This window comes from Oncorhynchus masou, chromosome 22, assembly GCF_036934945.1.
Source record: "Oncorhynchus masou masou isolate Uvic2021 chromosome 22, UVic_Omas_1.1, whole genome shotgun sequence".
In the NCBI taxonomy this organism is placed as follows: Eukaryota; Metazoa; Chordata; class Actinopteri; order Salmoniformes; family Salmonidae; genus Oncorhynchus; species Oncorhynchus masou.
This window is the reverse complement of record NC_088233.1, coordinates 35,083,487-35,227,665: the sequence shown is the minus strand read 5'-3', so window position 1 is coordinate 35,227,665 and position 144,179 is coordinate 35,083,487. Positions and strand designations below refer to the sequence as shown.

The 144,179-nt window shown below is 43.2% G+C and overlaps 2 protein-coding genes and 1 non-coding gene across 6 annotated transcripts in view; all 3 read right to left on the bottom strand.

Moving 5' to 3' along the window:
- zgc:152891 (uncharacterized protein LOC767741 homolog) overlaps positions 1–15,503 on the bottom strand; it is a 32,546-nt gene extending 17,043 nt beyond the window's left edge. The window contains exons 1-8 of the mRNA XM_064930014.1: positions 15,443–15,503; positions 14,576–14,735; positions 14,113–14,353; positions 13,824–13,905; positions 2,934–3,023; positions 2,501–2,616; positions 2,207–2,379; positions 1,825–1,968 (exon numbers count right to left, since the gene is read on the bottom strand). Of these exons, the coding sequence (XP_064786086.1) occupies positions 1,825–1,968; positions 2,207–2,379; positions 2,501–2,616; positions 2,934–3,023; positions 13,824–13,905; positions 14,113–14,353; positions 14,576–14,731 (1,002 nt within the window). The 5' untranslated portion in view covers positions 14,732–14,735; positions 15,443–15,503. The remainder of the gene's footprint in view (positions 1–1,824; positions 1,969–2,206; positions 2,380–2,500; positions 2,617–2,933; positions 3,024–13,823; positions 13,906–14,112; positions 14,354–14,575; positions 14,736–15,442) is intronic.
- Positions 15,504–34,014: 18,511 nt separating this feature from the next.
- On the bottom strand, positions 34,015–120,227 carry LOC135509387 (rho family-interacting cell polarization regulator 1-like). Of its 4 annotated transcripts, none has more exons than XM_064930012.1 (22): positions 119,771–120,227; positions 81,463–81,586; positions 77,192–77,341; positions 76,975–77,053; positions 76,845–76,868; positions 76,604–76,657; positions 73,584–73,733; positions 73,329–73,392; positions 73,153–73,196; positions 69,590–69,715; positions 64,883–65,031; positions 64,619–64,748; positions 54,616–55,587; positions 52,337–52,485; positions 46,426–46,591; positions 40,578–40,713; positions 40,259–40,420; positions 38,493–38,651; positions 37,968–38,164; positions 35,913–35,996; positions 35,725–35,815; positions 34,015–35,581 (listed from the first exon to the last, which is right to left on the bottom strand). In XM_064930012.1, exons 2-22 carry the CDS (start codon positions 81,558–81,560, stop codon positions 35,481–35,483), a joined length of 3,285 nt encoding a protein of 1,094 aa, XP_064786084.1. In that variant the 5' UTR covers positions 81,561–81,586; positions 119,771–120,227; the 3' UTR covers positions 34,015–35,480. The 4 variants fall into 4 exon arrangements, with proteins under 4 accessions (XP_064786084.1, XP_064786082.1, XP_064786083.1 ...); XM_064930010.1 differs by lacking the exon at positions 119,771–120,227 and adding an exon at positions 87,545–87,737; XM_064930011.1 differs by lacking the exon at positions 119,771–120,227 and adding an exon at positions 87,545–87,736 and having other exon boundaries at positions 52,337–52,473.
- On the bottom strand, positions 75,070–75,184 carry LOC135509806 (U5 spliceosomal RNA). Its single transcript, XR_010450975.1, has one exon. It is a non-coding gene; the product is annotated as a U5 spliceosomal RNA (small nuclear RNA).
- Positions 120,228–144,179: the final 23,952 nt, after the last annotated feature.

The window sequence follows — 144,179 nt, the reverse complement described above, 5'->3', positions numbered from 1 at the left end:
TAAATCCAGGATTGGCTTCCTAGTTCGCAATAAAGCATCCTTCACTCATGCTGCCGAACAAACCCTTGTAAAACTGACCATCCTACCGATCCTCGACTTCGGCGATGTCATTTACAAAATAGCCTCCAATACCCTACTCAACAAATTGGATGCAGTCTATCACAGTGCCATCCGTTTTGTCACCAAAGCCCCATATACAACCCTCCACTGCGACCTGTACACACTCGTTGGCTGGCCCTCGCTTCATACTCGTCGCCATACCCACTGGCTCCAGGTCATCTACAAGACCTTACTAGGTAAAGTCCCCCCTTATCTCAGCTCGCTGGTCACCATAGCAGCACCCACCTGTAGCACGCGCTCCAGCAGGTATATCTCACTGGTCACCCCCAAAACCAATTCTTCCTCTCCTTACAGTTCTCTGCTGCCAATGACTGGAACGAACTACAAAAAAACTGAAACTGGAAACACTTATCTCCCTCACTAGCTTTAAGGACCAGCTGTCAGAGCAGCTCACAGATTACTGCACCTGTACATAGCCCAAACAACTACCTCTCCCCCTACTGTATTTATTTATTTAGCTCATTTGCACCCCATTATTTCTCTCCACTTTGCACATTCTTCCACTGCAAATCTACCATTCCAGTGTTTTACTTGCTATATTGTATTTACTTCGACACCATGGCCTTTTTTGCCTTTACCTCCCTTATCTCACCTCATTTGCTCACATTGTATATAGACTTATTTTTCTACTGTATGTTTTACTCCATGTGTAACTGTTGTTGTATGTGTCGAACTGCTTTGCTTTATCTTGGCAAGGTCGCAATTGTAAATGAGAACTTGTTCTCAACTTGCCTACCTGGTTAAATAAAGGTGAAATAAATTAATTTCAGTTGACAGGTGTGCCTTGTTAGACGTTAATTTGTGGAATTTCTTTCCTTCTTAATGCGTTTGAGCCAATCAGTTGTGTTGTGACAAGGTAGGGGTGGTATACAGAAGATAGCCCTATTTGGTAAAAGACCGAGGTCATATTATGGCAAGAACAGCTCAAATAAGCAAACAGAAACGACAGTCCATCCTTACATTAAGACATGAAGGTCAGTCAATCCAGAAAATTTCAAGAACTTTGAAAGTTTCTTCAAGTGCAGTCGCAAAAGCCATCAAGTGCTATGATGAATGGATGATCTCCGTATGTTCCCACCATGAAGCGTGGGGGTGCTTTTCTGGTGGCACTCAGTGATTTATTTAGAATTCAAGGCACACTTAACCAGCATGGCTACCACAGCATTCTGCAGCGATAAGCCATCCCATCTGATTTGCGCTTCGTGAGACCTTAATTTGTTTTTCAACAGGACAATGACCAAACACCTCCAGGCTGTGTAAGGGCTATTTGACCAAGAAGGAGAGAGAGTGATGGAGTGCTGCATCAGATGACCTGGTGTCCACAATCACCCTACCTCAACCCAATTGAGATGGTTTGGGAAGAGTTGGACCACAGAGTGAAGGAAAAGCATCCAACAAGTGCTCAGCATATGTGGGAACTCCTTCAAGGCTGTTGGAAAAGCATTCCAGGTGAAGCTGGTTGAGAGAATTCCAAGAGTGTGCAAGGGTGTCATCAGGCAAAGGGTAGCTACTTTGAAGAATCTAAAATACAAAAATTATTTTGATTTGTTTAACACTTTTTTGATTACTACATGATTCCATATGCGTTATATCATAGTTTTGATGTCTTCACTATTATTCTACAATGTAGAAAATAGTAAAAATAAAGAAAAACTCTGGAATTGCCAGCCAGCCAGCCAGCCAGCCAAAGATGACCGGACTCACTTGGATGGCGATGGGTTTGAGCTCCCCCTCCTGGTTGAGGTGCAGAAGGACTAGCGGGGCGGCGAGAAACTGCTGCTTCCCATTGATCACGTTGGCCGGGACACCTTCCAACATCTCGTAGTCCAGCAGGAAAATAGACCCTCTCTGTCGTGAACGCACAAAGGTGAAGTTTGAAGTTTCACACAGTGCAAATCCAACACACACCTGTGTGGTCCAGTGGTTGCTGCCGCTGACCCCGATACATGTATGCCAGAGTCAGCATATGTTCAAATACAGCCCACTGCCCTTTGACTGTCGAGTTCCATCTTTCCAGAGCTTTGCAATCTCTTCAATAAAAGCTAAAAAAAAACACTCACCGGCAGACAGGCACACACACACACACCTCTAGCTCCTGTTCCAGTGAGGATCCGTCAGGCAGGAAGGGGCAGAGAATGTCAGAGTTGATTGACAGGTTGGGAGGGAGGAGGCGTGTCTGTCGCACCATGAGAGGGTTACAGCCGTTCAAACACTGGTAGCCAAAGAACCAGTCCTCAGCCCAATGGGCCTGCACATACTCTTCAAGGGAGGGAGAGAAAAGAGAAGGATATCAAGGGTTGGGGGGTTAAAGAGAGAGAAAGGACAGGCAGTGAGAATTGGCGTGCGTGCGTGCGTGTGTGTGTGTGTGTGTATGACATACTAGCGACAGTATTCTGGCTCCCATTGTGGCTGAACATGGTCTTCAGCTCAGTAAAGCTACTCCAGGATTCAGCTCTCTCAGTAAAACCCCTTAGATACTGCAGATTGATGCCTGGGCTGAGAGGACAAATACAATGTGAAGGGGAAGACCAAATGTTTAGGTGAGGACAAACAGAATGTGGAGGGCAAACAGAAAACAGAATGTGGAGGGCAAACAGAATGTGGAGGGCAGATACAATGTGGAGGGCAAACAATGTGGAGGGCAAACAGAATGTGGAGGGCAACAGAATGTGGAGGGCAGACAGAATGTGGAGGGCAAATAGAATGTGGAGGGCAAACAATGTGGAGGGCAAACAGAATGTGGAGGGCAAATAGAATGTGGAGGGCAGACAGAATGTGGAGGGCAAACAAAACATTGACTGCAAAGGGCTGACCTTTGGCGTGTGTAGCTGAGGTTGGGTCCCAGTTCCTTCAGACTGGTCATGTCCACACAGTGAGGGACACCCTCAGCAAACGTACGCCACCTACAGGGCAGACCACCACATGACATCAAAATATTGTTACTAAAGGCAAACTCACTTGATTCGTGTAAGAGCAGCTTTGTGTGAATGAGCCTTAATGTTCTACCTTCACACCTCTTCCTCCTCCATAATGCTAACACCGATTTTAGAACTTTATTAACACTAAACCAAGTGAGCACCGACTGACACAGGACTTTCATGGGTTTTGAGAAGTGGGGCAGCAGGTAGCCTAGCGGTTAGAGTGTTGGGCCAGTAACCACTGCGCCACCCAGAAGTCCTCCCCCTGAACATTCTACACAGAATACCCCATAATGACCAAGCGTAAACAGGTTTAGATTTTAGCAAATGTATAAAAAATACAAAACAGAAATACCTTATTTACATAAGTATTCAGACCCTTTGCTATGACACTTGAAATTGAGCTCAGGTGCATCCTGTTTCCATTGATCATACTTGAGATGTTTCTACAATTTGAGTCCATCTTAGCTAAATTCAATTGATTGGACATCATTTGAAAAGGCACACACCTGTTTAGATAAGGTCCCACAGTTGACAGTGCAAAAACCAAGCCATAAGGTCGAAGGAATTGTCCGTAGAGCGCGAGACAGGATTGTGTCAGGGAGGTGACCAAGAACCAGATGGTCAATCTGACAGAGCTCCAGAGGTCCTCTGTGGAGATGGGAGAACCTTCCAGAAGGACACCCATCTCTGCAGCACTCCACCAATCATGCCTTTATGAGTGGCAAGACGGAAGCCACTCCTCAGTAAAAGGCATATGACAGCCCGCTTGTAGTTTGCCAAAAGGCACTCTCAGACCATGAGAAACAAGATTCTCTGGTCTGATGAAACCAAGATTGAACTCTTTGGCCTGCCAAGCTTGTAGCGTCATACGCAAGAAGACTCGAGGCTGTAATATCTGTCAAAGGTGTTTCAACAAAGTACTGAGTAAAGGGTCGGAATACTTTTCATTTTTAACAAATTTGGCAAAGATCAGCATGAACATTAAAATCTGATGCAATCTGAGCCTGATGAGCCATAAATTAAATACATTTTAGGAGCCCTACATTAATGACATTTAAAGAGCCCAAGCCCAAAAAGGCCCAAATGAATGTGCCGTTATCCAATACATATACTGTATGATATAGGCTACTGTACATTACACGAGACAGAAAAAAAATAAAAGTCCATAGATGTAGCTAGCTATATGCTCTATTAGGTAAATACATGAAACTAGCTCCAGTAGACAAATCTAGCTCAGGGCTTTCTGTGGTGGGGGAGCCAGTGGAAAATATATGTGTGTAGGGGTTGGTAATGTTCTCTAGTTGCGTCGTGATTGGCTCACTGTTTTGTCACTCACGAGTCACTACGTCACCGCAAAATCTATGGGGAGAGCTCGAAAATTCAAGCCGCTTGGGTGCTGCCATAGATTTACATTAGAAGTGGACATCCAAGAACGCTCAAGGTCATTGGCCACAGATAAAATGATGGCATATCACATTATATCTACCACAGCTTTGATTGGACTGTTCATGCCAACATCATACTTTTAAAATCTTAGCTAGCAAGCCTGCAGTCATCATCATGAATCAAGTCGACAATCTATTGGCAAATCCTTTTCAATAATGTCATATGAAGAGAAATTATAGATAAAAGGTATTTGTGCTCATCGACCATTTGACAGAAACATTACTGCTATTCAATTGAGTGGGTGTGTGGTCCAAGTCTGGGTTTAAGGGTCTCTTTTCCAAGATTAAAAGGATGAACATTCAGAATTGCCCATGCTGTCAATCCAACATGACTTCTGCCGCTCTCAAAACAACTGGAAGCTCGGAACTGGGAAATCTCAGACTTCAGTGAGTTCAAGACAACTGAGAACTCAGAAAAAAACTAGCCCCGACTGGGAAAACACGTTTTGAACGGTCATCCAACTAGGAATTGCAAGTCAGGATCTCTGGCCTCTTTCTAGAGCTCCGACCTGAAGATCACTGACGTCATCATGATGCAGCATGACCGGCGCCGACAGAGATGGCCGCCTCGCTTCGTGTTCCTAGGAAACTATGCAGTTTTTTGTTTTTTTTACATGTTATTTCTTACATTAGTACCCCAGGTCATCTTAGGTTTCATTACATACAGCCGAGAAGAACTACTGTATATAAGATCAGCGTCAACTCACCATCAGTACGACCAAGAATATGTTTTTCCCGACGCGGATCCTGTGTTCTGCCTTACAAACAAGACAACGGAATGGATCGCATGACCCAAAAAAACGACTCCGAAAAAGAGGGAAATGTGGCGGTCTTCTGGTCAGACTACGGAGACGGGCACATCGTGCCCCACTTCCTAGCATTCTTCTTGCCAATGTCCAGTCTCTTGACAACAAGGTTGATGAAATCCGAGCAAGGGTAGCATTCCAGAGGGACATCAGAGACTGTAACGTTCTGTGCTTCACGGAAACATGGCTTACTGGAGAGACGCTCTCGGATGCGGTGCAGCCAGCGGGTTTCTCCACACATCGCGCCGACAGAAACAAACACCTTTCTGGTAAGAAGAGGGGTGGGGGTGTATGCCTTATGGCTAACGAGGCATGGTGCGATGAAAGAAACATACAGGAACTCAAATCCTTCTGTTCACCTGATTTAGAATTCCTCACAATCAAATGTAGACCGCATTATCTACCAAGAGAATTCTCTTCGATTATAATCACAGCCGTATATATCCCCCCAAGCAGACACATCGATGGCTCTGAACGAACTTTATTTAACTCTTTGCAAACTGGAAACCATTTATCCGGAGGCTGCATTCATCGTTGTTGGGGATTTTAACAAGGCTAATCTGAAAACAAGACTCCCTAAATTTTATCAGCATATCGATTGCGCAACCAGGGGCGGAAAAACCTTGGATCACTGTTACTCTAACTTCTGCGACGCATATAAGGCCCTGCCCCGCCCCCCTTTCGGAAAAGCTGACCACGACTCCATTTTGCTGATACCTGCCTACAGACAAAAGCTAAAAAAAGAAGCTCCCACGCTGAGGTCTGTCCAACGCTGGTCCGACCAAGCTGACTCCACACTCCAAGACTGCTTGGGACATGTTTCGTATTGCGTCAAATAACAACATTGACGAATACGCTGATTCGGTGTGCGAGTTCATTAGAACGTGCGTTGAAGATGTCGTTCCCATAGCAACGATTAAAACATTCCCTAACCAGAAACCTTGGATTGATGGCAGCATTCGCGTGAAACTGAAAGCGCGAACCACTGCTTTCAATCAGGGCAAGGTGTCTGGTAACATGACTGAATACAAACAATGCAGCTATTCCCTCCGTAAGGCTATCAAACAAGCTAAGCGTCAGTACAGAGACAAAGTAGAATCCCAATTCAACGGCTCAGACACAAGAGGCATGTGGCAGGGTCTACAGTCAATCACGGACTACAGGAAGAAATCCAGCCCAGTCACGGACCAGGATGTCTTGCTCCCAGGCAGACTAAATAACTTTTTTGCCCGCTTTGAGGTCAATACAGTGCCACTGACACTGCCTGCAACGGAAAAATGCGGTCTCTCCTTCACTGCAGCCGAGGTGAGTAAAACATTTAAACGTGTTAACCCTCGCAAAGCTGCAGGCCCAGACGGCATCCCCAGCCGCGCCCTCAGAGCATGCGCAGACCAGCTGGCTGGTGTGTTTACGGACATATTCAATTAATCCCTATATCAGTCTGCTGTTCCCACATGCTTCAAGAGGGCCACCATTGTTCCTGTTCCCAAGAAAGCTAAGGTAACTGAGCTAAACGACTACCGCCCTGTAGCACTCACTTCCGTCATCATGAAGTGCTTTGAGAGACTAGTCAAGGACCATATCACCTCCACCCTACCTGTCACCCTAGACCCACTCCAATTTGCTTACCGCTCAAATAGGTCCACAGACGATGCAATCTCAACCACACTGCACACTGCCCTAACCCATCTGGACAAGAGGAATACCTATGTGAGAATGCTGTTCATCGACTACAGCTCGGCATTCAACACCATAGTACCCTCCAAGCTCATCATCAAGCTCGAGACCCTGGGTCTCGACCCCGCCCTGTGCAACTGGGTACTGGACTTCCTGACGGGCCGCCCCCAGGTGTTGAGGGTAGGTAACAACATCTCCTCCCCGCTGATCCTCAACACTGGGGCCCCACAAGGGTGCGTTCTGAGCCCTCTCCTGTACTCCCTGTTCACCCACGACTGCGTGGCCACGCACGCCTCCAACTCAATCATCAAGTTTGCGGACGACACAACAGTGGTAGGCTTGATTACCAACAACGACGAGACGGCCTACAGGGAGGAGGTGAGGGCCCTCGGAGTGTGGTGTCAGGAAAATAACCTCACACTCAACGTCAACAAAACTAAGGAGATGATTGTGGACTTCAGGAAACAGCAGAGGGAACACCCCCCTATCCACATCGATGGAACAGTAGTGGAGAGAGTAGCAAGTTTTAAGTTCCTCGGCATACACATCACAGACAAACTGAATTGGTCCACTCACACAGACAGCATCGTGAAGAAGGCGCAGCAGCGCCTCTTCAACCTCAGGAGGATGAAGAAATTCGGCTTGTCACCAAAAGCACTCACAAACTTCTACAGATGCACAATCCAGAGCATCCTGGCGGGCTGTATCACCGCCTGGTACGGCAACTGCTCCGCCCTCAACCGTAAGGCTCTCCAGAGGGTAGTGAGGTCTGCACAACGCATCACTGGGGGCAAACTACCTTCCCTCCAGGACACCTACACCACCCGATGTTACAGGAAGGCCATAAAGATCATCAAGGACATCAACCACCCGAGCCACTGCCTGTTCACCCCGCTATCATCCAGAAGGCGAGGTCAGTACAGGTGCATCAAAGCTGGGACCGAGAGACTGAAAAACAGCTTCTATCTCAAGGCCATCAGACTGTTAAACAGCCACCACTAACATTGAGTGGCTGCTGCCAACACACTGACACTGACTCAACTCCAGCCACTTTAATAATGGGAATTGATGGGAAATGATATAAATATATCACTAGCCACTTTAAACAATGCTACCTTATATAATGTTACTTACCCTACATTATTCATCTCATATGCATACGTATATACTGTACTCTATATTATCGACTGCATCCTTATGTAATACATGTATCACTAGCCAATTTAACTATGCCACTTTGTTTACATACTCATCTCCTATGTATATACTGTACTCGATACCATCTACTGTATCTTGCCTATGCTGCTCTGTACCATCACTCATTCATATATCCTTATGTACATATTCTTTATCCCCTTACACTGTGTATAAGACAGTAGTTTAGGAATTGTTAGTTAGATTACTTGTTGGTTATTACTGCATTGTCGGAACTAGAAGCACAAGCATTTCGCTACACTCGCATTAACATCTGCTAACCATGTGTATATGACAAATAAATTTGATTTGATTTTTTTTAATTTGATTTCAACCTTGTTTTTTTCAGAGGTCCCAGTTGTCTTGAAATCATCCTAAATGCAGATAATGCCAGACTGTGATGACAAAGTTTGATGACAAAATTTGCCTACAAGAAGGACTGCCGCGCCACCTTCCTGTTACAGTGAGCACAGCACAACAAGGTGAGTCCAAACATTTCTTGTATGCTGCTGCATAAATTATGTAATATGCCAGAGAGATATGCATATTGTCTGTAGCTGGGAAAGTAATACAAAGTGTATGTTGTGTAGCAAGATGTTAGTAGCCTATGTGCCTCACCCTAATAATTTGGTCCCTTTCCCCCTCATAACTTCTGACTTGGTGGTGCACATGAAGCCTATAGCCTGTTTTAGAGAAATGTCAACATTGAATATTGTAAGAGCTTTCATTTTCTGCTTATATGCCCCCTTTAATTATCCTACGGTTCTGGGACTTTGCCCCACCAAGATTTACATGCTAAAATTGCCATTGATTACGGACATCATTCAAACCACGAACCACAAAATGTGATTCTGGTGAAGCGCATGTGGCTAGAAAATATGATTAGAACTTTGAAATATAATAGGGCCTATTGTATAATTAGTAAGCTGACAGTGCATTCGGAAAGTATTCAGACCCCTTGACTCTTTCCACATTTTGCTATGTTACAGCCTTGTTCTAAAATGTATTAAATTGTTTTTCCCTCATCAATCTACACACAATACCTCATAATGACAAAGCAAAAACTGTTTTTTAGGAATTTTTGCAAAAACAGAAATATCAAATTTACATAAGTATTCAGAGCCTTTACTTCAGTATTTTGTTGAAGCACCTTTGGCAGCGATTACAGCCTGGAGTCTTCTTGGGTATGACAGTAAAAGCTTGGCACACCTGCATTTGGGGAGTTTCTCCCCATTCTTCTCTGAAGATCCTCTCAAGCTCTGTCAGGTTGGATGGGGAATGTCGCTGCACAGCTATTTTCAGGTCTCTCCAGAGAAAAAGTTACCATAATGAGATGATAGGTCTACATGCATTGGGAACTGTGCTCCATACCGAGATGGGCTGTCTGTTCCCAACTTGAGTCCCGATTCATCATGCAGAAAGCATAGAGAAGCCAGATCTGGACATAGCATATAATTTAACAGTTCCATTTCACGCCATGCTGTTAATAGAAATAATTCATTACAATTTACAATTTTAACCAAGAATGTTTTAAAAATTGAATGCACAAATATTGTACAATCCGGGTGTGCTGTAATCTCGTCCTTGTCACGTTCTGACCATCGTTCGTGTGTGTTTTCCTTGTTTTAGTGTTGGTCAGGACGTGAGCTGGGTGGGCATTCTATGTTGTGTGTCTGGTTTGTCCATTTCTATGTTAGGCCTGATATGGTTCTCAATCAGAGGCAGGTGTTAGTCATTGTCTCTGATTGGGAGCCATATTTAGGTAGCCTGGGTTTCACTGTGTGTTTGTGGGTGATTGTTCCTGTCTCTGTGTTTTGCACCAGATAGGGCTGTTTTTGGTTTTCCACGTTTGTTGTTTTGTAGTGTTCATGTTTATCTGTTTTAATTAAACATGAATCAATATAACCACGCTGCGTTTTGGTCCTCCTCTACTTCACCACAGGAAAACCCTTACAGAATCACCCACCAACCAAGGACCAAGCGACGTGGTAAACGGAGGCAGCAGGAGAAGCGACAGGTGCAGCAGGAGCAACAGCAGCAGCAGAAGCAGCAGCAGGAGAAGCAACAGAAGCAGCAGCAGGAGATGCAGCAGCAGCAGGAGAAACAGCAGCAGCAGCAGTGGGAGAGGCTGCACTATTTGACTTGGGAGGAGATCCTTGACGTGAAAGGACCCTGGGCAGAGCCAGGGGAATATTGCCGCCCCAAAGCCAAGCTGGAGGCAGCGAAAGCAGAGAGGCGGCATTATGAGGAGCTAGCACGGCCCCCCCCAATTTCTTGGGGGGGGCACAGGGAGAGTGTGGCAGAGGCAGGAGCCAGACCTGAGCCAACTCCCCCTGTTAACCGTAAGGAGCCATGGATGTATTCGGAGCTATCGGTGAAGCTGAGTCTGAGAGGGTCGAGGAGTTATTGGACAGAATGGAGGAGAGTGAACGGATGGGAGATGAGACACTCGAGGAGGTGTTAATAGAATTGGGGGAGTGTGAAGAGAGAGAGGAGTTGCTTTGGCGTAGTATGCAAGGCATTCGCCCTCAGGTGTGTGTCCCCAGCCCGGTACCACCAGTGCTGGCACCCCGCACCAGGCTGTCTCTCCGTTCCATCAACACAGGTGCTCCCGCCTGTCCGGCGCTACCAGAGTTTCCGCCCCTCAGTCCAGAGGCGCCAGAGCTTCTCTGTTCAGCGCCGCCTGAGCTACCCGTCTGCCCAGCGCCACCAGCGCCGTCAGTCTGCCCAGTGCCACCAGTCTGCCCAGCGCCGCCAGTCTGCCCAGCGCCGCCAGCGCCGCCAGTCTGCCCAGCGCCGCCAGTGCCGCCAGTCTGCCCAGCGCCGCCAGTGCCGCCAGTCTGCCCAGCGCCGCCAGTCTGCCCAGGGCCGCCAGTCTGCCCAGGGCCGCCAGTCTGCCCAGGGCCGCCAGTCTGCCCAGCGCCGCCAGTCTGCCCAGCGCCGTCAGTGCCGCCAGTGCCCAGCGCCGCCAGTCTGCCCAGCGCCGCCAGTCTGCCCAGCGCCGCCAGTCTGCCCAGCGCCATCAGTGCCGCCAGTATGCCCAGCGTTGCTAGTCTGCATGGAGCAGCCAGAGCTGTCAGTCTGCAAGAAGCCGCCAGAGCTGTCAATCTGCATGGAGCAGCCAGAGCCGCCAGTCAGCATGGAGCAGCCTTAGCCGCCAGTCAGCATGAAGCAGCCAGAGCTGCAAGTCAGAGTGGAGCAGCCAGAGCTGTCAGTCTGCCAGGATCTGCCATTCAGCCAGACTCTTCCAGATCTGCCAGTCAGCCAGACTCTTCCAGATCTGCCAGTCAGCCAGACTCTTCCAGATCTGCCAGTCAGCCAGACTCTTCCAGATCTGCCAGTCAACCAGACTCTTCCAGATCTGCCATTCAGCCAGGATCCGCCATTCAGCCAGGATCCGCCAGAACTGCCAGTCAGCCAGGATCCGCCATTCAGCCAGGATCTTCCAGATCCGCGAGTCAGCCAGGATCTGCCAGAACTGCCAGTCAGCCAGGATCCGCCATTCAGCCAGGATCCGCCAGAACTGCCAGTCAGCCAGGATCCGCCATTCAGCCAGGATCTTCCAGATCCGCGAGTCAGCCAGGATCTGCCAGAACTGCCAGTCAGCCAGGATCCGCCATTCAGCCAGGATCCGCCAGAACTACCATTCAGCCAGGATCCGCCATTCAGCCAGGATCTGCCAGAACTGCCAGTCTGCCAGGATCTTCCAGATCCGCCATTCAGCCAGGATCCGCCATTCAGCCAGGATCCGCCAGAACTGCCAGTCAGCCAGGATCCGCCATTCAGCCAGGATCCGCCATTCAGCCAGGATCCGCCATTCAGCCAGGATCAGCCAGGATCCGCCAGTCAGCCAGGATCTTCCAGATCCGCCAGTCAGCCAGGATCCGCCAGTCAACCAGGATCCGCCATTCCGCCAGGATCTGCCGGAACCGCCAGTCAGCCAGAATCTGCTGGAACCGCCAGTCAGCCAGAATCTGCTCGATTCATCGACCTGCCTGAGCTTCCTCTCAGTCCTGAGCTTCCTCTCAGTCCTGAGCTTCCTATGTCCCGAGCTGCCCCTCTGTCCCGAGCTGCCCCTCTGTCCCGAGCTGCCCCTCTGTCCCGTGTTATTTAGTAGGGTTGCCGTGGCTAGGAGGTCACAGAAGCGGACAAGGTGGGGGAGGACTACGGTGAAGTGGGGGCCACGTCCAGCACCAGAGCCGCCGCCGCGGACAGATGCCCACCCAGACCCTCCCCCATAGGTTTAGGTTGTGCGTTCGGAGTCCGCACCTTGAGGGGGGGGTACTGTCACGTTCTGACCATCGTTCATGTGTGTTTTCCTTGTTTTAGTGTTGGTCAGGACGTGAGCTGGGTGGGCATTCTATGTTGTGTGTCTGGTTTGTCCATTTCTATGTTAGGCCTGATATGGTTCTCAATCAGAGGCAGGTGTTAGTCATTGTCTCTGATTGGGAACCATATTTAGGTAGCCTGGGTTTCACTGTGTGTTTGTGGGTGATTGTTCCTGTCTCTGTGTTTTGCACCAGATAGGGCTGTTTTTGGTTTTCCACGTTTGTTGTTTTGTAGTGTTCATGTTTATCTGTTTTAATTAAACATGAATCAATATAACCACGCCGCGTTTTGGTCCTCCTCTACTTCACCACAGGAAAACCCTTACAGTCCTCCAAAACGCAGCGTGGTAAGTGTCCATAATATTTAATAAAAACAACAGAACACTGGAACAAAACAAAATAACATGCATCAACGAAACAGTCCCGTGTGGCGACAAACACTGACACGGAACACCCACAACCCAACAGTGAAACTCAGGCTGCCTAAGTATGATTCTCAATCAGGGACAACAATTGACAGCTGCCTCTGATTGTGACCCATACTTGGCCGAACTCAAAAACCAACATCGAAAAACAAACAGACTGTCCTCCCAACTCACTCCCTGACCATACTAAAACAAATAATAAAATAACAGAACTATGGTCAGAACGTGACATGTGCAAAGCTCTTAGAGACTTACCCTGAAAGACTGTAGTCGCTGCCCATGATTCTAACGTGTTGACTCAGGGGTGTGAATACTTATGTAAATGAGACATTTCTGTATTTAATTTTCAATAAATTTCCCAACATTTCTAAAAACATGTTTTCACTTTGTCCTTATGCATTGTGTGTAGATGGATAAGAACAAATATCTATTTAATCAATTTTGAATTCAGGCTGTAACACAACAAAATGTTGAATAAGTCAAGGGGTATGAATACTTTCTAAAGGCACTGTAAGTGACAGATGGGATCGATCTCCATTTTACTGTTTTAATTGGAAATATAACTTTTGAATGTGTCAATGTTTTCTTTATTGACGTAGGTGTAAGATAAATGATGTACGGTTTAAATTTGTCCATAGAAACAACTACCCAAAGAATAATTTTCAATGTGGTGACTTCAACGTCTGTAAAATACGTATTTTCAACATCCGTAAAATAAGTTTTATCAACGTCCATATGATAAGTATTTTCAACGTCTTTTCAAATCCTTTTGCTCCCTGGGAAGTGCCTGGTGGTAGAGTTAGGAGATGTGTTGACAGTGAGCAAAGGAGATGTGTGGGAGAGAAAAGATGATACGAGGAGTGTTGTGTATAGTAAGAGGACATTTGTTGTGGTTTAGTTGCGATACCTGATGTGCTGCTGTTTAGTGTGCAGATCTTTGAGTCTGTGGTCCTTCAGTGTTTGCACAGTCTCTGAGTTCAACAGACACACTGAGAGAGAGAGGATATATGATATGATTAAAATATGAAGTCTACACCACTTCCTCTTTCCATGGTAACGTTATGGTATGTAGTTCTCACAAATTGCCTGGTTCATCAGTGTGACGAAATAACTCTTACTCACACTTCCTGTAATATGGGGTATGACCATGTGATGTTTTTTTTTAAATGTTAAAAATGTTAATAAAACACTCTCACTGTCTCCATTCCGTAGCTCCACGTCACCATCTACAGACCGGAGCCACCTGCTACAAGGGAAGTGCTCTGCCTCTTGGTGCTGTAGCCCCGCCCCTTCCTCCTGTCTGTCACACAGCCTCCGGACCTCCACCCCCCTGCAGTGCCAGTCCAGGTCCGGGAAACCCGTCCGAGCCTCCAACCGTAGCCGGACCAGAACTACTCGACCCAGTGCCACCTCTGACCACACTCTGACCACACAGGCCTGGAACAGGGATAATGGGGGGGGGGGGGAACTTTAGGTAAAGCGCTTTGAAATTGGGTGAAAAGCTATCTAAAATGACATAATGTTTTATTAGACAACACAAACTGCAGGTTAATATACTGACAGGAGAGGGGGGGGGGGAGAAAGAGGAGGAAGAGCAAGAGAGCAAGGTAGAGTAAGAGAAAGATAGAGAGGGGAGCAAGGGAGACAGAGAGAACTCACTGATCCAGGTAGGAGGTGGTGCTGGTTGGCCCCAGCATTCACTGAGATGGGTGGGGTTTCGCCACCCTCTGAGCCAATCAGAGTGAGCCGTAGGATGCTGTATGTTCCAGAGGTGGGGGCTGGTAAGGTATGGACGATCACCTGAAATTCCTCCATGGCACTGGCCATGACACACACACAAAACCACGTATTTGCATGCACTGAGGAGATTGGCATTCTTCTGTGTTCGATATTTGAATTGGAAATCATCCGGCCATTGCTGCATCTTGTTCATGACTTGCCAACCATGCTGACTTGACATATCACTACCGTACAATACACAATGTGCAGTACAAAAAATGGCTAAATGCACATTCAATTCAATGATAGGCTTTGATCACGTTGATACCATAATAACAGTCCTTGTTATGAATAGGCCTATTTTACAGTTTTACAATTCATCATGTGTGGTTATGGTAAATAAATATGTAAAGGTGCACTATGCAGAAATTTCCCAATTGCAGTTTGTGACAAAATAAGAAATGTATAGTGTAGAAAGTCATTGTACCATCTAAATAGCTGTAACATCTTTTCAATGACCTCAAATATTGTATTTTCAACTTTTGAAGCTGAAAGTAAAAGATGCAAAAATGAAACTTAAGAACGGGAACCGATTTAAGGCTTCTTAGACTTGCTTTCAATGAGAATGACATTTATAACTCAGATTGCAATGTGAATTTGTTCTGGTCACCCAAAAAGTTACATATTGCATCTGTAATTTAACCTATGTATACTTATCATGACTCAATCAACAGTGCAAAGTTGTCTAATAACCCAGTGTTAAGTTTTATTCTCTAAGGGAAACTGAATAATAAGAGAGACACTTACCTTCTCTTTTCCTATGAAGAACACAACCACAGCATACTGCAACTGTCAGTGTGTTCCTTTTCGAAAGACACTTGTTGGTCTCAGACTAGACGTAACATAGTAAACGAAAATCCGGGACATTCAAATTAGTATGATACTGAATGTTACGTTTGGTATTGGTATGGTTACACAAGACAGACGGTTAGTGGAGGCAAAAAGAAAAGGACAGTAGTTGGTCGGGGTGGATGAGTGGTCATATAACGCGAATGTCTAACGACACAAAGGTTGCGTGTTCGAATCTCATCGCAGACAACATTTAGCTAATTAGCAACTTTTAAACTACTTACTACTTCATAACTACTTTGCAACTACTTAGCATATTAGCTAACCATTCCCTTAACCCTAAACTTAACCCTTTCAGCTAACCCTTCAACCTAACTCCTAATCTTAACCCTAACCCCTAGCCTAGCTAATGTTATCCAAATTGGAATTTGTAACACATCATACATTTTGCAAATTCGTAACATATTGTACGTTTTGCAAATTTGTAACATGTTATACGTTTGAAACCAAATCATATCAATTGTAATTCTTAACATATCATATGAATTGGATAATGGACATCCACAAATTAATACATACCATACGAAACGTAACATGCTAAATGGAGGGTCTCTGGGTTAAGTACAAAATAATACAAAATGCTCTGAGACCAGGTTGCTTGCATTCATCCAACCCAATGTGTGGGTGGATCTTGTGCTTGCTTCCTTCCTGGTCTGTCACTATTAGCCAAGGCTACTACTCATGATCAGTCCTCAGATATAGGCCTGCTATCTGTTTACACAATCTTATACATTCATTTGCATACCTTCTTTTGCGTAGGGCATGAATTAATGTTTCTTGATAAGCAGACTGGTCTGGTAGCCTATTTGTTTAGTATGAGCTCAGGGTAGGAAGGTAGGCCTAGCATTCAATGTAAGACTTTGTCAATTAATAGCTGACCAATTTCTCATTTACTGTTGTCTTATAAAAGAAGCCATAACATGTCATAGGTCTTCATATTTCTGTTATCTGCCTACATATTTTTGTTGTGACTAATACATTCCTGCACTAGAATATGTACAGAGCATTCGGAATGTATTCAGACCCCTAGACTTTTTCCACATTTTGTTAAGTTACAGCCTTACTCTAAAATCTATTAAATTGTTTTTCCCCCCTTCAATCTACACACAATTCCCCATAATGGACAAAGCAAAAACTGTTTTTTAGAAATGTTTGCAAATTTATATATATATAAAAAAAAAACAGAAATATCACATTTACATAAGTATTCAGACCCTTTACTTTGACAGCGATTACAGCCTCGGGTATGCCGTTACAAGCTTGGCACACCTGTTTGGGGAGTTTCTCCCATTCTTCTCTGCAGATCCTCTCAAGCGCTGTCAGGTTGGATGGGGAGTGTCGCTGCACAGCTATTTTCAGGTCTCTCCAGAGAGGTTAGTTCGTGTTCAAGTCTGGGCTCTGACTGGGCCACTCAAGGACATTCAGAGACTTGTCCCGAAGCCAATGGCAGAAAAAGTATTCAATTGGCAGAGTAAAAGTAAAGATACCTTAATAGAAAAGGACTAAAGTAAAAGTGAAAGTCACCAAGTAAAATACTACTTGCGAAAAAGTATTTGGTTTTAAATGTGCTTAAGTGTCAAAAGTAAAAGAATAAACAATTTCAAATTCCTTATATTAATCAAACTAGACTGCACAATTGTATTGGTGGATAGCCAGGGACACACTCCAACATAATTTACAAATCAATCAAGTCCACTAGAGTACCTTTGGGTGTCAGTGAAAATGTTTGGAGTAAAAAACAAACATTTTCTTTAGGAACGTAGTGAAGTAAAAGTTGGCAAAAATATACATAGTAAAGTGCAGATACCCCAAAAAACTACATTAGTGGTGTTATGGAAATTCTTATATAGGACACTCAGTCAATATGAAATGAGTCACTCTATTGTCAGCAAGCTGGAGAGGTTACAGTCAAACTTAGATGCTTAAGTACCGGTCTGAAGTGAGCTCCTTACATAGCAGTATATTAGGGTCTATCTAAACATGCTTCATTGGATGGGTTCACCCGTGACTGGCTCCGTCTATCTTAAAGAACGTTCTGGGCCTTCTTATATCACTTATATTATATCATGGAGCGGGAGCAGACGGGACACAATCAAAAAGTTATAACCAGTGGTGAATTGGTATATTAAAAAATAATACCACACACACACACACAAACACACACACAGGGTCTGTAGATTCAGGTGAATAACTCTCAATGTTATCATTGTTTCCATACTTCTTTCCACCATCGTGTTGAATTGACCCATGTTTTTCCACCTAGTCAAAATATAAAACCCTGTTGTTTAACAATTTTGCAAAGACCTTCAAAAGGTTGGTGCTTGCTCATCAGCTCAGTGTTCCACATAATGTAAACCAGATCGAGGGTTTAGATGACCTCACCCTCAACTTGAAAACAACCTGTTGTCTTATGTCTCTCTTTATGTAGTGTTGTCGCTTTTGTCGTGATGTGTGTTTTGTCCTAGATTTTTATTTATTTTTAATCCCAGTCCCTGCAGGAGGCCTTTTGGTAGGCCGTCATTGTAAATAAGAATTTGTTCTTAACGGACTTGCCTAGTTAAAGGTTAAATAAAAAAACATTACTCATCGTCTGCATCTACAGGGGGAAGTGGGAGCTCATCCAGAGTTGGCAGCTCATTAGTTTCACCATTCTCTGTAGGAGAAGAAAACATAATAACGTCTGAAATCTTCCAATTTTCTGGAAGCTTGCTTCAGAGCTCGGGTATTTTCTGTATACCAGGGAGCTAATTTCTTATGAGAAATGTTTTTAGTTTTTAGGGGTGCAGCTGCATCTAGGGTATTGCGCAAGGTTAAATTGAGTTTCTCAGTTAGGTGGTTAACTGATTTTTGTCCTCTGACGTCCTTGGGTAGGCAGAGGGAGTCTGGAAGGGCATCAAGGAATCCCCGTGCCGTCTGTGAATTTATAGCACGACTTTTGATGCTCCTTGGTTGGGGTCTGAGCAGATTATTTGTTGCAATTGCAAACGTAATAAAATGGTGGTCCGATAGTCCAGGATTATGAGGAAAAACATTAAGATCCACAACATTTATTCCATGGGACAAAACTAGGTCCAGAGTATGACTGTGACAGTGAGTAGGTCCAGAGACATGTTGGACAAAACCCACTGAGTCGATGATGGCTCCGAAAGCCTTTTGGAGTGGGTCTGTGGACTTTTTCATGTGAATATTAAAGTCACCAAAAATTAGAATATTATCTGCCATGACTACAAGGTCTGATAGGAATTCAGGGAACTCAATGAGGAACGCTGTATATGGCCCAGGAGGCCTGTAAACAGTAGCTGTAAAAAGTGATTGAGTAGGCTGCATAGATTTCATGACTAGAAGCTCAAAAGATGAAAACGTCATTTTTTTTGTAAATTGAAATTTGCTATCGTAAATGTTAGCAACACCTCCACCTTTGCGGGATGCACGGGGGATATGGTCACTCGTGTAACCAGGAGGTGAGGCCTCATTTAACATCGTAAATTCATCAGGCTTAAGCCATGTTTCAGTCAGGCCAATCACATCAAGATTATTATTAGTGATTAGTTCATTGACTATAATTGCCTTTGAAGTAAGGGATCTAACATTAAGTAGCCCTATTTTGAGATGTGAGGTATCATGATCTCTTTCAATAATGACAGGAATGGAGGAGGTTTTTATCCTAGTGAGATTGCTACCGCCGTGTTTAGTTTTGCCCAACCCAGGTCGAGGCACAAACACGGTCTCCATGGGGATAGCTGAGCTGACTACACTGACTATGCTAGTGGCAGACTCCACTATGCTGGCAGGCTGGCTAACAGCCTACTGCCTGGCCTGCATGCTATTTTATTGTGGAGCTAGAGGAGTTAGAGCCCTGTCTGTTGGTAGATAAGATGAGAGCACCCCTCCAGCAAGGATGGAGTCCGTCACTCCTCAGCAGGTCAGACTTGATCCTGTTTGTGGGTGAGTCCCAGAAAGAGGGCCAATTATCTACAAATTCTATCTTTTGGGAGGGGCAGAAAACAGTTTTCAACCAGCGATTGTGTTGTGAGACTCTGCTGTAGAGCTCATCACTCCCCCTAACTGGGAGGGGGCCAGAGACAATTACTCGATGCCGACACGTCTTTCTAGCTGATTTACACGCTGAAGCTATGTTGCACTTGGTCACTATATATTTTACCTCGTGGGGATGTCATTCGAAAACACAATGTTAACTTTCACTGCTATGCGGATGACATAGCTGTACATTTCAATGAAACATGGTGAAGCCCCAAAATTGCCCTCGCTAGAAGCCTGTGTTTCAGACATAAGGAAGTGGATGAATGCAAACTTTCTACTTTTAAACTCGGACAAAACAGAGATGCTTGATCTAGGTCCCAAGAAACAAAGAGATCTTCTGTTGAATCTGACAATTAATCTTAATGGTTGTACAGTCGTCTCAAATAAAACTGAAGGACCTCGGCGTTACTCTGGTCCCTGATCTCTCTTTTGACGAACATATCAAGACTGTTTCAATGACAGCTTTTTTCCATCTACGTAACATTGCAAAAATCAGAAACGTTCTGTCCAAAAATGATGCATAAAAATTAATCCATGCTTTTGACACTTCTAGGTTAGACTACTGCAATGCTCTACTTTCCGGCAACTCGGATAAAGCGCTAAATAAACTTCATTTAGTGTTAAGAATCCTAACTAGAACCAAAGAATTTGATCTTATTACTCCAGTGCTAGCCTCCTTACACTGGTTTCCTGTCAAGGCCAGGGCTGATTTCAAGGTTTTACTGCTAACCTACAAAGCATTACATGGGCTTGCTCCTACTTATCTCTCTGATTTGGTCCTGCCGTACATACCTACACGTACGCTACGGTCACAAGACGCAGGCCTCCTAATTGTCCCTATAATTTCTAAGCAAACAGCTGGAGACAGGGCTTTCTCCTATAGAGCTCCATTTATATGGAATGGTCTGCCTACCCATGTGAGAGACGCAAACTCTGTCTCAACCTCTTGAAGCTAGGGGGCACTATTTGTATGTTTGGAAAAATAACGTTCCCAAAGTAAACAGCCTATTTCTCAGGACCAGATGCTAGAATATGCATATAATTAGATTAGGATAGAAAACACTCTAAATTTTCCAAAACTGTCAAAATATTGTCTGTGAGTATAACAGAACTGATATTGCAGGTGAAACCCTGAGAAAAATCAAACCAGGAAGGGGCTTCTATTTTGAAATCTCCATGTTCCATAGTCTACCATTGCTCCATTTAAAGGGATATCAACCAGATTCCTTTTCCTATCGCTTCCTCAAGGTGTCAACAGTCTTCAGACATAGTTTCAGGCTTTTATTTTGAAAAATGAGCCAGACACGATAACATCGCGTAAAGTGGTCACATGACTTTTGCTCGCGTAACAGAATTTGGACAGCTATTGTTTTTCCCTCTCCTACTGTGAAAGACATTTGTGGTTGATATATTAACGATGATATATTTTATAAAACAACCTGAGGATTGATTATAAAAAATGTTTGACATGTTTCTATGGACATTACGGATATAAAAATAATCTTTATGGAACAAAAGGAACATTTGTTGTGTAACTGGGAGTCTCGTGAGTGAAAACATCCGAAGATCATCAAATGTGATATCCTGTCTGGGTTGGCGCCCCCCCTTGGGTTGTGCCGTGGCGGCGATCTTTGTGGGCTATACTCAGCCTTGTCTCAGGATGGTAAGTTGGTGTTTGAAGATATCCCTCTAGTGGTGTGGGGGCTGTGCTTTGGCAAAGTGCGTGGGGTTATATCCTTCCTGATTGGCCCTGTCAGGTGATATCATCGGATGGGGCCACAGTGTCTCCTGACCCCTCCTGTCTCAGCCCCCAGTATTTATGCTGCAGTAGTTTATGTGTCGGGGGGCTAGGGTCAGTTTGTTATATCTGGAGTACTTCTCCTGTCTTATCCGGTGTCCTGTGTGAATTTAAGTATGCTCTCTCTAATTCTCTCTCTCGGAGGACCTGAGCCCTAGGACCATGCCTCAGGACTACCTGGCATGATGACTCCTTGCTGTCCCCAGTCCACCTGGCTGTGCTGCTTCTCCAGTTTCAACTGTTCTGCCTGCGGCTATGGAATCCTGACCTGTTCACCGGACGTGCTACCTGTCCCAGACCTATTATTTGACCATGCTGGTCATTTATGAACATTTGAACATCTTGGCCATGTTCTGTTATAATCCCTACCCGGCACAGCCAGAAGAGGACTGGCCACCCCTCATAGCCTGGTTTCCTAGCCAACGTGCTTCAACACCTGCATTACTTAGGCTGGGTTTCTGTACAGCACGTTGAGATATCAGCTGATGTACAAAGGGCTATATAAATAAATGTGATTTGATATGATAAACAGCTGCCTCTGATTGAGAACCAATCTAGGGAACCAATGACATATAAACACCTAGACTAGAAAAACCCCTAGACATTACAAAAACTAAACAAGCCACCCTTGTCACACCCTGACCTAACCAAAATAATAAAGAAAACAAAGATAACTAAGGTCAAGGCGTGACAATATCAGATAATTCAGCCATGCTGGCTTCAGTACCAGTCAGTAGAGCACAGCCACCCTCAAGAAGATAGAGGTTTGGCACATACTTACTAAATAATCCCATATTTGTAACATTTCTGAACACTCATATGGACATATTTCTTAGCACCAAAAACAACTCTGCCTCCCCACTAATTTTATGGGAAGCTCTCCTTGCATATCTGAGGGGGCAAATCATATCCTTTAGTTCAGGTGCTCGTAAGATGTATAAGGCTAGAGTAAATTCGTTGGAGAATGAAATCAGAGATCTGGAAAATTAACATAATGTAACATTTGACGACTCAACTCTACAAAAATTAGACTCAAAGCGATTGGAATATAACACCCTAATGACTCATAAAGAGGAAAATGCTCTTAGCAGAACAAAACAGAACTAACTACTACGAACATGGAGATAAAGCAGGAAAGTTGCTTGCTTGGCAGATAAGACGAGAGGATCCTAGTAGAGTTATTAGCTCTATTAAGCTACCCAATAACAAAGTTGTTCACAGTCCTGAGGAAATTAGTCGAGTCTTCAGGGAGTTTTATGAAACATTGGTCAAGTCTGAAGGGGATGACCCACAATGCATGAGTTTTTGAACAAACTCAATGTACAAACTTTAACTGATGAAGATAGAGAGCACTTAGAGAAAGAGATTACATCAGAGGAAATTAGGGAATACATGTTCAACACTGCTGGGGGAAAATCACCAGGGTTAGACGGATTCCCTATTGAATTCTATCGATCCTTTTTACCCAAACTAATTGAGCCTCTTTGCAGTATGTTTAATTATGCCATAGAGACAGAAAAGCTCCCAGACACACTTGAACAGGCGCTGATCACAGTTTTGTTATTAAAACCTGGGAAAGATCATCTGCTTTGTGGGTCGTATAGACCAATATCTCGATTGAACACTTCATATATGATTCTTGCGAAACTCATAGCTCTTAGACTGGATAATGTTCTTCCGGACTTGGTCGATATAGACCCAAATAGGCTTTATAAGAAACCGCTCATCTCCTGATAATGTCAGAAGATTATTTAATATTATGCATTATGTAGAAAATGACCAAGTATCTGTAGTGATGGCTTCATTAGATGCGGAAAAAGCTTTTGACCACATAGAATGGAACTACCTGTTTGAAGTTTTACAGAGGATGAATATTGAACCGAAGTATGTTGGTCTGACTAGATTACTGTACAAATGTCTGGTAGCTCAGATCCTGACTAATGGAAACATTTCCTCACAGTTCTCTTTATCACGTGGCACAAGACAGGGTTGTCCTGCTAGTCCTCTCCTTTTTTTCTTTGGCTATAGAGCCACCATCCAAACCCACCAGAGTGAAACTAACAACTTTATGCAAACCATACTCAGAAGGAGGACTTACTCTACCTGACTTCCAGTTGTTTTACTGGGCATCTCAGTTCAAGGCTGTGTGGGTATGGCAAGATACAACAACAAGTTCAACCTCTTGGAGACAGATAGAGGAGGAGTGTCTGACCCCTGATACATTGGCATCTATATCTTATATTAGTCAACCTAAAACTTTGCTAGGTCTCATAAACAACCCTTTCATTAAACACACTTTAAATATATGGATTGAAGTCTGTAAACAAACAGAAGGGCTTAGATATATATATGAACAAACACCTTTTTATAATAACCCCATCTTACCCAAAGCCCTGAGAGATGGTATTACATTTTCTTGGTTCAATAAAGGAATTAAAACATTTGGTAATCTCTATAGAGAAGGTGAACTACTATCCTTTCAACAACTGGCATCTCATTTTCAGTTACCTCAAACTCATTTATTCAAGTACCTACAGGTTAGGCCTTACATTGCCACTCAGAGGGAGGTAGGATTCACCTCATGAGGAAACCTAAAACTGATAAACTGTGGCTGGAAAGGAAAGGGGTAAAAGGTTGCATTTCCTACATGAACTCTGGTCTTCAAGCTCTGTTGAGGAACGATGAACCTCTGAAAGCTTGCATGAAGTGGCATGATGACCTTGGTCTCATTTTTGAGGATGAGAAATGGGGAAAGCTCTTTTTAGATGCTCAGCGACTTTCATTTAACACAAGGCACAAGTTGATGCAATTCAATATTTTACGTTGGGTCTACTTTACACAAGAGATTGTATAAGATCAATTCTAAATATTCAACATTTTGCCCAAGGTGTAAAACAGAAGTGGGCACACTTATGTTTTTGTCCTGCCCTGAACTAAGCAATACATTATTAAATACATTATTCAGATCTTTTCACAGATCACTAATATGACGGTACCACTAGATTCTTCCCTTATACTTCTTGGAGATGATTCTGTTCTACCAGTTAATATTTGTAGCAAAACCAGATTCATTAAAATTGTCAGTCAATGCAGCCAATAAATGCACAGCTATTATATGGAATTGTGACACTCAGCCAAGCAAGCAGATGTGGCTAAAAGAACTATCTTCCTATATTCCATCTGAAAAAATAACGTACAATTTATGGAATAAACCCTTTGAATTTACTGATGTCCGGGGGGACTTTCAGCAGTTTCTAGAGACGTCACCGTAGCTGCCTCATTGCTACTTTCTTCAATAATATATTATTATTAGTTTTTGTGTTGAATCATTTATTTTCTAGCATGGAATGTGAAGGTCATTCTGTTTCTTATTTTTATAATTAGTGAAGCTAATACCGGTAGAGGGGAGGGAGGGGGTGTTCCTGTGTTGGGGAGGAAGGGTTTTGCACGATGTGCCCCCATGTAGCATGGTGTTTTGTGTAGGTGAAAGGCATAACGGGGAATTATCGGTGTCATATTTTGATGATTGTTAAATTGTAAAAAAAAAGAAGAATGAAATGCCAATAAATACATTGCACAAAAAAACAACACAATTAACCATTTAATTTAAAAAAATATATACATATATATACAGTGGGGCAAAAAAGAATTTAGTCAGCCACCAATTGTGAAAGTTCTCCCACTTAAAAAGATGAGAGAGGCCTGTAATTTTCATCATAGGTACACTTCAACTATGACAGACAAAATGAGAAAATAATAATAATCCAGAAAATCACATTGTAGGATTATTTATGAATTTATTTCCAAATTATGGTGGAAAATAAGTATTTGGTCACCTACAAACAAGTAGGATTTATGGCTCTCACAGACCTGTAACTTCTTCTTTAAGAGGCTCCTCTGTCCTCCACTCGTTACCTGTATTAATGGCATCTGTTTGAACTTGTTATCAGTATAAAAGACACCTGTCCACAACCTCAAACAGTCACACTCCAAACTCCACTATGGCCAAGACCAAAGAGCTGTCAAAGGACACCAGAAACAAAATTGTAGACCTGCACCAGGCTGGGAAGAATGAATCTGCAATAGGTAAGCAGCTTGGTTTGAAGAAATCAACTGTGGAGCAATTATTAGGAAATGGAAGACATACACGACCACTGATTATCTCCCTCGATCTGGGGCTCCAAGCAAGATCTCACCCCGTGGGGTCAAAATGATCACAAGAACGGTGAGCAAAAATCCCATAACCACAAGGGGGGACCTAGTGAATGACCTGCAGAGAGCTGGGACCAAAGTAACAAAGCCTACCATCAGTAACACACTACGCCACCAGGGACTCAAATCCTTAAGCCAGTACATGTCCAGGCCCATCTGAAGTTTGCTAGAGAGTATTTGGATGATCCAGAAGAAGATTGGGAGAATGTTATATGGTCAGATGAAACCAAAATATAACTTTTTGGTAAAAACTCAACTCGTCGTGTTTGGAGGACAAAGAAGGCTGAGTTGCATCCAGAGAACACCATAGCTACTGTGAAGCATGGGGGTGGAAACATCATGCTTTGGGGCTGTTTTTCTGCAAAGGGACCAGGACGACTGATCCGTGTAAAGGAAAGAATGAATGGGGCCATGTATCGTGAGATTGATTGAAGATGAAACGTGGCTTCTTCAGTACATGCAACAGAAATTCATTTGACACATCAAATCGCTTCCTCATAAATTTACTGGGCAGGCCCATGAATATAGGAATCTGTGTTTACATTTTCCCTCTCCCCACATCACTTCTAGGGGAAGTAGTCAAACTTTCTTCAGAGGGAATTCCATACGCTCCAACCGTGCGCATTGTTTTCTTTGATGAGAGAACATATAGGGCAGATGTTTTCAACACTGAGACCGCGGCCCCAATGTCGACCGTCGCTTATGACCGAAAATAGGACTGCGATTACTCACCACGGACTAGCAGAATCCTTCCCCCCCCCCTTTCGTCTCTGACGAACCCGACACAAAGGATATACTGCTCTCTCGGGAACAGACCCAGATCCCCGCGATTTGCGTGGAGAGCAGGCAGAGAAGGGGCCAAAGGGTGGGCTGCCTTCTGAGAATTCGTAGGCGATCGAATAAACCCCCACTTCCCTCCATTCTGCTAGCAAAAGTACAATCTAGAGAATAAAAGCGACGAGCTACGTGTAAGATTGAACTACCAATGGAACATTAAAAACTACCAATGGAACATTAAAAACTAACATCTTATGCTTCACCGAGTTGTGGCTGAACTGACGACACTATCAAATACAGCTAGCTGGTTACTCGCTATACCGGTGGGATAGAACAGTGGCGTCTGGTTAGACAAGGGGCAAATGACTATGTGTTTTTGTAAACAGCTGGTACACTATGTCTAATGAAGTCTTGAGCTATCGCTCGCCTGGAGGTACAGCATCTAATGATAAGCTGTAGACCACACTATCTACCTCGTGTTTCATCTGTATACTTTGTAGCTGTTTACATACCACAGTCAAAGGCTGGCACTAAGATATATTTGAATGAGCTTTATTCCGGCATAAGCAAATGGGAGGCGGCACTCCTAGTAGTCGGGGACTTTAATGCAGTGACACTTAAATCCATTTTATCAAATTTAAATTAGCATGTTAAATCTGCAACCAGAGGGGAAAAACACACACACACATACATAAAAAAAACTGGACCACCTATACTCCACACACAGAGACGCATACAAAGCTCTCCCTCCATTTGGAAAGTCTGATCATAATTCTATCCTCCTGATTCTTGCTTACAAGCAGAAATTGAAGCAGGAAGCACCAGTGATTAGAACAACAACAACAAAAAAGTGGTCAGATGAAGCAAATGCTGAGCTACAGGACTGCTTTGCTAGCACAGACTGGAATACGTTCTGGGATTCCTCCGATGGCTTTGAGAAGTACACCAGCGGCAGCGTAGCCTAGTGGTTAGAGCATTGGAATAGTAACGGAAAGGTTGCAAGTTCAAATCCCCGAGCTGACAAGTTACAAATCTGTCGTTCTGCCCCTGAACAGGCAGTTAACCCACTGTTCCTAGGCCGTCATTGAAAATAAGAATTTGTTCTTAACTGACTTGCCTAGTAAAATAAAGGTAAAAAAATAAATAAAAAAACATCAGTCATTGGCATCATCAATATGTGCCATGTGACTGTACATACATACCCCAACCAAGACCCATGGATTGCAGGCAGAATCCACACTGAGCTAAAGCTGCTACTTTCAAGGAGCGGGACGCTAATGCCCTCCGATGAACCATCAATCAGGCAAAGAGTCAATACAGGACTAAGATCAAATCATACTACACTGGCTCTGATGCTCATCGGATGTGGCAGGGCTTGCAAACCATTACAGACTACAAAGGGAAGCACAGCCTTGAGCTGCCCAGTGACACGAGCCTACCAGATGAGCTAAACTACCTCTATGCTTGCTGCGAGGCAAATAACACTGAAACATGGATGAGAGCACCAGCTGTTCCAGAAGTGAGTACGACCTTTAAAAAGGTCAACATTCACAAGGCCAAACGGATTACCAGGATGTGTACTGTGAGCATGCGCTGACTGACATTTTCAACCTCTTCCTGTCCGAGTCTGTAATACCAACATGTTTTAAGCAGACCACCATAGTGCCTGTGTCCAAGAATATTAAGGTAACCTGCCTAAATGAATACCGACCATAGCACTCACATCTGTAGCCATGAAGTTCTTTGAAAGGCTAAGGTAACAACACATCCGCCACGCTGATCCTCAACACAGAATGCTCAGTCCCCTCCTGTACTCCCTGTTCACACATGACTGCACAGCCAACACCATCATTACATTTTCCGACAACACAACAGTGGTAGGCCTGATCACAGACGAGACAGCCTATAGGGTAGGGAGGAGGTCAGAGACCTGGCCGTGTGGTGCCAGGACAGCAACCTCTCCCTCAGCGTGACCAAGACAAAGGAAATGATTGCGGACTACAGGAAAAAGAGGACCGAGCACGCTCCCATTCTCATCAACGGGGCTGCAGTGGAGCAGGTTGAGAGCGTCAAGTTCCTTGGTGTCCACATCATCAAAAAACTAACATGTTCCAAGCACACCAAGACAGTCGTGAAGTGGGCACGACAAAACCTATTCCCCCTCAGGAGACTGAAAATATTTGGCATGGCTGCTCAGATCCTCAAAAGGTTCTACAGCTGCATCATCGAGAGCATCCTGACTGGTTACATCACTGCCTGGTATGGCAACTGCTCGGCCTCCGACCGCAAGGCACTACAGAGGGTAGTGCGAACGGCCCAGTACATCACTGGGGCCACCTGCCATCCAGGACCTCTATCCGAGGCAGTGTCAGAGGAAGGCCCTAAATATTGTTTAAGACTCCAGCCACCCTAGTCATAGACTATTCTCTCTGCTACCGCACGGCAAGCGGCACCGGAGCGCCAAGTCTAGGTTCAAGAGGCTTCTAAACAGTTTCTACCCCAAGCCATGAGACTCCTGAACATCTAATCAAATGGATACCCAGACTATTTGCATTGCACTCCCCCCTTTACACCGCTTCTAATCTGTCATCATCTATGCATAGTCACTTCAATAACTCCAGCTACATGTACATACTACCTCAACTAACCGGTGCCCCCGCACATTGACTCTGTACAGGTACCCCCCTGTATGTAGTCTCGCTATTGTTCTTTTACCGCTGCTCTTTAATTACTTGTTACTTTTATCTTTTCTTGTCTGTATTTTTTGAAACTGCATTGTTGGTTGGGGGCTCATAAGTAAGCATTTCACTGTAAGGTACCTGTTGTGTTCGGTGCATGTGACTAATAAAATTGTATATGTCAAATCAGGGGGTTTTTGGTTGGCAAGTTGGTCAATTTTAGCATTTGACAAGTTTCTTCTGGTTCTTCATCGTTATATTCCTCATCGTAAGTTCCTTCTGTTTCCACCACATCTTATGTTTGGTACCCCTTTCGACCTCTTCCAAATGGGTTGTCCACCTGTACGCCAAGACGTGGGGAAGGCCAATCGTTTTGTTGTCCTCCTTCAGTACAATCTTCCCACAGTTGTAGTAGCTCCAGTCTCTCTCCATCAGCCCCTGCAGGGGCCCCTCTGCCTCTACTTCTTTCTCTGCCCCAAGGTTTCCACAGTTACCACCATTTTGTTGACGTTCTCTCCCTCTTTCAGAGTAGTACATCAGCTGTGCCTTCAGTGTCTTTCCATTCTTAGTTGAATGAAAATGAAACCGTCTTTCCGCATGGGTGATGTATGGCTTTACGGCAGTGTTTTTATTTCCCATGCTATACAAGTTGTTGTTATAACTGTCTTTAAACCTTGTCTCAGTCCTGTCACCACAGCATGGCACAATAGGCTGCTGTATGAGTCTTGGTCAGGCGTCTGGCCTGAGTGTTGGAGGAAGACGGTCTCTTTCCATGTAGTCACTACATATTTCATCAGTTCCCTGTTTGGTAGAAGTCATTTTCTGCCAGTGTGTGTTTAGGGAAAGCAGCCTTTATAGCTGTAAACGCTGCATCCAGTTGGTCACCACAATCAACCACTAATACATTTCAATTCCACATATGTTTATAGTCCTTCCATTTAGATGTTAAACAGCAGCGGAGGACTTCGATTTCCCTGGTGGTGGGGTTGTAAATGGAGATGATTGCTTTGACCGCTTCTTCAAACTTTACGGCATCTTTTCCTGTCAGTAACATCACCCACTATCGCTTTAATTTCATCAACATCCCATGGTCTCTCCATTTCCAACATGCCACCACCATTTTGGATGGGGTAGCGTATTATTGGATACATTCCCAGGGGAGACTTTTTCTGCTTTCTCGTATCTTCAGTTCTTTTCCTCATTGTTACTGGTTTCATCTCTGTCATCTTGGCTACTTCCTTTACTGACATCATTCCTGCTGCTTAAATTCTCTCTTCTCCTTTTGTCTCTTACATACCTCCAGTTGTCTTTGGAGGTCCTCCAGTGCTTCTTCTTTACTCTCTCTCCCGTTCCGCTCGTTTGCTCTGGTTCTTGTTTTTGCTGGTACTTGTCCATCTTCCGTTCCAGCACCCTCTGCAGCTATTTTGACAGCTCCTAAATCTCCCGCTCCTCCATCTGGCCACCCCAAATGGGTTGTGAAGTGGTGGGAGGCCGCCAACTCCGTCCGCTGATGGAGGAGTTGGCAGTGGTGCATACCAGGCGGGGCCGTGAAAAGGTTCCCCTCAGAGAAGGGCCAGCCAGGCTTCTCCCCCCCCCTCTGTTCATCCTTTCTTCTCTGATAGTTCCACTTGCTTCCCTCTCCCATTTTCTGAAGTCGTCCCACTTTACCTTATTGTTGTCTCTTTTTTCTGAAGTGGCTTCTCACAGACTCCAGTTTAGCAATGCTCAGTGTCCGTCAGCAGTTTAGCAATGCTCAGTGTCCGTCAGCTGGGAAATCTCCATCTGTCCAAGCCTCTGTCTGGTTCAGTACCCCCCTACCAAATTTCTTAGCCATTATTTTACATGGCCCCCTTGGTTCCCAGTTCGGATCATCCCCTCCTGCTTTACTATTTTTATTACCCATATTTAAAGCGTTTGGGAGGGGGGAAAAAGAACACTTCGGAAAGCTTCTAAGAAATAAAAAATACATTCTCAAATTAACACTTTCTCTCACAGCCGCACAGCTTTCATGTTGGAGCTAATCTCCTGTTCAGTAAATTAGTCAAGCATACAAAACTCTCATACCTTGCTTTAACTGTCACAAGCCACAGCTTTCACGCTGGAGCTAATCTCCTGTTTAGTAAGTTAGTCAAGCAGACTTTGCTTCAACAAATTTCTCTCATACGCTAGTGTTCTATTTAGATATCTACACTAGACATGCCAGTGTTCCATTTAAGTGGTATTTAGATATCTACACTGAGACATGCTATCCTGTACTGTAGAACCAATGGCGGTGTTGGAAAGACCCTAGATAACATTACAGATCGAAAAACTCAGCTCACAGAACTGGTTGGGGCATCTATTCACCTCTTTCACACATGAGCTAGTCACCTGACAGCTCTCTATCATACAACATAGCTCAATCCCACAATTCACAGCCACTTAGTACAATTCCCAAATACACTCGGCAATCTCCTCATTACCACATGCATGTTAACGATTCTCTCTGTCATTACTTGCTATGCACATAAATAACACCACATACTCAAAAATACCATGTGTTATTTTTTTTAGTGGCTGCAGACCACAGAGACATTTCTTCTAAATGCCTACAGACAGCTGCCAGCATGGTACCGATACATCATCGCTTTCTCATAAAACTAGTGAACAGTCTTCTCTCTTTTTATTTTTTATCATGCATTTAAAAAACAAAATTAAATAGAGATTCATTTAAAATTGACTTGCTGATATTCAGAAGACTTATTCGCAGAGGTTCACGGATCAGGTATCTTCCCCCGGGCAGCTCTTAGTAAAGGTCTGGTCTGGGCGGATCCATGTCGTCTTTGGACAGACGAGAATTTCAGAGAGCGGCACCGGTGTCTCCCTCACTGGGATGCTCCACAGGTGGAATCACTGATCCTGTTGGTTAACGCCAAATTGTTATGGAAATTCTTAATATTGACTTTGAGTGTTCAATATAAGAATTTCCATGACAGTGGTACTTGAAAGTATTTTTACTTAAGTACTTTACACCACTGCCCGAAGCCACTTTGCTTAGGGTCGTTGTCCTGTTGGAAGGTGAACCTTCTCCCCAGTCTGAGGTCCTGAGCGCTATGGAGCAGGTTTTCATCATGGATCTCTCTGTACTTTTCTCCATTTATCTTTCTCTCGATGCTGACTAGTCTCCCAGTCCCTGCCCACAGCATGATGCTGCCACCACGTTTCACCGTAGGGTTTGTGCCAGGTTTCCACCAGGCGTGACACATGGCATTCAGGTTTGGCATTCAGATTGGTGGAGTGCTGGTGAGATGGCTGTCCTTGTGGAAGGTTCTCCCATCTCCACAGAGGAACTCTGGAGCTCTTACAGAGTGACCATCGAGTTCTTGGTTACCTCCTTGATCAAGGCCCTTCTCCCTCGATTGCTTAGTTTGGCCAGGCGGCCAGCTCTAGGAAGAGTCTTAGTGGTTCCAAACTTCTTCCATTTAAGAATGGAGGCCACTGTGTTCTTGGGGTCCTTCAATACTGCAGATTTTTTGGGGTACCCTCATGGCTTGGTTTTTGCTCTGACATGCACTGTCAACTGTGGGGCCTTATATGGACAGGTGTGTGTTTATCCAAACGATGTCCAATCAATTGAATTACCGCAGGTGGACTCCAATCAAGTTGTAGAAACATCTTAAGGATGGCCAATGGAAACAGAATGTACCTGAGCTCAATTTCGAGTCCCATAGCAAAGGGTCTGAATACTTATGTAAATAAGGAATTTTTATTTTGAATACATTTAATCAATCTTTTCACTTTGTCATTATGGGGTATTGTGTGTAGATTGATGAGGAACTTTTTATTTAATCATTTTAGAATCAGACTGTTACGTAAGAAAATGTGGAAAAAGTTAAAGGGTCCGAATACTTTCCGACTGCACTGTATACTAAATAATATATGTGTGAAATGTGTTTTCATTTAGAATGGACTATTATGATTCACCTGTCTCGAAATAGGGGCAGGGGGAAAAATACATGTAATCTATGCACTTAAATAGCAAATGGAGGACACTTTTCCCTTGGTTAATTTTCATGCCAGCCAGGTAGCTATAAAACGAAGCAATGTTGTAAAGCAAAGCAATGTGCTTAAAATTAGGAGAGTTGAGAAATAATTATCGTAGGATCCCGAGTGGCGCAGTGGTCTAAGGCACTGCATCTCAGTGCTTGAGGCGTCCCTACAGACATCCTGGTTTGATTCCAGGCTGTATAACTACCGGCTGTGATTGGGAGTACCATAGGGTGGTGCGCAATTGGCCCAGCATCGTCTGGGGTTGGCCGGTGTAGGCTGTCATTGTAAATAAGAATTTGTTCTTAACTGACTTGCCTAGTTAAATAAAGATTAAATAAATACAAAATGCAAGTGGAGGCTGCTGAGGGGAGGACGGCTCATAATAATGGCTGGAACTGAGCAAATGGAATGGCATCAAACACATTGAAACTATGTGTTTAATACCATTCCACGAGCCGGTCCTCCCCAATTAAGGTGACACCAACCTCCTGTGGTAGGCCTAGCCTATATAAAGCTGATGGCCTCTATTAAAGAGGATCCCATCACTCTGTTTTCTTAAGCTATTGCATAGCCTATAGAAATGTTGTGCAACATGAGCTCATTGGCTCTCATGAAGTCTTTGATTACATTTGTGTTGATGTCAGAGTGATGAGAGGGACAATAGAGTGCTGAGTACCAGACAGTTAGCAAGTTTGGGAGGCTACTAATGACCATCAGCAGCATCAGAGCTTGGAGAAGCCTTATTACGTGACTAAATGGTCACGTGGATTTTGACTGCCTTTATGACTCGTGACCACAAGTGTGGTGGTAATACGGTCAGTCACCACCAGTGTGGCAGTAATATGCTCATGTATCAGCCCTAGGCACATGCTGTATTATATTTTTATTCAACAGACCTATAATAATAAACATAGGGAAACTCTCACGAAAGGAAACAATTTTTGAAAACAATTGTATTAACTTGTTTACATTTGATGCCAGTCAATATACTTTTATAGAAAAAAATCTAAAGAATATCACTTATTATGCTGCACAATTTGAGTCATAAGGAAAATATACTTTGCTGCATTGTTTGTATTAGCACTGCATCTCTTCATTAAAGTATTTCATCTCATGTCTCATAACTTGAGGCACTTATACACTGAAGAAGCTTTTTAAGTTGTCCATTGTTAATAACTCCAATACAATATAACCAGAGGAGGCTGGTGGGAGGAGCTATAGGGGGACGGGTTCATTGTGATGGCTGTAATAACTGGAACGGTATCACACATATGGAAACCACGTTTGACTCGGTTCCATTTATGCCATTCCAATGAGCCTGTCCTCCGACAACTCCTTACACCAGCCTCCATTGAATAACTGATGACTCTACAAAGTAAATAATATAGAATGAATGCAGGTTCTCATCCTACCCTGATTCCACCCTATACATTCCACACAGTACAAGCAGTTTGGTTGTCTGTTTCAGTGAGAAGTTTTCTGCTCCAAAAAGGCAAAGTCCACCACAGTTAAGTTTTCAATAATAATGATAATAAAAGTACTTAACCACCCATACAGCTGAAATAATCTTCAGTTATATCACCAGTGGCACAAGTCTCAGGAAGTGCACAATGAATTTACCTACAGTAGATTGTTTCAACAATAGCAAGTGAATTACAACACAATTATATAACATGTACACTTCCAGTGGAATATATTTACATAAAGCATAGAATGATACTATGGAATGATGGCACTGTAATAAATGTTTTTCCAGACGACTTCTTCCTGGCCGGCATGGCAACAAGCTCCTCATCAGACTGTGGTCCTAGAGTGTGGAACTGTACCACCATCATCTGAGGAACAACCAAATCCCTTCCACCCCATGATTTACTTCATTACTCCTTCCACACGCTGACATTCTCCATACAGACCAACAACCAGCTTCATTACAAATATAGAAGATCAAAAGTGGATTTCCCCTGAAAAGTCAACATGTTACTTTCCCACTTTGTCCTATCCATGCAATGATCTGACACAATGATTGTTGTGTCCTATCCATTCATCATCCTAGCTGTGCTTTCATGGTTCAGAAGGTAACGCCACCAGGCTAAAATGTACTGTAAGGCAGTAAAATACTTTCCACCCCTCTTCATCGCGTCTACAAATCCACAGTTCATGAGTAGTTGTCACTTATTTACACACAGGTTGGTAATATTTGAGTTTAGTTCACGGACTTTATGTCAAGCTGTAGATGTCATCCCATTGTTAGTGACCGCATGTGACAGTCCGCAACCTTTTTGCATCTGTGTATTGCACCCTCTTTTACAGTGTATATTTTGATGTGTGTGTGGCATGATAACAGCTCTGTAATAGTGTGTTGACATTAGCATGAAGATATCAATATTCCATTGTGGTAGCGTTAGAAGGAGGTGCTGGTCATGCTGCCAGGGGAGAAGAGACGTGGCACTCCTTCCTGCAGAGATGTCTCAACGTGTCTGTGGGCCAACTTCCCATCCTCACCTGGATGGAACACACACACACACACACACATTATTCCCTCATACACTCTTTCCCACCCACAGAAACCCCACTCTCTGTGCCCCTGTATCCTTTGATCTCACTCAGTCCCCTATCAAATGTATACTTCTTATCCTTCTACTAACCAAGCACCAACAAAGCTTGTTTGGCAGCATCCCTCACGTCCTCCTTGTCCGATCGACAGAGATAGACCAGCTGGTCGATGCTCTCTTTGGCCTGCAGAACATAAAAAAAACAGACTGACTCCAGACACTAGGGTACGCACATAAAAAGAAAAACAGATTGCAGATGGAGACTAAGTGGTAAGACTGACCTTCAGACATGCAAGTGCTTTACAGCCACACACTCTCGTCTCCATGCTTTCATTCTCCAGAAGCTCCAGACAGCTTACCAGGGCCTGGGGTAAAATACACTATAGTTTTCACAAACACACACACTATATATACACAAAAGTATGTGGAGAACACTTCAAATTAGTGGATTCTGCAACTTCAGCCACACCCGTTGCTGGCAGGTTTATAAAATCAAGCACACAGCCATGCAATCTCCATAGACAAACATTGGCAGTAGAATGGCCTTACTGAAAAGCTCAATGTCTTTCAACGTGGCACCGTCATAGGACTCCATCTGTCCAACAAGCTAGACCTGCCCCGGTCAACTGCAAGTGCTGTTATCGTGAAGTGGAAATGTCTAGGATCAACAACGGCTCACCCACAAAGTGGGAGGCCACACAAGTTCACAGAACGAGACTGCCGAGTGCTGAAGTGCGTAGAGTGTAAAAACAATCTGTCCTCGGTTGCAACACTCAATACAGAGTTCCAAACTGCCTCTGGAAGCAACGTCAGCACAAGAACGGTTAGTCAGGAGCTTCATGAAATGGGCTCCCATGGCCGAGCAGCCGCACACAAGCCTAATATCACCATGCGCAATGCCAAGCGTTGGCTGGAGTGGTGTAAAGCTCACTACAATTGGACTGGAGCAGTGGAAATACATTCTCCGGAGTGATGAATCACGCTTCACCATCTGGCAGTCCGACGGACAAATCTGGGTTTGGCGGATGTCAGGAGAACACCGCCTGCCCCAATGCATAGTGCAAACTGTAAAGTTTGGTGGAGGAGGAATAATGGTTGTTTATCATGGTTCAGGCCCCTTAGTTCCAGTGAAGGAAAATCTTAACGCTACAGCATACAAATAACATTCTAGACAATTCTTTGCTTCCAACTTTGGGGCAACAGTTTGGGGAAGGCCTTTTCCTGTTTCAGCATGACAATGCCCTCTTGCACAAAGCGAGGTCCATACAGAAATGGTTTGTTGGGATTGGTGTGGAATAGCTTTTCTGGCCTGCACAGAGCCCTGACTGCAACCCATTCGAACACCATTGGGATGAATTGGAACTCCGACTGCGAGCCAGGCCTAATCGCCCAACATCAGCGCCCAACCTCACTAATGGTCGTGGCTGAATGGAAGCAAGTCCCCGCAGAAATGTTCCAACATCTAGTGGAAAGTCATTTCAGAAGAGTGGACGCTGTTATAGCATCACAGGGGGGACCAACTCCATATTAATGCCTATGATTGTGGAATGAGATGTTCGACAAGCAAGTGTCCACATACATTTGATCATGTAGTGTGAATCCACATGGGTGATCCTGTTATCTTCATAGAGTACACTTAAGAGGTGTATTTCAAAAGTTATACAGTGAGTATAAATCAGGGTTTTAAAAATATTCTTGCCCAGGGATACCCTCCCAGGCAGACTGTCGATTCAGGGACCCCAATCATACGTTAGCAATTCTTGTCTTATTAGCTGAATGATAATGGCAAAGAGAAGTAATCAACATTTTAAAATTAATAGATTGTTTTTCATTATTTTGACCTCCCTACATAACAATTGGAAGAGGAAGTGTTCACTCTAACATAGCTAGAAATGTAACTCCAAAAACATTTTCACTAAGAGCAGCTGATTAAACAAAAAGGTTAGCCAAATATTGGCAAAACTTAAAGTCCAAGTCAAGAAAGCTTAACAGCAGCCAGCGACACTTGGTAGCCTATTCGCGGGTGCTTTTTCAAAGCCCATGTCAGATACACCAGTGAGTGGAATTTGCTTAATTATTGACAACACAATATTAGGAGATGAGAAATAAAGTTGACATCATTAGAATATAAATATATATAGCAGATATACTTTTCTCTATTTTAGGTATGTCATTTGAAATTTGTGAAGTCTGTTAGTGCTAGCGATATTCATGAAAACAATTTCCATTCGTTTAAAAAAGAAAAAAAAACGGAAAAAAACCCTTTTCTGCGGACCCCCTGCAGTGCCCCCAGTTGAATACCCCCTGCCTTAAATGAATGTGTCTCTTGGTCTCACCCTCTCTCGATGGCGTGGTTGGTTGGCTAGGCTCCGGAGCAGGGAGCTGGCAGAGGCAGACACCTTCCCCCGGGGGTCCCTGAGCAGCAGGCTGACAGCATGCATCCCCTCCCTCTTCAGGCTGCTCTCTGGAGGCCTCTTCAGGGCCTTCACCAGCACCTCCTGGTCTCCTGACTGCAGGCTCTGAACCAGCCACACTGAGGGGGGGTATACAGAGAAGCAGAGAAAGAGACAGGACAGGGTGTGTGTTGGGGGAGGAAAAGGAAACCGAGAGAGAGAATAAGGATGGGGTTTGGAAAAGAAAATAGGAAAAGACAATAGAATGAGATTATGTTATAGTGGGTGTGGTGAAAGAACAACAATGAGCGGAATCATCCATTTAAATGCTGTACATTCATCATGACTGACCATAGAGCAAAGTGGCTGTCTGTAACCTGGTAAGACACATTAACAAATTCATGAACACCAACTCCAAGCAATTACGGAGGTCTATTCATTACCATAGTCAGTCTCCCAGACACTCACCCTCCTCTGCCAGTTCAGTGATGTGTGTGTCCAGCTCGCTCACTCCCTCTGCCTCCAGGTAGCTCCAGAACTGGAAGAGAGTCAGCATCTCTCTGGCTGCCTGGCCCCCACGCTTGGGCAGCCTCCTCTCCAGAATCCTCTCCACCAGACGCAAGAACACTAGACACAGCACAGAGAGACATGGGTCCGACGTGACAGGATATCACTTTAACAGCTCTTCTCTAATGTGTGGGTCTGTGATAGCATATACACCACTGGAATCAAAGCCAAGAGCATTGCATTGCAGATCACAAACTCCTCCCGAGGGAGAGTGTTTTAAACTGTTTCACTATGTTAAAATACAGTTTATTAGGTACACCAATCTCATACTGGGTCGGACCCAGCTTTGCCTCTAGAACAGCCTGAATTCTTCAGGGCATGGAAACGTCGCCCAATTGGTATCAAGGGACCTAACATGTGCCAGAAAAACATTCCCCACACCATTACACCACCAGCCTGTACCGTTGATACCAGGCAGGATGGGACCATGACCATGTTCATCTGTACAAAGTATAAACACCATGGGATCATGCAGCCATCATACCGCTCAGGAAGGAGATGCGTTCTGTCTCCTAGAGATGAACATACTTTGGTGCGAAAAGTGCAAATCAATCCCAGAACAACAGCAAAGGACCTTGTGAAGACGCTGGAGGAAACAGGTACAAAAGTATCTATATCCACAGTAAAAAGGAGTCCTATATCAACATAACCTGAAAGACCGCCCAGCAAGGAAGAAGCCACTGCTCCAAAACTGCCATAAAAAAGCCAGACTACAGTTTGCAACTGCACATGGGGACAAAGATTGTACTTTGGAGAAATGTCTTCTGGTCTGTTGAAACAAAAATATAACTATTTGGCCATAATGACCATCATTATGTTTGGAGGAAAAAGTGGGAGGCTTGCAAGCCGAAGAACACCCTCCCAACCGTGAAGCACGGGGGTGGCAGCATCATGTTGTGGGGTGCTTTGCTGCAGGAGGGCCTGGTGCACTTCACAAAATAGATGGAATCATGAGGAAAGAAAATGATGTGGATATATTGAAGCAACATCTCAAGACATCAGTCAAGAAGGTAAAGCTTGGTTGCAAATGGGTCTTCCAACTGGACAATGACCCCAAGCATACTTCCAAAGTTGTGGCAAAATGGCTTAAGGACAACAAAGTCAAGGTATTGGAGTGTCCATCACAAAGCCCTGACCTCAATCCCATAAAAAACTTGTTGGCAGAACTTAAGTGTGTGAGAGCAAGGAGGCCTACAAACCTGACCCAGTTACACCAGCTCTGTCAGGAGGAATGGGCCAAAATTCACCCAACTTATTGAGGGAAGCTTGTGGAAGGCTACCCAAAACATTTGATCCAAGTTAAACAATCTAAAGGCAATGCTACCAAATACTAATTGAGTGCATGTAAACGTCTGACCCACTGGGAATGTGAAGAAAGAAATAAAAGCTCAAATAAACCATTCTCTCTACTATTATTCAGACATTTCACATTCTTAAAATAAAGTGGTGATCCTAACTGACCTAAGACAGTGAATTTTTACTTGGATTAAATGTCAGGAATTGCAAAAAACAGAGTTGAAATGTACTTGGCTAAGGTGTATGTAAACTTCTGACTTCAACTGTATATTTTTTAAATATGTTTTATTGTCATATACACCAGATAGGTGCAGAGAAATGTGTTATTATACGCGATATTATCCATGATCGAGACAACAACAGTATCACACCTGTGTCTGCCAGGCTGGCTCCTCTCTCGGGCAGTCTGTTGGTGTAAGCAGCGGCCAGTGTTGTGAGGAAAGCCTCTGTGGAGGTGCTGTACACACTGCCATTGTCTGTACACTGTTTCCATAGCAATGTTGCCCCTTGGCACTGTTCTAACTGGGGAACAACTACTCCAAGAGAGAGACAGAAGGAAAAGAAAACAAGTTAGAGATGATAGTAATTGAATCTACAATTAGAGTAGTTAACCTTATTCATTATATCCTTAGCTGTGTCAGTGAGTAAACTAGTATGCTGTTTTATTGTCCTCAGTAGTCATGAACTCACCCTCATCTGCCTGAGTGGCTCCTCCAGGGGTCTCCTTGGCAACGTGTCTGATAAGCTCGAGGACGCGGGCCTCCCTGAGTAGGCGGTCCAGAGCATACATCTCCCCACAGCGCAGAGGCCCAAAGGTCCCCAGCCTCTGCACAGCACAAACCATTGGGCGTCACATAGCCAAAATTGATACAACAAAATCAGAACATTTGGTAAGACCACAGATGACACTTTTAAAAAGATATATCATTATTACATTAGAACTGGGAGCTGTTACTCTGCTTATCAATCTGGACTCTGATCTCTCTTTTGAAGAACATATCAAGACTGTTTCAAGGACAGCTTTTTTCCATCTATCTATTGCAAAAATCAGAAACTTTGTCCAAAAATGATGCAGAAAAATGAATCCATGCTTTTGTTACTTCTACTTTCCGGCAACCCGGATAAAGCACTAAATAAACTTCAGTTAGGATTCTAGCAGCTGTATTTAACACTGCCTAGAACCAAAAGATTTAGAATCTAGAATTCTGACTGGAACCAAAATATTTGATCATATTACTCCAGTGCTCGCCTCCCTACACTGGCTTCCTGTTAAGGCAAGGGTTGATTTCAAGGTTTTACTGCTAACCTACAAAGCATTACATGGGCTTGCTCCTACCTATCTTTCTGATTTGGTCCTGCCGTACATACCTAAACGTACGCTACAGTCACAAGACGCAGGCCTCCTAATTGTCCCTAGAATTTTTAAGCAAACAGCTGGAGGCAGGGCTTTCTCCTATAGAGCTCCATTTTCATAGAATGGTCTGCCTACCCATGTGAGAGACGCAGACTCGGTCTCAACCTTTAAGTCTTTAATGAAGAATCATTTCTTCAGTGGGTCATATGATTGAGTGTAGTCTGGCCCAGGAGTGTGAAGGTGAACGGAAAGGCTCTGGAGCAACGAACCGCCCTTGCTGTCTCTGCCTGGCCGGTTCCCCTCTTTCCACTGGGATTCTCTGCCTCTAACCCTATTACAGGGGCTAAGTCACTGGCTTACTGGTGCTCTTTCATGCTGTCCCTCGGAGGGTGTGTCACTTGAGTGGGTTGAGTCACTGACGTGATCTTCCTGTCTGGGTTGGCGCCCCCCCTTGGGTTGTGCCGTGGCGGAGATCTTTGTGGACTATACTCAGCCTTGTCTCAGGATGGTAAGTTGGTGGTTGGAGATATCCCTCTAGTGGTGTGGGGGCTGTGCTTTGGCAAAGTGGGTGGGTTTATATCCTTCCTGTTTGACTCTGTCCGGGGGTATCATTGGATGGGGCCACAGTGGATGGGGCCTCCAACTGGAGAATTGATCTATCAACAGCTACCCTTTGGTCTCCCATCCAAGGTTTAATTAAGCCCTGCCTAGTTATTTGTCACTGACTATTACCAATATGCTATCGTGATCATGATTGTTGAGAGATCTCCACTTAAATAGATTTTATCTAAGTAATTCCAAAGGGTATCAAAGTCATTCCAAAAGGGTAAGTTTAACAGAGGAAATGAAATGTGACCATACTTATCAATCATGCCAATTAGGTCTACATAGCATTTGCAATGTCATCAGCAGCAATTGTTTTAATTCAAACCAGAATTGAACTAAAAATAGACAAAATAGGCTTGGGTTTCAAACGCTGGGTAATTTAATTCCAGTTTGTCTAAAAATTAAAAATGGAATGAAATTGGATTCATCTCAACCAAAAATGTAAGTTGAAGACTGACTACATCAAACCAAAATATATTTAAAGTTTTATTTGATTTAGTCTTATTCCATAACTTTGTTCAGATGGTTTAGATGGAGATGTGAATCAAACATATGAATTATATTTTTGTAGACAAACTGGAATTAAAGCCAGACTATGTCAGTGGCTCAGATGTACAGTGCTTTCAGAAAATATTCAGACCCCTTGACTTTTACACTTTGATAAAATGGATTAAAATAGATTCTCTCAATCTACACACAATACCCAATAAATGTCAAAGCAAAACAAGTTAAAACACTTTTGCGAATTTATAACAAATAAAAAAATAAAAAATTAACTTTACATAAGTATTCAGACCTTTTACTCAGTACTTTGTTGAAGCACCTTTGGCAACGACTACAGCCTTGAGTCTTTTTGGGTATGACGCTACAAGCTTGGCACACCTTTATTTGGGGAGTTTCTCCCATTCTTCTCTGCAGATCCTCCCAAGCTCTGTCAGGTTGGTTGGGGAGTATCACTACCCAGCTATTTTCAATTCTCTCCAGAGATGTTTGATCGTGTTCAAGTCCGGGCTCTGGCTGGACCACTCAAGGACATTCAGAGACTTGTCCCGGAAGCCACTCCTGCGTTGTCTTGGCTGTGTGCTTAGGGTCGTTGTTCTGTTGGAAGGTGAACCTTAGCCCCAGTCAGAGGTGCTGAGCGCTCTGGAGCAGGTTTTTGTCAAGGACTCTGTACTTTGCGCCATTCATCTTTTCCTCAATCCTGACTAGTCTCCCAGTCCCCACCACTGAAAAACATTCACACAGCATGATCCTGCCACCGCCACCATGCTTCACCATAGGAATGGTGCCGGGTTTCCTCCAGACGTGATGCTTGGCTTTCAGGCCAAAGAGTTCAATATTGGTTTCATCAGACCAGAGAATCTTGTTTCTCATGGTCTGAGAGTGCCTTTTGGCAAAATCCAATCGTGCTGTCATGTGCCTTTGACTGAAGAGTGGCTTCCGTCTGGCCACTCTACCACAAAGGCATGATTGGTGGAGTGCTGTGGAGATGGTTGTACTTCTGGAAGGTTCTCCCATCCTCAGAGAAACTCTTGGTCACCTCCCTGTCCAAGGCCCTTCTCCCAAGATTGCTTAGTTTGGCCGGGTGGCCAGCTCAAGGAAGACTCCTGTTGGTTCCAAACTTCTTCCATTTAAGAATGATTGGGGGCACTGTGTTTTTGGGGACCTACAATGCTGCAGAAATGTTTTGGTACCCTTCCCCAGATCTGTGCCTTGACACAATCCTGTCTCGGAGCTCGGAAAATTCCTTCGACCGCAGGGCTTGGTTTTTGCTCTGCCATGCACTGTCAATGGTGGAACCTTATGTAGACAGGTGTGTGTGCCTTTCCAAATCATGTCCAATCAATTCAATATACAACAGGTGGACTCCAATCAAGTTGTAGAAAGATCAAGGATGATCAATGGAAACAGGACGCACTTGAGCTCAATTTCGAGTCTCATAGCAAAGGGTCTGAATAAGATATATATTTTTTATTTGTAATACATTTGCAACATTTCTACAAAACAGTTTTTCGCTTTGTCATTATGGGGTATTGTGTGTAGATTGAGGAGTAAAAAATAAATATATTTCAACAATTTTAGAATAAGGCTGTAACGTAACAAAATGTGGAATAATTTTTGAATGCACCATCTTCTGCTTGGATAGTTCCATCTCCTTCAAATGTTGATATTTGGTTGCATTGACACAATTAAATATCACTTTTGAAATACAATAACTAATCTATTAACTTTGACAAGTTAACACATTAAATGTTGGATTCATGTCTCCAACTCAACTAAAAATAAAAATGTAAGAATGGGATTAAGCAAGTGGCTCAGATGGAACTATCTAAGCAGCAGCTACGTTCATCTCCTTTAAATGTTGATATGTGGTTGTGTTGTCACATTTATTTCAATACAACTTATAATATAATATATATAATATAATACAATTCAATAAATAGCCTAAAGTTAAAGCCAGCTTACAAACTAATATAACTTTGATCCAGCCTGTTCTCTCCTATCATAGCCATTCAAATCTGTACCAAATGTACACCGTTTTAAAAAGTGTTGAAATCACTGAGCAGTTCCTTCCTCTCCGCAACGGAGTATACCATTCAATGTGAATTTAATAACTTCACCATGCTCAAAGGGATATTCAATGTGAATTTAATAACTTCACTATGCTCAAAGGGATATTCAATGTCTGCTTTTATTATTTTTTTACCCATGTACCAATAGGTGCGCTTCTTTGTGAGGCATTGGAAAACGTCCCTGTTTTTTGTGGTTGAATCTGTGTTTGAAATTCACTGCTTGACTGAGGGACCTTACAGATAATTGTATGTATAGTATGTCTTCACATTTTCTGTAATAATCAATAGAGCATCTCGAACGGCATTTATCAATCACTTGTACCATGTACTTTTAATTTAATTAAACTGCAATCCAGGGCCCGGTTTCCCAAAAGCATCTTAAGGCAAAGTTCATTGTTGGAACCTTTGTAGGAGCATCGCTGTTTCCCAAAACTATTGTTGAAGTTGCACTTGAAAACGCTTGTTATATACGGATTGCCTCAGACCACTCGTAGGACAGCTAAGTGCGTCTTTATACACAGAAGATCTCCGGTAAACACAGACTCTCTGTGACCGCTAATAACTTATAAATAGACTAAAGTTGCAAATGTTTTTGCAATTGTTACAGAGGATAATGCCTCAAATGAAAACAGAGACGACTACATTAAAAGCTCAATATGGTAGGCCTATAGACTACATGTCTATATATTTCAAATCATATTGACTACGGTCTATAATTTGACTCAATATATTTAAATGATGTTGTAACAAGTTCGCCTCAATATTTGCAGCCATAGTTATAATATCTCTCTAGAAGCTGATCCGTTGTCAGTATTGTGGAATAATTCTAATGTTAAGGTAAGATTTGAATGGAGAAAGCTGATCCAAGAGCAGCGCTGCTTTTCTTTTTGATCCTCCTAGTATCAATACATGCATGTGTCACATAGTGAGCATTCTCTCTGCATGGTGTTTTGGGAATTGTAGGAACAATGCATTGTTAAAACCCTCGAAAGCCGTTAAATTCCAGGGCTATCGGGAAACTGGGCCCAGGTCATTTGGTCGTGCTATTAGATGAAGCAGTGATAACACATTAATCTGCTGTATAAATAAACTTAATATCTGACATTGTATTCCAATTCAAACTTTGCTGTGTTTTTGATTGAAAGCGCAATGATAGACACTAAACCAAAAATCTAAAAAGAAATACCTAGAAATGTTGTGCTTTCAGTTGGTTGAAAGCATAGTGACAATACATTAGTAATTCAACTAACTTTGGCTGTCTTTTTGAGTGGGTGAATATACTGTAGGTTGTAATGTTATTGCTCAACCAAATATTACCCAATTATCCACTATGAAATGCCATGGTGTGTTTGCAGTGGTGGGAAAAGGACCCAATTGTCATACGTGCGTAAAAGTAAAGATGCCTTAATAGAAAATGACTCAAGTCACCCAGTAAAATACTACTTGAGTAAATGTCTAAAATAATGACAGTCGCCTATGATTCACTAAACACTAGTTTGAAAGAGGAAGCAAAGTACCTTAATCATATCTTTTTGTTTCTGTCTCCATTTCCACTAACCAAAGTTTAATTGTATGGATATTTTTTCTATTAATAATGAGCAAGTATAAAAGTTAAAGTATAAATAATAAAAAAATCTTATATTAAGCAAACCAGACGGCAGAATTTTATAATATATATATATATCTTGTTTTAAATTTACGGATAGCCAGGGCCACAATTTACAAACAAAGCATTCGTGATTAGTGAGTCCACCAGATCAGAGGCAGTAGGGATGACATCTTAATAAGTGCGTGAATTGGACCATTTCCCTCACCTGCTAAGCATTCAAAATAGTACTTTTGGGTGTCAGAGAAAATGTATGGAGTAAAAAGTACATTCTTTTCTTGAGGAATGTTGTGAAATAAGACTACAAGTTGTCAAAAATATTAAAGTACAGATAATACAAAAAACTACTTAAGTACTTTACACCACTGGTGTTTGTTACTCATATATCATGATCCTCACCAGAAGTTGGGCGCTGCAATTCTTCAGATGAACCAGTAGGGCGTGGTCTAGAGCCTGGCAGCCAGTGCTCACAGGTCCAGAGGGGGACTCCCAGCATCTCTTCTCACAGTCTTCATCTCCCCCTGCACTCTTCTCTGATGGCCTGCCGGGGGCACTGTGGTGCTCACTAAACACAACATCCACACAGGAGCACAGATAGAGTATGAGCATTTTTTATTTATTTAACCTTTATTTAACTAGGCAAGTCAGTTAAGAACAAATTCTTATTTACAATGACGGCCTACCCCGGCCAAACCCAGACGACACTGGGCCAATTGTGCGCCGCCCTATGGGACTCACAATCACGGCTGGCAGTGACGCCTTTTGTACTGAGATGGAGTGCCTTAGACTACTGCGCCACTCGGGAGCCCAAAGAGGGTGGATAAATGAAGATGGTAAACTGCCTGATTTGAACCATTAAAAAAAAGGTAGTTTACCATTAAAAAAGGAATCTTCTGGTCTACTTAACTGCAAAAGGTTTTTTCTAATGATCAATTAGCCTTTTAAAATGATGAACTTGGATCAGCTAACACAACGTGCCATTGGAACACAGGAGTGATGGTTGCTGATAGTGGCCCTCGGTACACCTATGTAGATATTCCTTAAGAAAACTGCTGTTTCCAGCTACAATAAGCATTTACAACATTAACAATGTCTACACTGTACTTCTGATCAATTTGATGTTATTTTAAATTAAAATAAATGAAACTTCGGTGTGACCCCAAACTTTTGAACGATAGCGTATATAAATCCAGCAAAAAAAGAAATGTCCCTTTTTCAGGACCCACCAGTGGAATGGTCGTTAAGACACTGACAGCTTACAGACGGTAGGCAATTAAGGTCACAGTTATGAAAACTTAGGATACTAGAGGCATTTCTACGGACTCTGAAAAACACAAAAATAAAGAGGCCCAGGGTCCCTGCTCATCTGCGTGAATGTGCCTTAGGCATGCTGCAAGGAGGCGGGACGGACAGCTGAACGTCCTCGCAGTGGCAGACCACGTGTAACAACACCTGCACAGGATCGGTACATCTGAACATCACACCTGCGGGACAGGTACAGGATGGCAACAACTGCAACGCACAATCCCTCCATCAGTGCTCAGACTGTCCGCAATAGGCCGAGAGAGGCTTGACTGAGGGCTTGTAGGCCTGTTGTAAGGCAGGTCCTCACCAGACATCACCGGCAGCAACGTCGCCTACGGGCACAAACCCACCGTCACTGGACCAGAGAGGACTGGCAGAAAGTGCTCTTCACTGACGAGTCGCGGTTCTGTCTCACCAGGGGTGATGGTCGGATTTGCATTTATCGTCAAAGGAATGAGCGTTACACCGAGGCCTGTACTCTGGAGCGAGATCGATTTGGAGGTGAAGGGTCCGTCATGGTCTGGGGCGGTGAGTCACAGCATCAACAGACTGCCTGCAATGACAACAAGCTCAATCGCAACACTGTGCGTTACAGGGAAGACATCCTCCTCCCTCATGTGGTACCCTTCCTGCAGGCTCATCCTGACATGACCCTCCAGCATGACAATGCCACCAGCCATACTGCTTGTTCTGTGCATGCTTTCCTGCAAGACAGGAATGTCAGTGTTCTGCCATGGCCAGCGAAAAGCACGGATCTCAATCCTTTTGAGCACGTCTGGGACCTGTTGGATTAGAGGTTGAGGGCTAGGACCATTCCCCCCAGAAATGTCCGGGAACTTGCAGGTGCCTTGGTGGAAGAGTGGGGTAACATCCCACAGCAAGAACTGGCAAATCTGGTGCAGTCCATGAGGAGGAGATGCACTGCAGTACTTAATGCAGCTGGTGGCCACACCAGATACTGACTGTTACTTTTGATTATGACCCCTCCTTTGTTCAGGGACACATTATTCAATTTATGTTAGTCACATGTCTGTGGAACTTGTTCAGTTTATGTCTCAGTTGTTGAATCTTATGTTCATACAAATATTTACACATGTTAAGTTTGCTGAAAATAAACGCAGTTGACGTTTCTTTTTTGCTGAGCTTCGTATGTATAAGCTGGAAGTAGCTTCCATCAATGTAATTGTCAGATTGGAATAGACTAACGGACAACACTTGTCATCCTCATTGCTACTGTTTTTAATAGGTTAATGCTCATAGGTTTACACTCTTTAAGTCCTGTTAACAAAAATTCTGAGTGATAGATCGCGGCTTGCATTTTGACTCAAAGGGATCTTGACTCAAAATATTCGTGACCACAAATGTGAAGAGTATGAAGGAATTTTAATATGTGTGTGTGTCATCAATATGCATGCGTGTGTTTTGTGTGTGCCCGTGTGTGTGTGTGGTTGGAGTCCAGTGAGAGTACATTGACCATGTGCAAGAGAGTCAATGCAGATAATAGTAGATAAGAATAAAATAATAAATGTAAATTGTCCTTCCTGGTAGCCAACTATTCAGCAGTCTTATGGCTTGGGTAGAAGCTGATAAGGAGTCTTTTGGTCCCAGACTTGGCACTCCGGTACCACTTGCCGAGACTTTAATTGAACCAGAATAAAAACAAGTGGGATCTCTCACTTCCTCTTCCGTCTCTGGTATGAGCACCAGTGTTTCCCTTATATTCATTCAGCCACCGCTGATAAATCATTGCCGCCACTCCAAAAAGTATGATGAATAAATAACATTCCTGCAGTCAGAATGCCAATTGCACACTCCCTTAAAACTTGAGACATCTGTGACATTGTGTTGTGTGACAGAACTGCACATTTTATTGTGGTCTTTTATTGTCCTCAGCACAAGGTGCACCTGTGCAATGATCAAGCGGTTTAATTAGCTTCTTGATATGCCACACCTATCAGGTGATGGATTATCTTGGCAAAGGAGAAATGCTAACGAACAGGGATGTAAATAAATGTGCAGAAATTATTCACACCCCTTGATTTATTCCACATGTTGTTACAGCCTGAACTTTAAATTGATTAAAAAGAGATTGTGTCACTGGCCTACACACTATATCCAATAATGTAAAAGTGGAAACAAGTCCAGGAGTAAAAGTGTGCTTAACAATTCACATAAGTTGTATGGACTCACCCAGTGTGCAAGAATACTGTAACAATTTTTGAATGATTACTTCATACCTGTACCCTACACATACAGATAATTGTAAGGTCCTTCAGTCGAGCTGTGAATTTGTAACAGATTCAACCACAAAAACAAGAAAAGGTTTTCAAATGCCTCATAAAGAAGGACATCCATTGGTAAATGGGTAAAAAAAGACATTGAATATCCTTTTGAGCATGATGAAGTTATTAATTACAATTTGGGTGGTGTATCAATACACCCAGTCACTACAAAGATACAGGCATCCTTCCAAACTCCGTTGCCGGGGAGGTAGGAAACTGCTCAGGAATTTCACCAAGCTTTGCACACGCTTGGCATTCTGGAATGCATTTCAATTAACAGGTGTGCCTTCTTAAAAGTTAATTTGTGGAATTTCTTTCCTTCTTAATGTGTTTGAGCCAATCAATTGTGACACGTAAGGGGGATATACAGAAGAAAGCCATATTCGGTAAAAGACCAAGTCAATATTATGGCAAGAACAGCTCAAATAGGCAAAGAGAAAAACAGTGCATCATTACTTTAAGACATAAAGGTCAGTCAATACAGAACATTTGAAGAACTTTAAGTTTCTTCAAGTGCAGTCGCAAATACCATCCAGCGCTATGATGAAACTAGCTCTCATGAGGACCGCCACAGGACTGGAAGACCCAGAGTTACCTCTGCAGCAGAGGATACGTTCATTGGAGTTACCAGCCTCAGAAGCTGCAGCCCAAATAAAGGCTTCAGAGTTCAAGCAACAGACATCTCAACATCAACTGTTCAGAGGAAAGAAACCACTACTAAAGGACACCAATAATAAGAAGAGACTTGCTTGGGCCAAGAAACATGAGCAATGGTTTGGGCTTAGTGGGACTATCATTTGTTTTTCAACAGGACATTGACCCAACACACCTCCAGGCTGTGTAAGGGCTATTTGACCAAGAAGGAGAGTGATGGAGTGCTGCATCAGATGACCTGGCCTCCACAATCACCCGACCTCAACCCAATTGAGATGATGTGGGATGAGTCAGACTGCAGAGTGAAGGAAAAGCAGCCAACAAGTGCTCAGCATACGTGGGAACTCCTTCAAGACTGTTGGAAAAGCATTCCAGTTGAAGATGGTTGAATGCCAAAAGCTGTCAAGGCAAATGGTGCCTATTTGAAGAACCTCAAATATAAAATCTATTTTGATTGGTTTAACACTTTTCTGGTTACTACATGATTCCATGCATGTTATTTATTTCATAGTTTTGATGTATTCACTGCTATTCTACAATGTAGAAAATATTAAAATTAAATAAAAACCCTTGAATGACTAGGTATTCTAAATGTTTGGACCGGTAGTGTACATTTATTTATTGTTGAAAATCATTTTGGGGATGGTAAAACATTTCAGTGTTACTTTATCTGGTTTTAGCCATTTAAATTATGTATGTAGAAAAGACAATAGAGCTATAGATTTATAAATAAGATCATCTTTGAGAACTAACACCAAAATAAAAACTAGACAGTCAGGGAGAATCTAAAATTCCCAAAATGTCATGGCATGGGCCCCCATTTATTTTGTTATGTTTGAGTCACTCAGATAGCATAAGAACATGGCATAATCCATGGCAAAATGTGTAGAATTACAGGAATCTGTATTTAAAACTGCAACAACAAACAGCAAAACCCAGAGGACTAACTGTTCAGATTCCCCCCCTCTCTGTTCCCTGAGTTGTCTTTGCCAAGGGATATTTCATAGGAACCTGGTTTCAGTTCTTACCGCTTCCACTGAATGTCACCAGTCTTTGGAATTTGGTTGAGGTTATTCCTTTGTGCAATGAAGAAGTAGGCCAACTCGGAACTGGGGACACTTTTGTGAGTTGCGCAAGACGTGAAAAGCAGCGCTGGTTTGTTTTCTTTCCTGTATTGAACAGATTGCCCCGTCTACAATTTGATCGATTATTAACGTTTAAAAATACCTAAAGTTGTATTACAAAAGTAGTTTGAAATATTTTGGCAAAGTTTATAGACAACTTTTGAAATATTTTGTAGTGATGTTGCGTTTTTTGTAAGCTGTTTTTTTCTGGATCAAACGCGCTTTATAAATGGACATTTTGGATATATATGGACGGAATTAATCGAACAAAAGGACCAATTGTGATGTTTATGGGACATATTGGAGTGCCAACAAAAGAAGCTCGTCAAAGGTAATGAATGTTTTATATTTTATTTCAGTGTTTTGTGTAGCGCCTGCAGGGCTGAAATATGCTAACTCCTTTGTTTACTGCTGGTGCAGATGGTGCAGGCTATCAGATAATAGCTTCTTATGCTTTCGCCGAAAAGCATTTTTAAAATCTGACATGTTGGCTGGATTCACAATGAGTGTAGCTTTAATTGAGTATCTTACATGTGTGATTTAATGAAAGTTTGAAGTTTATAGTATTTTAGTATTTTATTGCCATTTTCCCTGGCAATTAGCCAGTTGAGACATTTGCGTCCCGCCTATCCCCAATTAAGCAGCAAAATGGTCTCTGAGGGCAAGAGGAGGGCCTTTAAAATTGCTGGTTGTGACATTGCCTTTAGCCACAAGAGTAGCCACAAGAGTAGCCACAAGAGTAGCCCCCCCCCCCTACATGTCATGTCACATTTAGACGAGGTGAAGGCATTATTTCAGAATACCAATGAACTTCTCACATCCAGCATATTTAAAGTTGTGTTGTGGGGTCACTAGATGGCAGTAAGTGAACACAGGGAAATAGAACTTGTAATCTGTCTAACTGTGATGGAATTTAGGGAGGGAAGCCATGTTATGGAACCTGACCTGTCCATCACACTCCTCTTCTCCCAGTTCTCCTCATCTTCATCCTCCAAGTCTGAGGTGTTGAGAAAGTCAAAGCTGCCCAGGGCTGTCTCCACCGTCAGACTCTGGACACTGGACGAACGACTGCAGGTGCGGCCCTTCAGAACACACTTGTTATGGAGAGACATGCAGACATGTACTCGCACATACAGAACACACACAAAAAATATTTTTATTTTTCACCAATCCACTTTAATGCCATATAGAGTGCCTTAAGAAAGTATTTATACCCCTTGACAGATTCCACATTTTGCTGTTAGACTGAATTCAAAATGTTTTAAAACATACATTTTTTCCCCCTCACTCATCTACACAAAATACCCCATAATGACAAAGTGAAAACACGTTTTTAGACATTTTTGCACATTTATTGAAAATTAAAGTATTCACAGCGCTGAGTCAATACTTTGTAGATTAACCTTTGGCAGCAATTACAGCTTTGAGTCCATCTTGGAGTCATCTTGGGTATGTCCTTCAGCTTTGCACATCTGGATTTGGAGATTTTCTCCAGTTCTTCCTTGCAGATTTTCTCAAGCGCTTAAGTTTGCTGTTTACCACTGCTCCTCCAGCTATCTTCAAGTCTTTCCATAAATATTCAATGGGATTCAAATCTGGGCTTTGGCTGGCCTACTCAAGGACTTTCACATTTTTCTGAAGCCATTCCAGCATTGCTTTGGCTGTATGTTTGGGGTCATTGTCTTGTTGGAACGCAAATCTTTGCCCCAGTCCAAGGTTGTTTGCATTTTGAAGCAGGTTCTCAACAAGGAATTGCCTGCATTTGGCACCATTCATTGTTCCCTCTATCCTTACCAGTCTCTCAGTCCCTGCCAATGAAAAGCATACCCATAGCATGATGCTGCCACAACCATGCTTCACAGTAGGGATGGTGTTAGATGGGTGATGAGCTGTGCCTGGTTTTCTCCAGAAATAGCGCTTTGCATTCAGGCCAAAGAGTTCCATTTGTCTCATCAGACCACAGAATCTTTCACGTTAGGCGCCGTCTTTCACGCCTTTTTGCAAAGTCCAGGCGTGCCTTCATCTGCATTTTTCTCAGGAGTGGCAACTGTCTGGCTATTCTCCCTAAAGCCCAGATTAGTGAAGTGCTGTGGAGACTGTTGTCCTTCTAGAAGGTTCTCCCATCTCAGCCAAGGAACTCTGTAGTTCTGTCAGAGTGGTCATTGAGTTCTTGGTCATCTCCCTGAACAAGGACCTTCAGCTCTAGGCAGAGTCTGGGTATTTCCATATTTTTTTCAATTTCCCAATGATGGAGACCACTGTGCTCTTGGAAACATTTAACACTTAACACCTGTTTTCTACCCTTCCCCAGATATGCCTCATCACAATTATATCTCGGAGATCTACAGACAGACAGTTCCTTGGACTTCATGGAAGAGTTTCTGCTTGGACATGCACTGTCAACTGTGGGACCTTATATAGACAGCTGTGCGTCTATCTAAAATCACATCCAAACAATTGAATTGGCCATAGGTGGACTCCAATCAAGTTTTAGTGACATCGAGGATGATCAAAAGGAAATTGGATGCACCCAAGCTCAATTTGGAGTGTCATTGAAAATGGTTTTGAATACTTATGTAAATGAGATTTCTGTATTTATTTTTCAATAAAGTTGCACAAATTATCTAAAAACATGTTTTCACAGTCATTTTGGGCTATTATTCATAAAATATTTTAATACATTTTGAATTCAGGCTAAAACACATCAAAATGTGGAATAAGTCAAGGGGTATGAATGCTTTCTGAAAGCACTGGAAGTCCTAATTGTGAGAATACACCCCCTATTTGGAAATGGATCATCTGAGGAAAGTGTCTGAACAAAACAGTGTGTTCCTAAAATTATGACATTAAGATGAAAAGAAAAGCATTCTTTTTCTGTTTCCTATCACCTTGTCAGCGGATTTGGCTCAGAGTGAGCTCTGATGTGTATCTATCTGTGTCGGTTGTGCGTATGTGTAACAGGCAGATGGCCTCCCAGCGACAGTACACATCTCCTGCTGCAGCATTGTGGGATGGAAATATTCAGACTGAGCTGAGGAGCAGGAAGTTCCACACCCTGATCGCAGTCCCACAGGGAAGGAACTGTGCTATTCTGGGATGCTGAAATCTACTCAGCTCCCACCAATGCACCCCTCACTCTTATGAAGTGGCCATTTCCATTGTGAGGTGCAACACGAAACAGAGCCAAGTGCACACACACACACACACACACACACGTAACTCACTGTTAATGTCTCCTCAAGTAGTTGTAACTCCTGCTCCAGGACCTGTAACTCAGGAAACTGTCCCCTGTAGTCATCCAGAGAGGAGATGACTGCACTCAGGGCTTCCTCAATTCCACTGTCCACAGCCTGCTGCTTCTCACTCTCTGTGGGCTTGGCCTCTACTACAGCCTCAGGCTTCTTGGCCTCCACCACCACTGCCCTGTAGGCACTGTATGATATGCCCTCTGTGCTTTGAGTCTGTGCTTGTGAGTCTGGTCTGGGATTCAGAGAGGAACCTTGCTGATACATTGCATCAGTCCTAGTGGGTGCAGCACTCTGGAGTTCTGGCTCTACGTCTGAAACATCCCCTGAAACAACCTTTAACCCTGTGTCTGACTCTATAGACACTGCAGAATACCTGCTCTCCGGCCTGCTCTCCTCCATGGTCACAGTAGCTGGGGCGGGTTGCTCAGGGGGGTCTCTGACCACCACAGTCTCTCCTGGGATAAGGGCCCACTCTGCCCTGGCAGGCATCACCATCTCAATATCGTTTATACAGATCCCACACTGCAGGGAGGTGACCTCAGAGGGCTCCACAAACTTGCTGGTTGACCGGTCTATCAGTACGCCATCAGCACTGTTCTCACTGATATGGCTGAGGGAGCGTGAGTAGCGGGCGTGGCCGTTAGGCACTGCCCGTTTCCCAGAAGCTTCATCTTTCCCCGCTGCCCCAATGTCTGACTCCTCCTTCTGCGTCTCCTCCTGCACATCCTCCTGTTTGGCTAAGCGGGTAGGGGTGGAGGTGGCAGTGTCTCGGAGGGCAAAGGAGATTTCAATGGAGGGTGTGGAGGCATTGACCTCTGGCTGGACCAGGTTCTTGTTGGCGTGACGCAGCCCCAGGGAGAGTTGAGGGCTGGATGAGTCATCTGATGACTCAGAGGAGTTAGACCATGCTGTGCCATTCTCCATATCATCCTGCCTCCTCAGCATGTTCTAGAGAGAGAGAGAGAGAGAGAGAGAGAAAGAGAAAGAGACAGCGACCGAGAGAGAGAAAGAGACAGCGACCGAGAGAGAGAAAGAGACACAGAGAGAAAGAAAGGAGGGGAGGAAGAACACAAGGATGATAAAGTCAAATGGAGACAGTACCATCACATTCTGAAGCTAACATACAGTATGATAATTGAGTCAGACAGAGAGAAAGAGAGCCAAGGGGCCCTGTGAGCCCATGCCAGCCAAGCCTCTATTATAAACCAGAGCAGAGCAGCCTGGCCTCTGGCCAAAAGAGCAAACAGACTCCCTGCTCACTTTAATTAACTTCTCATTTATCAGGCCTCTGCTTTGCTGAGCATCCAGGCTTACCTCTCTGGAACAATAACAAATACAGGCTTCATATGGAGAGTAGAAGGCTGCGTCGGTCATTGCAAAGACTACTAAAGACTATTTTAAGACCCAAAGAGGAGGGACACAACAGCTGACTATAAACACAGATTCTACAATGGCCAACATGAGAGGATCTACATGATAGCACAACACAATCTATAAAGATTTTGAGTTCTTCTACTGAGGTTCTACTACCACGCTCTACCATGCTCTACCACATATTTAACTAGAGATTAGAGGGGATATAGTGGGTTCTCTCTGTAGTGGCTAGCAGCACTTACGTCAGTCTGCATGTTAGCAGAGGCCAGGTGGACTGAGGAGACGTCACTGCAGGAGCAGCTCTGAGACAGTCTCTCAACCAGCGTGTCACGAAACACATCCAGAAGGGACCAGCGCTGTTTGGGGGGCATCATGCTGCTTGACAGGCTCCTCGGAGCAGTCTTCACATCACCAGGTAAATTAGGAGAGGACCGTGAGAAAAGGTCCACCTCTACTACAAATCACAGCTAGACTAAACACTCCACTGCAATGTGGCAGCTCTTTCTTCTCACTCAATAAAGTCACTGAATTAAGAGAAATAGGTGCTAGATGTATTTAGCTTGCCAATTGACAAAACAGACCAATACATCCTGTTAACATCCTGTTAGCGTTGTAACCCAGCAGACGTGTATTTATTTTAAAAACTACAACAACAAAAAATCCTCGGTTCGACTGCTGTTAACAGAAAACATGCTGCGTGACAGAACAGAACATGTCCTGGACAGGGATAATTCTGATTCATTCTAGAACCATTTTTCTATTATCGCCAGGGCTCTAAATTAAAAGAAAATGTAGGAGCACCAGAACTTTTAAGTTAGTAGCACCACAAAATGTAGAAGCACCAGAAAAAGAAATGTTTTAATTGAGATATCTCTTGAAGAACATATCACTTTTCCTCTATTTCTGTGACACAAAATGTCCCTAGACTTTTTCCACATTTTGTTGTGTTACAGCCTGAATTTAAAATTGATGAAATATCGATTATTGGTCACTGGTCTACACACAATATCCCATAATGTCCAAGTGGAATTATAATAAAGCATTACATGCATATCATTGTATTTGCGTAGTGGCAAGGCGCAGTAGAGTAGAGGCACTTATTGAAGTTGCACACATATGGAACATTTTTAGTAGCCTGGGGTCCGGGAAAATGTTGGCCTTTATAAACACATTTCAAACAATTCTACGTACGTTCACATGACCGGAGACTTAAGCAGAATCTTTCTTAATACCACACAAATTATCGAAGTGGCAGGCTACTTCGACACAGACAAATTGCTCTGAGATCAATAAAAACAATATGGTGTTGAATCCATCAATAGACTCGGCCTATAGGTGTGTAGAGACATATTGGAGGCTATATGAGGAGGAAACTATAGTCTTAAAAATGATTTCCAGTTTCACCCAATGATGCGCAGCCGATATGGCCGAAATGCTCTGTAAAACAATATTTGGAATTTCATCAAATATTTTGGCAGCCTACAGCATAGACTCTTCTCTTTTCAGCAGGCGCCATTTGCTTTCCAACCTGTGTTTTCCCTCGATTGTATTTGTTTTGCCTGGGTGCTGTTTTTTTCACTGACAGATTTACCGCTCATTCCTGACTAAGCTATTCCTTGTTCTTCAGCTACAATCCACAGCTATTGATCCTCTGTGGCTAAATGATAGGACTTCTCGTGGTGTAGTAGGCTATTCTGAATGATTTAATTTATTTCTGAACAGACAACAGTAATTCTATAACTTTGGCAAATGTAGAAATTCAACTTTTCACATACCTGTTTTTTTGTGGGGGCAGGGGAATTAACTAAGAGGCAAATCGAATGAACTTTGACCGCTTTTATTTGAGTTTTTACATAAAGTGACAATTATTTTGCATGCCAGGAGAGGTACCGGATCTGGCCAAATAAGTTCTGTAAAAAAGCAGTCCAAAAGCCGAAATTAAGCACGGGTGTATTTAGGGTTGCAAATCTTGGGAAATATTCAGAGGTGGAAACTTTCAGTGGGAATTAACAGAAATACAGTGGTGCAAGAAAGTATTTAGTCAGCCACCAATTGTGCAAGTTCTCCCACTTAAAAAGATGAGAGGCCTGTAATTTTGATCATAGGTACACCAGAAAAATCACATTGTAGGATTTTTAATGAATTTATTTGCAAATTATGGTGGAAAATAAGTATTTGGTCACCTACAAACAAGCAAGATTTCTGGCTCACAGACCTGTAACTTCTTCTTTAAGAGGCTCAGTCCTCCACTCGTTACCTGTATTAATGGCACCTGTTTGAACTTGTTATTAGTATAAAAGACTCCTGTCCACAACCTCAAACAGTCACACTCCAAACTCCACTATGGCCAAGACCAAAGAGCTGTCAAAGGACACCAGAAACAAAATTGTAGACCTGCACCAAGCTGGGAAGACTGAATCTGCAATAGGTAAGCAGCTTGTTTTGAAGAAATCAACTGTGGGAGAAATTATTAGGAAATGGAAGACATACAAGACCACTGATAATCTCCCTCGATCTGGGGCTCCACGCAAGATCTCACCCCGTGGGGTCAAAATGATCACAAGAACGGTGAGCAAAAATCCCAAAACCACACTGGGGGACCTACTGAATGACCTGCAGAGAGCTGGGACCAAAGTAACAAAGCCTACCATCAGTAACACACTCCGCCGCCAGGGACTCAAATCCTGCAGTGCCAGATGTGCCCCCCTGCTTAAGCCAGTACATGTCCAGGCCCATCTGAAGTTTGCTAGAGAGCATTTGGATGATCCAGAAGAAGATTGGGAGAATGTCATATGGTCAGATGAAACCAAAATAGAATTTATGGTAAAAAACTCAACTCGTCGTGTTTGGAGGACAAAGAATGCTGAGTTGCATCCAAAGAACACCATACCTACTGTGAAGCATGGGGGTGGAAACATCATGCTTTGGGGCTGTTTTTCTGCAAAGGGACCAGGACGACTGATCCGTGTAAAGGAAAGAATGAATGGGGCCATGTATCGTGAGATTGAGAGAAAACCTCCTTCCATCAGCAAGGGCATTGAAGATGAAACATGGCTGGGTCTTTCAGCATGACAATGATCCCAAACACACCGCCCGGGCAACTAAGGAGTGGCTCCGTAAGAAGCATCTCAAGGTCCTGGAGTGGCCTAGCCAGTCTCCAGATCTCAACCCCATAGAAAATCTTTGGAGGGAGTTGAATCTGCATGGATCTGCATGGAGGAATGGGCCAAAATACCAGCAACCAGCAACCTTGTGTGAAAACCTTGAAGACTTACAGAAAACATTTGATCTCTGTTATATACCCTTTGTTGACAATGACAAAGTATTGAGATAAACTTTTGTTGACTTATTTGTCACAATAATTTGCAAATAAATTAAAAATCCTACAGTGTGATTTTTTTTATTTTTTTTCCCACATTTTTTCTGTCATGGTTGAAGTGTACCTATGATGAAAATTACAGGCCTCATCTTTTTAAGTGGGATAACTTGCACAATTGGTGGCTGACTAAATACTTTTTTGCCCCACTGTATATGCAAACTAATATTAATACCATTTAAATGTGTATGTTTTTTTGCATTGGATATATTTACCATACAGTATCATACGGAGACAGAAACCTTTTACCTTATCATAAGTAGACATGATTAAATCCTTCCAATAGAAATAAAAAAACAATTTTGTTACAAATTGAACCTTAATTGAGCTGCCTCTTCACATGGGATGATTTCACTGAATAACAAAAGATAAGGAATATTGAATGATCCCCAATGATCCATAGCATCTCCCAAAAACGGTTTCAACATAGGTCTGTAAAATGATAGTCTATAAACTAAAGCTTTGGTTGTCTTTCTCTCAGGCTTCCATGTCTTCTCCCTGGACATCCTCAATGTCCACCTCTTGAACATCAGACTCTGAGGCCTCATTACATTTACATTTACATTTAAGTCATTTAGCAGACGCTCTTATCCAGAGCGACTTACAAATTGGTGAATTCACCTTCTGACATCCAGTGGAACAGCCACTTTACAATAGTGCATCTAAGTCATTAAGGGGGGGGGTGAGAAGGATTACTTATCCTATCCTAGGTATTCCTTGAAGAGGTGGGGTTTCAGGTGTCTCCGGAAGGTGGTGATTGACTCCGCTGTCCTGGCGTCGTGAGGGAGTTTGTTCCACCATTGGGGGGCCAGAGCAGCGAACAGTTTTGACTGGGCTGAGCGGGAACTGTACTTCCTCAATGGCAGGGAGGCGAGCAGGCCAGAGGAGGATGAACGCAGTGCCCTTGCTTGGGTGTAGGGCCTGATCAGAGCCTGGAGGTACTGCGGTGCCGTTCCCCTCACAGCTCCGTAGGCAAGCACCATGGTCTTGTAGCGGATGCGAGCTTCAACTGGAAGCCAGTGGAGAGAGCGGAGGAGCGGGGTGACGTGAGAGAACTTGGGAAGGTTGAACACCAGACGGGCTGCGGCGTTCTGGATGAGTTGTAGGGGTTTAATGGCACAGGCAGGGAGCCCAGCCAACAGCGAGTTGCAGTAATCCAGACGGGAGATGACAAGTGCCTGGATTAGGACCTGCGCCGCTTCCTGGGTGAGGCAGGGTCGTACTCTGGGATGTTGTAGAGCATGAACCTACAGGAACGGGCCACCGCCATGATGTTGGTTGAGAACGACAGGGTGTTGTCCAGGATCACGCCAAGGTTCTTAGCGCTCTGGGAGGAGGACACAGTGGAGTTGTCAACCGTGATGGCGAGATCATGGAACGGGCAGTCCTTCCCGGGAGGAAGAGCAGCTCCGTCTTGCCGAGGTTCAGCTTGAGGTGGTGATCCGTCATCCACACTGATATGTCTGCCAGACATGCAGAGATGCGATTCGCCACCTGGTCATCAGAAGGGGGAAAGGAGAAGATTAATTGTGTGTCGTCTGCATAGCAATGATAGGAGAGACCATGTGAGGTTATGACAGAGCCAAGTGACTTGGTGTATAGCGAGAATAGGAGAGGGCCTAGAACAGAGCCCTGGGGGACACCAGTGGTGAGAGCGCGTGGCGAGGAGACAGATTCTCGCCACGCCACCTGGTAGGAGCGACCTGTCAGGTAGGACGCAATCCAAGCGTGGGCCGCGCCGGAGATGCCCAACTCGGAGAGGGTGGAGAGGAGGATCTGATGGTTCACAGTATCGAAGGCAGCCGATAGGTCTAGAAGGATGAGAGCAGAGGAGAGAGAGTTAGCTTTAGCAGTGCGGAGCGCCTCCGTGATGCAGAGAAGAGCAGTCTCAGTTGAATGACTAGTCTTGAAACCTGACTGATTTGGATCAAGAAGGTCATTCTGAGAGAGATAGAGGGAGAGCTGGCCAAGGACGGCACGTTCAAGAGTTTTGGAGAGAAAAGAAAGAAGGGATACTGGTCTGTAGTTGTTGACATCGGAGGGATCGAGTGTAGGTTTCTTCAGAAGGGGTGCAACTCTGGCTCTCTTGAAGACGGAAGGGACGTAGCCAGCGGTCAGGGATGAGTTGATGAGCGAGGTGAGGTAAGGGAGAAGGTCCCCGGAAATGGTCTGGAGGAGAGAGGAGGGGATAGGGTCGAGCGGGCAGGTTGTTGGGCGGCCGGCCGTCACAAGAAGCGAGATTTCATCTGGAGAGAGAGGGGAGAAAGAGGTCAGAGCACAGGGTAGGGCAGTGTGAGCAGAACCAGCGGTGTCGTTTGACTTAGCAAACGAGGATCGGATGTCGTCGACCTTCTTTTCAAAATGGTTGACGAAGTCATCTGCAGAGAGGGAGGAGGGGGGAGGGGGAGGAGGATTCAGAAGGGAGGAGAAGGTGGCAAAGAGCTTCCTAGGGTTAGAGGCAGATGCTTGGAATTTAGAGTGGTAGAAAGTGGCTTTAGCAGCAGAGACAGAGGAGGAAAATGTAGAGAGGAGGGAGTGAAAGGATGCCAGGTCCGCAGGGAGGCGGGTTTTCCTCCATTTCCGCTCGGCTGCCCGGAGCTCTGTTCTGTGAGCTCGCAATGAGTCATCGAGCCACGGAGCGGGAGGGGAGGACCGAGCCGGCCTGGAGGATAGGGGACATAGAGAGTCAAAGGATGCAGAAAGGGAAGAGAGGAGGGTTGAGGAGGCAGAGTCAGGAGGAAGGTTGGAGAAGGTATGAGCAGAGGGAAGAGATGAAAGGATGGAAGAGGAAAGAGTAGCGGGGGAGAGAGAGCGAAGGTTGGGACGGCGCGATACCATCCGAGTAGGGGCAGTGTGGGAAGTGTTGGATGAGAGCGAGAGGGAAAAGGATACAAGGTAGTGGTCGGAGACTTGGAGGGGAGTTGCAGTGAGGTTAGTGGAAGAACAGCATCTAGTAAAGATGAGGTCGAGCGTATTGCCTGCCTTGTGAGTAGGGGGGAAGGTGAGAGGGTGAGGTCAAAAGAGGAGAGGAGTGGAAAGAAGGAGGCAGAGAGGAATGAGTCAAAGGTAGACGTGGGGAGGTTAAAGTCGCCCAGGACTGTGAGAGGTGAGCCGTCCTCAGGAAAGGAGCTTATCAAGGCATCAAGCTCATTGATGAACTCTCCGAGGGAACCTGGAGGGCGATAAATGATAAGAATGTTAAGCTTGAAAGGGCTGGTAACTGTGACAGCATGGAATTCAAAGGAGGCGATAGATAGATGGGTAAGGGGAGAGAGAGAGAATGACCACTTGGGAGAGATGAGGATCCCGGTGCCACCACCCCGCTGACCAGAAGCTCTCGGGGTGTGCGAGAACACGTGGGTGGACGAAGAGAGAGCAGTAGGAGTAGCAGTGTTATCTGTGGTGATCCATGTTTCCGTCAGTGCCAGGAAGTCGAGGGACTGGAGGGAGGCATAGGCTGAGATGAACTCTGCCTTGTTGGCCGCAGATCGGCAGTTCCAGAGGCTACCGGAGACCAGGAACTCCACGTGGGTCGTGCGCGCTGGGACCACCAGATTAGGGTGGCCGCGGCCACGCGGTGTGGAGCGTTTGTATGGTCTGTGCAGAGAGGAGAGAACAGGGATAGATAGACACATAGTTAACAGGGTACAGAAGAGGCTACGCTAATGCAAAGGAGATTGGAATGACAAGTGGACTACACGTCTCGAATGTTCAGAAAGTTAAGCTTACGTAGCAAGAATCTTATTGACTAAAATGATTGAAATGAAACAGTACTGCTGGAGTAGGCTAGCTGGTAGTGGCTGCGATGTTGACACTACGCTAATCAAGTCGTTCCGTCGAGTGTAATAGTTTCTACAGTGCTGCTATTCGGGGGCTAGCTGGCTAGCTAGCAAGGTTGATTGCGTTCCGTTACTTAAAAGAACGACAATAGCTGGCTGGCTAACCTAGAAAATCGCTCTAGGCTACACAATTGTCTTAGATACAAAGACGGCTATGTATCTAGCTAGCTACGATCAAACAAAACAAACCGTTGTACTGTAATAGTTACTACGGTGCTGCTATTCAAACAGTAGAAGAACGACAATAGCTGGCCAGCTAACCTAGAAAGCTAACCTAGAAAATCGCTCTAGACTACACAATTGTCTTAGATACAAAGACGGCTATGTAGCTGGCTAGCTACGATCAAACAAATCAAACCGTTGTACTGTAATGAAGTGAAATGAAAATGTGATACTACCTGTGGAACGACGCGGAATGTTGACCGGGTAGTTGGAGTTCAATTCGGTAGAGGTTGGCTAGCTGTTGGCTAGCTAGCTAGCAGCATTTCCTACGTTAAGGACGACAAATAGCTGGCTAGCTAACCTCGGTAAATTAAGATAATCGCTCTAAGTCTACACACTCTAAACTGCACAATTATCTTGGATACGAAGACAACTATGTAGCTAGCTGACACTACGCTAATCGAGTCGTTCAGTTGAGTGTAATAGTTACTACAGTGCTAGTGGACAGTGGATGTTAGCTAGCTCATCTTCACTGTCACTTTCCAACCTTGAGGATGGCTTGTTGTCAGGCTTAAAAAACCTCAAATCTGCCCGGATGGCCACCAATTCTTCAACATTTGTATTGGTCAGCCTGTTGCGTGCTTTGGTGTTTGTGTCCCCAAACAAGGACCAGTTGCTCTCTGAGGCGGCTGATGTTGGTGGGATTTGGAGGATGATGGAGGCAACAGGGGAAAGAGCCTCAGATCCACAAAATCCCTTCCACCAGGTGGCTGATGAGATATGTTGGCACGACTACCACATTGCATCTCCATCGCAAAGCACTTGCTCGGAAGTATACTTTGCCAGACTGCTAAGAACCTTGCCTCATGCTTTGCAAGCATTCCCGGAAGTCTCAGAATGTTGCGCATCCGGCTTTAGAAACAGCATGGAGTTACTGTATTATGCCTGCTATAGTGACAGGGGGCAGGGCTTGGTGTGTGTGTGTGTGTGTGTGTGTGTGGCCCGGGAACTGGAAGCAAGCAGCAGTGGGAGGCAGTCTGTCTTGTTGGAGCAGTGTAGAGACATTTTTTTGGATTTTCTTTTAGTCACACTGGTGCTCACAAAATAAAACTCCAGGTCACACAACAAAATACTTGAGCCCAGAGTACAGTTCATTATTCTGTGGATTATGGAACATATTATGAAAAGAACACTGGTTATAGGACAGTTCGAGGTTTAGGGTACTCACATAGAAGGCCTGTTCCCGTAGGGAGGGGGTATCAGGAGGACTCTGGCTGTAGGTGGAGAAGCGTTTGTTCACCGTGGGGGGTTTGTTGACCGTGCTGGCGGTCGAGGCTTGGTCATCCTTGTCGAAGGGGCTGTCCATGAAAAAAAGGGCACAGAAACGTATTACTAGACCCACACACAAATGTATGCACACACGCAGTCCCTCTTTCTATACAACCTTAATATCCTTATCACTTCCATGCAGAAGCCACATTGGGCCACTCACTTCCAGGTGACCTCCAAGCTCAGTTTGATGGTCCCCAGGTCATTGATGTCCACTGCCACCGTCTGGGGTAGAGCAGCAAACAGGTCCTTGGTCTCACACGACACGTTTCCCACCACCACGTGATTGGCCAGGCTCTTCAGCTCTGTCACCTAGGGAACCAGAGTAAGACCAATCAAAAATCAGTGATTCAGTTATGATCTAAATCTCTCCAAACACCACACCAATAGCTGATTTTGATAAGCATTAACCAGGTTTCCGTTCCAACTTTTTTATGCGAGTAAAGCACAAGTTAGATAGAAAATGTCACGACAGCCCTGATTGAACAACAAATTTGTCAGTAAACTTCCCAAATGTTAACAAAACACGCTAGACAAGGTTATATATTGTGTCTGTAAAATGAATTATGTGAGAAATATTGGTGAAAATATTTATGTGCAAAGATCGATATAACCATCATATTAAAGTAAACTTGGGAGCCACGGGATGATGTTGTGTGGTCTTCCCAATAGGACCCGGGAAAGCATGCAGTTTATTAGGCTACAAAAGAAATAAGTTATGAACTTCAGAGTTTGGTGAAAGTGCACAGTGATGAGCTTGATGCTGCTTTCCAATAAATATCAACGGTCTTATTCTGGTGACATGATGATCAATACTTGGCTGCCGTTTGACAAATAAAAACAAACAATCTCACTCTTTTGTCCATAATAGTTTTCTCATCATGTAGCCTACCCAGACTGTATTTGTGCGCTGTTGGCTAGAGCATACATGCAAAGACCAGAGTGGGCACATTCGCTACATAGACAACAACAAAAAAATGTTTTTAAATTATCAGTAGAGTTGAAAATGCGATGGAAACCCATTTACTTTAATTGTTTTATTCAGTAGATTGTTCTATGTGCACGAGGTCCTCACGCACAGCTTTTTATCTGCAACAAGTCAAATTGATAGAAAGACATCTCTGTTGGGAAAATCCAGATTTTAGAATATTCATATGCAAATCTGTAACCAATTGGATGGAAACCTAGCTATTGGCTATCAAAATTATACTGTTATACAAAATCACTGATATTTCACATTATTATCCATTGTAAATGATTTCTCTCTCTCAAGGTTATTATATTAGTATGGGATGAAACCTATTGTTATTGTCTGAATTCTTATTATTAAAATGTTCCTTGACTTTGTCAAATAACTCAAACATAGATTTATTAGGAAAAAAAGTTACCACAGAAACGAGAGACCATGGGTAACTTGGTAAAAAGACTGGTGCCGATTGGCATATAGGTGACACTGTTTTAATCAGTCTCACTTAAACCCTCATTTCCACTTCTCCATTTCACCCAGGGATTTGAAACTTTGTATGTAGGTCTTTCATTATGCTGAACAAATTTGACTCAAGGACCCATAAGGTCCATCAGGATAGATTTTCCTCCATCTTGGAAACTTTGCATGAACCCAATAATGAAGTCCAAATAACACCAAATGAGTTATTAGTTAGGAGGCCCATGGCACATCTCTTAACTTAGTTCGCGAAAAGCCAAGAGATGGCTGAGGATTTTATGTGTCCATTTAAATCCTTCATAAATCCACTTCACAATGGCCTAAACTTTTTGGGTCATCAAAGACATAACCATGATGAACCATGACAAGTTTGGCATTGACATCTTAAACAATAAGGAAAATATTAACAATTCACTGACTATATAACGCCAATGCGTAAAATAATAATAAATTATTCTTCTCAGAATAAAAGTCCGATTCACTCCAAATTTGGTCTGTCACATGCGCCGAATACAAGAGCTGAAGACCTTACCGTGAAATGCTTTTTTTACAAGCCCTTAACCAACAATGCAGTTCAAGAAATTATTTACTAAATAAACTACAGGAAAAAATATAATAAAAAAGTAACAATAACAAGGCTATAAACAGGGGGTACGGGGTCAATGTGCAGGGGAACAGGTTAGTCAAGGTTATTTGCACATGTAAGTAGGGGTAAAGTGACTATGCATAGACAATAAACAGTGAGTAGCAGCAGAGTAAAAAAAAATATTGATAAAAAATCCCCAAAATAGTTTCAGAAAATAGCACTGCTGCATTCAAAGATGGCCACACTATACCAGTAGATGCATATTAGCACATATGCTAATATGCAAAATTTTTATTCTAATGAACCATAGGACCAAATGACACCACATTTGGAATGTAGGCATGGTACATGTCTCAACTTAGCTTGAGAAAAGGGATTGGTTTAAAGATGGCTGAGTTATTGACAAATCTAAAATCAGATTTTCCATCTTAATTTAAATCACTGTAAATCCACTCCACAGTGGCCTCAACTTGAAACTTGTCATCGTTATCATGGACATCCCTAAAATGAACCAAACGGAATTTTAAAAAAAACAACAACTATTAATTAATTATTTGCATACTGTGGGGAGAACAAGTATTTGATAACCTGCAAAATCGGCAGTGTTTCCCACTTACAAAGCATGTAGAGGTCTGTAATTTTTATCATGGGTACACTTCACATGTGAGAGATGGAATCTAAAACAAAAATCCAGAAAATCACATTGTATGATTTTTAAGTAATTAATTTGCATTTTATTGCATGACATAAGTATTATTGTAAGAATATTCAAGTTTTCATTTTAGTTTATTATAATAACCTTGGTCTCTTCTCCATCTTTCCTCTCTCTGACTTCTTTTCAACTAACACCAGCGTATACACACCTGTGTTATACTAGGGAAATTGTGTTTCCATAGCTTGGGCTATGTACAGTTGAAGTCTACATACACCTTAGCCAAATACATTTAAACTTTGTATTTTACAATTCCTGACATTTAATCCTTGTAAAAATTCCCTGTCTTTGGTGATCCTCACTGACCTCTTTATTTTAAGAATGTGAAATGTTAGAATAATAGTAGAGAGAATGATTTATTTCAGCTTTTATTTATTTCATCACATTCCCAGTGAGTCAGAAGTTTACATACTAATTGAGTGTATTTGGTAGCATTGCCTTCAAATGGTTTAAGTTGGGTCAAAAGTTTCAGGTTGCCTTCCATAAGCTTCCCACAATAAGTTGGCTATTTTGGTTACGCTTTTTCAGTTCTGCCCACACATTTTCTATGGGATTGAGGTCAGGGCTTTGTGATGGACACTCCAATAACTTGACCTTGCTGTCCTTAAGCCATTTTTTCCACAACTTTGGAAGTATGCTTGGGGTCATTGTCCATTTGGAAGACCCATTTGCGACCAAGCTTAAACTTCCTGACTAATGTCTTGAGATGTTGCTTCAATATATCCACATAATTTTCCACCCTCATGATGCCATCTATTTTGTGAAGTGCACCAGTCCCTCCTGCAGCAAAGCACCCCCACAACATGATGCTGCCACCCCTGTGCTTCACGGTTGGGATGGTGTTCTTCGGCTTGCAAGCCTCCCCCTTTTTCCTCCAAACATAATGATGGTCATTATGGCCAAACAGTTCAATTTTTGTTGCATCAGACCAGAAGACATTTCTCCAAAAAGTACAATATTTGTCCCCATGTGCAGTTGCAAACCGTAGTGTGACTTTTTTTTTTAATGGGGGTTTTGTAGCAGTGGCTTCTTCCTTGCTGAGCGGCCTTTCAGGTTATGTCGATATCAGACTTGTTTTACTGTGGATATAGATACTTTTGTACCGGTTTCCTCCAGGATCTTCACAAGATCCTTTGCTGTTGTTCTGGGATTGATTTGCACTTTTCGCACCAAAGTACGTTCATCTCTAGGAGACAGAACTCGTCTCCTTCCTGAGCGGTATGGCGGCTGCGTGGTCCCATGGTGTTCATACTTGCATACTATTGTTCATACAGATGAACGTGGTACCTTCAGGCATTTGGAAATTGCTCCCAAGGATGAACCAGACTTGTGGAGGTCTACAATTTTTTTTCTCCAGAGATATTGGCCAATTTCTTTTTGTACACCTCCAATTGACATCAATTAGCCTATCAGAAGCTTCTAAAGCCATGACATATTCTGGAATTTTCCAATCTGTTTAAAGGCACAGTCAACTTAGCGTATGTAAACTTCTGACCCACTGGAATTGTGATGCAGTGAATTATAAGTGAAATAATTTGTCAACAATAGTTGGAAAAATTACTTGTGTCATGCACAAAGTAGATGTCCTAACCGACTTGCCAAAACTATAGTTTGTTAACAAGAAATTTGTAGAGTGGTTGAAAAACAAGTTTTAATGTCTCCAACCTAAGTGTATGTTAACTTTGGACAACTGTAAATGCCAGCTGAAAAGTACCAGTGGCCTGGCTTTGGCCCCAAGTGAGAGCTGGTCCTTTGGAGCCATGGCCCAGTGAGACATGGGTGCCAGACCGCATAGATGGAAACAGAAATATTTACCCCACTGTTTTGGGTAAAACACTGGGGTAAATCCTGTATGGAAATTCAGACAGATCCATGTCTCCTGACCCCCTCAGTTTAACTTTCCTATCCTGTGACATTGGGCAAAGTAATGGAATCATTCAGGGAGAAAAACAAGTCGATATACAGCTGCTCTCCTTTCACTGAGCTGTTATGTCCATTACCTCAGTGTCTTTGCTTCAGACGCAGATGTGACTCTGAACGTGATTGACAGTCTGTGGGTGTGTGTGCCTTCATGTGCCTATATGCACACGTGCGTGCATGTTCTAGGCAAGAATTTTCTGCTTTGTACCTTTATTGATAGGAACTCTGTGATGAGAGGCAGGAAGACCATGTCCTCGCTGTCCCACACCTGCTTGCAGTTGATCTCAATCCTTCCCCTCAGCTTCCAGCGCTGCCGCCCATACTTCATTAAGATCTAAAAGGTCAGAGGTCAGGTTTAGGTTCTAGAAGGCATAGCAGACAGATACAAAAATGAGCCAGACACTCACATTTTGCTCGTCACACATTTCTCTTTTCTCAAGTCATTGCTGAGTCATTTGTGTTTTTGCTGAAGTTGAGCCAAACTGTGGAGGTTCTGTTTATAGTTGCCTTCACCCCAGGGAGGAAACGCAGCGCTCCACTGACTCACTCCATCGATTATGCTGTCCATCATCACTAAATCTATGCATGTTAGACAGAGGCAGTGCTGACACATTAAAGTGTTTCCTTTTCCAATTACCATGTTCCTCCTGCTAATCCCCCCAGACAGCCCAGCTAAGAGGCCATGCTACTGTAACATACAGCAGCAGCCCGCCCATTAGGGCGTTAGGGGTGGCACCCCGCTTGTGATTGGTCAACAACAATGTTGGTATTTTTTATTTTAAAAATATATTATATAATTCATGGATTATGTTTTAAATGCTCAAAAGTGTGGAAATGTCTACATTTTCCTGTTTCAAAAATATATTGATCAATACAAGCTGTTCAGTTACTTACTGCCCCACATGAATTATAAGAGGTAAAAGTAAATGAACCGTCCTAGGGCGCTCAAATTTGCATCCGTTGAGTCAGAACCCCTGGGTCTGCTCTAGTCTACCTACCAATGAGTCTCTCGTGCCAGACGGCTTACTTCCGCACATGAGACTAAATCTGCTCTATCAGGTATAGTTGGCGCTAAAGCAAATTGAAATGAACTTGTACATTTTTTATTTATTTTACCTTTATTTTACTAGGCAAGTCAGTTAAGAACAAATTCTTATTTTCAATGACAGCCTAGGAACAGTGGGTTAACTGCCTGTTCAGGGGCAGAACGACAGATTTGTACCTTGTCAGCTCAAGGATTTGAACATGCAACCTTTCGGTTACCGGTCCAACGCTCTAACCACTAGGCTACCCTGCCGCCCCATAAATCAATCCCATCAGTCATGGGAGCCTGGGACCTGATTAACTGGTCAACTACATCCAACAAGAAGAGAAGGACAGAGGGAAACACTAGCTAAAACCTTGTCATCACAGATCTGGTAGGTCAAAAAAGCCTGGCCAATTCCCCCCCCCATTGTGTGTGGACTAAAACATCATAAAACCGGGTGTATCACAAAGCATGATCAAATTAATTAGCCAGATACAGAAATTGATAAATAGTTTGATAGATTTTTAGGTCTACCTTTGTTACAAATGGCAATAAAAATTAATGTGAACACTTTGGTAATACCTGGATTTCTGCATAAATTGGTCAGAAAGGTCACAACAAGATAAACACAGTCTGCTTAAACTAATAACACACAAACAATTATAAGTTTTCATGTCCTTATTGAACACACCGTGTAAACATTCAAAGTGGAGGGTGTGTAAAGTATGTGAACACTTGGATTTAATAACTGATTGACCCTCCTTTGGCAGCAATAACCTCAGCCAAACATTTTCTGTAGTTGCTGATCAGACCTGCACAATGGTCAGGAGGAATTTTGGAACATTCCTCTTTACAAAACTGTTTCAGTTCAGCAATATTCTTGGGATGTCTGGTGTGAACTGCTCTCGAGGTCATGCCACAGCAACTCAATCAGGTTGAGGTCAGGACTCTGACTGGGCCACTCCAGAAGGTAGCCTAACATTCTCCTGCAAAATGTCTTGATAAACTTGGGAATTGATTTTTCCATCAATGATAGCAAGCTGTCCAGGCCCTGAGGCAGCAAAGCAGCCCCGAACCACGATACTCCCTCCACCATATTTTACAGTTGGGATGTTTTTTCCCCCCCCACACATAGTGTTTTGTGTTCCTTCCCAAACAACCCAATTGTAGTTTTATCTGTCCATAGAATATTTTGCCCGTAGCGCTATGGAACATCCAGGTGACCTTTTGCAAACTGCAGACGTGCAGCAATGTTTTTCTGGACAGCAGTGGCTTCTTCCGTGGTGTCCTCCCATGAACATCATTCTTGTTCTCGTGTTTCTCATTTCATAGACTAATCGACAGAGATATTAGCATGTTCCAGATATTTCTGTAAGTCCTTAGCTGACACTCTAGGATTCTTCTTAACTTCATTGGGTATTCTGTGGAATTCTGTATTCTGTTTCTTACCGTGGACTGGTGAATATCAAGGTTTTTAGAGATACTTTTGTAACAAATCTCAGAAGACCTAAAATGAAGAACTATATTGTTTGAGGCATGGTTCACATCAGGCAATGCTTCTTGTGAATAGCAAACTCAAATTGTGTGAGTGTTTTTTTATAGGGCAAGGCAGCTCTAACCAACATCTCCAATCTCGTCTCATTGATTGGACTCCAGGTTAGCTGACTCCTGACTCCAGTTAGCTTTTGGAGAAGTCTTTAACCTAGGGGTTCACCTACTTTTTCAACCTACACTGTGAATGTTTAAACTCTGTATTCAATATAGACAAGAAAAATACAATAATTTGTGTGTTATTAGTTTAGGCACACTATGTTTGTCTATTGTTGTGACAGATGAAGACCAGATCAAATCTGATACCAATTTATGCAGAAATCCAGGAAATTCCAAAGTGTTCACATACTTTTTCTTGCCACTGTAGCTCCCATGCCAATTTCAAAATGTTCTAAACTAATATCTGTGTAACTCAGAAATATGAGGTTATTTCAGAATGAAAGTTAACTGGCTAGCGCATCATACTTTGTGACATTATGTTAGCTAGCTACCCCAGTTAGATAATGTGTTTACACTTAATGTGTCGGCATGCTTTTTAAAATTATTATAATTTTTTACCTTTATTTAACTAGGCAAGTCAGTTAAGAACAAATTCTTATTATCAATGACGGCCTAGGAACAGTGGGTTAACTGGGCTCCTGAGTGGCACAGTGGTCTAAGGCACTGCATCTCAGTGCTAGAGGCGTCACTACAGACCCTTGATCAATTCCAGGCTGTATCACAACCGACCATGACTAGGAGTCACATAGGGCGGCGCACAATTTGCCCAACATTGTCCAGGTAAGGGTTTGGCCAGGGTCGGCCGTCATTGTAAATAAGAATTTGTTCTTAACTGACTTGCCTAGTTAAATAAAGGTTACATTTAAAAAAGCTTGTTGCATTCTCCCTGGTGTACTAGTTCTAAATAATATAATCTGTTCAAAACAGTGGCAGCTTATGCAGCAGAGGTTGTTCGGTTTTTGACATGCAAATGTGAAATACGTGCATTTACAAGGTTGTTCAAATGCACGGATGTCTTTTAGACAATATATAAAGCTAACACCAAGCTCCTCACTCCTCTGGTATTCAGCCAATCAGCAGCCGCCACTGGTAGCATATCCACTCCCTCCAACAGTAATTTATTGTCTAAGGCGTCTTAGAGGAATGATGATGCTGGGGCAGCCATGCTTGAGTGGAGAGAGAGAGAAACTCACCTCATATGTGTCTCCAGCACACAGCCGTGCGAACCCTGCTAGACCTTCAACACAAACAAAAAGGTTCAAGGCCTCATACAAACACTAACAACGCAACAGTGTGATTGAAATAGACCAACACAGTCTGGAGTCACAACAGACAGGGAAGAGGAAGGAGTTGGCTAAAATGAACATACCCTTCATTTTCACATGGAACTCTCCCAGCTGGTTTTCCAGCTCGCTCTCCAACATGCACATGTTCTGCAAAGAGTGAACGTTAAGCAAAGACATCAGGCAGTCAAAACTACAAACATAATATCAGAACACCTATTCTTAGTCAGGTTAGCCTGCAGTCTTTGAAATCCATTTTAGGACACTGACTATCCACAGCTCCCTGCCCATCTTACCCTGTTCCCCATCCCTTCCTTCCTTCCACCACAGTCCCCTCTCACCTCTGTGTACTCTTTGTAGCCCTTGTTGGCCTCAGACAGGCTCTCTCTGGCCTCGCGGCTGCCCTGGGAGTCTGTGTAGGCCTTCACCATTTTATTGGCCCCATCCCTCAGCCGGCGCTGCATACAGTAGGCCTCATACAGCTCGTCAACCTGAGGAGGACAAAACACAGTTATGCATGGTTCATTTAATGTCCCTTACAGTGGTTATACAATTACTGTATGTCCACTGTATATTATAGTTTTGTTGTTTATTTTATTCACCAACCATTCAAGAATACACCCTAAAGCTCTCTTCATAAATCATTTTCAATAATAGTAATCCATTTAGTTCGACGGTCCATTTCCATCATCATGGAACCCTTATGCATGTAATTGCACCATAATCCTTCCCTTGGTTCTTGACAATTTCACGACCTCTGAATAAAGTGTGTCTGTAAAATGAAGACGCAACTGCAATGCAGTGGAAGTCCAGATGGGGACATTCCACTTGCCTCACAAACACAAATATAAACATAAGTTAGAAACTATGCGTCCTGTTGGCCACCTTATTGCTCTACGACTTCCTCACACATCTCATATGTACTGTATATATCAACATTTTATTGATCCGCCAGCAGATTTGGGGAGGCAGCTGTTGAACTGTAAGCTGTTACGAGAGACAGGAAACAGTTAAAGCACTTAGGCAATACAATAATACACACATTCATACTCACTCCCTGTGACAAATGCTGACAATCTCAGAAAGATACAGTACAACCACCGACACACAAAAACAAACACTGTCTGCATGTCCCATCAAATAACATTGTAGCAGACTCTCATAGATTAAACTTGCATTCACCTTGTCAAAAACATCACACATTATTTTCAGGTCACAGGAGAAGTGTGGTATTGTGTGTTTTGACTTTGTCCTGGTTTTCTGAATCAGTGCACATTGCTTTCAGCTCGGTGCCTCATTCACTAAAAGATGCCCACTGTCTCCCCACTTTCAGACACCCTGATTCACCAAAGTGAGTGACCCAGCATGTCAGGCCCACTGACTGTGTGGATCCACTGAGCTGCTGCCAACCCGCCAGCCTGAATGAATGAATTAGTAAACAAACACCACGAGAGCTCCATTCACTAGAGTAGACTCCTTGGGAAATGTTTTATGAGTGAGTGAGAGGGTGCATCGCCATCTTTTATATTCTTCGGTCACATTCCCTCCATTTGGTGATGATCACAGAGGCCTGTAGTGCACCGGACGTGGTCCACTTAACAACACAACAGTACTCTATACCTGCCTTCCTGATGACCCTCTCTGAACACGGTCTCAATATGTTGGTTTGAAGACTATCCTCTCATTAACATGATGGCGTAGCAGTCAGACGTATTTGTCCTTCGTCTTGACGTGTCCCATGTATATATATATATATTTTTCTTTGCATATATTTTTCTAAACCCTTACTTCAAAATACTGTCCTGCAACCCACCTCACCCAATGTGGTGTGGACCTGCTTTTTCTCTAACATATTTTTCTTTGAACTAATCAGTGTTCCTCTCCCTGGAAGTCTTTAGTAAAAGGCAAAAGGCTTGTGCGTAATGAAGAGAAACCAGAGTCATTATGGGGTATTGTGTCTAGATTGATGAGGGAAAAAATAATTTAACACATTTTAGAATAAGGCTGTAACGTTACAAAATGTGGAAAAAGTCAAAGGGTCTGAATACTTTACGAATGCACTGTAGGTGAAACGACTATCGGAAAATTCCCATATTTAACAAGATATGACTGCAGACACCCAGCAGGGTTGGTTTTCCCATTCCCTAAATTCTTCTCCATTGATGTGATGATGAAAGCAGAAGTGCTCCCCTGCATAGCTGACTGGGTGCAGTGGGGGAAGAAACCAAATCCTGGCGCACCAAATAAGTGTCAAGGGAAGCCAGTTGAGTCACTCCTATCAAATCGCATTGACAGCATACATCAATGACAGAATCAACTTGAATTGTTGCATCTCGTTGTGTTGTTGTCCTCCGGTGGCTAACTAGCTAAAATTGCCCCTTTCCTAAATTACCCATGGATGGAGAAAGGGAATTGGACTTGTGGTTTTACTTAATTCTCTGTACTGGCCAATGATTATAACGGCGACAGACAGCTCAAGGAACCTTCAGAATAAAAACTAATCAATGGCGTTTCCTTCTGGAGGGGCAATCAGCCTAACTCAGTCGACTAAATAAATACATTTAAAAAACCTCTGCTCTCCCTATCCAGGTGATGGGCTGTGACATTTGACTGCTAGGAGGTCAGAGGCTCCCAAAGGCAAACCCCGCTTGTAAAACACAAACTAGTCAAACATCAAACAGGTAGGAGGAAGAAAATAAGGATGAGGAGGAAGAAGACGGAGGTGCTGCTGTGCTGCGGCAGCTGTGTCAGGTTAGCAGCCTTGCCAGTGTCCTGCTCTCTCAGGAGGGTTAAAACGCTCAGAAAACAATCCAGGAATGTGAGATTAGCCTGAGGCCACCCCCTGCCAGTTAACCACGCCCAGCCATACTGTGTGTGCATGTGTGATGTGAAGCTCAGTTGCACCAACACAAACACAGGGCTGGTTTTGAAAACTAGAAAGCAGCACTCACTCATAAGTACAGTGACTAAGCCAAAAGCTGCTGGACCTTACCCCTGGACTGCGACCTGTCAGGTACTCACCCACATAATCACTGTTAGAGGCCCCGTCTGTCTGCTAGGCCTGCTGTAGTGTGTGGGTGGCTACAGACATACTCTGAGTGGTCAGTTGTAATCAAATGAAAACCTAACATTACTTGTTTCATTTCACATACAGTATGTAGCTTACATAACTTTAACACACCTTTTCACATCTATTCCTATCTGACACACCCATGAAAAATAACTTCTACAAGCACACAGTTTATTTACCAGTCACACTATTGTTTCCCCATTTTCTTACACACACACACACACACACACACACACACACACACACACACACACACACACACACACACACACACACACACACACACTTCACCTTGCTTAGATGGAACTCAAGCCGTCGCATGAACCTCTCATTCACTTTTACTTGCTGTTGGAAGAAACACAAGAAGGACTCAAAATTATGCTAACCTTCATTCTCAAAGTAAAATAAATGGATAGAATGTAATTTGGGACCAATGGATAGCTGTCTGATTGTTTTGGTGAAAGCTCATATGATTACTGTGTGCTACTGTGCAATGGAGTGGGTGAAAAATAAAAGACAGGGTCAAACTCACCTTATCCAGCTCATAGAGAAACCCCTGAAGAGGAACAAGATCACATTATTATACTGTCCAGTAAATTCCATTGCCAGATCAAGTGAGCATACACCATTTTAAGGCAGATTCAAGCCCTGGTGGTACCTACCAGGCGAGAGTTCCTCTTGGACTCCCTCATCTGTTGGCTCAGGCTGTCCAGCTCCATCTGGTGCACCTGCAGGTAAGACCTGAGACGTACATGGCATGTCAATTTCCTGTATGTCTGAGCAGGCATGCATGACAGTAACGTATTGTGAAAAAGTGCTTTCTGTCTGTGTGTGTGTGTGTGTGTGTGTGTGTGTGTGTGTGTGTGTGTGCGCGCTCACTGCAGGCCTCTCTTCAGAGCCTCATAGACTTCGTCTAGCCTCTCAGGCTGGGGCACCTTGGGCGGTGGTGATTTAGCAGAGAGGGTGAACATCCTGCTGACTCTGGAGGGCTTCCTGGTGACCCCCAGGGTGCTGAACGCTGATAGGTTTCTAAAACATAAAACACAATATTTTTTACTAATGGAAAGACTGAAAATGCAGCACTGCAATCACTGACTGTTGGTGAATTAATGGAATTAGTGTTATTTAAACATGACATGGAGATAAGTCTCATTCATACAGAACAGGCCAAAGACATGTTGATGTCTCCTCACTAGCAAGGACACTGATGGAGTATCCCATCTCCAACACACCCTTCCAAAGCATATTTTATTGCAACTTGTGTTAAGCAAAGATTTGCACAGTCAGGGGTAATGATAACATTGAGTTAAAATAATAAGTTACACTTTATAAAATCCAACAGGTAATCAATGTGAGTCAAGACTCCTCTTTCACAGATGACAGGCCAGTCAATGGGCTACGGAAGATAAATGCATTAGTCTGTCTAGCCTGCTCATAATCTCTTCAACTTTGAAAAAACTCACAAGATATTATCTTATAAGACTCAACACACCTTTCACTCCCTCATCCAGACATAAAACAAATAACCATTAAGTGAATCATAACTACTGCTTCATGTTAATGCATTCCTTACAACTGTAGACAGCATAATTAATAATAATAATCTCTATTTTTTAAGCTAAATTCTAACTTCTAGAGACGGCTAAATTTCCTCTTCCACCATCTCCTGAGGCTCTCAGTCTCTAACACAAACTTATGTGCATGTTAGTCAAGCATACCCACTCCATTCTCCTCTCTGTTCCTCCTTTCATATTCTGACCTGGTTTCTAGTAGATGGACCTTCATTAATAAATAACTAGTGCCCTTGATTTTCCTACATTCTACCTGACAGGGAATAAAGAAAATCCCTTTGGATAGACCAAAGCTTTGCTTGTTCGATACTACTGCACTGTTGGAGCTATGATTTTGCTACACCCACAATAACATCTGCTAAATATGTGCATGTGATGAATAAAATGTGATTTGTCATGGGATGAGCAAATGCTCTCAATGTTTTGTATACTCCGTGTGTAATACACACACACAAAAAAGTATTTAGTCAGCCACCAATTGTGCAAGTTCTCCCACTTAAAACGATGAGAGGCCTGTAATTTCCATCATAGGTACACTTCAACTATGACAGACAAAATGAGAGAAGAAAAAAATCCAGAAAATCACATTGTAGGATTTGTAATGAATTTATTTGCAAATTATGGTGGAAAATAAGTATTTGGTCAATAGCAAAAGTTTCTCAATACTTTGTTATATACGCTTTGTTGGCAATGACAGAGGTCAAACGTTTTCTGTAAGTCTTCACAAGGTTTTCATACACTGTTGCTGGTATTTTGGCCCATTCCTCCATGCAGATCTCCTCTAGAGCAGTGATGTTTTGGGGCTGTTGCTGGGCAACACGGACTTTCAACTCCCTCCAAAGATTTTCTATGGGGTTGAGACCTGGAGACTGGCTAGGCCACTCCAGGACCTTGAAATGCTTCTTACGAAGCCACTCCTTTGTTGCCCGGGCGGTGTGTTTGGGATCATTGTCATGCTGAAAGACACAGCCATGTTTCATCTTCAATGCCCTTGCTGATGGAAGGAGGTTTGCACTCAAAATCTCACGATACATGGCCCCATTCATTCTTTCCTTTACACGGATTAGTCGTCCTGGTCCCTTTACAGAAAAACAGCCCCAAAGCATGATGTTTCCACCCCCATTCTTTACAGTAGGTATGGTGTTCTTTGGATGCAACTCAGCATTCGTTGTCCTCCAAACACAACGAGTTGAGTTTTTACTAAAAAGTTATATTTTGGTTTCATCTGACCATATGACATTCTCCCAATCTTCTTATGGATCATCCAAATACTCTCTAGCAAACTTCAGACAGGCCTGGTCACGTACTGGCTTAAGCAGGGGGACACGTCTGTCACTGCAGGATTTGAGTCCCTGGCGGCGTAGTGTGTTACTGATGGTAGGCTTTGTTACTTTGGTCCCAGCTCTCTGCAGGTCATTCACTAGGTCCCCCCGTGTGGTTATGGGATTTTGCTCACCGTTCTTGTGATCATTTTGACCCCACTGGGTGAGATATTGCGTGGAGCCCCAGATCGAGGAAGATTAGTGGTCTTGTATGTCTTCCATTTCCAAATAATTTCTCCCACAGTTGATTTCTTCAAACCAAGCTGCTTACCTATTGCAGATTCAGTCTTCCCAGCCTGGTGTAGGTCTACAATTTTGTTTCTGGTGTCCTTTGACAGCTCTTTCGTCTTGGCCATAGTGGAGTTTGGAGTGTGACTGAGGTTGTGGACAGGTGTCTTTTATACTGATAACAAGTTCAAACAGGTGCCATTCATACAGGTAACGAGTGGAGGACAGAGGAGCCTCTTCAAGAAGAAGTTACAGGTCTGTGAAAGCCAGAAATCTTGCTTGTTTGTAGGTGACCAAATACTTATTTTCCACCATAATTTGCAAATAAATTCATTAAAAGTCCTACAATGTGATTTTCTGGATTTTTTTTCTCAATTTGTCTGTCATAGTTGAAGTGTACCTATGATAAAAAGATGAGGCCTGTATTTTTTAAGTGGGAGAACTTGCAATTGGAGGCTGACTAACTACTTTTTTGCCCCACTGTATATACACACACAGAATTCAGAAAGTATTCAGACCCCTTCTATTTTTCGACATTTTGTTACGTTAGACTTATTCTAAAATGGATTTAATACATTTTTTTCCTCAATCTACACACAATACCCCATAATGACAGGGGGAAAACATGATTTTTTTGTGTGTGCAAATTTATTACAAATAAAAAACAGAAATCCCTTATTTGCATAAATATGCAGAACCTTTGCGATGAGACTTGAAATTGAGCTCAGGTGCATCTTGTTTCCATTGATCATCCTTGAGATGTTTCTACAACTTGGAGTCCACCTGTTGTATATTGAATTGATTGGACATGATTTGGAAAGACACACCTGTCTATATAAAAAAGGTCCCACAGTTGACAGTGCATGTCAGAACAAAAACCAAGACACAGATCTGAGGAAGGGTACAAAAAATGTCTGCAGCATTTAAGGCCCACATGAACACAGTGGCCTCCATCATTCTTAAATGGAAGAAGTTTGTAACCACCAAGACTCTTCCTAAAGCTGGCCGCCCGGCCAAACTGAGCAATAGGGGGAGAAGGGCCTTGGTCATGGAGGTGACCAATAACCCGATGCTCACTCTGACAGAGCTCCAGAGTTCCTCTGTGGAGCTGGGCGAACCGTCCAGAAGGACAACCATCTCTGAAGCACACCCCCAATCAGGGCTTTATGGTAGAGTGCCAGACAGAAGCCCCTCCTCAGTAAAAGGCACACGTCAGCCTGCTTGGAGTTTGCCAAAAGGCACCTTAAGGACTCTCAGACCATGAGAAACAAGATTCTCTGGACTGATGAAACCAAGACTGAACTATTTGGCCTGAATGCCAAGTGGCACATCTGCAGGAAATCTGGCACCATCCCTACGATGAAGCATGGTGGCAGCATCATGTTGTGGGGATGTTTTTCAGCGGTAGGGACTGGGAGACTATTCATCATCGAGGGAAAGATGAAAGGAGAAAAGTATAGAGACATCCTTCATGAAAACCTGCTCGAGAGCATTCTGGACCCCAGACTGGGGCGAAGGTTCACCATCCACCGACCCTAAGCACACAACCAAGACAACGCAGGGGTGGCTTCAGGACAGGGGTGTCTAAATGTCCTTGAGTGGCCCAGCCAGAGCCCGGACTTGAACCCGAACTAACATCGTTGGAGAGACCTGAAAATAGCTGTGCAGCGACACTCCCCATCCAAACTGACAGAGCTTGAGAGGCTCTGTAGAGAAGAATGGGAGAAACTCCCCAAATACAGGTGTGCCCAGCTTGTAGTGTCATACCCAAGAAGACTCAAGGCTGTAATCGCTGCCAAAGGTGCTTCAAAGTAAAGGGTCTGAAAACGTATGTAAATAAAATATTTACGTTTTTTGCGTCGTCATTATGGGATAGTGTGTGTAGATTGATGAGGAAAAATAATTACAGTTACATTACTGTTAAAAAGGCTGTAACTTAACAAAATGTGGAAAAATTCAAGGGGTCTGAATACTTTCCGAATGCTTTTTAACAGTAATGTACACTAGACCTCAGAGGGAGTGTCCTCACCTGTAGGGCTTATCGTAGGAGTTGACCCCAGCAAAGGACTGGCTCCTAGTGATGGATCTGGAAAGGACTCGGCACGACGGGCGCATGGAAAGGGACATGGAGGACACAGCTCTGGAGGGACTCCCTGCAGAGACAAGAGAGGGAAGGCTTTAGAAGTTATACAGTGACAGACAAAATGGGGCCCGTTTGGAATTTGTCCTCAGGCACTGCAGGAAAACGTCAAAATGAGCAGAGCAGAATTTTTTTTTACAATTGAATCCAGCTTCCATTGGCATTGTTCTTTCACAGGAACTCAATTATGCCATGAGTTTATTCTCAAATACACATTTCTTGAAATCTTGATAGGTCTATGCACTTTATCCTTATGAATCAAAATGGACATTTGTCAAACTGTGTTCCCTAATAAGCTGCAGGGGCTCCACACTTGTAACGCCCGGGGTGTAGTGGAGGAAGAAATCAGGCGCTGGAAGCAGAGAGTTCAGGGTAGCGCTACTTTTAATGCACCACAACGGTGAAACAACACCAACCCAAACAAATGCCCCAAACATGGGGAACTTAAACAGTCCAGCAAAATACAAACACACAGACAACCGTGACCTACAGCCGTGTACACGCGTACACTGAAATAATCCCGCACAACCAGCAGGCGGGCCAGCTGGTAAATAAAGCCCAACCAATTAGCCTAAACTAAACACAGGTGCAACTAATAAACAGAAAGGGGGAAAAGGGATCAGTGGCAGCTAGTAGGCCGGTGACAAGGACCGCCGAGCGCCACCCGAACAGGAAGGGGAGCCAACTTTGGTAGGAGTCGTGACAACATTCCTGGGACGAATACCAGTTCTTCACATCAAAGCATCTTATTATACTGTAAATGCAGCCCTGAGAGCTCTTGGAGAGATTATGTAAGAAAACATTTAATCTCGTGCCTTGGAGAGATGTTTATCTGTTTCTCTTTTGCATGAACAGTGATATGCAGATAGTTTGTTGTTTTTGGTTTAAAAGTACCAGCAAGTTGTCTAATTATCTGACAGATCAGTTAGTTTTAGGGTGTGGCAAATCTACAGGTTCAAATGTTCTGACATGTCAGCATTCATTTGGTTATCCAACTTTCAACAAGCCATAATTTGTCATAATGCATCTGCCATAAAGCATTCAGCAACTCAAAATGTTACATGTCAAAAGACAGTCGGACTATTTCTGTATTTTAGGCCTGTCCCCCCCCATCTACGCCTGCATCCTCTGTATGCCTCCATATTCCCTCGCTCTTCCTGTGGTGCAAGGTCAAGCAGCGAGGGTACTGTGTGTCACCATTTCCACACTGGAAACAAAAGACCAGTGAAGATCAAGGGATAACAGAGACACAGTGCAGACTGCAAACACATTACTGCTGCCTGGCCACTATCTCTGTGCTCTACCACCCACGCTCTTCCTCTAGAGCTGCCTGCCCACCATCTCTGTGCTCTACCACCCACGCTCTTCCTCTAGAGCTGCCTGCCCACTATCTCTGTTCTCTACCACCCACGCTCTTCCTCTAGAGCTGCCTGCCCACTATCTCTGTGCTCTACCACCCACGCTCTTCCTCTAGAGCTGCCTGCCCACCATCTCTGTGCTCTACCACCCACGCTCTTCCTCTAGAGCTGCCTGCCCACCATCTGTTCTCTACCACCACCATCTGTTCTCTACCACCCACGCTCTTCCTCTAGAGCTGCCTGCCCACTATCTCTGTGCTCTACCACCCACGCTCTTCCTCTAGAGCTGCCTGCCCACTATCTCTGTGCTCTACCACCCACGCTCTTCCTCTAGAGCTGCCTGGCCCCCTATCTCTGTTCTCTACCACCCACGCTCTTCCTCTAGAGCTGCCTGGCCCCTTATCTCTGTTCTCTACCACCCACGCTCTTCCTCTAGAGGTGCCTGGCCACAGCACAACGTTACAACCATGTTGCACTTGTATCAAGGAAGATAGTAGTGCAGGGATGAGAGAGAGAAAAAGGAAGAGAGAGATTTCCCCATCTAGATAAACTGTGCGTCTCGGAGTTCATTGTGAGTAAATGAGCATTGGCGTACCAGGCCCTGACACTGGGGATTTTGTCACAGCATTAGTAACATCATCACACAGGCCCCAAACAAGGATATTTTAGATAGGAGAAGAAGAGGGAGTGATTGAGACGAGATTAAACACACACCAAATCGCTGGGGACTCCCGCCAGGACAACAGCCCCACACAGAGAGAGACAGGCCCTGTGAGGTTAGGAAGCCTCAGGTGAGGCAACCTCAAGCACAAAGATTTTAGCTTCAATACACAGACTCAGTCCTATTACACACAAATCAAATATACATTTTAACTGTTCTCCCAAGGAGGAAGTGCAATTATTATTGTCAATGGTAACCACAGTTCTACTGAGCATTGTGGTTTTGTCAAGCCCTGTTAGTTTGATCGGTGTTGTCTTGTTTGGTCAGCAGCAGTAATATGAGTTCCTTAGATACAGAGATGCATTCAGGCCCTTAGGAAGGAAGTCAAGGTTTATTTTGAACTTGTGGTAGACAGGAAACAGCAGTCACAGCTACAAATGCCTCACGTCATAAAACACAGAACTGAGCTGGCCAGCTACGCTCAATAGAATTCACTACATCCAATTGAGTCCCCATAGCCCAACACTCATTCCCTACAGTAGCATTTCATCTACGTCCATCTCACTCAGCAAAACCCAGCCAAGGAGAAGGGGCTGTGAGTGTGAAACCTATAGAGAGACGAGGGAGAGGTCCTACAGCTCAAAACAGAACTACAGTAAATATCATATGTAAAATTCATATTTCACTCAATTCAGTGATTTTCACATGGAAGATGTAGGTAAAGTTAAAAGTGAAGGTTACGTTAAAAGCTAAAGTCTGCCTGGTGAAAAATGTATATTTAATCACATACTGATCCCTGGTAAGATGATTTCCCTGATAAGTCAATTAGAGGCCTTTTACAATCAAATCAGTCAACTGTACTACTGCAAACAGCACAGACTCACAAACAAACCCAGAGACACCCAGCTGCCAAACCCAAGGCAGAGGAAATGGTAACATTCTACAGGAAGTCTGAAGTCAGAAACTCTAAAAAGGAAGATGGTTGAGGAAAACAAAACTCTAGAACAGGCCAGAGACCGAGACAAAGGCCTCTGCCTGGAATATTGACTGAACCCGTTTTCTTTTCCTTCAATACGGATAGAGACCGAAAGAGGCAAAACAAGCTAAATAAAATGCAAAAAGGGGATATCATGGAGCATGAGGGATGGACAGACTAATACATAGTTGCACCTCTTCACTATAAACTGGTAATTATATTTGGCATATGATAGTTTCTGTGCCATATACAGTACATTTGAGGAACCACTAGTATTTCTTTACACACAAATCATATACTGTGCCAAAACATATTTAAGTATACGCCTTTGCAGCTGGTAGTACACGGCACTTACTGCACACGCACATCTTCAAGAGGATCCTTCTCATCATGGGCATCATGTAGAACACAGGACACAGGTAAGCGACACATTATCCTTTCTTCACTCAGCCTTGGATGAATACCTTGCTGCACCGCCACCCACACGCAGTGCACCGAGTCAACCATCCCAACAATACACCCAGACTGTCCTGCCTGGTTCCTGCCTGGTTCCTGCCTGGTTCCTGCCTGGTTCCTACCTGGTTCCTACCTGTCCCAGAAGAGGATAGGTCAGCCTGGGAATAAACAGGGAGTGACACGATGGGGAAATCTATTGAGCGTAACAAACATAAAACCAGGAGAGTCCTACGCCACATAACTACAGGCTTCCATCGGGTTCCATGATGAGTGTGGTGTTGCTGGACAGGGTGTGAAGCCCATAGACATGGTTACACCCTTTGTTCTGCTGCCTGGCTGGCCCCTTTTCCTGAACAGTTCTAGAAGGGGGAAAAAAAGCACACAGGGGCCACCCACTCCATCATACCCACTCTGATCCACCCTCAGCATCATGATGCACATCAAAGCATCACCCTTCTCATCTTAATGTGTATATCACACCTGCAGGTCAAAGGAGTCTCTTGGGTGTTTATAAGCAAGGGAGTTGTTTAGGTGGTCTCTGTCTTGTGTTGAGTCTGTGAATGAGTGTGTTGTGAGTGTGCTGTTTTGTGATCAGCCACAGAAAGAGGTGCAGCTGGAGTAACAAAAGCACTATTGACATGGCCAATGGACAGCCAATGGAGACAGACATGGCCTCAGATACAGGCTTCACCCCTTATCAACCAGCCGGTCTCCCTCTAACATTCCAAACACAGCAGAGATACGCAGGGTCTACTGTCCCCTGGGGCACACAGGCCCTGAAAAACACAGGCACAGTAGACCACTCAGAACAGAGGGTCACAGGACTGGGCCAGGGTCCCAGGAATGATCAGCAGTGGGGGTAGGGTGAAGGGGTGGTAGGGCATACCAGTTCCCTAATACAACACTGGGCTGAGGGACAGGGGAAGGGCTAGCCGGCTCCAAAAACAACACTGGGGACAGACAAAATGGTTCAACAAGCTTTTAAAAAAGCAGTATATTGGCTATATACACCACACCCCCACGGGTCTTATTGCTTAAATAAAGAATGATCAAATTTCCAAGCAGTAGGGCTAAGCATCATCTCTCTAACCATCAACCTTTTGGTGAGCTTATATAAGAAAAAAAAGGAAATCAAAACAAGCTAATGAGGAAACTAAATGGGTCAATGTTTATATTGAAATTATTGGGTTTATGAGAGGCTGCTTGGTGCTCCCTCCCTCGACAGATCCAGGAAATGATCAGCAGGTTGGTTCCTGATCCTAATGGCCCCCGGCTAGGAGTCATGTGTCCGCTCTCTATGAGAAAGCCCCAAACACGTGTGTTCCTTTCCTTCCCTTCTATCAACCAGAGCCTAAAAAAGCCCCCCTCCATCCACCCCCTTCTCGATTCTTCTCACCAGTCCTCCACTCCTGTTCTACAGTTATCTAACACCTCCACTGAATTAATAGATCAGATATGATTCAAATTCAATACTGTTTACCAGACTCATCGCAGTGCTCTGATTTCAGTCAAGCCCCCTAGTCACTGTCCATTGTCTCAAAGTCCATGGGTATGTTTACAACACTGGCCATGAGGGACAGGTTTGAAATACTGTTCCTCAAACCTCCACAACAACAGGACCTGACCAGAGTGTGACCAAATCATAAGCATAACCCACATATTGAAGGACCGACCCCAGGGTATGTTAGTAAATCAGACAGCCACAGCACTGCATGAACACAGGTGTTGACACGCTGCCCCCCGAAAAAGCTAGTCTACCTCAACACCCCCTAACACAGATCTGTGGGGCCGACGACCTTCAAAGATCCATTTGTTTCCTCCCTACAGACCAAATTAAACCACATTAATTTAAACATCCAGTGGGAGACCACCTGGGAGTTACCACAAAACTACAGTCACCCCCTCGACCACAAACCTACAGAACAACACTGGGGACCGACTGAGATAGTATAGCCAGAGTTGTTAGCGGGAAGAACAAGAATGGAAGAGGGGTTTCTTCCCCCTGCTTTCGGGGCAGTGCCAGGCAGATCAAACTTCAGGTCTGACAAACAGGACTATGCAAAGCTGGAGAAGAGGAATACAGTCTCAAACAGAGAGAGATGGTGAGGGAACAGAGAGACGGCAAGAAAAACTAAACATCCACAATCAATGGGAAAACAAACAGAAAAAAATATGTATACACAAATTGGTATGGGTTAAGCACAAGGTAACATTTTACAACATTCCTCCATTGCCTGATACTGTGAGAAATACTTCAAAACAAGCAACTACACCAAAACCACCTCGCACTTACAGTCTACCAACACCACCATTCCAAGACAAGAGTAACACTACAGACAAAACTAACATCCCACCACTTCAAAACTCCATCGTACCCTACCAACACAAACATTCCAAAACAAGAGTAACACTACAGACAAAACTAACATCCCACCACTTCAAAACTCCATTGTACCCTAGAACAAAATAGAACTATAATCAAGTCTACAAGCCCTGCTGGTAAAAAGGGGGAAAGGGTACCTCCATATCCACTGTACATCTTTGCTAGTGTTGTGGCTTCCTCTCAGTGTTGACCACCCAGACCAGGAGAGGTTTCCTTGGGTCTAATCAAGTAAAGAGATCCACATACAGCGATCCAACAACAGAGATCCAGCAACATCTACGCATCTGAAGTTTAATCTCTGGCCCAGAAGAAAGGGAGCGCAGAGCAGAGGCGCTGCCAGGAAATGGGAAGGCGTTCACCCTCCCAGCAGCCCTCTCCTCCTCCAGCTTCCTCTATTCTTCCCTGGCTGACATCACACTCTTCCTGCTTCTCCCAGCAAGACCAGCACATTGTTTCCAAATCATAAATTACATGTAATTATACATTTGTGTTCTCTACTGCAATTATATACCATAAATAGTACCCCAAATAGCTTGGTGTAAAAGATTGACAACTAAAAAGGGACCCCAAGAAAAGTGTTCTTCTTGAAACTTAACTCAGCCCTTAGTATTTTTCCTTGACTCATAAGCGCAACTCAAGACTGTGATAACAGAACACAATGAGGTGATCCTTATCAGTCTTGAGTCATTTAGCCTTGACAAATCCCTACTTGTCTTGGCCTGCCAGACTGTCTATCGATGTTGTAAAGGGTTTACAATAAATACCCAGACACCCCAGAGCATGATGCACCAAATAGGAAATTAAAGCTCACATCTCCTTCAGAAACACAGCTGGTCTTCCCCCATCTTACAAGATTGCATACTTGAACTCTGCAAGACAAAAACATCAAGTGGAACTGCATGTTGTCCAACAAAAATTCCAGAGATGACAGACTCCTTAAATCTTGTGTGATCAGTAACTTGTGTGATGACCAAGTCTAATTCTCAACAGCACACCTTGAATAGTGTTTAGTGAAAGACAGGACAGGCAAACGCGACGTGAGAACCTGACTGCAAGCTTATGATCACACTAAAGGTGACACAGCTCTAGTTCTTAACCGGATTAGGTATATGGCTGCACTTTACGCTGAGGAATGAAAGTAATGGTAACAATAACATAAAAGGCACATCAGTCACTGTCAGCAGTATGCCATCAGAATAACAGTTATTAGTCAACTGTTGCAACATGCCAAAAACTACAATGACTATAAAATCAGCAGAGCACAGTCTGACGAAAGTGGAGTGAGAATAGATGGGTATCTGCAAATACAAAACAGACTGGTTTATGAAATGCCGTTTCTCATTGGACTTTTCCCCCCATAACTCAGGCCACTGCCCTTCTCCTGGAGGCAAAGACCTGGTTTTAATGTCTTCAACATGAGACACACAGTGCTCTCTATTATCTACACATTTCCAGAGAGGGAAGCTTTAAACGACATATTTGGCTATTATTTCAGCCCAAGCTTCTCTTGCTGCACATTCAGCATTCACTCAGATTAAAAACTTTAATGACAGCCATTAGGGCTGCACGATATAGGCAAAACAATTTATTGCGATTTTTTTTTTACCAAATACATTTGCAATTTAACTCACGATATATATCAAAACACTTGAAATGTTGGAAGCATAGAAATATATATATATATATATATATTTAAAAAATTAGGTGGAAGGCAGAGTTATTCTTGTTTGGAACAATCTGTTGACTGCATTTGACCTAACAGAACAGCATGCAAACTTAGTGTGGGAAGCAGCCGCAATAGGAGATAAAAACTGAGCAACTTTTTTTTTGTTAATTACATACGCTGCTGAGTGGCTGTTCAAAGTATTCCATGCGATATGGAACTCTTGTGATATGGATATTGCACATGTCAATATTGCGATTTCGATCAGAATTCTATTAATTGTGCATCCCTATCCCCCAGATCCAAATGCATCACTCCATCACCCACATGGTGAGAAGGTGTTTACATCAAAATAGAAAAATGTGCACAATCAGTGAATATTATGCACACAAACCCAGTTTTCATTAAACACACTCACAACCACACAAAGAACCAAGTAAACAAGACAATATATATGGTGTTTACCCACCATGCCACAACAGTCACTGAGGGATTCTATCAGGTCCAGACATTACCAACCATCAGCAGAATTACATTTTGCACACTCGGACATACAGGAGAAATAGCTGACATTGAACTAGGACAGTGATAGGCTGGGCAGTTTCTTTGGAAATTAGTAGTCTGTCAGAACCAGTCAAATGGAAACTCAGCAAAAAAAAAAGAAAAGTCCTCTCACGACCGCGTTTATTTTCAGCAAACTTAACATGTGTAAATACTTGTATGAACATAAGATTCAACAAAGTAACAGTCAGTATCTGGTGTGGCCACCAGCTGCATTAAGTACTGCAGTGTATCTTCTCCTCATGGACTCCATCAGATTTGCCAGTTCTTGCTGTAGGATGTTACCACACTCTTCCACCAAGGCACCTGCAAGTTCCTGGACATTTCTGGGGGGAATGGCCCTAGCCCTCAACCTCTAATCCAACAGGTCCCAGACGTGCTCAATGGGCTTGAGATCCGGGCTCTTCTCTGGCCATGACAGAACACTGACATTCCTTTCTTGCAAGAAATCATGCACAGAAGGAGCAGTATGGCTGGTGGCATTGTCATGCTGGAGGGTCATGTCAGGATGAGACTGCAGGAAGGGTACCACATGAGGGAGGAGGATGTTTTCCCTGTAACGCACAGCATTGAGATTGCCTGCAATGACAACAAGCTCAGTCCGATGATGCTGCGACACAGCGCCCCAACCATGACGGACCCCCCACCACGATCCTGCTCCAGAGTACAGGCGTCGGTGTGACGCTCATTCCTTCGACGATAAACGCAAATCCAACCATCACCCCTGGTGAGCCAAAACCGCAACTAGTCCTGTCTGGTCCAGCGACGGTGGGTTTGTGCCCATATGCAAAGTTGTTGAAGGTGATGCAAGGCAGGTCCTCACCAGACAACAGGCCTAAAAGCCCTCAGTCCAGCCTCTCTCAGCCTATTGCGGACAGTCTGAGCACTGATAGAGGGATTGTGCGTTCCTGGTGTAACTCGGGCTGTTGTTGTTGCCATCCGGTACCTGCCCTGCAGGTGTGATGTTCAGGTGTACCGATCCTGTGCAGGTGTTACATCTGATCTTATCTGATTGGTCAAAAGACCAAATAGTGGAAAAAAGATCATCTCAAGAAGAAATCGGCCCGTGGCAAAATCTAGTTGATGATGCCTGCTGTTCATTGTACCTGCAGCATTCCATGGGAGACTAGTATAGAGTAGCCTACTTGGTGTGAAAGGGAGGTGTGAAAAGGGGCTCAGTACCCCTTGACCTCAGAGTGCTGATAGTGTGATGGAGGATAAGCAGGGGGATCGGGAAAGGAGCGGCCGCCCAGAGTGAGAAGTGGGCTGGGGATTTAGTTGTTCTCAGTTGAGCTCTTATCTCCTGGGAGGCAGCTGTCCCCACCAGACTGGGAAAACTACTCTTCAGAGCTACACAGTCACTGCACCTGTGCCTCGCACAGAGAGGAGAGAGAACGAAAGAGAACACATACAGTAGTCGTGCACATGCACAGCAAAGAGCGCATTCCTTCTTATCACAGTTTCTCTCTTGTACCACCTTCTCACCACCAAGTACGGAATGTCAATTTCCTTCACTGCTCTCATCTCATACAAAGCCTTCTTTGCGCAGGCCTAGATCAGCTTGGGGTTCTGTCTTGACCAGAGAAAGGCCTGAAACACTCTCTGAAACTTCAAACATTAGGTTTAGGTTTAACATTAAAGATGCATACACTTTTGTGACAGCCATAATGGCAGATGATTGGATGATGACACCGCCTGCTACTGTATCATTGCCTATCACAAAGCAGGAAGAGATAGCGATCCCTCACAGGACATGAATATCCCAGGACAATGGAAATAATCTGTGTCACACTCAGAGATAAGGTGCCTGGCTACACAAGGTAATCATACACAGCCCTGACACCTGGATCTGGGAGCATGTCTGAGGGGATTTATCTAACCGTCTGGATTTATTTGGTCTACAATTAATCATTACGGCAAAAAAAAATCAGCACTTCCCTGCTGTTGCACCTTGGTGCCGCTCAACCCAAGGTAGACCCGCCCCCACTTCCCCATAGCCTCACTCATCACCAAGCACTCTATTCCCCAAAACCACCCCACAGTGCAGAGAACACATTCTTTCCATTATTAACGTGCCACTAGCCCTTTATTTGTCTCAAATACAGCAGGCTTGTTTGTTTTCCACTCACCCTCTGATTCTTAAGTCCAAAATGAGGTTTACCTATTAAAAATGTGCCGTTTGAGCAGGTGGCAAGGAATTTGATAGACACAGCAAAATCTACATGTATAAGACTTCATATGTGGAGTTGCCCTGCACAGCCCAGAGGACATTCTACTGAGTCTGTCATTCTGTGTCCTGATCCATTCCACATATTCTACTCCTAAATGCACGAAACTGTAATTATGTTGACACCAAATAGAAATGATGCGCGCCACTGCACTGTAGAGAGATGAGGAGCAAGCAGTGGCTGTGCACTCGTGGCTCTCATTTGCATCACTTGTCACTCTGATCTTAAAGGGACAGCGCGAGATTTTGGCAATGAAGTGCTTTTTCTACTTACCCAGAGTCAACTGAGGTAAACACTGAAAGTGCAATGGTCATCCAAGATGACCATACCCTGACCAGGCCCAACCCAGCTTTTCTTCAGCAGTAAGCTAGCAAGTATGTAGGGCTCAGTGGAGAATGACTTCCCCCTCTCATTGAAGCCATGAAGTTCAAGGCCGACCGGGGTACTGCAGGCTGCTGTTTTCACAAAGAAGGGTCTCCATTATAGTCAATGGGAAAACGGCAATCTTCGTGTACAATCTGTGTAAATATTTGTTTTTTCTAAGACAATCATGGTACCAACACTTGCTTATATTACACCAGATGTATGCTCTTGAACCAATTTATATATAGATATTTTTTAAATCAAATCGCACACAGAAGTTAAGGATATTTTATATTTCAGTGCATTCGAAAATGAATTCAGACCCCTTCCATTTTTGCACATTTTGTTACGTTACAGCCATATTCGAAAATAGATTAAATAAAACCTGTCCTCATCTATACACACTACCCTATAATGACAAAGCAAAAACAGGTTAATAAATGTTTGCAAATGTATTAAAAATAAAAAACAGAAATACCTTGTTTATAGTATTCAGAGCCTTTGCTATGAGACTCGTGATTGAGCTCCAGTTCATCCTGTTTCCATTCATCATTAAGGTCTCACAGTTGACAGTGGCCGCCTGTGCAATCAGGGGAGAAGGGCCTTGGTCAGGGAGGTGACCAAGAATATGATGGTCCATCTGAAAGAGCTCCAGAGTTCCTCTGAAGAGATGGGAGAACCTTCCAGAAAGAGAACCATCTCTGCAGCACTCCACCAATCAGACCTTTATGGTAGAGTGGCCAGACGGAAGCCCCTCCTCAGTAAAAGGCACATGACAGCCCGCTTGGAGTTTGACAAAAGGCAAATCAAGATTCTCTGGTCTAAGGAAACAAAGATTGAACTCTTTGGCCTAAATGTCAAGCTTCACATCTGCAGGAAACCTGGCACCATCCCTACGGTGAAGCATGGTGGTGGCTGCATCATGCTGTGCGAATGTTTTCAGCAGCAGGGTCTGGGAGACTAGTCAGGATCAAGTGAAAGATGAATGGTGCAAAGTACAGAGAGATCCTTGATGAAGTCCTCTGAGCTCTGGAGTAGGTTCTCAGTCTGATGCGAAGGTTCACCTTCCAACAGTATAACGACCCTACACACACAGCCAAGACAATGTAGGAGTGGCTTCAGGACAAGTCTCTGAATGTCCTTGGGTGGCCCAGCCAGAGCCTGGACTTGAACCCCGGTTGAACGTCTCTGGAGATATTTGAAAATAGCTGCGCAGCGACGCTCCCCATCCAACCTGACAGAGCTTGAGAGGATCTGCAGAGAAGAATGGGAGAAACTCCCCAAATACAAGTGTGCCAAGTATGAAGCATCATACCCAAGAAGACTCAAGGATGTAATCGCTGCCAAAGGTGCTTCAACAAAGTACTGAGTAAAGGGTCTGAGTAGTTAAGTAAATGTGATAACAAAATGTGGAAAAAGTTAAGGGATCTGAATACTTTCTGAATGCACTGTACCTGCTACCGGCAGCCTGCTACGGGCAGCCTGCATTACCCCGTTTGGGCTTCAACTTAAGATCCTCAATGAGAGGGAGCAGCACTGAGCTAGCCTGCAATGTCACTTCCTGGACTCGCTCAAACTGTGCATGTTCGGTCTTGACAATCTCCACCATGACATGTCATCTTAGTTGCTAAAAATCTACTTCCTTGACTCAAATGTGCCATTCAGTCTTCACATAGAAATGAATGGTGTGACATCATTGATGGTTTCATCCATTTATATATACACACCAGCAATTGTAGGGCTGCTGGCTGAGGAGTTGCAAATTCCATTTCTCCAACCTTGGCTTGAACACAAGTCATCCTATGCATTTATGGTATGTAACTAAATACACAAACATATTTCATATTTTGTTGAAGATACAGCATCTCTCGCTTTGAGATTTAGGATCCAGCCATTCAACTGATCTCCTCTCTTAATGAGGCCATTAAAGTCACTGATTAACGATCTGTCAACAGACCCTTGTTTCCCCCATGCCTGCACCCAGACTGAGCAGGAGAGTGGGGCCAACAAGTACTGCTCTAATTTATTGACCCATTTAAAAGTTGGAGTGGCAAAGGGTTACCGCGCTTTGCAATTGTAATCATTTCATGTGCAGAGCTTATGGAGTGATTGCAGTGCTAACAGAAATAGTATTTGAATTCCATACCTTTGAATTTGTATTAGGATATTGAATTATATTTAATCTGGATGGTCTGGTGCCATTTGGGCAATTTAAAGTAATGATTGGGGAGGGGACTTATTTGTGGAGGGATGTAACTTTTTCTGGGTGATGTGACATTGTATTTGTGCTTCCCATGACTGTGTTTTTGTATTATAATGTGTATATGTATAGGGGTAGTATGAGAGGTAGAGTAGAAAGAGATGTTCTTCGGAAAACCAAAGCTTCTGGAGATTTCTGAAGACAACGTGGCATAATGAATTTCCTTTCTTCCCATGAATTTGGCTGTAGCATTTGCACCGATTCGGCGACCCCACTAGAGGTCTTGACCTTGACTGCATTAAAGGAAAAATCCACTTAGGGTTGCAAAGGGTCAAAAACTTTGAGAAATTTCCGGAAATTTTCCATGGGAAGTTAATTTAAAGTAAGCTTATAAAACAGTGAACCTTTTTTTGTGGGAAACACATAAGGAAATTCTAGGTCATGTGGCATATTTTGGTTAAACTATCCTCAATTCAATGGAATTGCAACCCTCTGCATGCACAGGGCATTCTTCCATCACATGTACAGTACAGTTGATTCTCAAGATCTTGCACACTAATGAGATGCTATTGAGCCCACACTACTAAACTGTCTGAGCCAAGGACTAACATGCTTTCTGGTAAAATTTGATTACAATACCAGGTGGGGTGAATATGTTTTATAACAACAAAAATGTTTGTTAACTAGTAAATCGTAGCCTACAGCAAAGTGTGTTTAAATCATTTCTAACTTGTTAACTATTTCTGCTAGTTAGGTTTTGCTATCAGATGGGTTTTTAGCTTGCTTGAGCCTGCTAACTGGAGTGTTAATTCACCTGTTTCCATACATGTTTAAACATCTATCTTACAAAGGAATTGTTTAATCTAACAATTAACTATTTATCTGTACATGAATTTGTATATTTATTTTTACTCCATTTTTTCTAATCTTTACAGTAAAATGCCACGGGCAGTATCTGATGTGTGGAGACATTTCACTGCAGCTCAAGTAGAAGGAAAAGCTGTGTACATTTGAAAATACTGTGCCAACAAAAGTCCCTCTATTTCTATTCAAGGTGAAAATGATGACTCTGGCAACTTATTGATAGCAACAGCTTATTGTCCTCCTGGAATCAGAAGTTGTTTTTTTTACTCAGTGGAGGAACGTAGTCCGAGAAATGCTGATGAATGTCTTGCTCGGGCTGTGTATGCAACCTCTGATGCTCACAGGCAATGTGTATTGGAAAACATTTCTGAATGTTCTTCACCCAGCATACAACCCTTCAACCAGACATGCTTTATCTACTCATTTGCTGGATGCAGAGTTCAACAGAGTTCAAGTGAAGGTCAAGCAAATCAGAGAAAGCAGAACATTGCAATCCTCTCTGATGGTGGTTGAATGTTCGTGGGTAAGGAATAATTAACTACATCTCCACCCCTCAACCAGTATTCTACAAGAGCACAGACACAAGGGACAACAGACACACCAGTCTCTACATTGCAGATGAGCTGAAGGCAGTCATTTATGACCTTGGACCCCAGAAGGTATTTGCACCGGTAACAAACAATGCTGCGAACATGAAGGCTACTTGGTCTAAAGTGGAGGAGTCCTACCCCCACATTACACCCATTGGCTGTGCTGCTCATGCATTGAATCTGCTCCTCAAGGACATCATGGCACTGAAAACAATGGATACAATCTGCAAGACAGCCAAGGAAATGGTTAGGTATGTGAAGGGTCATCAAGTTACAGCAGCAATCTACCTCACCAAGCAAAGTGAGAAGAATAAGAGCACCACATTGAAGCTGCCTAGCAACACCTGTTGGGGTGGTGTTGTCATCATGTTTGACAGTCTCCTGGAAGGGAAGGAGTCTCTCCAAGAAATGGCCATATAACAGTCTGACGATATGGACAGCCCCATCAAGAGGATCCTCCTGGATGATGTATTTTGGAAGAGAGTAGTAAGTAGCTTGAAACCTATAGCAGTAGCCATTGCATGGATTGAGGGAGACATTCCCACTGGGAATGTGATGAAAGAAAAGCTGAAATAAATCTCTCTACTATTATTCTGACATTTCACGTTCTTAAAATAAAGTGGTGATCCTAACTGACCTAAAACAGGGAATTTATGGAATTAAATATCAGGAATTGTGAAACACTGAGTTCAAATGTATTTGGCTAAGGTGTATGTAAACTTCCGAGGTGTATACATACAGTTGAAGTCTGAAGTTTACATACACCTTTAGCCAAAGACATTTAAACTCAGCTTCACAGGACTCGTTTGTGACTGTGTCACTTGCCACATCATCATGATGATGCAAAATGCATGTGGCAAGTGACATTTTGCATTTTGAAAATCATATCTTGATAACTTGATTGATGACATGAAAAACATTTTGGAACGGTTTCAACAGTGGACTAATTTTAAAAAGTAACAAAAATATAGTTTGAGTGGAGTTTTCCTTTCAGCAAGTAGCATGTTGTCCTTTACATGAACTTATCCTATAATCAAATCACAATTGTAGGCCTTAGCTAAGTGGTCTAACACAGTATTGTGACTTGCAGGAGACCTGGATCGAACCCAGTCAGTCACAAGAGCAAGATTAAATAGGAAGTGGAAAGGCTATCCTTAGAAGGGCTATGACGGGGTTATTCAACTATATTCTTATGGGGGCAAATTTGCGACACTCTCCTAACGTGTCATGCGTGGCCTGTAATCAGAGGGGAACAGAAGGCACATCCATGTTCCAGAGAGTCTTAGCTTTCAGGAATGGGGTCATAGTAGCTTATCGGTAAAACCGGTTCAAACGCTAGAGCCATTCAGGAAGAAACAATTCAACATGCCACATTAGGTTCAGAAACCACTAGAGGCTTCCATTTACCACAGAGAGCGTTTGATTATGTTCGCTTCTACCTTTCCTGGATGACAAAGTACCAGGATGTCGTCTCTGGTTTTGAATCTGAATTTAGAGAACTGAATTTGAAAACAAAATCTGAATGCATCTGAGAAGTTGAATATATGAAACTTTGATAGACTAGACAATGAATGCAATATCCGCCATATTGAAACTGAATATATAAATATTGAATTTCAATTTACACTTAAATTGGAATTACATTTTCAAACTGAATGCAATTAAATTGTTTCAAATCATGAATACAAGTACAATTTATGAATTCAACTATTCCATTTTTGCATTAGAAAATCCAAATTCAATTCAAATTCAAAATGGAATTCAAATATAAATTAATGTTGGCACTGAAATCACTCCATATTAGGGCATCTTCCCCACTGTTACTGCTGAGCTAAGTTGGGATCACTGTGTAAGCATTTCATGGCCCAACAACAAAATCCACCCAAATCCAAAGACATAAGTGTCTTATTTGTATAAGCTCACTCAACTAAATTCCAGGTCCTGTTAGTTGCTTTAACATCTGACGGCACTCGCCACAGGTCTTCATCACTTCTAAATTAGGCTGATAGCTGAAATTACTGGCCTCACATATCGACAGAAATGTCCATGAAAGGGGGATTGAACTGTACGGGACCAGTGGGACTGTAGAATGTAAAGTTTAACCCTGTGGCTAGTTCCATCATCTAGTGACCGTGGTAGAGCAGCACAGCTGACCGTTGCACAGCAAGGGACCTGGACCCCCCTGAACCCAAGACTTCCTGTTTAATCCCCAGCTGGCCACTAAGAGGCTTATGTGTCACTAGATGCTGTAGCACTACAGCCCTGCTACTCTACATGCAGCCTGGAGACACAGAACCAAGAGAAACTCATTGGCCAATTACTAAGTACATCAACACAGCATTCTCTAATTTCATGCCCATTTACGTTCTCTTCTTCAACTCTTTACTATTTTAAATGTTGACATGTTGGAAATTTCAAAATGGAAAAAAATAATAATAATTAAAAAAAATAATAATAATCACTGCCTATCTGCAAATCCCAGAACAGAGACATGTATACGGTTACTAACTAAACACTTTGTTACAATGTTTGATCATACAGGGTTGTCATGCCTTAGGCTTTGATCCATGCAAATAAGCCTGTACATCACTACACATTACTTTAGTAAAGGTTTAGGCCAGAAGGTTCTGGTGGAGGGTGACGGCATTTCTCCACCAGTAAATTCACACTTTCAGCAGCAACATGTTGAATCTAAAATTATATAGCTAAAACATGTCAGCAGAGTTGCCTTATGACTGTGATGACAGTGAAGTTCCAACAACAATGCAGAATGCTGTAGCCTAATGCTGAGTTCATAACCAAGTGGGAAGATGGTATTTACCACATATGACTGAGACAAATTCACTTGAACACCCCTCCAACTAGTAATTTCCCCTGGGGAACTTTATCATCCCTGAGCTCCGTCTTCTTTCACACACCGCCCTCTGGCATCACCTACTCAGGAAATTACCTTGATAACAGCATTTTCGGGAAGTTAAATGCAACAGAACATTTATAAAAAGGCAATTATGGTTTTTGTACACTATAATTTGTTTACAAACATGATAGCTGTACTTTTAGTTTATTGTTGACGCAGCTTCTTGGCCATTCGCCAGTCAGTGAGTTCAGAGCATGTGAATGCATCCAACTGGTATTTATGACTTCACAACTAATAATTACCACCTTCCCACTGGGTTATGAACGCAGCATAATACCCCTTCATTTTTTGACCCCGACATGTGACCTGAAATACTGACCTTATTACTCCAAAGCAGTGAGTGTAGCGCAATAATTGGGATAGAGGTTAAGGAAAACACAATACATCAGAGCATAATTGGGAGTCCCATAGGGCGGTGCTCAATTGGCCCAGTGTTGTCCGGGTTTGGCCGCGGTAGGCCGTCATTGTAAATAAGAATTGGTTCTTAACTGACTTGCCTAATTAAATAAAGGTTTAAAAAAAGAAATGGGGGAAAAAAAAAAACTGTCAAAAATAAAGATATAGCTGTTCATGTTTTAGGGAATTAATTAACTAAATCAATGATCTGGTCGAACCCAGGATAGTCTTATGGGTGGTCATATTACAGACTACTATATGCCTTCATACTTTAAACATTTAGTGAACATGTTGAAGTGAGGCTCAAAATATCATGACATAAGATCTCTACAAGCAAATGTGAGCAAGAGCAAGAAATGAACTCGTCTAATTTCCGAACTTCCTTAACTACTCCATGAATAGGTTGATTTAATTTGGGTCTTACGGCCATGACGGGAGCTCTGAAAAGATAACGTCTAACAGAAATGTTGACTTCCTGTTTTGAACCAGGACATCAACAGCCATTGAGCAAAATCTGATAAACATCTGACGGAGAGTCTCGTCTCCTGCAGAGGGCCTTGTCCACAGTGCTGTCTGTACTGCCAGAGAACAACAGGGTTACTACAGCTGGTAACCAAGCACTGGGATAGTCCTGGCTGTGTCACATCCAGCCGTGAAAGGGTAGTGCGTACGGCCCAGTACATCACTGGGGCCAAGCTTCCTGCCATCCAGGACCTATATACTAGGCGGTGTCAGAGGAAAGCCCATAAAAATCGTCAAGCGACTCCAGGCAAGCGGTACCGGAATGCCAAGTCTAGTACCAAAAGGCTCCTTAACACTTTCTACACCCAAGCCATAAGACTGCTGAACAATTAATCAAATGGCCACTGGACATTGACCCCCCTCCATTTGTTTTGTACACTGCTGCTACTCACTGTTAATCATCTTCACCCATCAGAATGGCCGATTAATTAGGGCCATTCCATTTTTGGACACCGATTTGGCCGATATTTTTTTTTATACCTTTATTTAACTATGCAAGTCAGTTAAGAACACATTCTTATTTTCAATTACGGCCTAGGAACGGTGGGTTAACTGCCTTGTTCAGGGGCAGAACTACACCTTTTCACCTTGTCTGCTCGGGGGACCCAATCTTGCAACCTTACAGTTAACTAGTCCAATGCTATAACCATCTGCCTCTCGTTGCACTCCATGAGGAGACTGCATGTTATGCGAATGCAGTAAGCCAAGGTAAGTTGCTAGCTAGCATTAAATGTATCTTATAAAAAACAATCAATCATAAATCACTAGTTAACTACACATGGTTGATGATATTACTAATTTATCTAGCGTGTCCTGCATTGCATATAATCTGACTGAGCATACAAGCATTCAATTATCTGATTGAGCAGTGGTAGGCAGGAGCAGGCTCGTAAGCATTCATTCAAACAGCACTTTAGTGCGTTTTGCCAGCAGCTAGTCGTTGTGCGTCAAGCATTGCGCCGTTTATGACTTCAAGCCTATCAACTCCCGAGATGAGGCTGGTGTAACCGATGTGAAATGGCTAGCTAGATAGCGGGGTGCGCGCTAATAGCGTTTCAAACGTCACTCACTCTGAGACTTGGAGTGGTTGTTCCCCTTGCTCTGCATGGGTAACGCTGCTTCGAGGGTGGCTGTTGTCATTGTGTTCCTGGTTCGAGCCCAGGGAGGAGCGAGGAGAGGGACGGAAGTTATACTCTTACACATACTCTTATACTCTTACTAAAGTGCCTATAAGAACATCCAATAGTCAAAGGTTAATGAAATACAAAATGGTATAGAGTGAAATAGTCCTATAATAACTAGAACCTAAAACTTCTTACCTGGGAATATTGAAGACTCGTTAAAAGGAACCTCCAGCTTTCATATGTTCTCATGTTCTGAGCAAGGAACTTAAACGTTAGCTTTCTTACATGGCACATATTGCACTTTTACTTTCTTCTCCAACACTTAGTTTTGCATTATTTAAACCAAATTTAACATGTTTCATTATTTATTTGAGGCTAAATTGATTTTATTGATGTATTATATTAAGTTAAAAATAAGTGTTCATTCAGTATTGTTGAAATTGTCATTATTACAAATAAATACACACACACACACACACACATATAAAATCATCTGATTAATCGGTATCGGCTTTTTTGGTCCTCCAATAAATCGGTATCGGCGTTGAAAAATCATAATTGGTCGACCTCTAGGCCAAATTACCTGTACCCCTGCAGACTGGCTCGGTACCGGTACCTCCTGCTATTGTTATTGTGTTACTTTTTAAATTAGTTTAGTTTAGTTTAAAATTTAGTAAATATTTTCTGAACCTACACTGCTCAAAAAAATAAAGGGAACACTTAAACAACACAATGTAACTCCAAGTCAATCACACTTCTGTGAAATCAAACTGTCCACTTAGGAAGCAACACTGATTGATAATAAATGTCACATGCTGTTGTGCAAATGGAATAGACAACAGATGGAAATTACAGGCAATTAGCAAGACACCCCCAATAAAGGAGTGGTTCTGCAGGTGGTGACCACAGACCACTTCTCAGTTCCTATGCTTCCTGGCTGAAGTTTTGGTCACTTTTGAATGCTGGCGGTGCTTTCACTCTAGTGGTAGCATGAGACGGAGTCTACAACCCACACAAGTGGCTCAGGTAGTGCAGTTCATCCAGGATGTGAGCTGTGGCAAGAAGGTTTGCTGTGTCTGTCAGCGTAGTGTCCAGAGCAAGGAGATGCAACCAGGAGACAGGCCAGTACATCAGGAGAAGTGGAGGAGGCTGTAGGAGGGCAACAACCCAGCAGCAGGACCGCTACCTCCAGCAGCACACAAATGTGCATGTGTCTGCTCAAACGGTCATAAACAGACTCCATGAGGGTGGTATGAGGGCCCGACATCCACAGGTGGGGGTTGTGCTTACAGCCCAACACCGTGCAGGACGTTTGACATTTGCCAGAGAACACCAAGATTTGCAAACTCGCCACTGGTGCCCTGTGCTCTTCACAGATGAAAGCAGGTTCACACTGAGCACATGTGACAGAGGAGGAGGAGGAGATCCCTCAGGAGTTGGCGGATGCTTTAGTCCAGGTCTGGGAGGAGATCCCTCAGGAGACCATCCGCCACCTCATCAGGAGCATGCCCAGGCGTTGTAGGGAGGTCATAAAGGCACATGAAGGCCACACACACACACACACACACTACTGACTTGTTTTAGGGACATTACATCAAAGTTGGATCAGCCTGTAGTGTGGTTTTCCACTTTAATTTTGAGTGTGACTCCAAATCCAGACCTCCATGGGTTGATAAATTTGATTTCCATTGATCATTTTTGTATGATTTTGTTGTCAGCACATTCAACTATGTAAAGAAAAAAGTATTTAATAAGAATATTTCATTCATTCAAATTTCGGATGTGTTATTTTAGTGTTCCCTTTATTTTTTTGAGCAGTGTATATTTCTTGAAATGAATTGTAAGTAAACATTTTATGGTAAAGTCTACACTTGTATTCGGGACATGTGACGAATACAGATTGATTTGATTGTGAGTCCCATAGGGCTGCGCACAATTGGCCCAGCGTCGTCTGGGTTTGGCCGAGGCAGGCCGTCATTGTAAATAATAGTTTGTTCTTAACTGACTTGCCTAGTTAAATAAAGGTTCAATTTAAAAAAATTAATTAAAAAAAACATGAGGTTGTGTCAGTGTGAGCCCACCACGCACAAGATTTTGAACAAGAGTCACAAGCCTTAGATCTAAACAACACTCAAGTGCAGTTCACAAGACCTGTAAAGGACAGTGACCTTGCAGACCACCAAAACAGATTTCACTACAAATGGTGAACTTATTGCGGTGAAACTGTTTGTATTTTTACACATGAATTTTCAGTTAGGTCTTCCTCCCCGGAAAATAAATAAATAAATCACTTGAGCCATGTCATAAGCAAGTTATACATCAAGTAGTTTTGCCCAGAAGTGCGACAGACCATTATCAACCTAATTGCTATGAGAGAGGAAGAGAGAGGAAGAAACAGAAAAGAAACAGAAAAGGTATAAAAAGCCCTCAGGAAGAAACACACGCCATTTGCAATGGATCACTGACACAAGGTTCACAATATTTCAACAGGATCACAAGACACTTGTCCCTGTGGTGGAAACACAGCGGAACAACATTACAGCAGCAAGTGGGCATTTCAGTCAGTGAGGCACAGCCTGCCTTACAATTTCAGAGTCAGACACAAGGATGACTTTACGAACATCTCTCTCCATTCAACAGCCAGGCCATTCGCTGCACAGAGACTAAACTGATTACACAACCGTGCCTGCTGCGACACAGCGAACCTGCCAAGACATGAAGGCAGGTTTCTGTTTTGCCCTAACAGCCCAGTCAAAGCCAAGAGCATCCACACAGGTACAGGGAAGACAGAGGGAGTCCGTTAGAGGAATAGAGAGGGAAAGGGAAATTGGATACGTAGTCAGATGCACAACTGAATGCATTCAACAGAATTGTGTTTTAGGCATTTAACCCAACCCCTCTGAATCAGAAATAGGTAAAGAGAGAGTGACAAAAAAAAGTAGGAGGTGGTAACAACAGGCATGTCTGTGATTGGCAAGGACTGCATTGCCAGAGGTACATGTGTGGGTACCATTTCAGCTTTGGGAATCTCTGGCATGTCCTTTTCATTTCTGAAGTCTAAACCCTCTATATTTGATTATACCTGAAACCCCAAATGTGCTTATCACTAACACATAGGCATCAAAGAACATAGTTTAACTAGATCCAGACAGCTGCAAGTGTACTGAGATTATAAGATTACCTTGTTCTGTTGTACTTGTTTTTGCATTAGCATTTTTACAGGAACACGTGTAGCCTTTATATGGGCAGCAAAACCATGGGTGTACAAAGCATTTCATGCTTCTGTCAGTATGTATGTATGTATGTATGTATGTATGTACGTACGTATGTATTATTTTCCTTTGATATTTTGCTTGTGGGTTATGCCTGCATAAAAGCTGTGCCTGATCAGAGAGTGAGTCAACAACTCAGTACTGCTGCTCTATAATAGCATGTCGTAACCACACAGTAATTAAAAACACTGGAGAAAGACACTGCGGAAATAGCGACTGCTGAATCACACACAAATCACTACACACCTAATGATACTCATCAACGAGATACCTTGTGGTTAAGCCATATTACGTAGCCTGTCATTGGCCCTCCATATGATCATGCAGTCATTATCAGCGACCCCACGGTGCGTGCTTTAAGGAGCTGTGATTCTGAGTCAGTTCCAACTACTCAAAATAACTAATTTACTGTGTTTTACTTCCTAAATGGACTCAGTATACAGAACTTCACTGAAATCATAATTCATTCTGGATTCATTTATTTTTTTGTAGTCCCAAACATCTTAAGAGCTCAACGTTTACCTGAAAAATAAAATGGAAACGTTTTGCATTTCTACCACTTGCGTCCAGCTGAATCGCATCATATGTGCAGTGTGTTGTTTTAGATATTGCTCTAATATACACAGATTAAAAATATGAACGCAACATGTAAAGTGTTGGTCCCATGTGTCATGAGCTGAAATAAAAGATCCCAGAAATTCTCTATACGTACAAAAAGCTTACTTCTCAAATTGAGGAGAAATTTGTTTACATCCCTGTGGGTGAGCATTTCTCCTTTGCCAAGATAATCCAGGTGTGGCATATCAAGAAGCTGATTAAACAGCACGATCATTACACTAGTGCCCCTTGTGCTAGGGAAAATAAAAGGCCACTAAAATGTGCAAGTTTGTCACACAACACAATGCCACAGATCTCTCAAGTTGTGGGAGCGTGCAATTGGCATGCTGACTGCAAGAATGCCCACCAGAGCTGTTGCCAGAGAATTTAATGTTCAGCACTCTACCACAAGCCACCTCCCAACATCATTTTAGAGAATTTGGCAGCACGTCCAACCCGGCATCACAACTGCAGACCATGTGTATGGCTTTGTGTGGGTGAGTGGGTTGCTGATAAACGTTGTGAACAGAGTGCCCCATGGTGGTGGTGGGGTTATGGTATGTGCAGGCATAAGCTACAGACAACGAACACAATTGCATTTTATCGATCTCGTGAAAAGATCCTGAGGCCCTTTACTTTTAAAGGTACAGTGGGGCAAAAAAGTATTTAGTCAGCCACCAATTGTGCAAGTTCTCCCACTTAAAAAGATGAGAGGCCTGTAATTTTCATCATAGGTACACTTCAACTATGACAGACAAAATGAGAAGAAAAAAAATTCCATAAAATCACATTGTAGGATTTTTTTATGAATTTATTTGCACATTCTTGACCAATAAAATGCAAATTAATTACTAAAAATCATACAATGTGATTTTCTGGATTTTTAGATTCCGTCTCTCACAGTTGAAGTGTACCTGTGATACAAATTACAGACCTCTACATGCTTTGTAAGTAGGAAAACCTGCAAAAATCAGCAGTGTATCAAATACTGGTTCTCACCACTGTATATGGTGATTGGCATTACATTTACATTTAAGTCATTTAGCAGACGCTCTTATCCAGAGCGACTTACAAATTGGCATCTAAACCTTCAGTATTATCACGACGACCAAAACACAGTTCATCTTTCAATCACCCACGTGGGTATAACCAATGAGGAGATGGCATGTGGGTATCTGCTGAGGAGATGAGAGAGGCAGGACTTGCAGTGCTATCTGTGTCACAAATAGAAATTACTTCTATTTTAGCCCTTGGCAACGTTGACGCGCGCGAGCAGTGTGGGTACAATAATTGAATAATATAGATTTCTAAATTTACTTTGCAACACTCACAAGGCGAGCAGTGTAGTGAGGGTGTTAGGTAAAGCTGTACAGTGCAATATGAATTTCAATACACACAATAGGCTAACTGGGGATGTTATTTTCCATACAACACTCTTTCCGTGGCCTCCAACTGCTCTTAAATGCTAGTAAAACTAAATGCATGCTCTTCAACCGATCGATGCCTTCGGCGAGCTCATTTACAAAATAGCCTCCAACACTCTACTGAGCAAATTGGATGCAGTCTATTACAGTGCCATCCGTTTTGTCACCAAAGCCCTATATACTACCCACCACTGCAACCTGTATGCTCTCGTTGGCTGGTCCTCGCTTCATATTCATCCCCAAACCCACTGACTCCAGGTCATCTAAGTCTTTGCCAGGTAAAGCTCAGCCTTATGTCAGCTCACTTGTCACCATAGAAACACCCACCTGTAGCACGCACTCCAGCAGGTATATTTCACTGGTCATCCCCAAAACCAACACCTACTTTGGCCGCCTGTCCTTCCAGTTCTCTACTGCCAATGACTGGAACGAACTACAAAAATCACTGACGTTGGAGACTTATATCTCACTAACTTTAAGCATCAGCTATCAGAGGTGCTTACTGATCGCTGCAACTGTACAGTACACAGCCATTCAAACCAACTACCAACTACTACCACAGCCATTCAAATCCACCACTGGCCTGCTCGCCTCCCTACCACTGAGGAAGTACAGTTCCCGCTCAGCCCAGTCAAAACTGTTCGCTGCTCTGGCTCCCCAATGGTGGAACAAACTCCTTCACGATGCCAGGACAGCGGAGTCAATCACCACCTTCCGGAGACACCTGAAACCCCACCTCTTTAAGGAATACCTAGGATAGGATAAAGTAATCCTTCTCACCCCCCTTAAATGATTTAGATGCACTATTGTAAAGTGGCTGTTCCACTGGATGTCATAAGGTGAATTCACCAATTTGTAAGTCGCTCTGGATGAGAGCGTCTGCCAAATGACTTAAATGTAAATGTAAATGTCTACCTCATCCCGATAAGTTTTTCTGCTGGTTTGCACACCAGTATTTCTACTTGCACATAATCATCTGCACATCTATCACTCCAGTGTTAATTGCTAAACTGTAATTACTTTGCCACTATGGAGTATTTAATGCCTTACCTCATTTGCACACACTGTAAACAGATTGTTCTATTGTGTTATTGACTGTATGTTTGTTTATCCCATGTGTAACTGATGTTTTTGTCGCACTGATTTGCTTCATCTTGTCCAGGTTGCAGTTGTAAATGATAACTTTTTCTCAACTGGCCTACCTGGTTAAATAAAGGTGAAATAAAAAATAAATAGGAATTCACAGTCCCACAATAAGAGCTACAACGCTAATATTTGCCTAAACACTTCACAGTGTGTTCTGTGGGTGTCACTGAGTAGACTGATGCCCCATTTCATTGCTTTACATTCCAACCTTTTCGAACACTATCTAGTCTAAATATGGCATGATTCCACCAATTGTAACCTTCTGCATCACTTTCAAAGAAGTACTTTTATTTTGAAGGCAAACCGCAAATTCCACTATTGTGCCTAACCCTTATTGTGGCTAGCTTCACAACACATAACCCAGTCTGGTCAAGACTAACTAGCCAGATTACACTAGCTGGCTGCTTATAAGGTTAGCTCTGGGCAACAGGGTTAAGTAGCTGGCTAGCTATTTATTTTCATGAACTGAAGTTCAATTTCAATAGTCGAACAAGTGGCTACCTTGCTAACACTTACAAGGATTCCTAAATCAATGCTAAGAATAGTGAAAATGACTGCAGTTTCTACTGGTCATTGATTTCAGGAAGGTTGTATTTGTGCCATCTTGGTACCAAGCTAAAGCTAGCTAGCTACCCCAGAAGTTGCGGTCAAAAAAATAATGCTTTATTACCAACTTTATTACCAATAGTAAACACATCGTTTGTGGCCGGTGTTTGCAGACAGCTTTGACAGTGCTACTGATAGTAGTGGTGGTGGGCTTGCAAGTGCAAATTCAGAACCCACAACATTCTGTAATAGAACGCTGTTATTTGACGTGTCATATTAAAAGCTCATTTAATGAGTCAGTGTTATTTGACGTGCATCTTTTTTGACACGCAAAGAGCCAAACGGCGTCCCATAGTGTATGTCGTGAAGCTAATAGCAGTGATGCTATTACTGTAACTCCGGTAGGGAAACATCTGAACAATAGCACACTTGGTAACATTAGTGTATACCGGTGCTAGACCAGTCGCAAAAGCCAACATCACCCACAACAGAGATCGGTTGATTGTCAAGGGCAATGAATTCCATTATCTTGGTGTTATTTTCTTACTCTTTCAAATGGCAGTGTTGCACATGTAGCGTAACATTTAACGTGGCGTCATTATTTCCTGTACCTACGTTATATAGGAATGCATGTCAGCTTTGACATTGGTTTTTCACGTCGGCGTTAAACTTAACATTGGACCGAAACCGATGTTGGTATTTTTAGCTAATATCGGCTGATTCCGTTATGTTCACTGATATATCGTGCTTCCCTAGCTGTAACGTAACAAAATGTGGTCTGAATACTTTCCGAAGGCACTTCATAACATCACCACTCGAGGTTGACCGATTAAATCGGAATGGCCGATTAATTAATTAGGGCCGATTTTCGTTTTTTTTTTTAACACCTTTATTTAACTAGGCAAGTCAGTCAAGAATATATTCTTATTTCAAATGACGGCCTAGGTACAGTGGGTTAACTGCCTTGTTCAGGGGCAGAACGACAGATTTTTACCTTGTCACCTCGGGGATTCAATCTTGCAACCATACAGTTAACTAGTCTAACGCTCTAACCACCTGCTTCACGAGGAGCCTGCCTGTTACGCGAATGCAGTAAGAAGCCAAGGTAAGTTGCTAGCTAGCATTAAATGTATCTTTTAAAAAAACAATCAAAATCACTAGTTAAACTAGTAATATCATCTACCATGTGTAGTTATCTAGCCTGTCCTGCGTTGCATATAATCGATGCGGTGCGCATTCGCGAAAACAGACTGTTCCAACGTGTACCAACAACGACGAGACGGCCTACAGGGAGGAGGTGAGGGCCCTTGGAGTGTGGTGTCAGGAAAATAACCTCACACTCAACGTCAACAAAACTAAGGAGATGATTGTGGACTTCAGGAAAAAGCAGAGGGAACACCCCACTATCCACATCGATGGAACAGTGGAGAGGGTAGTGAGTATTAAGTTCCTCGGCGTACACATCACAGACAAACTGAATTGGTCCACCCACACAGACAGCATCGTGAAGAAGGCGCAGTAGTGCCTCTTCAACCTCAGGAGGCTGAAGAAATTCGGCTTGTCACCAAAAGCACTCAAACTTCTACAGATGCACAATCGAGAGCATCCTGGCGGGCTGTATCACCGCCTGGTACGGCAACTGCTCCGCCCACAACCGTAAGGCTCTCCAGAGGGTAGTGAGGTCTGCACAACGCATCACCGGGGGCAAACTACCTGCCCTCCAGGACACCTACACCACCCGATGTCACAGGAAGGCCATAAAGATCATCAAGGACAACAACCACCCGAACCACTGCCTGTTCACCCCGCTATCGTCCAGAAGGCGAGGTCAGTACAGGTGCATCAAAGCTGGGACCGAGAGACAGAAGCTGTTTTTCAATCTCAAGACCATCAGACTGTTAAACAGCCACCACTAACATTGAGTGGCTGCTGCCAACACACTGACTCAAACTCCAGCCACTTTAATAATGGGAATTGATGTTAAATATATCACTAGCCACTTTAAACAATGCTACTTAATATAATGTTTACATACATATGAGATAAATAATGTAGGGTATATGTATATACTGTACTCTAAATCATCTACTGCATCTTTATGTAATACATGTACAGTGCCTTGCGAAAGTATTTGGCCCCCTTGAACTTTGCGACCTTTTGCCACATTTCAGGCTTCAAACATAAAGATATAAAACTATTTTTTTGTGAAGAATCAACAACAAGTGGGACACAATCATGAAGTGGAACGACATTTATTGGATATTTCAAACTTTTTTAACAAATCAAAAACTGAAAAATTGGGCGTGCAAAATTATTCAGCCCCCTTAAGTTAATACTTTGTAGCGCCACCTTTTGCTGCGATTACAGCTGTAAGTCGCTTGGGGTATGTCTCTATCAGTTTTGCACATCGAGAGACTGAAATTTTTTCCCATTCCTCCTTGCAAAACAGCTCGAGCTCAGTGAGGTTGGATGGAGAGCATTTGTGAACAGCGGTTTTCAGTTCTTTCCACAGATTCTCGATTGGATTCAGGTCTGGACTTTGACTTGGCCATACTAACACCTGGATATGTTTATTTTTGAACCATTCCATTGTAGATTTTGCTTTATGTTTTTGATCATTGTCTTGTTGGAAGAAAAATCTCCGTCCCAGTCTCAGGTCTTTTGCAGACTCCATCATGTTTTCTTCCAGAATGGTCCTGTATTTGGCTCCATCCATCTTCCCATCAATTTTAACCATATTCCCTGTCCCTGCTGAAGAAAAGCAGGCCCAAACCATGATGCTGCCACCACCATGTTTGACAGTGGGGATGGTGTGTTCAGGGTGATGAGCTGTGTTGCTTTTACGCCAAACATAACGTTTTGCATTGTTGCCAAAAAGTTCAATTTTGGTTTCATCTGACCAGAGCACCTTCTTCCACATGTTTGGTGTGTCTCCCAGGTGCCTTGTGGCAAACTTTAAACAACACTTTTTATGGATATCTTTAAGAAATGGCTTTCTTCTTGCCACTCTTCCATAAAGGCCAGATTTGTGCAATATATGACTGATTGTTGTCCTATGGACAGAGTCTCCCACCTCAGCTGTAGATCTCTGCAGTTCATCCAGAGTGATCATGGGCCTCTTGGCTGCATCTCTGATCAGTCTTCTCCTTGTATGAGCTGAAAGTTTAGAGGGACGGCCAGGTCTTGGTAGATTTGCAGTGGTCTGATACTCCTTCCATTTCAATATCATCGCTTGCACAGTGCTCCTTGGGATGTTTAAAGCTTGGGATATCTTTTTGTATCCAAATCCGGCTTTAAACTTCTTCACAACAGTATCTCGGACCTGCCTGGTGTGTTCCTTGTTCTTCATGATGCTCTCTGCGCTTTTAACGGACCTCTGAGACTATCACAGTGCAGGTGCATTTATACGGAGACTTGATTACACACAGGTTGATTGTATTTATCATCATTAGTTATTTAGGTCAACATTGGATCATTCAGAGATCCTCACTGAACTTCTGGAGAGAGTTTGCTGCACTGAAAGTAAAGGGGCTGAATAATTTTGCACGCCCAATTTTTCAGTTTTTGTTTGTTAAAAAAGTTTGAAATATCAAATAAATGTCGTTCCACTTCATGATTGTGTCCCACTTGTTGTTGATTCTTCAGAAAAAAATACAGTTTTATATCTTTATGTTTGAAGCCTGAAATGTGGCAAAAGGTCGCAAAGTTCAAGGGGGCCAAATACTTTCGCAAGGCACTGTATCACTAGCCACTTTAAACTATGCCACTTTGTTTACATACTCATCTCATATGTATATACTGTACTCGATACCATCTACTGCATCTTGCCTATCCCGCTCTGTACCATCACTCATTTATATATCTTTATGTACATATTCTTTATCCCTTTACACTTGTGTATAAGGTAGTAGTTTTGGAATTGTTAGCTAGATTACTCGTTGGTTATTACTGCATTGTCGGAACTAGAAGCACAAGCATTTCGATACACTCGCATTAAACATCTGCTAACCATGTGTATATGACAATTAAAATGTGATTTGATTTACCTAACCATAGACATCAATGCCTTTCTTAAAATCAATACACAGATGTATACATTTTTAAACCTGCATATTTAGCTAAAAGAAATCCAGGTGAAATTGTGTCACTTCTCTCGCGTTCATTGCACGCAGAGTTAGGGTATATGCAACAGTTTGAGGAGCCTGGCTCATTGCGAACTAATTTGCCAGAATTTTACGTAATTATGACATAACATTGAAGGTTGTGCAGTGTAACAGGAATATTTAGACTTAGGGATGCCACCCGTCAGATAAAATACAGGAACGGTTCCGTATTTCACCGAAAGAATAAACGTTTTGTTTTCGAGATGATAGTTTCCGGATTCGACCATATTAATGATTTAAGGCTCGTATTTCTGTGTGTTATTATGTTATAATTAAGTCTAAGATTTGATAGAGCAGTCTGACTGAGCGATGGTAGGCAGCAGCAGGCTCGTAATTCAAACAGCACTTTCGTGTGTTTTGCCAGCAGCTCTTCGCTGTGCATGACTTTAAGCCTATCAACTCCCGAGATTAGGCTGGTGTAACCAATGTGAAATGTCTCGCTGGTTAGCGGGGTGCGTGCTAATAGCATTTCAAACGTCACTCGCTCTGAGAGTTGTAGTTGTTCCCCTTGCTCTGCATGGGTAACGCTGATTCGAGGGTGGCTGTTGTCGGTGTTCCTGGTTGTAGTCCAGGAGAGGGACGGAAGCTATACTGTTACATTAGCAATACTAAAGTGCCTATAAGAACATCCAATATGAAATACAAATCGTATATAGAGAGAAATAGTCCTATAATAAAACTACAACTTCTTACCTGGGAATATTGAAGACTCATGTTAAAAGGAACCACCAGCTTTCATGTTCTGAGCAAGGAACTTAAACGTTAGCTTTCTTACATGGCACATATTGCACTTTTACTTTCTTCTCCAACACTTAGTTTTTGCATTATTTAAACTAAATTTAACATGTTTCATTATTTATTTGAGGCTAAATTGATTTTATTGATGTATTACGTTAAAATAAGTGTTCATTCAGTATTGTTGTAATTGTCATTATTACAAATAAAATAAAAAATAATTCAAAAATAATCAAATAAATAAATTTAAATTAAAAAAATAAAAATAGCCTGATTAAATCGGTATCGGATTTTTTTGGGTCCTCCAATAATCGGTATCGGCGTTGAAAAATCAGAATCGGTCCACCTCTAAATCACCACCACATAACTGTAAATCCTGCAGCTTCCTGTTTGAAAAAGCTCAGGGAGCTTGACAACTACACTGTGGTCTCTTCTTTTCTCTGCGAGTTCGGCTGCCTCGTAGCACAGTGTTCTGAAATAGACTGGGCTGGTCTACCCTGCACTCTGTGGCTTCTAAGTTGTTCTGATTAGAGCATTCATTGTTCTCCCAATGTAGCAGAGTCTCTTGAGGGTTTGTGCCAATGAAATGATAAAGAGATTAGTATTGTCAAGTAATGATTGACAGTGAACCAACACTCAACAAGAGCCAAACTCAACTACAAACACTAATTGCATCCATCATTTTTTTAAAGTGGTAGATATGACTGTGTACACAAGCAATTACCCTGAGAGAGAAAGAGGACATTTAATTGGCATTCCAACTTCTCAGTTCTTTTTCTCATTGACCCTAGTATCAAAAGAAATGTGTACCCCGAGTATAGAAAACATGATGAACACCTGACCAGGTGAATCCAGGTGAAAGCTATGATCCTTATTGATGTCCCTTGTTAAATCCACTTCAAATCAGTGTAGATTAAGGGGAGGAGACAGGTTAAAGAAGAATTTTAAATCCCGAGACAGTTGAGACGATGATTGTGTATGTGTGCCATGGGTGAATGGGCATGACAACATTTAAGTGCCTTTGAACAGGATTTGGTAGTAAGTGCCAGGAATTGCGACACTGCTGGGTTTTTTTGTGTTTTTTTTACACTTAACAGTTTCCCGTGTATATCAAAATGTTCCACCACCAAAAGCACATCCAGCCAACTTAAAACAACTGTGGGAAGCACTGGAGTCCACAAGGGCAAGTATCCCTGTGGAACACCTTCTACAACTTGTAGAGTAAATGCCCAGACAAATTGAGTCCATTCTGAGGGCAAAGGGAAGCGGGGTGTGGAATATGTTTCTAATGTTTGGGTATAACCAGTGTATACAACAGTATTCCTGAAGACAGTTTGGAGTTTGAGATGTATTGTGAATAAATCAAACAAAACACATGGTCTATAGTGCATACACTGAACAAAAATATAAAACGCAACATGTTTTATGAGCTGAAATAAAATAAAAATCTCAGAAATGTTAAATGTGCACAAAAAGCTTATTTCTCTCAAATTTTGTGCACACATTTGTATACATTCCTGGTCGTGAGCATTTCTCCTTTGCCAAGATGATCCAGCCACCTGACAGATGTGGCATATCAAGAAACTGATTTCTTATATGCTTACGGGTTAGAGTCCCGCTCTTGAAAGCGGCAGCTCAAGCCTTTAGCTCAGTGCGGATGTTGCCTGTAATCCATGGCTTCTGGTATGTATGTACGGTCACTGTGGTTACGACGTCATTGATGCACTTATTTATGAAGCCAATGACTGATTACGTGTATTCCTCAATGCCATCTGAGGAATCACGGAACACATGAGAGCACCAGCTGTTCCGGAAAACTGTGTGATCATACTCTCCACAGTCGATGTGAGTAAGACCTTTAAACAGGTCAACATTCACAAGGCCGCAGAGCCAGACGGATTACAAGGACGTGTACTGTGAGGATGCGCTGACCAACTGGCAAGTCTTCACTGACATTTTCAACTTCTCCCTGTCCGAGTCTGTAATACCAACATGTTTTAAGCAGACCACCATTGTCCCTGTGCCCAAGAACACTAAGGTAACCTGCCTAAGTGACTACCGACCCGTAGCACACACGTCTGTAGCCATGAAGTGCTTTGAAAGGATGGTCATGGCTCACATCAACACCATTATCCCAGAAACCCTAGACCTGCTCCAATTTGGATACCGCCCCAACAGATCCACAGATCTACTCCACACTGCCCTTTCACACCTGGACAAAAGGAACACCTTTTGTGAGAATGCCATTAATTGACTACAGCTCAGCGTTCGACACCATAGTATCCTTAAAGCTCATCAATAAGTTAAGGACCCTGGGACTAAACACCTCTCACTGCAAGTGGATCCATGACTTCCTGACAGGCCCCCCCAGGTGGTAAGGGTAGGTAAAAACATATCCGCCATGCTGATCCTCAACCCAAGGGGCCCTTCAGGGGTGTGTGCTCAGTCCCCTCTTGTACTCCCTGTTCACTGATGTCTGCACGGCCAAGCACGACACCAACGCCATCTTTAAGTTTGCCGATGACACAACAGTGTTAGGCCTGATCACCGACAAGACAGCCTATAGGGAGGTCAGAGACCTGGCCGTGTGGTGCCAGGACAACAACCTCAACGTGATGAAGACAAAAGGAGATGATTGTGGACGACAGGAAAAAGAGGACTGAGCACACGCCAATTCTCATCAATGGGGCAGTAAAGGAGCAGGTTGAGAGCTTCAAGTTCCTTAGTGTCCAACAAACTAACATGTTCCAAGCACACCAAGACAGTCGTGAAGAGGGCACGACAAAACCTATTCCCCCTCAAGAGACTGAAAAGATTTGGCATGGGTCCTCAGATCTGCAAAAAGGTTATACAGCTGCACCATCGAGAGCATCCTGACTGGTTACATCACTGCCTGGTATGGCAACTGCTCGGCCTCTGACCGCAAGGCACTACAGAGGGTAGTGCAAACGGCCCAGTACATCACTGGGGCCAAGCTTCCTGCCATCCAGGACCTCTATCCCAGGCGGTGTCAGAGGAAGGCCTTAAAAATTGTCAGACTCCAGCCACCCTAGTCATAGAATGTTCTCTCTGCTACCACACGGCAAGCGGTGCCGGAGCACCAATTCTAGGTCAAAGAAGTTTCTAAACAGCTTCTACCCCTCAACCATAAGACTCCTGAACATCTAATCAAATGGCTACCCAGACTATTTGCATTGCACCCCCCACACCGCTACTACTCTCGGTTGATATCATCTATGCATAGTCACTTTAATAACTCTACCTACATGTACATACTACCTCAACTAACCGGTGCCCCCGCACACTCTGTACTGGAGCTTAACACGTCCATCTATGCCGTTTCATTTGAACCAAGACTACAGCAGCCAATCAGAGCCGTGTTCTATCCCATGTTTCCCACACCTGTTCTTGGCAATTCTCTCAAGTGATGTTGCGAGTAGCCTCGTTCGTTAGGTGGAGATATGAACAGAGACAAAGAAAATGCAGTCCCAGAAATAATTACAGCAAAAGGATCAGTTGTTTGGGCTTATTCCTCCTGTCTCAGCCTCCAGTATTTATGCTGCAGTAGTTTGTGTCAGGGGGTTAGAGTCAGTTTGTTATATCTGGAGTACTTCTCCTGTCCTAGTCGGTGTCCTTTGTGAATTTAAGTGTGCTCTCTCTAATTCTCTCTTTCTCTCTCTCAGAGGACCTAAGCCCTAGGACCATGCCCCAGGACTACCTGACATGATGACTCGTTGCGGTCCCCAGTCCACCTGGCCGTGTTGCTGCTCCAGTTTCAACTGTTCTGCCTTATTATTATTGGACCATGCTGGTCATTTGAACATCTTGGCCATGTTCTGTTATAATCTCCACCCGGCACAGCCAGAAGAGGACTGGCCACCCCACATAACCTAGGAAGAAACCTAGAGAGGAATCAGGCTTTGGCCTTTCTAGGGAGTTTTTCCTAGCCACCGTGCTTCTACACCTGCATTGCTTGCTTTTTTGAATTTTAGGCTGGGTTTCTGTACAGCACTTTGAGATATCAGCTGATGTACGAAGGGCTATATAAATAAAATTTGATTTGATATTGAAATGACAAAATACTATAGCAACAACACGGGTCACAAGCAACTTATTCCACCATTTGAAACACAGCCATGTTAATACAGCATGAAAACAAAACAAAATTGGGCAGAGGCCAACAAGCATCATAACAAGAGCAAACCCCAGGCAACAACCCATTATGGAATATTTTGCAAACACAACTCCCTATGCAAAACACATACTGAGGGAATGAAATAAGATGCCATAATGTACCACATCCATAAAGACATGGCCCCAAACTCAACAAAGTAGGTTCAAGTAGATGGTTTACACTCTGGACAAGAATTACAAAATGCCATGTACAGGAAATGTCATGCCAAAACAGGTGCACCATTTCGCGAGAACAAGTGGAGCCCTATATGTCATTGACACTGTACTACATCGACGCCGACTGGAAGCTGCGCAGCAGGTGCTTGCAGACCGCCCACTTTCCAGAGGACCACACTGCAGAGATAATATCCCAGGGGCTGTGGGACTCGTTAGCAGCCTGGGATCCGCCAGAGGAGAAGCAGGTGTGCATCACAATGGACAGTGGGGCAAACATCTTTAAAGCCACCAACTTAAACAGGTGGATGAGGTTGCAGTGTCTTGGACATCGACTACACCTCGCCATTGGTATGTATTGTAATAAAGTTCAATATAAATTTAGCAAAAAGTTATGCCTACATTTTGATTGCATTTGGAGCAAATAATATGCTGCAATTACCAAACACCAATATACTTGAACTTGGATGAAATACTACTGCATTTAAATCTGAAGAAATAAATGCATGTTTAAAATACAGGTCTCTTTCTGTAGAAGCGTTTCATCATCTTATTAATCATATGCTGGATCACCTGGTAGCCAAATAACTTAGGCTAATATATTGTGGCAATTCCTGTACATGGTGTAAAAATGGCGCTAACGGAGAGTCTCTGAACACCCCCCCCCCAAAAAAAATGTATAATTATTGCAACAACAAAAAACTAAAAGGGTAAATTTATCATGCTATGGATTTTTGACCATATCATCTAGCTCTACTGTGGGCACAGGGGGATGTGTGTAGGTCAGTGTTGGTCTTACACATGGGGTACACAGCAATCCTCATATCCCAAACATAACACCACTCATCCTTCCCACGACCAGTCTCTACAAAACCACTTCACGCTATCACGTTAACAAACCTATTTCTGAAGGCAGAGGGATTTTTCACTGCCATGACAGCCTGGCCAGCCTCTTGTGTGTACAGCCCACTGAGAGAAAAACACTCCTATCCTACTTCCCTGTCTATATCCCTTTTATCATAATTGTTTTGTTGATCGAATCATTGGCTAAATTAAGCCCCCTGACGGCGGTCAAGCCCTTGCACAAAGGGCAGATTGTGTGGCCCTGGCTTGGTACTACCCAGAAGGCAGAGTTTCCCACACTCTGTTCAGACTGGGGCTACTACTTCCAGAAGAGGCGCGGGGCTGAGCTGGCCATTGGGTAAAACATTGTCATAGCCAACAAGATCATATCGAGAGAGAAGGACATTTTGTTCATAGGCCATAACTGTAATAATAGGAATATAACCCTCTCAAATCTATTAACATACAGGTAACTGCCAAAATATATTAAATGAGGGACAAAGTATATTGAAAGCAGGTGCGATTCCTGAGATAATTAAGCAATTAACATCCTCATGCTTAGGGTCATGTATAAAAATGCCCAGTCACCCAATATTGTGGCTAGAAGAGATCTCAGTGACTTTGAAAGAAGGGTCTCAAAGGAGCATAGGGTGTGTGTCTCAGTCACCAGATCTCAACCCAATTTAACACATCTGGGATATTCTGGAGCGAAGCCTGAGACTGCGTTTTCGATCACCAACAAAACAACAAATGATGGAATTTCTCGTGGAAGAAAGGTGTCACATCCCACCAATAGAGTTCCAGACACATGTAGAATCTATGCCAACGTGCATTGCCCTTTTAAGACGCCTTATGTTGGGGTTTCCTTTATTTTGGCAGTTACATGTAGTTAGTCAGCAGCGTCAATGACATCATGATTATTCGTGTTAGGCTTCTATTACACGGAATTTAAGACGGTTTCTGGAAAGTTGTAACTGTTTCGGCTTACATGCAGGACATTATCTAGCAATGGTTTCACTCCAAACATGGGATGTGCTTGTCCATTTTATCCAGATGCTTATTCTGGCTATTAAAACTTGAAACCTTGTTTACATTGGCCGCAGATTTTATCATTTGCAGATGGAGACATTCCCTTGCATAGACATAGAAAAAAAGTCAACAGATGGATTAGATTGTAGGAGATTAGCTAAGGGAAATCGGCAAGCAACAGCAATGTAGATAAGGACATGATTCGCGAAACAAAATGTTAGTGTAGTGCCAAGTGATTCTGACAGACAGCTGATACACTAACACGTACAATATATTGGATTCTATAAACAGATTGTCATATGGTGCACTGACAGGCTATATAGTGTGTCGCCCTCTGTTTCATAAAAAGCCAAGGATTCTTTCCCGCGGCATGTGTTACTAAATACCCGTGGCTACCAAGCATCTCTATCGCATTCATTTCAAATATCAAACAAATACCAGTTTACAGACAATACTCTCTTTGTCATCATAACGCTGAGCAACAATGAGCCCTCTCCGTCTACCCTGCACTCATCATGGGTCACTGCCTCGTCACCCATGACAATCTGCTGGAGGATTCCACCAACACAAAGTAGACCACAATTTATTTTAAAAGGAAACATCAGACTAAATACCCAGGCCCATCTATAGTCTCTAGTCTACATGCAGTCCGTTGTGTGATTGAATGGTTGCAAAATTGTGCTTCACGTGACTTACTGTATTGCAGTAGCCGGGCTATGCAGAAGACTATATCAAATATCGTGAAAATAAATATACACACACTTCTTAAATTCACACCTAAATGCCATATGCTACTTAGGACAAACCACAAGATAAACACAAAATCAACATACATGTCTGCCGCCAGGGTAGGTAGTCAGTCTATCAGCCGAAGTCGCTCCAAATCTTTGAATCCAAATTTCAAATGAAAATGTCAATTAAATAAAAAAGGAAATTAGTTCAGCGAATTACTTCATCAGAAATAGGCAATTGACACAATGAATATCCAAGAGACTTGTTCACGCAATGCAGCTCCTTTGTCATTTGCCCTCCAGTTTCACGAGTGTCACTTTCCCCCTCTGCTGCGAGAGAAGCGGAAGGCTTGTTTCCTTATCTCTGGAGGGGTGTGGACAAACCAATGAGGATGAAGAAGACTTCCACCCGACCCGGGGCAGTGACTTCTAATGGACTTTTTGGAGAAGTGGCGAAAACAGGCAACGATACCATGCGCCACAGCTTTGTAGCCTACTAACTCCTGTTGAGCACTCTTCGAGAGTTTATCCGCGGGTGCAAACACACAGACCGACACACACTCAACTAGGAGCTGCTATGGCAGCAGGGAGCAATGTGCTGTTTGGGCTTCAAAGAGCAACGGGGGAAGGGTGGGTGGAGGGAGAAGGGGGATTTCAGCTGTGTGCGCCTCTCACGTCTTGAGAGTTGGAATAGAAATGTCTCCCATTCACCCCCTCCTCAATACCCAAATGGGCTTTGGCATGCAAGCTGTACTTGGAAGTACAAACAGTTATTGTAAAGTTATTGACAGGGAATGTGTAGTCCTATGCTCAAACTAACGTCGCAGAAACAGATGCCACAGGAGGCATGATGTAAGGTGGGTAGATGTATTGCCCACATTTTCTTGTTAGTTTATTTCTCACAAGTATTGTCATAAAAACAGGTTTAATTACAGTGATGACGCTGCACAGTTCTCTGAGTTGAAGTTAGCAGGGAGAGAGAGTAGGCCTATGCGACATCCACAGGATTACTTCACTAGGGTGATCCTTCCTATGGACTGGGGCATATGATACACTATATATACAATTAGTGGATTCGGCTATTTCAGCAACACCCGTTGCTGACAGGTGCATAAAATTGAGCACACAGCCATGTAATTTCCATAGACTTTCAACATGACACCATCGTAGGATGCCACCTTTCCAACAAGTCCATTTGTAAAACCTCTGCCTTGCTCGAGCTGGAAACGTCCAGGAGCAAAAACGTCTCAGCAGCGAAGTGGTAGACCACATAAACTCACAGAACGGGACCGCTGAGTGCTGAAGCGCGTAGCACATAAAAATCATCTGTCCTCTGCAACACTCACTACCGAGTTCCAAACTGCTTCTGGAAGCATCATCAGCACAATAACTGTACATCGGGAGCTTCATGAAATGGGTCTCCATGGCTGAGACAAGGCTAAGATCAACATGTGCAATGCCTAGTGTTGGCTGGAGTGGTGTAAAGCTCATCGCCTTTGGACTCTGGAGCAATGCAAACTCTGGAGTGATGAGTCCAGCTTCACCATCTGGCAGTCCGATGGACAAATCTGTGTTTGGCGGATCCCAGGAGAAGGCTTCCTACCCCAATGCATAGTGCCAACTGTAAAGTTGAGGAGGAATAATGGCCTGGGGCTGTTTTTTGTCCATGGTTCGGGCTTGGCCCCTTAGTTCCAGTGAAGGGAAATCTTAAAGCTACAGCATACAATGACATTCTAGACAATTCTTTGTTTCCAACTTTGGGGCAACAGTTTGGGGAAGGCCCTTTCCTGTTTCAGCATGACAATGCCCCTGTGCAAAAAGCGAGGTCCATACAGAAATGTTTGACTGAACTTGACTGGCCTGCACAGAGCCCTGACCTCAACCCAATCGAAAACCTTTGGGATGAATTGGAATGCTGAGAGCCAGGGCTAATGGCCCAACATCAGTGCCTGACCTAACTAATGCTCTTGTGGCTGAATGAAAAAAATCTATTTAATCCATTTTGAATTCAGGCTGTAACTGTAACAAAACAAAATATGTAATAAGTCAAGGGGTATGAATACTTTCTGAAGGCAAGTACATGTCTCAGCCTCCAGTATTTATGCTCCAGTAGTTTGTGTCGGGGGGCTAGGGTCAGTTTGTTATATCTGGAGTATTTCACCTGTCCTATTCGGTGTCCTGTGTGAATTTAAGTGTGCTCTCTCTAATTCTCTCTTTCTCTCTTTCTTTCTTATCTCTCGGAGGACCTGAGCCCTAGGACCATGCCTCAGGACTACCTGACATGATGACTCGTTGCTGTCCCCAGTCCACCTGGCCGTGCTGGTGCTCCAGTTTCAACTGTTCTGCCTTATTATTATTGGACCAAGCTGGTCATTTATGAACATTTGAACATCTTGGCCATGTTCTGTTATGATCTCCACCCGGCACAGCCAGAAGAGGACTGGCCACCCCACATAGCCGGGTTTCTTCCTAGGTTTTGGCCTTTCTAGGGAGTTTTTCCTAGCCACCGTGCTTCTACACCTGCATTGCTTGTGTAATGGATGTGAAACGGCTTGCTTAGTTAGCGGTGCACGCTAAATAGCGTTTCAATCGGTGACGTCACTTGCTCTGAGACCTTGAAGTAGTGGTTCCCCTTGCTCTGCAAGTTCCGCGGCTTTTGTGGAGAGATGGGTAACAATGCTTCGTGGGTGACTGTTGTTGATGTGTGCAGAGGGTCCCTGTTTCGCGCCCGGGTATGGGTGAGGGGACGGTCTAAAGTTATACTGTTACACTTGCTGTTTGTGGTTTTAGGCTGTGTTTCTGTACAGCACTTTGAGATATCAGCTGATGTACGAAGGGCTATATAAATTTGATTTGATTGATGTACTCTCTGCCACAATGACGAAGGGAGTATTATTAGCAGTACCTTTTTTACTAAATCATTTTTTAACTTAGATCATTTCCCTGTTAAAATGTAATCTTAATCGCTCCTCGAGAGAAGCCTCAAGTGGAGAAATTATATATATTATATAATTATATATATATATACAGTGCCTTGCGAAAGTATTCGGCCCCCTTGAACTTTGCAACCTTTTGCCACATTTCAGGCTTCAAACATAAAGATATAAAACTGTATTTTTTGTGAAGAATCAACAACAAGTGGGACACAATCATGAAGTGGAACGACATTTATTGGATATTTCAAACTTTTTTTAACAAATCAAAAACTGAAAAATTGGGCGTGCAAAATGATTCAGCCCCCTTAAGTTAATACTTTGTAGCGTCACCTTTTGCTGCGATTACAGCTGTAAGTTGCTTGGGGTATGTCTATCAGTTTTGCACATCGAGAGACTGAAATTTTTTCCCATTCCTCCCTGCAAAACAGCTCGAGCTCAGTGAGGTTGGATGGAGAGCATTTGTGAACAGCAGTTTTCAGTTCTTTCCACAGATTCTCGATTGGATTCAGGTCTGGACTTTGACTTGGCCATTCTAACACCTGGATATGTTTATTTTTGAACCGTTCCATTGTAGATTTTGCTTTATGTTTTGGATCATTGTCTTGTTGGAAGACAAATCTCCGTCCCAGTCTCAGGTCTTTTGCAGACTCCATCAGGTTTTCTTCCAGAATGGTCCTGTATTTGGCTCCATCCATCTTCTACATCAATTTTAACCATCTTCCCTGTCCCTGCTGAAGAAAAGCAGGCCCAAACCATGATGCTGCCACCACCATGTTTGACAGTGGGTATGGTGTGTTCAGGGTGATGAGCTGTGTTGCTTTTACGCCAAACATAACGTTTTGCATTGTTGCCAAAAAGTTCAATTTTGGTTTCATCTGACCAGAGCACCTTCTTCCACGTGTTTGGTGTGTCTCCCAGGTGGCTTGTGGCAAACTTTAAACACTTTTTATGGATATCTTTAAGAAATGGCTTTCTTCTTGCCACTCTTCCATAAAGGCCAGATTTGTGCAATATACGACTGATTGTTGTCCTATGGACAGAGTCTCCCACCTCAGCTGTAGATCTCTGCAGTTCATCCAGAGTGATCATGGGCCTCTTGGCTGCATCTCTGATCAGTCTTCTCCTTGTATGAGCTGAAAGTTTAGAGGGACGGCCAGGTCTTGGTAGATTTGCAGTGGTCTGATACTCCTTCCATTTCAATATTATCGCTTGCACAGTGCTCATTGGGATGTTTAAAGCTTGGGAAATCTTTTTGTATCCAAATCTGGCTTTAAACTTCTTCACAACAGTATCTCGGACCTGCCTGGTGTGTTCCTTGTTCTTCATGATGCTCTCTGCGCTTTTAACGGACCTCTGAGACTATTACAGTGCAGGTGCATTTATACGGAGACTTGATTACACACAGGTGGATTGTATTTATCATCATTAGTCAATTAGGTCAACATTGGATCATTCAGAGATCCTCACTGAACTTCTGGAGAGAGTTTGCTGTACTGAAAGTAAAGGGGCTGAATAATTTTGCACGCCCAATTTTTCAGTTTTTGATTTGTTAAAAAAGTTTGAAATATCCAATAAATGTCGTTCCACTTCATGATTGTGTCCCACTTGTTGTTGATACTTCACAAAAAAATACAGTTTTATATCTTTATGTTTGAAGCCTGAAATGTGTCAAAAGGTCGCAAAGTTCAAGGGGGCCGAATACTTTCGCAAGGCACTGTATATATTACTAGTAAACAAATAAACAATTATGCCCAGCTCATGAGGCTCCTTGATGACGTGAGGCCTGATGCAATTTCCTCTTCTGCCTAATGGTAAGTCCGCCACTGACCACAAGCATATACTATACTAACAGATACCATAATGACCATCCACATCATTATTTTGTATAATGATCTCCATCAATCTGAAGATGATATTGCCCTAAGAGTCCGATGCTTCGGTCTGGAGAACATCACATTGCTCTAATGCTGACTGTATTTCTCTTCGAACACTCCATCCTCTGAAAAGTGCTGTGAAAGCAGCCTGCTTTTCCTATCTTCTGGTTTCCTTGAGGCTTGCACTTTCTTTCAAATCTAGATTTCAAAGAAGACGAGCTCCATGTGCCTGTTGATATATTGCACTGCATACAGGATAGCCTGGTTTCCAGTACAGCCTTGTGCACAGCAGAAAGATACACACATCCGTAAACAAGTCATTAGTGAGCATCAATAAACCGATTGCAGAGCTATAGTTGAACCAAGACCCTAACACACTCTGTGAAAACGTTTGAGTGGGAGAGATAAGTCCATCAAAGGAGGGAAGAGATTTCTCAGGGCCTGCATTGCTAAAATGGTGCCAGAGAAGAAGGCTGACGTCTTCCGTGTTCCTATACAATTGTGTTTTTGTTTGTTTCTTTGCATTGTTTGTAACTTATTTTGTACATGATGTTGCTGCTACCGTCTCTTATGACCGAAAATAACTTCAGGACATCAGAACTGCGATTACTCACCACAAACTGGCAGAATCCATTTTTTCCTTTAAAGAGTCCGACGAGCCCGACATACTGCTTTCCCGGGAGCAGGCCCAGATCCCCGTCATTTGCGTGAAGAGAAGGCGGAGAAAAAGGGTCCGGCGGGCTACCTTCTGAGAATTTGTAGGCGATCAAATAAAGCCACACTGCCTTCCATTCTGCTAGCAAACATGCAATCTTTGGAAAATAAAATCGATGACCTATGCAGAAGATTAAACTACCAACGGGACATTCAAAACTATAATATCTTATGCTTCACGGAGTCGTGACTGAACGACGACATTATCATACCTGGCTGATGTAATGCATTTGAAGGAGAGACTGCACAGTCGCCTGCCTACCTGTGTGAGATGAGAGGCCAAGACTGGAAAGAGAGATCAATAGAGGTCTGCCATTCACCAGAATGCCCACCACCCCTCCATAGTAACTGCACCCTCTATTGAAACCCACCAGCCAATTATCCAGTTATCTGAATTATTCTGTCACCCTCAATCACCACTATGACCCCTCCAACCCATATCACCCTCCCATTCACTCCACCTTAGTGCAATCCAAACAAACCTATTTTATGTCCAAGGGACTAGTCAGAAGGACATAATGCAGTATGCAATTTTCTCTGGGGACAGGGGGGACATGTTCCCCTCACATTTTAAAATAGCATTTTTGTCCCCCCCCGTTTTATCATTCCACTGTTATACTACAAGCTGTATCAGTGTGCTTTAGGACCATACAGACGCCTCAGAGCAGTCAGGTAGGCTGATTGGCTGGGTTTACCGGCTGAATTTAGGACTGAGCAGACACCACAGAGTGTGCAGACAGGCTGTGTGAAGGCAAAGCTTCTGAAAGGCATGAGGTCTGCAGCTGCTGTCTCTGTGTGAGTTGCTTTCTTTTCTCAGAGTTGTAAAAGCAAACAGAGCAGAAACTGGCTACTCTATATTTGATTGATATACCTGGCAAGGTAACTGCTGTTTGACTTAACAGAAAAAAAGTATTTATTCCCAGTGCTGAGCAAGTAGTGTAATTGACATGTAACATTAGCTACAGTAATGTTATATTACCTCTCGGCTGAAGTTATATCTGAAGATAATGAACGAGCTAGCTAGCTAGTAGCTACCACAGCCAGTTTGGCTCTAATGTTAGTCTCTAGCTATCTGTCAGGTACAGTTGAAGTCGGAAGTTTACATACACTTAGGTTGAAGTCATTAAAACTCGTTTTTCAACCAATCCACAAATTTCTTGTTAACAAACTATAGTTTTGGCAAGTTGGTTAGGACATTGCAAGTTGGTGTATGACACAAGTCAGTTTTCCAACAATTGTTTACAAACAGATTATTTCACCTATTTCACTGTATCACAATTCCAGTTGGTCAGAAGTTAACATACACTAAGTTGACTGTGCTTTTAATTAATCTCTTAAAACTATGGGCCACTATTTTCATTTTTGGAAAAATAACGTTCCCAAAGTAAATGGGCTATTTTGTCAGGACAAGATGCTAGAATAAGCATATAATTGACAGCTTAGGATAGAAAACACTCTAAAATTTCCAAAACTGTAAAAATATTGTCTGTGAGTATAACAGAACTGATATTGCAGGTGAAACCCTGAGAAAAATCCAATCAGGAAGGGACTCTTATTTAGAAAGCTCTGCGTTCAATGCTACCAAATACTAATAGAGTGTATTTAAACTTCTGACCCAGTGGGAATGTGATGTAAGAAATAAAAGCTGAAATAAATCACTCTCTACTATTATTCTGGCATTTCACATTCTTAAAATAAAGTGGTTATCCTAACTGACCTAAAATTTACTTTTTACTTGGATTAAATGTCAGGAATTGTGAAAAACTGAGTTTAAATGTATTTGGCTAAGGTGTATGTAAACTTCCGACTTCAACTGTAGCTGTATCTAACACCTGTTGTGTGTAGGACATTTTTAGTAGCCTTTTTATACCGTTTCAACAGAAGTAAATTAACTTCGCTAGTTTTCATTAGTTGATGTACCATTAGAGCAAGCCAAAAGTTGGCTATCTCACTAACTTTAGCTAATCGTTTTTCCTCAATCCCACTAGACCTGAATCAAACGATGAAACCAGCGGCCAGCGTTTTTTTGACAGCTCAATGTGAGTTTTTATTAGTCAGTATAGCAAAGTAACGTTGTTGATCTGTCAGTTTCCCTAGCTAATTCCCTACTTTTCACACTGACATGGTATAAACAGCTCTATAGGCTACACTGTCATGGTGCACAGTCAGTACACAATACCATGCTCATCATGTCTTAGCAGGATCAGATAGTAACAATTATCCCAGCATGGTCAGACAGCCAGGGAAGACCAGTCTACGAAGCTCAGGTGAATTTGGAGTATATTGTAACAATCAGTGAATGGATACAGTTCCATCTTGAGTTGATGGGTGGGCTACTGTCTGGGATCTGGGAATAATGGTCATCTGAATTATTATTATGCCTGATCTGAGCAGGAGCAGATAGTGACAGGGGTCTCAGCAGGGTCAGGCAACCAGGGAGGTCCAGTCTATGAGGGCACTGAGGTGAACATTTGCAGATACAACACTTTATTCTCTCTGTGCAGAAAACACTGGACAAGCAAGAAGCTTCAAAGATAAAAACTATTTTAAGGCAGTCTGACAAACCTCATTTCCAAGACTGTATCAAAGGTTGATAGAGGTTTTTCCTGATGACACAAAACATGTCAAACAAAAACTTTTGTTTGAAATGCTCCTGTCAATGTGGAGTAAGGACGTGCACCCGATTAAGCACGTATAAGTCGGACTAATCTACCTGGCCTGCGTGCAAATGTAGGCCTATGAATGTGTCCATTTGGGGATAGTATTTCTTATTGTCTTCATTCACCACCACGACTGAGCTGTGGAGCTTCTAAAAGTAATTTTTCTTCACCTCAAACAGCAAGTAAACAAAGTCGGTTTTTAGAATTAATTGAGAATGACAATAGTTCCTCAGATTATTTGAAGAATATTTCCAGCTCTCACCTTAAGTAATAATGCCAGAGAAGCCGGTGTTTGTGATAAATGGCTGCTGTGGTTACAGATTATGGGCTTTTCATCTATTTTATGCTGATGTAGGCTCTCTCTCAATTGTGAATCACTACAGTAATATGATTAATAGGCAATTTAACTCCATTTTTTACGCAGGTAAATAAACAACCTTATTAAAAGAAGTTGATCCAATAAGCAGTTTTTTCATGATAATCATTTAGGAGTATATGAGCCAATGGGTTTAACAACTCTTAATGCAGCACACAAACACAGACAAACACACATATGGAGAGAATTAGCTGTTCCTGAGCTGTAGAGCCTGAAGACATTTATCAACTTTTAAGAACATCAAATCAAAGGCTCTGTATGACACTTTGTAGAACAGGGGGGTGGAATGCAGGAATGCAAAAACATTTAAAGAAACACTGAGAGACAGTGTTTACATGTTTGTTTATAGTGTAGTTTGATTTTCTCTTTCGAAGGGCCTCTATTTAGATATTTTACCTCAGAAAGCCCTCACTAAATGGCAGGAGCTGCAGGCTCCAGTTCCTAGGAGATCACTTCTTGCCAGTAGGCATCTAAAACGTGCATTATCAAAGACTTGAAAACTCAAAATGTATTTTTACTCCACTGAATTTGAGAAACACTTTAGCAAAAGGAAAGGAGTATGATTGGTAGAGAGGAAGGAATGGTTCCTCTGCCAACCCAGAACATCAACCCTCCCTTTTCTTTTCCCTCTTGATCCTCCTGAGGCCAACTGCTCAACGTATATACAGTATCTGGGCCTGTTAAATAACGGACAACCACTTTGTTACAAATGACTGAATGTTTTGTAACATTGTAAACATCTGTCACTTTACATTGAGATACAGCAGGGGGAGACATGTGGGTTGGGGCTTTGTCCCTGATTTGACAGTTGCTCCAGGGCGGCTGGCTGACAGTAGCTCGTCGTATTCTGGAGAACCTCCTCATGATAACACTAGTCGCCCTTTACACTTCCGGACAATGCTAGATGGGAGCCTGAGGGAGAGAAACGCCCTGCCTGCCCCTCGGCCCTGGATAATCTCTCTCCCCTCCCCAAATTCCGACCCTCTTCTGAACCCATGAGAGCTGGGTGGGACCATGTCGGCTCAGGCCTGATCTTCTGATTACCACTACCCCCCCATCCCCACAGCTCTGTGGGAGGAAGTGGAAGAGATGGCATCTCATCTAAGCTGGCCTTGATGGAGGGGGAGGTGCACATATTCACTCTCTGAGCATATGGTCACATCAATCCATTAATGTATGTCTCTATGTCCTTGTGGATGTTTACCTCCTATGTATTTTAGGGTAAAATGATAATAATGTACTCCTGTGTGGACCTTGCCTTTCTGAGTGAGGTTTTGTCAGTGTTCCACCTTTGTGGGCCTGGTCAGTTGTGCTGGGCCTGGGTCCAGTCCGGTCTGACCTCCTCACTCATCTCAGCTAAGCGCATAATGGGCCTGAGAAGAAAAGTATGGAGCCTCTCCGGAGCCCTGAGGTAATTAAATATCAGCTAAGGGCCTCTCACTGGAGTTCCCATTAAAGATCCCATTCAAGCCACTAAAGAGTGCAGAGTGTCCGTTACACTGACGAGAAATCGAGAAAGAAGAGAGAAGTAGACAGAGAAAAGCTAAACATGCTCCTGGTTTCCATTCCAGAAAACAGCACCAGCGATGAGATCATTGCTCAGTGTTTCTTTTACTTCAGCTGAACATTTAATCAAAACACAAACCATTCAGTAGAGACAAAGACACCATCATGCACTCGTATAAAAAGCAGCACATTAAATTCTACCTCCCTCCCTTGAAAGACTCATCCAATGCCTGCCTGGCTAGTAAATTTGCACAGAGAGTCTGTGATTTCTATGTATTTTTTGTGTTTGGAATCCCTACCCTGCACACGACCCTGTGACAGGGTCAGAAATATATGCTGATAATGTAGTTGTGGTCAGTAAACAATTGTAAATAAGGAAGGCAACACAAAGGGGCTTTTGGTGTTTTTTCTCGTTTCCTGGAGCTGACTTGGAGCGCTGCACTTCCTGCTCATGTTGAACCAGACAACAGCAGCCATTTAAAGAAAGGAACAGTCCAAGCAAGTTATAGATACAGTGCAATTCCTGAATTTCTATTTCTGACTGAACAGCATTACCACTCCCACATTTCTTAGATATACTAGGCAGTGTTTGGAGTGGGACACTTTTCAGGGACAACATTTATGCAAACTGTAGCTGTAGGTTATACTGTATATACAGTGCCTTACAAAAGTATTCAGACCCCTTGGATTTCTTAAAAAAATTGTGTTACAAAGTGGGATTAAAATGGATTTAATTTACATTTTTTGTCAACAATTTGTGCAATGGGCAGAGCTCAAGCACTTTGTTGTAGCCTGTAGCTCCAAGAATCAGATATCTTTTCTTACCGCTGTTGCAACTTGACAGGGAGGAGGGGGTTGATGCTCTTTGTGTGTTATTTGTCTCTTTTTTTCCACCTTGAGAAGAGATGATTCATAAGTGTCAACAATTTACACAAAATACTCTAATGTCAAAGCAGAAGAAATGTTTTTATGTAGTTTTGTGTATTAATAGAAATTACGTAAAATAGAGTTGCTGCATAATTATTCAGCTCACTACATGTTAGAAACACATTTGCCAGCAATTACAGCTGTGAGTCTTCTTGGATAAGTTTCTAACTTCTTTCCACACCTGGATTGTGCAATATTTGCCTATTATTCTTTTCAAAATACTTCAAGCTTTGCCAAGATGTCTTGCCATATTATTTCAAGCAGGTTTAAGTCAAACTGTAACTTGGCCACTTCACTGTCTTCTTGGTAAGCAACTCCAGTGTAGATTTGGCCTTGTATTTTAGGCTATTGTCTTCTCCCAGTGTATTTATTTATTTAACCAGGCAAGTCAGTTAAGGACAATTTCTTATTTACAATGACAGCCTACCCCAGCCAAACCCTAACAACGCTTAGCCAATTGTGCTCCGCCCTATGGGACTCCCAATCACAGCCAGTTGTGATACAGCCTGGAATTGAACCAGGGTCTGTAGTGACACCTCTAGCACTGAGATGCAATGCCTTAGACCGCTGCGCCACTCAGGAGCCCTTCAAATGTAAAGCAGACTGAAGCAGGTTTTGCTCTAGGATTTTGCCTGTGCTTAGCCCTTTCACATTTATTTTTATCCTGAAAAACTCCCCAGCGTTAGCTGATGTCAAGTATACCCATAACATGATGCAGCCACCACCATACTTGAGAATAAGGAGGTAGTTATTCAGTGATGTGTTGTGTTGGATTTGCCCCAAACATAGGGCTTTGCGTTTAGGCCAGTATTACTTTAGTGCCTTGTTGCATGTTTTGGAAAATTTGTATTTTGTAAATTTGTGTTCTTCATTTCACATTGTCATTTAGGTCATTATTTTGGAGCCACTACAATGTTGTTGATCCATCCTCAGTTCTCTCCCATCATAGCCATTGAATTCTGTAGCTGTTTTAAAATCGCCAATGGCCTCATGGTAACATCCCTGAGCAGTTTCGTTCTTGTCCTGCAGCTCAGTTCAGGACGACTGTAAACGTTGAGGTGACTGGGTGGTTTAATACAGAATGCACATCATAATTAATTAGACTATGCTTATGGAGATATTCAAAGTCTGATTTGTTATTGTTACCCATCTACCAATCACTGCCCTTTTTAATGAGGCTTTTGAAAAGCTCCCTGGTTCTTTGTAGATTAATCTGTGCTTGAAATTCAGTACATGACTTGGGGACCTTACATACGTTGTGTGTATGGGGGGCAGAGGAAGGGTTAGTCATTTAAAAATCATGTCAACCCCCATTATTTCACACAGAGTGAGTCCATGTAACTTGTTATGTGATTTGATGAGCCAAATTTTGCTCCTGAACTGATTTAGGCTTGCCTTAACAAATGAGATAACTTCTTTAGCAATGACTATATTTTAGTTCTTAGATTTTTTTTCATCTTTAAAAATACAAATGTTCTTCCCGTTTGACATTGCAAACTATTTTGTGTATACTGCTAACAAAAAATGAAAATTAAATAAATTTGAATCCCTCTTTGTAAAACAATAAAATGTGAAGAAATCCAAGGGGCCTGAACAATTTTGCAAGGCACTGTATGGCTAAACTTCATCCAACTATCTGTTTGTGTCAAATTTGTTGCTGTTAATTTGTTTCTTAATCTAACTCGTGTATTTGTTTTAGGTACAAACAGAACAACCCTCTCCTCTCTTTCCTCTCTCACCTAAAACATTATAAACAATGTGAGTGATCTTTGACCTACTGAGAGGGCTGGAGTGACGCCCCCACAATGCTCTGATGATGAGACCTGATAATTACAATCCATACTCTCTGACGTAGGACTAGAGGAGGACGGAGGAAAGAGGACAGAGAGGAGTAGAGGCAACAAACAAATATTAACCACAGCTGGAGCTCAAACATTCAAATGAATGTACTTAAATATTTGTTGTGATGTGATTTAGGCTAGGCTATTGATTGTTGTAGCTGTCTTCTCCCTACTGATTGTTGTAGCTGATTGTTGTTGTAGATTGTTGTAATTGTTTGAAGGGGTATACATGATTAACCATAAAGTATCTAAACATGTTACTTTATCACATTTTTATACTTACAGAGAAAAAACATGTCAACATCATTTTGATTGTTTCCTGAAAATGAATGTGTCAATCATTCTCACCAAAACATGGAGAGACAGGTCAACAGTTAACTGAAACTCTGTTCTTGTTAAACACTGCCCTCCTTTGGATAGAGAGTGACACTATGTGGAGGATGCCGTGACGTTGATAGTGTGGCTTCACTGGATTTACAGGATATTGGGGGTCTCTCTTTGAGCACAGAACATATGTAAGCCATGAAACTTGAAACTTTGCTGACCTTTTATCATTGATCTACGTTCATATGATTGTCATTTCAATGAGCTTCATACACTCTGTTCTGACAGTGAATGTCCAATTGAGTTTGCTTATAAAAGAACATCAAAAGTCACCACAGTTAACTGCAGCCTTGAAACTGGATCGGTAGGAATAATATATACTATTCTCTGAGGAGAGGAGGACGTGTGGCTGTCCTCTGCCCCTCTCCCTCCCTTCTCATTCCCAGAGTAGAGCAACCTTTCTGTTGACAGAAACAGTGGAGATAAAATAATACAAGAATGAAACTGAGGGTAACAGAGACACACAGGCAACTAAACCAGATTCCCATAGGTTGTTAACTAACCTATTTCCACAACAAAGTCAATCACTAGTTACATATACATCTATGTTAATTGTGGATGGACGCACAAGAACGAACTCTGACATCATGCACTTTTAGTGAGGTTAGTGGAGTTAATCTTATGCAACCCTGATATAAAAGAGGTACTGAAAACATGTTGATAAAATATCAACATATGTTAGTTTTTAATATTCTTTGTCATTGTTCATATATTTTGGTGATCTGAGGCAGCTGTTATAATTTGCACTGATTGGTTTGTATAATAAACTAGCTTACTACACCCTGTTACTGAGCAAAATACTGTACACCCGTCAGATCAACTGAGCCTGGACATGGGCATCTGCCTTGTAAATTAATAAAGAGATGTTAAAATGGGCTCCACTTCTGCCCGAGTCTCTCTCTGGGTAGACTCAGAGTGCTTTAGGGATAGAAAGAAAGGCCTCCCAAACTAGAAATGTTATCCAAGGATAGAATTGTATAGTATTTATTTGAGTGCAATCTGTTAAAGGATCCAACTTAACCAAGCATTGCTTGGGTAAGAAGTGGGGGGAGTTGGGGCTGTGTCTGGGACACCAGCTCTGAACGGACATCTGAACTTCCCACACAGAGACTCACACATCACACATGTCAATCAAACACTCAAATGAAAGATCATCCAATGTTTATGATAAGAGTATTAAATATCTTACTCTCAAGGCTATGTAGTAAGACAAACATAGAGGAAGTGTAAAGTGTGTGTGTTCTATACCTCCCTTTTTGGCACCAGTGCCCTTTCATCAGGAAGCACGAGTCAGCCAGACCCACACTGACATTCAAAAGCAGTTCGATGAGCAGAAACACTGGCCAGTCTTTTCCTGTGACTATACTGTCATCACAGCCCACACTCAGAACATGCACTTTCTTAACATCATACATGTATTTCTAGATTATCAAATACAAAACGTGTATGCAAATTCACCCCAAAATGCCCGTTTTTTTCCGGAGCATCAGTAACATGGTTATATTTAGCTATATAAAAAATATTAAGATGTAAATTCTATGGATTTAAAGGGCAACATTTGTTCACATGTGTACAGTAACATGTGACCATTATTTTCCTGTGATTGTGAGGTCATGCTGTAACCCAAAGCCCCATCCTAAACAAGGGGTGAGATAAGTACTAACAGATCTGAATACAACAGCTTCTAATTCTCACAGTCAAGTCAATAGGTTAACATTTTAAATTTAATATTTCTAAAAAACAACCAATCCTTTTGAAAACAGCCGATGTGGCATCGATGAGTCAGGAACACTTATACTAGTGTCAAAATTGACTACAGTTGTCACACCCTGACCATAGTTTGCTTTGTATGTTTCTATGTTTTGTTTGGTCAGGGTGTGATATGAGTGGGCATTCTATGTTTCATGTCTAGTTTGTCTAGTTCTATGTTTGGCCTGATATGGTTCTCAATCAGCGGCAGGTGTGAGTCATTGTCTCTGATTGGGAACCATATTTAGGTAGCCTGTTTGGTGTTGGGTTTTGGTGGGTGATTGTTCCTGTTCCTGTCTTGTGTTAGTTTGCACCAGTTTAGGATGTTTCAGTTTTCACGTTATGTTTATTGTTTTGTATTGATTCGTGTTTCCTTTGTTTTTTCATTAAACATGAATCTCAATAGCCACGCCGCATTTTGGTCCGACTCTCCTTCACATCAAGAAAACTGTTACAGAATCACCCACCACAACAGGACCAAGCGGCGTGACAACAAGCAGCAGCAGCAGCAGCAGCGAAATAAAGACTTCTGGACTTGGGAAGACATCCTTGACTGGAGAGGACCCTGGGCTAAACCAGGGGAGTGTAGCCGCCCCAAGGTGCAGCAGGAGAAGAGGCAACAGGATCAGCTCAAAGAGGAGCTGGAGGCAGCGAATGCAGAGAGGCGCTGGCATGAGGAGGCAGCACGGCGGCGTGGATAGAATCCCGAGAGTCAGCCCCAAAAATTTATTGGGGGGGAGGCTCACAGGTAGTATGGCGAAGCCAGGTAGGAGACCTGCGTCAACTTCCTGTGGTTACCGGGGGGCTAGAGAGACCGGGCAGGCACCGTGTTATGCTGTGAAGCGCACGGTGTCCCCAGTGCGGGTGCATAGCCCGTTGCGATACATTCCAGCTCCGCGTATTGGCCGGGCTAGAGTGGGCATCGAGCCAAGTGCCATGAAGCCGGCTCTACGCATCTGGTCCCCAGTGCGTCTCTTTGGGCCGGCTTACATGGCACCAGACTTGCGCATGGTGTCCCCGGTTCGCCTGCATAGCCAGTGCGGGTTATTCCACCTCGCCGCACTGGCAGTGCGACCGGGAGCATGCAACCAGGTAGGTTTGGGCAGGCTCGGTGCTCAAGAGCTCCAGTGCGCCTGCACGGTCCGGTCTATTCGTCACCACCTCCACGCACCAGCCCTCCGGTGGCAGCCCCCCGCACCAGGCTGTCTGTCTGGCTCATCCGTACAGGTGCTCCCGTCTGTCCAGCGCTGCCAGAGCCTTCCTCCTCTCCAGCGCTGCCGGAGTCTCTCGCCTGTTCAGAGCTGCCAGTCTGCAAGGAGCTGCCAGTCTGCAAGGAGCTGCCAGTCTGCAAGGAGCCGCCAGAGCTGCCAGTCTGCATGAAGCCGCCAGAGCTGCCAGTCTGCAAGGAGCCGCCAGAGCTGCCAGTCTGCAAGGAGCCGCCAGAGCTGCCAGTCTGCAAGGAGCCGCCAGAGCTGCCAGTCTGCAAGGAGCCGCCAGAGCTGCCAGTCTGCAAGAAGCCGCCAGAGCTGCCAGTCTGCAAGAAGCAGCCAGAGCTGCCAGTCTGCAAGAAGCAGCCAGAGCTGCCAGTCTGCAAGAAGCCGCCAGAGCCGTCAGTCAGCATGGAGCAACCAGAGCTTCCAGTTAGCATGGAGCAGCCAGAGCCGTCAGTCTGCCAGGATCCGCCAGTCAGCCAGACTCTTCCAGATCCGCCAGTCAGCCAGGATCTGCCAGATCCGCCAGTCTGCCAGGATCCGCCCCTCTGCCCGGAGCTGCCGGAGCCCCTCTGCCCGGAGCTGGCGGAGCCCCTCTGCCCGGAGCTGCCGTCCCCCCTCTGTCCCGGGCAGCTGGAGCCCCTCTTCCCGGAGCTGCCGTCCCCCCTCTGTCCCGAGCAGCTGTCCCCCCCCACATTCAAAGGATCACGGCCGTTTGAGACTGAAGCGCTCTATACGGATTGACCATGCAGCAGGATGCAAAGCCAATGACCCTATCATGCAAAATAGGTGGTTGGAGTTTGTTGGTCCCCAGTGGTGGTGAGTATAACTAGTTAGCCATACCATAGACTGCTGGTTATGTATCTGTTTATGTATATTTTTATAATCATTATCACTAGGGTTGCACATTTTGGGGAATATTCAGAGGTGGAAACTTTTCATGGGAATATGGGAATTAACAGAAATATATGCAAATTAATATTAATACCATTTAAATGTAGATGTTTTTTGCATTGGATATATTTACCCTACAGTATCATACGGAGACAGAAACATAAACATTTTACCTTATCATAAGTAGACATAATTGCAAATGTGTCACAGTTTTCTGTAGGTGAAAGAGAGTCGGACCAAAATGCGGCGTGTCTATTGCGATCCATGTTTAATAAAACTGAAGTAAACACGAATCAATATGAAAAAACAATACACGAAAACGGAAACTGCCTAATACTGGTGCAAACTAACACCCGACAGACCTAAGGACAATCACCCACAAAACCAAACAGGCTACCTAAATATGGTTCCCAATCAGAGACAATGAATAACACCTGCCTCTGATTGAGAACCATATCAGGCCAAACACAGACAGACAAACTAGACACACAACATAGAATGCCCACTCAGATCACACCTTGACCAAACAAAACATATAAACATACAAAGCATGTTTATAGGGTGTGACAAAATGATTCAATCCTTCCAATAGAATTGAACTTTTATTAAATGAGTTGACTCTTCACATGGGATGATTTCACTGAAAAACAAAAGAAAGGGAATATTGAATGATCCTCAATGATCCATAGCATCAGACTCTGAGGCCTCATCTTCACTGTCACTTTCCAACCTTGTTGAGGATGGCTCAAAGAAAATCAAATTTGCCCGGATGGCCACCAATTCTTCAACCTTTCTATCGGTCAGGTTGTTGCGTGCTTTGGTGTGTGTGTTCCCAAACAAGGACCATTAGCGCTCTGAGGCGGCTGATGTTGGTGGGATTTGGAGGATGATGGAGGCAACAGGGGAAGGAGTCTCAGATCCACAAAGTCCCTTCCACCAGGTGGCTGATGAGATATGTTGGCACGACTGCCATATTGCATCTCCATCCCAAAGCTCTTGCTTGGAGGTGTACTTCGCCAGACTGCCAAGAACCTTGCCCTCATCCAGGCCAAGGTGGCGAGACACAGTAGTGATGACACCATAGGCCTAGTTGATCTCTGCACCAGACAGGATGTTCTTGTCAGCATACTTGGGGTGCAACATGTCCGCTGTGGTGTGTATGGGCTTCAGGCAGAAGTCTTCATGCTTTTTGATGTATTTCAGAACTGCAGTTTCCTCTGCATGGAGGAACAGTGAAGTGGGCAGGGCAGTACGGATTTCTTCTCTTACATCTGCAAGCAGAGCCTGAACATCAGACAGGATGGCATTGTCTCCCTCAATCCGTGCAATGGCTACTGCTATATGTTTCAGGAGTTTCAAGCTGCTGGATCCTCTCGATGGGGCTGTCCATATCGGCAGACTGTGATATGGCTATTTCTTGGAGAGACTCCTTCCTTGAGGAGTAGATTCAATGCATGAGCAGTGTAACGGATGTGAAACGGCTAGCTTAGTTAGTGGTGTGCGCTAAATAGCGTTTCAATCGGTGACGTCACTTGCTCTGAGACCTTGAAGTAGTGGTTCCCCTTGCTCTGCAAGAGCCGTGGCTTTTGTGGAGCGATGGGTAACAATGCTTCAAGGGTGACTGTTGTTGATGTGTGCAGAAGGTCCCTGGTTCGCGCCCGGGTATGGGTGAGGGGACGGTTTAAACTTATACTGTTACAGCAGCACAGCCAATGGGTGTGATGTGAGGGTAGGACTCCTCCACTGTAGACCAAGCAACCTTCATGTTCGCAGCATTGTCTGTCACCTGTGCAAATACCTTCTGTGGTCCAAGGTCATTGATGACTGCCTTCAGCTCATCTGCAATGTAGGGAATGGTGTGGTGTGTCTGTTGTCCCTGGTGTCTGTGCTCTTGTCGAATACTGGTTGAGGGGTGGAGATGGTGTAGTTAATTATTCCTTGCCCACAAACATTCGACCACCCATCAGAGATGATTGCAATACCGTCTACTTTCAATATGATTTGCTTGATTTTCACTTGAACTCTGTTGAACTCTACATCCAGCAAATGAGTAGATAAAGCATGTCTGACTGGAGGGGTGTATGCTGGGTGAAGGACATTCAGAAATTTCTTCCAATAAGCTAACTTTTTTGATGAATTTAAACAAAATTCCCAAAGTTCCGGGGCTTAACTTTCCATGGAAAATTACCGGAACGTTTCCAACCCTTTGAAACCATAAGTATCACTATCATTGCTAGCATAGCTGACGTTCGCTAGCTAGCAACCCTAACTAGCTAGCTACCTACCCTAACTAGCTACCCTAACTAGCTAGCTACCTAGCTAGCTGGCTAATGTTAGTCTACCTCAATACATTTGGCTTGGAAACACGATTTCAAAAGATTGAGAGGGGCACTGTATTAGCATTGCTAGCTATTTTTAACAAACTTTGCTTGTAATGGCAATATTGCTATCTCTTTTAATGTTAATTGATTACATGAAACATAATTTAAGTAAACTGTAATTATTTGTTGCTTATTTTCTACTTATTAGATGCATATAATGTCCAGCCTGATCACTGTGTTCACCATTATATTTCACTTCACATGTTATGATATCTGAAGTGAAAAGAAAGGTGATCAGGTTGACTTATGTAGTCAATGTTCTGTGTGTGTGTGTGTGTGTGTGTGTGTGTGACCAACCAGTATCTTTGATGAGGGGCAACACTGCTATGCCCATCAATAGGGATCTGGCAAAGACCTCACCTCTTGCCTGCTCACCAACGGTTTTCGATGGGGAGGACAGAATTAGGTACATACACTCCTGTTGTATACAGGACACTGCACAGGAAGGTATGACCACCCTGACATGTTTTCCAAGGTAGCCCCATTACCACCAGACAACATGCCGATAGGCACAGTATCTGTATTGGCTGGGAATGACAAAGAAAGGAGCACATTGTTATATTAGCAGAACACTGTTTCTATGGTGTTATATATATATATATTTGTTTGTTTTATTTAACTAGGCAAGTCAGTTAAGAACATTACAATGACAGCCTGGGAACAGTACCTTGTTCAGGGGCAGAATGACAGATTTTTACCTCGTCAGCTCTGGGATTTGATCTAGCAACCTTTCAGTTACTGGCCCCGCTAGGCTACCTGCCGCCCCATAAAGCGTTGTTAATTCTACATGGACATTTTACTACATTTGAATGTTATCAAAACACTTAGTTTAGAATATCTACATAAATTCCGCAATTGCATTCTTCTCATATTACTCTGTAGGCTACTGACCTATTCAAAGCTTCCTCTGGCATCTCACCATACATCTGCCAGTAGTTCTTGAACTCAACCTGCAGGAAGTTTGTTTGTGGTGATTGAGTGGGGGGAAACAGCTGCGGTCAATGTTCTGACAGATGGGTGAGTCTTGATGGTGGCAAGGTCACAACTAAGAAACACCCACATCAAACCACACCCCCAAGCCAACTCACATTTGGCTTCTGTCATGCAATGCATTTCTTGAGGAGCAAGCCAAAAATTAGGCCAAATCAGCAGATTTAAGATTTCTGTACAGGATTTCTATGCAGTGCATGTGATGCAGTACATGTTATGAATTTGCAGTCAGGAACTTTTTTATATGAATTGAGCAGGAAACAGTTGAGAGGACTACTCGTAAAGACTAACCACTACAAATTACCTATTAACACACACCCTCCTTTACTGTGGTGAGTGTCCACTCGATAGTATTTATGACCGTGGTAAGGAACCTTACCCAACAAGGGGTGAAACTCATTGGAATGCATGATTCATAGTCTTCCTGTAGTCTACATGGATGCTATGGCTTCATATGTAGCACTCAACACTTAACTCAGTATTGTATGATTTGATCACAAGATAAAGAATTTGCATTCCTTAAATAGCAGAAATCTGTCACACAAACACACACTCGTGCACACACACATGTACGCAAGCAAGCACGCACACACACACATTATGACTTTTCTGATTATGAGACACATTCAATTCCCTATGCCTCATTCTTGTCACTTGACAACCTCAATCAGGAAGAGAAGCATCCCTGACACAACGTTCTCTCTCTCTCAACTTTCTCTCACAAGTTCCCTCCTGTCTCAGCCTCCAGTATTTATGCTGCAGTAGTTTATGTGTCGGGGGGCTGGGGTCAGTTTGTTATATCTGGAGTACTTCTCCTGTCCAATTCGGTGTCCTGTGTGAATCTAAGTGTGCGTTCTCTAATTCTCTCCTCTCTCTCGGAGGACCTGAGCCCTAGCACCATGCCCCAGGACTACCTGACATGATGACTCCTTGCTGTCCCCAGTCCACCTGGCCGTGCTGCTGCTCCAGTTTCAACTGTTCTACCTTATTATTATTCGACCATGCTGGTCATTTATGAACATTTGAACATCTTGGCCATGTTCTGTTATAATCTCCACCCGGCACAGCCGGAAGAGGACTGGCCACCCCACATATGCTCTCTCTAATTCTCTTTCTTTCTCTCTCTCGGAGGACCTGAGCCCTAGAACCATGCCCCAGGACTACCTGACATGATGACTCCTTGCTGTCCCCAGTCCACCTGGCCGTGCTGCTGCTCCAGTTTCAACTGTTCTGCCTTATTATTATTCGACCATGCTGGTCATTTATGAACATTTGAACATCTTGGCCATGTTCTGTTATAATCTCTACCCGGCACAGCCAGAAGAGGACTGGCCACCCCACATAGCCTGGTTCCTCTCTAGGTTTCTTCCTAGGTTTTGGCCTTTCTAGGGAGTTTTTCCTAACCACCGTGCTTCTACACCTGCATTGCTTGCTGTTTGGGGTTTTAGGCTGGGTTTCTGTACAGCACTTTGAGATATCAGCTGATGTACGAAGGGCTATATAAATGCATTTGATTTGATTTTGATTTGTCTCCATTTCAGACCCAGTACATCTGTACTATTAAACACTTTCCCTTTCCCCATTCATAACCATCTATGTATCTCTTACGTTGCAGACAACGTAGGTTTTCCTACCAACTTTCCTTGTGTTTGTTTCTAGATGTTAGTGAGACTGACTGAAGATTAGAAATGGGTAAAAGAGGGCAGAGTAACTGCGTGAGAAAAGGGTTGGGCCTGAGAGACAGAGGCCACACAGAGATCAATGCAGGTTCAAAACTGTAATGGCTCAGTGTTTTTGACAGGATGGGTGAATAATTTGTAACATACTCAACTCCGCTGTTTGCAAAAAGTACTCTGCTGACCCGAGTACTTAATAGTTAAACTTGGTCCCGGTCCACTAGTTCTCTAATAAGTTAATTTTGTACCAGATTAACAAAGGTCTTTGGGGTTTTTTTTTCAATTTAAGACCCATGAAAACATATGCTGTAAATTCAGTGTTTGTGTTGGTTTTGAAAGCAATGATTCTAAATGAATTACTTTTCCCTCTACATATAAAAAAACTGGTAAAGGAAAAACAACAACACTTTAGCCTTGGGGGGCCCAGGGCAAACACTACAGAGGGGAGGTATAGAGTCATAAACATTCCTCCATCCCGAGGTTGGCATGTCGTCAGGGGTCGATTCATACAGGAAACAGCTAAGTAAAACAATCAACACCAGTGTGTAACTGACTGGTGTCAAACGCTGGTCACCAACTATCCACACTCCAACCATACATATTACCGCTTAGACGCATACACTTAAACAGATGTTATAGCGGGTGCAGTGAAATGCTTGAGTAGCCAGCTCCTCAAAAATGCAGTAGAATGTCAAACAAAAAGGAAAGAAAAAAGGAAAATGAATCCAAGAATTATCAGAATGAATCCAAATAATAATAATCCAAATAACAATCTGTGCGCATGTGAAGGGGATGATTTTTTAAAATGTTTATTTATTTTACCTTTATTTAACTAGGCAAGTCAGTTAAGAACAAATTCTTATTTTCTATGGCAGCCTAGGAACAGTGGGTTAACTGCCTGTTCAGGGGCAGAATGACAGATTTGTACCTTGTCAGCTCGGGGATATGAACTTGCAACCTTCCGGTTACTAGTCCAACGCTCTAACTACTAGGCTACCCTGCCGCCCCATGTACATGAAGATATACAGTATCAGTCAAAAGTTTGGACACACCTACTCATTCAAGGATTTTTCTTTATTTTTTACTATTTTCTACATTGTAGAATAATCGTGAAGAACAATTAAAAAACACAAAACCAAAATATATCAATTTTGGGGGTGATATTACATGATTCCATATGTGTTATTTCATAATGTTGATGTCTTCATTATTACAGTTTTTCTCAATTGCTAAAACACAATTTCTGAAACCTTGCTCAATTTCCTGAAAACATTAAACACAAAACCTCATCTTCAAGAACTATTTACATAACCTCTGACTCCTCTCGCAAAATGAAACATTCGCCTTACCTGAACACAGGTAAAACAGTTTTACCTGTGTTCAAAATCAAACACAAAATCAAACAAATCATAAACAAAGTGATCAAAAAGATATACTCTCAAGCAGTCAGTTAAACAATACACTGAAAAATAGAAAACACATTGTTCAAAACATACAATTCTCAGGGAGAAGTACATTTTTAATCTAAAGAAATATTCATATTTTTCCGTCATTGTCTTTTGATGAACGAAAACATGTTCTATCATAGTAGCTCAAAATTTATCAGAAATTACTACTCTGCTTTGCTCTTTACAATTTTGTTTTATGTTCTTCCTCCTCCTTGTACTCCTTTTTACAGTACTGTACCCTGCATCTCACAAACTTGTCCTTTATCACTGTGATACTGTAATTCTTGTTCTTTGTTGATATGAACCTGCAACCAGTCAAAATCTATTGAGCAGTCAGTACTGTTAATAAATGGAAAGCACAATGTTCAGGGCCATACAATTTGTCCATTGTACAGTATACAGCCTACAATGCACTGTACTACAGTATACAAAACTAAAAGGGACAAAAATCAAAGGAGTCAATGTGATCAATATGCTTCTTCTTGTCAATGTGCCTTGTCTTTGGGCTGGGTCAGGCCAGAGCACTTAGTCGACATCACAAGCAATATTGTCCCTCCCGAGGCAACGAAGGAAGTAGCCTCTTGTGTGCCGTATCCAGCCCTGACATGATTCCTCACCTATATCACCACAGGCTAAATCCATGGCTTGCAGCAGATTTACTCTGGTGTAGGGTTGTCTATCATGCACTTTCCATCTCCAAGAGGAGAAAATCTCCTCAATCAGATTCAGGAAATGTGAGTATGGAGGGAAGTTCATAACCTGCCCATTGATGTTAAACCATTCCCTTACCTGAGCAGCTCGGTGGAAACTGACATTGTCCCACACTATCATATAGGTGGGAATGGGATTCTCATTTAGCTCTTGACCCTGCTGCTCTTGAACCCGCTGCTCAAATAAAATATCTCTTAGATTGGCAATAAATCTTAGAAGGTGCTGGGTGTTAT

Bases quoted from the DNA above. Each gene is read 5' to 3' on its own strand.
- LOC135509387 (XM_064930010.1), bottom strand. The intron at 76,869-76,974 runs GTAGGTACCACC...GTTCCTCTTCAG, and splicing joins CCAAGAGGAACTCTCGCCTG to GGGTTTCTCTATGAGCTGGA. The intron at 35,816-35,912 runs GTCAGTCTTACC...TATGTTCTGCAG, and splicing joins AAGCACTTGCATGTCTGAAG to GCCAAAGAGAGCATCGACCA.